We start from the raw sequence: 121,896 nt of genomic DNA, 5'->3' as shown, positions 1-121,896 counted from the left end.
TGGTGGGTCTGTGCTCCCCGGGGGTGTGAAACCAGCGCCTGTCACAGCGCTCACCTTCCTTTCGCAAGGCGTGCGCTGCTTTTAGCTTCAACCCACCGGGCCTGCGGTCTCTTCTTCTCCCTGCTCCGCCGCTCCGAAAGCCGCTTCCTCCTCACACCCGCCCGCCCACCTGCAGCGCTGCTCGCCTCCTCCCGCCGCGCCTTCCGCCCCGCCACCGCGGGGCCTCGGCACCCGCCTCCCCTCCGCAGCGCAGCGGCCACGGGCAGGCTCTGGGCCGGCCCTCGGGGACCGTGGGCGGCGGGGCGCGGCCCTGCCCTGCCCTGCCCTGGCAGCGGGGGGGCAGCAGCACGGCCGGTCCCGCACGGCCGGTCCCGCACGGCCCGCTCCCGCTGCCATGGCAACCCCGCCCGCAGCGCGCCCGGCCACGCCCCTCACCGCGCTGCCCGAGCCCCTGCGCTCCGAAGGGGCTCCCCCCTCCCTCCCTCCCTCCCGTCCCCCCCAGCGCTGCTGCCATTGGCTGGCCCCGCCCAACGGCCGCGTCCCTCCCGCTCTCCGATTGGCTCTCGGCAGCGCCGGCCGCCTCCCTGGCCGTTCCGATTGGCTGGCTGCCGGGAGGGTGGGGGAGGGGGCCAGCCTCGCCCTCTGCCCCGCTCCGATTGGCTCCCCGCCTGCCGCAGGCCGCGCCCTGGCCGCTCTCCGATTGGCCCGCGGCGCCTCCCGCCGCGCCCTGCCGCGCTCCCGTTGGCGGCCGCGGGGAGCCCGGGCCCGCCCGGCCGCGCGAGCGAGCGGGCGGGCGCGCGCCGAGGCGGAGGGAGGCGGGCGCTGAGGCGAGGGGCTCCGGTAGCCCCCCCCCCCCTCACCCCCCCACCCCGCATCGCGAGCGGCGGCAGCGGCGGCGGCAGGATGGCGGCGGCGGCGGCCGGCGCCTTGAGCTCAGGCCCCGCCGCGGGGCCCCCGGCGGTGGCCGGAGGGGCGGCGGCGGCGGCGGCGACGGCGACGGCGGCGATGGCGGTGGCCGGCCCCGCGCCGGTCCCGGTGCCGATGAACCTCTTCGCGACGTGGGAGATCGACCGCTCGGCGCCGAGCTGCGTGCCCAGGTGAGCAGCGCCGCCCGGGGCCTCGTCGGAAGCCGCCCCGCCTTGCTGTGGCGGCCCCGGGGCGCCCGGCGCCGGTCGGAACCGGGGGTGGGTGGCACGGGCGGAGGGGAGGCGGGGTCGGCGGCCCCGGCAGCATCCGTGACCCGTCTGGCCGAGCCGGGGCTGGGGCCGCGCCCCGCTCCGTGGCGACTGGGCCCTGCCCCGAGCCGGGTGCTGGATGCGCGGCGAGCGGCCCCCCCGGCCGCCGTCACCCTGCCGTCCCGGCCGCCGTGCTTCCAGGGGCAGCAGCGGGAGCCGGCGCCGCTCCGCGGGTGCGTTGCCTCCATGTTGCGGCCTCTGGCTGGTGCCTGCTGTGATGGTCGTGAGCGGTCTCGGAGCGGGGCCTGTCACCGCAGCCGTGCTGCTTCTGGAAGCTGCCGCTCCACCTCTCGCTGCCGGTGCCGTGAAGCCAGAGAGTGGCTCCGTGGCATCCTGTGGGGTTACCGGCGTCACCCGTGCTCCAGACCATGGGGAACGTGCGAGAGGATTCCCTGTGCTGCCGGCTGAGCTCACGGCTGCGTTCCCGGCAGAGCTGGAACACACGCTGAGTGGTGTAAATGTCGTTGTTTACTGTATGGCCCAGGCTGGATCTGCTTATGGGAGGAAGGCAAAGACCTGTCTTGGAGCCAGGAGGTGCTGGATGTGTTAATGACATAGGTATCTTTTGACCCACTCATCAGACATTGATCAGGAAGTCTTCTAATGACAATTAAGAGATGGATTTAGGAAGCTGCTCTGGATCCATGTTTTCCCTGGGCTGTGTGTGTCATTTGCAAGCAATCTATTCAAAGATGCACAAAGTGTAAAATTCAGGAGGAGACAAATAATGCTTCCTGTAGGGCAGGAGAACACCAGCCTTTCTGAAAGGGCTTCACGATGTTGATATGTTTGTAGAGAGAAGCTCAGTGATTGAGTGGCCAGATGGGTCAGAGTAGAAATGTTCTGAAATGCTCCGAGCTAGTCGAGAAAGCCTGTGTGATTGCAAGGCCCAAGGAAGTCCTGGGTTGAGCAGGCAGCAAATGGGAAGGAGTTTGCAACTGTCTGTAAAAAGCCAGTGCAACTTCTGATGATGTAGGCTGAGACTTGTGTGGAGCAAGAAGCAGTGATCACTCTATAGCTTTGAAGTGACTTACAGTATTGTTCGTTTGTGGGTTATTCCTAAGCTGGAATTTGGGAAGCAGGACAGAACTGCCAGATTGACTTCCTGCAGAAACAAGGGAAGTTGTAGATACGAAACACAGAACTTAGTCGTGGTGAAGAATGTGTATGTACATGGTCTTCACAAATGGCAATGCTGCAAGATTTGGGCAAATCAAAGACAAAATGACTGAGAATAGTGAGACCCAGTTTAGAAGTCAGTTACATGGGTGGCAGGATGCCAGTGGATGAGCTGAAGTGGTTTGTCAGCAGTCTAAAATTTGTTTGAAGAGCTGTTCTTTGGCCCAATGAATCCTCTGTCTTTTTTACAAGGACAGTTTCTGTTAGCATTGTGTTGGATGCCTGTTGGAATGCATGAGATTCTTTGTGTATTAATAGCCATGGGGGCAGCCATCTGACACACCAGCTTGCAGGAAAATTTTGTAAAATTAATCTCAGTTTTCATCTCTGGAGTGTCTTCAAATGCAACGTCTGTTAGGGTGGGAAGAAGCTGATGGAACCTGATTCTTCCTTCAGAGGCCATGGCTCTAACATGGTGTGTTGCTATGCGTGTAGAGTCAGCAGGTTTCTGGACGAGTCCTGTCAGGTCGCAGTGACTAGTGTGGGGCTGGTGTTCCTGAGTTTGCTGGTCTTCAGCTAGCCCAAGCTTTCTTGAGAGAGTGGGTCACATGTGGGCACCTATGGGGGAGATATCTGTGTTCATTGAAACTGAAGAGATACCAAGCCCCAAGTCTGAGCTGGCTTAACAGTGTATCTGTGCACTGTGCTTATTTACTGCTTGCCCATGTGCTTGCTTGCATAATGTTTTAGTCTTGACATTATGTTCTGCAAGGTAGAAAGGTAGAGCTGTACTGTCTGAGTGCTCAGAACAGGTGGTCTCTGGTCTTACTCTGTTTTGGGGGTGGTAGTAATGGCAAAATAATATCCATTCAAGGGCAGTAATCCTTCTCCCTCAGGCCTCTCTGCCTCTTATGTGTATTTAGCTGTAGTTCTTCCAGCCCTGTGCATACCTAGGGAGAGAAGAACTTGGCACTGCTTTTAGTGCTATAGGAGGTGCTTTGTTTTTTCAGACTCCCTATCGTCAGTCTTTGCTGTCCCTGTGCTCCTTCTTAGGTGTTTCGTTTTCTGAAAATGCGACTCCAGCTGCTGCAGGAGTGGGACTGGGCTAGTGGGGTGTGTCTGTGTATGGCTGTTAATGCAGGACAGTTGAGAGGTTCTGTCCAGGCTTTCAAGATTTCAGAGAGGCAGTCTGGACCAGTAAAATTAGGCACTGTGAAGCATAAGCCCCAGTGTTCAGTATACTGCTGAATAGTTCATCAGTGTAACTGTAAGACTTCTGATGCCTGGTGGGAGGATCTTGGCTTTCTAAAATGAATGGTTGTACATAATGGGAGTCTTCCTGCTGAATTAGGAATGTGCCACTGAACTAAATCCACGTTTAGTTTTGGAAGTTGCTTTGCTCTCAGAATGGATGTATCATCACTCCTGCTGGGGTCTTTTTTTCTTTTCAGGGCCAAGTTGAGAGAGATCTGTGAACTCTTAATCCCTTTCCTATGAACTGATTAACCATAGCCTAGACCGAGCTGCCTTTCACTCAGGTGGCTCCCACGGGAGGCATAGCTGAATTTTCTGGGCTGTCAGCTATTATGCTGAGAGGCAGAAGGAAGTAAACACCTGGAAACCAAGCAAAATGCTCTTTGCATCTTCAGTTAGGCTGCCCACTGGGATGTGCATTGTTTGCTTCCAGTCGTGATGCCTTAAAAGGAAAGCAATCCTAGTTGATTAATGCTGCAAGGGTGTGAAGCATGCTTTTGCTAAAATAGTCAATCAATCAGCCTTAAGTGCCACTTATAGTTAGCTCAGTAAAAGTCTTCATAGCAGTGGTCTGAGGTGGGAGAAAGTGTATTAATTGTGATAGCATGCAAATAAGTACCCCTCTTAAGGTCTGTCACTGTATGGCAACTGCAGGAAATGAACTAGAGCTTTGTCAAGCTAAAATGTCTGTCTGCATCAAAGTAATGTCTTACTGTGTTTTCATTGTTCAGTACGTTTGTAAAAACTACATGAAAGGACTTTGCGCAAACATGCTTAGGGTCTTCTTCCTTACAGGTAGTGGTATTTTTCAACCCGTTTTAATAGGGCTGCTCTTCCTTTTTTTCTCTTTAATATTTGAGAGACCATAAATGCAAGTTCGTAATTGAGAAACAAGATAAGATCGTGTGATTGTGTTCACTCTTACTCTTTTTCCATTACACAGCTGTTGTGCTCAGTGTTGTGTGGAGGCTGTTACAGTGATAAGTCATCGCATTTCTAGTTAGAGGTGTTGTATTTTGGCTAATGTATCAGTATTGTTTTGCTCAGATTGCAAAGGCAGATTCTACTTGTACAAATTATGCTGTGCATGATGCTGCAAGGATTCAAATGCACTGCATGTCATCCAGAGTACCTCATAGCTTGGTGTCATGCATGAGCTCAAAAACATTCCAAGTCTTGCTGCAACCCACACAGAGTGCTTGAACACAGTGTCTCCTGCTTCTGAGAGTTAGAAAAGCACTGACTTAGGGAAATGCATGTGGTTTGGGCTCACTTTGTGAGACTGTGTATGTGCACCTTCAGGACACTATGTTTCAGAAGATGATCTGAGTTCCCTATCATTAAAACTTCCAAATTAGTGTTTGGAAAGTTATAGCCTAATTAATGTCGTCTTGTAAGGAGAGCAGTTGTTGCAAGTACAACTGGAAGTGCCAGCTATTGTGAACTTTCAAAGTGTCATGAGGTAAATGTTCTTGTCTCTGCTGTTGTCCTGTTTGAGCAGATAGTATCTATTACCTGACACCTCATGGAGAATAGGGTGAGACTTCTTGTGCACCTGGTTGCATGCTTACCTTTGCCTGAGGTCTGGAAGGCCTTGCAGTGACCAGTACATGTGTTCTCCTCTGGCACAGCTACATTCAAGTGGGTTGGCAGCATCTCAGAGCCCCTTGAGGTGGGCTGCCCTGTCCCCTGTGGGCTCAGGGGCCTGCTTCCTCTCTGCAAGGAGTATTTCCTGTCACTTCAACAGTTGTAGAAAAGAAATTCTCTTTCTAAAGATGTTTTGGAGATGAAGAGCCTCTGAACTGGGTGTTCCTTTAAGAAACACTCATTCCAGTTGGAGTAAGATGTATTTATCTGCCTGACATGTTCTTGGGCGGCTTCCTGGGTAAATCAGGCATTTTCATGGTGAACTTCCAACCTCAGTAAAATCTGCTCTGCTTGGGTAAGTTACAGAGTTGAACCTCTGAGAAAGTTACGTGTTCGAGATTGTTCCATCAGAAGATACTAAGATGCCATGACCAACAGGAATAGCTCCAGACAAGGAGTGCTTGGGAGAGGCTGCAGTTTCTTGAAAGAAATTCTATCTTTGATGATATTTGCTGTGTTTGAATTACGATATTTTTTTTTAGTCCTATGTAGAAAACAAAATGTTCTAAACCGCCATCAGATTGCTTATTATTCTTAATATCATGGGCTTGGCTACAAGCCTACAGCATAATGTATCTGATGTGTTGTCCACTATCTGTCATGCTCTGGTGGCTTGCCTTATTATTGCAGAGGAGCATGTTTGGGATTTCTCCCTTCTGAGCAGACCATAACTGAGTTGGTATCTGTTATTCCTTCTTTCTGCTCATTAGTGGAACTTGGGAGAAGTGTCTCCCTGCCAGTACAATTGGTGGGAGGATGTGCGTCCTTCAGAATATTAATAGTGACTTTCCTGAAGGCTTAATTTTATTTGAAGTACGTGGCATGCTGCTCTAGACTTGGTCTCCATTCATTAGCTAGGCTGTGTTAGCTCGGTTGTCTGATGGTTTATCAAAAACATTGCATTGTTCTTATTGTGCTAGTGCACTGTGAGTGCTGATACGCTTCCTCTGGTGTATTCAATGACTTGTGATTGATTACTAACAGCCACGTAATCTGTATATAGTGCACCCTCCTCTGGCATACAGAACCCTTACTTTTATCCTGTCAAAAGTATACATTGCTGAATACCAGTGTCTTACGGGTTTCCTGTAGCAGATCCTTTCTTTAATTAATCTGTGCTGCTGCTTTTGTTTAATTGTTTGCAACATGGAATGATTCTAGATTGAACGTGTGTCTCCAGTTAGCTTCAGGAGAAAAAAACAGAGGTGAGAAACACAATGCATTTTATAGCATGACAGATGAACCTCTGGGCAAGGCTGTTTTCCAAACATGTTGTGTTCTTATCTGGTCCAAGCTTTCAGCATCCCAGCTGATGGCTGTGTTGTGCCTCTCTTTTGGTTTGGTTTCAAATTTAGGTTTTTTTGACTACATCAGAGCTGGCAGAAAATGTTTTGGGAAACAAGAAGTGAGAGTGTCTTACTCCTCTGTGTAGGATGTGGCAGCAGGATTCTGTCTCTACCTCCCAGGAAGTAGGCAGTTGTAGTTAGAAATCTCTTAGATAAATGAGGCTTTGTTTGACTGCTTCAATATACTCATTGCAGGGGACTCAAAGGAGAGTGTTTCAGGAACCTGAACATACTGCAACTGTGGTTACAGAGACCACTCCCTGCTCTGCAGTGCAATTCAGCTGCTGTGCACAGAGCCCAAAATTATGCTGACTTTTTCTGCAGGCCTGTTGCAATGCCATCTCCTTTATAATTTACTGCCCATCTCTCCCGTTCTTTCTGTTTCTCCTGTCTCATGTGTTCTAACCCAGTGAGGGATTATGGTTAGTATATAAAACTCCTGTTGCATTTTGGCTGCTGTTCTTGTTTTTCTAGGTTCCTCCTTATTTTCCTACTCATGCTGATTTTTATACTTCCACTGTAAATCCTTTTTACAATGCTCCTTATTCTTCAGTGCAAGCACATCTTAAGTAGCATGATATCTGAAACCAGTGCATGTGGAACCAGCTCCTGGGCAAAAAAAAAAAGTCCAGGTTCCATACACAGCTGTGTATTTTTAGCTGTTTTCTGTGCATATAAGTAAATTTTCATCGGTATAGGAAGCTTGGGATGATGGCAGAACTCATGTCTTTGGTTCCATTCTCCAAAACTGGAAAACACCAACAATAACCTGTTATGCTGTTACAATGGTAGCAGAGTTGGGTTAAGAGTAATTCACTTGTAAAGGGTTCTGCTACTCTTCCTGTTCTTTAATACCTTTTCTCTGCAAGGGAGAGGATTGATCATATTCATCCAAAGCCTCTCATCAATTATTTTGCTAATTTTCTGTAACAGTATCAGTAGTGTCTCTGAATCTGTATTATTTAGATCAGGTTTGTTGGTTTGTTTGTTTGTTTGTTTTAGATTTGCATTACTTACGTATTTTAGAAGAGCTCCATTGTGTTTACGTTCTGCATTTTCCCATGTTCCTTGAGCAATCTTCTAGTAGTCCATTTATTTTCTACCTTATCAATACATCCACTTTCTTCTCATTGCTCCTTTCCCTCAAAAGTCCTACACACATCTGCTGATAATTCTGGCACTGTTCTTACATTTTTTCCTTGCTTCTGGCTTGCCTTGCACACCTGCAATTGAGTAATGTTTAGTTCTGAATCTTTTCTCTTTTCAAAGTAAGTTGTTGTTTTCTCAGGATTTAAAGATTATTCCTTGTGAAGGTGCAATGGAAACATCTTGTACTTTTATGACCATATTTTTCAGCTGGACTATGTTCTTGATGTGCTTGGATTGTTTTTTAATGGCTTTTAGATTTTTTCACTGTTAATGATACTTTTTCATTAGACTTTCTGAGTTTTCTTCAATGTCTGTCCCTGAAATACAGTCTCTTAAGTTGATATTTCTTTTAGTTCTCTCATACATTATGCTTGAGGCTGCTTTCTCCAAGTATTCCTTACCTTCTAGTGTGCTCCTATGTTGGAAGTAGACTCAGGATGTCCATTTGGATTTCACAACATACTCTATATATGGATAATTTACTCATTTTTTCCTTGATGGTTGTTAAGTCCCTTTAGCTTTCAAGCTTTTTATCTGCTTACTATATTCTTTTGTCTCTGGTCAGACGTAAGGACAACTTCCCATTACTCTGCATTTATGCTTTGTTCATCTCGCCTGTGTATTGATGAAATGTCCGTACTTCTTTGGGGATAACTTTATCCATTGCGATGCTGATTTGTGGAAACGTGGACAAGTCACCCTTATTACAGGGATCTGCTCCACCCACAAGGATCTGAGCAGAGAACTGTGTTGTACAGACTCTGGTTAATAACAGCTTGTGTTGCAAGTGGATGAAAAGCCTACGCAAAAATTTACCAGTTTTGTTGAGAATCATTCTTTTTAGTGAAGAATCTTAACTCTGCAACTCTTTAGAAACGAACACTTTTTAAAAATGAAAAACTTTTTCCTAACGCTTAAGAAGCCTCAGAAATGAATGCCCATGCTGGTTTGAGACTGTCTTTTCCCTGGGCCTGTATCACTGCTATTACAGCACCTGAGTTCCTCCCCTGGACTCTCTTCCCAGATGTACCTTACCATAGTATCATGCTCCTGAGTCTGCGGGTAGTCAGATCTAAAGTGCTTGCCAGTTCAACATAACTGACAAGGGAAACAGGTGGGATGGTTGGTGGGTTTGCTACTTCAGAAGTAGCAAGCTGTGAAGCCCTAACTCTGTGTTCATCATTAGTAGGCAAGTTGTTAGGCTGTGCATTACAGAAGCTGCTGTATGGCACGTGTTCCCTTTTTGTCAGCATGCGTGGAGATCTCTACCAGGGCAGCCTGGACAACGGAGCACGCCCTTGTGTTTTAAGTCAGCATAGCAGGGTTTTCCAGACAGGTGTTTATTGGCATTTGAACAAATGCCCGCAGCAGCGGGCTGGAGGAAGTTCAGAGGATCAGTGAACTAACCTTGACCTCATTTAACTACTTTTCCCAGCTTGGCTCCATTAGCATATTTCCAATGGACTTGGAGTTGTACCCCAGCAAGTTCTACCAGGTGATGAGTGTTAGGATGTAGCCTCTCTTGTATCTCCCTTAGTACTTTCAAACTTGTTTGAAAGGTACTTGTTACTGTGTTTCTTAAGCCCTTATTCTGCTCCTCCTCTACTGCAAGTGGTGTTTTTGTAATTGCTCACTGCTTTGTGATGGTTAATTCATTAATGCATTTTATTTTAGCCTGGAGACACAGTGAGTTGTTTAGCAACAGGTATTGCAGCAGACTTCTAGTGCCCTGGCTCCATGGAGGTGTGGTGCTTTTGCACCTTGCCATGCTGCTGACTGCTGCTCTCAGCTAAGCTGGCAGTGCAGCATCTTTTGGATTTGGGGACAGCAGGTGCAGCATTTCTGCTGCATATGTAGACAGAAGAATTAAAAATTTGTTATGTTTCTGAAAAAGTTCTGCAACACTAGCCAGGCTATTACTGATGCCTCATTTTAGCATGGATAAAATGAGAGAGTATCTATATGCTGCTGTAGACTTCCACTTCTTTTCTGTCCGACCTGAAGCTGTTTTTGGACAGATGCCAAGTGGACAGCTGGAAGTCCCAACACATAGATCTTGAAGTGAAGCAATGACCAGTCAAAGATGTGATGTTTCCCAAGTAATGTGCCCTTTCTGTTGCCTATAAAAAATAATTTTTAAAAGTTTGCTGCAGTTTGCAGCCTTACCACTGACCTGTTGATTGTTTGGTAAGCTCTTTCCAATGTTTCTAGGGAGGCTGTTATGCAGCAACACTGAATTTGGTGACATGCTTTTTTTAAACAAGTAACTTGTTTGAAAATAGAGCAGAAAAATGACCTTATGGTTTGGATACTGAAGTAAGGCTTAGATTCAGATCCAGTATCTGAAGTTGCTTGCTCTCCTTCTAGTCCAAATAACCATTTCCCTGCCTGAAGCCATAGCTGTGACTCATGTTCCTGTTCTCTCCGTTTCACTAAGTTCTCAGCTGTTCGTTTCCACACTGCGGTGTTGCTGTTTCCTTGTGTGTGCTAGTGTGACTGTGGACTTGTATTGTAAAGCAGAAGTGATCTTGAAGTGTGGCAGGGTTGCTCCCAAAGCCAATGTCCTGCAACATGGTGCCAGTACCCATAAAGGAAGAAATCTGTCCTTCTTAGGGAAAAATAGATCACTACAAGATGGCACATTCTGGTGCTTCTACTGGGCTGGAGAGACAAAGCTGGAGACAGAGAAAATGGTTGGTGGTTCTTCCCTGGCTTCCACAGACTGGAGAAGCCTGAGGGTGCTCAGAAAGGGGCAACTGGGGAGAAACCAACAGAGAGCCAGATCACCATCAGAGTTTTTCTTACTGTCTGATCTGGATGCTGCTGGCTGGGAATCCCCTGAGCAGGCTCAAGGGAGCATGGGAACCGGTGTAGTCTAGAGGAAGATTTTGGGACCAGTATATGGAAACCGGTTGCGATTCTGTTTGTTTTTTTATTTTATTTTATTTTCTGCTGAGTTTATAAGGTCTCCTGCTGAAGAAAGACATTGCTCCTGGTAGGGGCAATTGATGTCTGCATAACTTGCAGTGGAGCGTGAGAGAGGCTAATGGCTGTGTGACTGACTAGCACCCTGTGCATGCTGGGACAGGCTGTATGGGCAGATCCTAATGCTTCCTCAGGAGATGCTTCTTGACAATGTGCTTATTATCTGGAAATCAGCTTGTGTGACAGGAGGCACCAGGAGGCTGTGGCAGTCTTGTGTCCTGTTATGGTAGGTGCTGTATGATGTGCTATAATGAAATACTGGCTATTCTATGGGGGTTTTATTCCATGCTTTGGATAGATAGGGATGAGGGGAACCAATTTAATCTAAAAATTAAAAAGTGTCAGAGATGGATTAAATCTCCCGTTTGCGTGGAACTAGGTCCTAACTCTGACTCTAATGTCTCTAAATGTCTTCTCTCTAACTCTAAAGACTCTAAATGTCTTCCTTCTGTAAAAGCAGTGAAATCTCACTGTAGAAGAGCCAGGGTGCTGTGGTTATATCACTACATTCTGTGCACATGCTGGGGCAGCAGTTGTTTGGAATGGTTTGTCCTCAATTAATTTTACTTCCCCTCCGCCCCAAATGTTTGAAAATTGTGAATAATACAGCAAATGAGTTGTAGCTTCACGCAGGAAACTATTAAGAAAATGCGCAATGTCTGTCCAGCTCTCTCAACTTCTGATCTATTTGCCCAACTTTGTCCGGGCTTGTCAAAGTCAACGGCCTAAAAGAACCGTGTTTCATAGAAATCAGTGGTTAGAGGGAGGTTGGAGGTCCTATTTAGATTCCCTGTAGTGGAGAACTTGGCTCTCTTCCAGCCCCCTGTTTGCAGGCTGATGTGCCTGGATGCATTGTGGAGGTAAGTCTCAACCATGATCAAAGTTTACTGTCTTTTTCCAGTGGGGTATTGAGAGCCAGGAGGGAGAAAGAAGAGAAGACATCCTTGGAAGAGCCAGTCTAGGTGCCGGAAAAGGGGTGGGAAAGAATGGTGCATTTTCTGGCTAAGTTGTTTCATGAGTAGCTGCAGGAGCAAAATTTGAGAAGTGATAATTGGAGTGGTGCATCTGTGTGGGTATTTGGAGTGAAAGGGTCCAGAGTGGTGGGAAAATGGTTTCAAGGAGTCTGTTTCATTCATTGTTCAGCAAGGTGCATTTGCTCCCTACTACCTACATGGGTAAATGTGCCTTTAAACTAATGAGGTGAGGCATCAGCTGTGAGTAGGAGACAAAATCAACAACCCTAAACACCCTGCTTAAGCAACTGGAGGAGGAAAAGTTTAGCAGCCACCCTTCTATCTTGTAAATTCTGCCTTTTCAGAGCCTAGCCAAGAGGAGAGAAGGGCAATCTCTTAACCTTGTTTTTATTTGTGACTACAATAAACAATCCAGTTACTGCCATCCTTTAATCCTGACATTGACTCCAATTAGAACAGATGTGTCTGGATTTCATACCCTTGCAGGCAGGGATGTGGTGTTTGTGAAAGGAAATCAACCAATGTCTCTGTGCCTTGATCGTTACCTGAAGAAACTGTCATGAAGCCTCACACTGACCATTTGGAGTTTATCCAAGGAGTGTGGGAACAGTTGGCCCCCTAATTTGAGTCCTGTCTATCTGTCCAGGTAGTTGCCTAGTAAGTTGCCTGGCTGCCACTGGGTTCTACAGCCTTTCTTTTTAAGTGACGTGGACATGTCCTTCATAGATCTAAGTGTCTTCATAGATTGAAGTGTCTTTGGTGGGAATTTTGGAGCTTTTAGCAGATCCTGATAGTTTCTTCCTCTTGTGAAGAGGAATCTTGAAAAGCATGTTCCAAAGACCACTTCTACCACTGCAGCCATGGTTATTTCTCCTCCAGGTAGCTAGCAGAGCTGTGAGAGGTGTAAGAAACTGGGCCACAGACTGTGGTAGCTTGTGCCTGTGCCAGGGGAATGTTGTTTTTTTGGGCAAGATGCAGAAAAGCAAAAATGGTAGATGATGGGATAGCAGAAGTGGTCAACATGCCAGCTAAACACTGCTGTGAACGCAAGGCAGAGCAGTTAGTTATTGGCCTCCAGAAGATCTTATATTATCCTCTGAAAAATTACGAGGCAGTTGTGTCCAGTCCTGATTGTAGTCACAAACACTCTTGTTCACATGAATATGAATAGGTTTTGGGTCTCAAGTGACAAAAGATTAATAACTCTACTTAATTTCAAACTAGTTTTTTTTTTTTTCTAATACTTTAAGAGTAAATGACTTTTCAAGGAGAGCTATCTATGAGATGTCTGAGCTCTCATTGGGAAGAAGGCAAAATTAGTAGATCAAGGTTTAAAATCCAGGGTAGCTTTGTGTGAGAGAAGCTCTGTGGTCTCTGCCTTCAGAGTAGATGTGATTTCAAACCAAACAAACTTTCTGTTGAGGTTAGAAGTGTTCAGTGTCAATCTCTTATGGGGTAGTTACAGCCTCAGCTATCCAGATGAGGACAGTTCTAAAGAGCATCTTCCTTGTGATATCCAACAACACAGCACCTTAAAAGAAGTTGTGAAAAGGAAGTGTAGAGTTATGTGTTTTCATGCCAGCACTAGTTATATTTGATGGTATAAATAAAGCTTGTGAGGTTTCAGAATTCAGTTCCTTCTATCCAGCACAAACATTTGCTGCTGACAGCCCTCGGGATCCCTGAGTTGTCAACAATGCAGGTGAATTGATATCTGATATGATTTCTCTGTCTAAGCAGTAGGGCAGAGAGCAGGATGAGGGACTTTCTCAGAAGCAACAGTAGCAAGTAGAATAACAAATGTTAAGAAAAGGAATCTTCTTAAAAAAAAAAAAAAAAAAAAAAAGAAGAAGAAAGAGAGGGAGGAAGGAAGGGAAGGGAAGGAAGACAATGTGAGGATTTCTAGAAGTACCTTATAACAGTCCTGGCTCTTGTTTCTGCTTCTTTCTGGGATTGAGAGAGGCAATTTCAGAGTACCTAAAACTTATTAATAACTTGTTCTTCCCTTATTTTGCAATAGGAAATTCTTTCTTCCCATAAAATATGCAATATATGTTCTGCATAGCATCTCTTGCTCTGGACATGTAACTGAAACAGACAAGTGTGTGCGCGCGCACACACACACACACACACCTTCCCCTACCCACCTGAAAGAAAAAATAGACCACAGTGACAAGTTACCACCCTTTCCAGGACACTTAGGAAATGAATGCACTGCAAAAGATCTTTGAATTTTACATCCCATCAAGCTGTGTGCTTCTTGGTGACTTCAGCTTCTACTTGAAATGAGTGAGATGCTCCTGAAGCATAAGTTTTAGAATCAGATCTGTCTCTATGCTGTGAATTAGTGGGCTACATCCAGTTACAAAACTGGATGTAAAATCCTGCTCCTGACTGCAGGCAGCTCCTGAGGCCACCACTCCACAGTGTAACAAACATATTGAGTGTTAGGTTGTTCATCAGGCACCTGCTTTATTGCAGATCTGTGAGAGCTGAGCTATGAGGTGTGTGGTGGAGTTTTTTTCCCTGTCCATTGGGATGCATTTCAAGCTGTTCCTCAATGGCTGTTGGCAGACTTCCAGTCTTGCTGCCTTGCTACATCACCTGCAGTGTGAGTAGTTTAGTAACCCATGAGAATTACAGCAAGCATAAGGTGTATGACTGCAGTGTGTGAAATACACTGTTGTGCCCTGGGAGTGCCTGCCTGAAAGTAGTGTTTGGAGTGATTATTCATTATGAATTTGAGTGTCAATCCAGCATTAGCTCTCAGCAGCTGACATCCCCAGCAGAGAATAAGCTGGTAGGAGTTGTTTTCTCTCTACTGAGTTAGTTTTTTTCACCAACCCAAGGGAGAATGGAGTAATGTGGCAAGACTGCTGAGAAGCTGCCCCTCCATAGAATCATTGAATCACAGAATGTTTAAGGTTGGAAGAAACTTTAAAAATAATCAGGTTCCAACCTCCCTGCTATGAGCAGGGACACCTCCCACTAGACCAGCCTGCACAAAGCCTCATCCAACCTGGCCTTGAACACCTCCTGGAAGGGGGCATCAGCAACATCCCTAGGCAATTCCTATTCCTATTCCAGCACCTTACTACTCTCATGGTGAAGAATTTCTTTCTGATGTCTAACCTTAATCTCTCCTCTTCCAGTTTTAATCCATTACCCCTTGTGCTCTCACTACAAGTCTTTGTAAAAAGCCCCTCCCCAGCTCTCCTGTAGCCCCTTCAGGTACTGAAAGGCCACTATAAGGTCCCCCCAGAGCCTTCTCTTCTGCAGACTGAACAATGCCAACTCTTTCAGCCTGTCTTCATAGCAGAGGTTTGATCATCTTTGATAATCTTCATGGCCCTTCACTGGACCCTCTCCAGCAGGTCCATCTCTTTCCTGTGATGAGGTCTCCAGAGCTCTATGCAGTATTCCAGGTGTGATGTCACCAGAGCAGAGGGGCAGAATCCCCTCCCTGGCCCTGCTGGCCACACTTCTTCTGATGCAGCCCAGGATGCAGTTGCTCTCTGGGCTCCAGCACACACTGGCAGCTCATGTCGAGCTTCTCATCTACTACCACCCCCAAGACCTTCTCCTCAGGCCTGCTCTCCAGCCATTCTCCCCTCAGCCTGTATTTTTGCGGGGGTTGCACCAACCCAGATGCAGGACCTTGCACTTGGCCTTGTTGAACTTCATGAGGTTGGCACTGGCCCACCTCTCCAGGCTGTCAACTTCCCTCTGGATGGCCTCCCTTCCCTCTAGGGTGTCAACCCCACCACACAGTTTGGTATCATCACCAAACTTACTGAGAATACACTCAATCCCACTGTCCATGTCTCCAACAAAGATGTTGAACAGCACTGGTCCCAATACTGACCCCTGAGGAACACCGCCGGTTACTTGCCTCCACTTGGACACTGAACCATTGACCACAGCTCTCTGGGTGTGGCCATCCAGCCAATTACTGATCCACTGAGTGGTCCATCTGTCAAATCCGTGTCTTGTCTGTTTGGAAACCAGGATGTCGTGTGCAACAGTGTCAAACGCCTTGCAGAAATCCGGGTAGATGATGCCAGCTGCTCTGCCATGATCCACCATCTCTGTAGCCTTGTTGTAGAAGACCAGATTGGTCAGGCATGATTTGCTCTCAGTGAAGCCATGCTGGCCGTCACCAATCACCTCCTTATTTTCCATGTACCTTTGCAGACTTTCCAGGAGGATCTGCTTCATGATCTTGCCAGGCACAAAGGTGAGACTGACCGGCCTGTGGTTCTGCAGGTTTTCCTTTTTCCCCTTTATAAAAATAGGGGCCATGTTCCTTTTTTTCCAATCAGCAGGAACCTCACCAGACTGCCATGACCTCTCAAATATGATGGACAGAGGCTTAGTAACTGCATCTGCCAGCTCCCTGAGGACCCGTAAGTGGATCTCATGAGGTCCCGTACACTTGTACAATTTCAGGTTCTTTAGATGGTCACAAACCTGCTCTTCTTCTGCAGTGGGGGTTGCTTAGTTCTCCCAGTCCCTGCTTTCACCTGCTGTGGCCTTTGTGAGGAGGCTGGAGCACTTGCCAAAGAAGACTGATGCATAGAAAAGCATTGCCTGGTGGGACTCCATAGAGCTAGCAGCTGCTCTGCTGGAAGGCAAATGAGGCCACTCTGAAACATGGCTCCTGGAAGGATACTATGTTTTTGATTTCTTCATGTATGGTTGGTGACTTTTGTCTTCTCTTGTATGGACCTGGGTGGGATTAGTCAGCATGTTTTTGCTATAGAGGAGACAGTCTGCCTGTTTTCAGTCTTTTCTCAGGAGGTTTGCCACTCAGTGGATGAGGGGAGAATTGCTAATTTTCCAGGTAATGTTGCTGCTAGGTATGGACACCTCTTGCATAGGTATGAACAGTCCTCCCTGCTGAGAAACATCCTTTTCCAGTGCACCTGGGACCTTGCCCTCCCTCCCCTTTACCAGAAGAGATGAGAAGGGGCATGCAAGCTATCTGTGAAGTATCTTCTAGAGACATGGATTTCCCATTGATTGTTCTGCTTTTAGACAAAGCAGGGGGCTGGGAAATTACACATTTCTTACAAAAGAAAAAAAATCAAGCTTTTCTTAGCAGAGTTTTACCATTTACTCTCAGCTGCATCTCTCTGGGCATATGAAGAAAAGTTGTTCTTAGCCCAAGTGAAAGTTGGCTGAAAGTTTGGCTGACCATGATGTGAAGCAAATCCTTTATCTGCTCTGATGCTCTCTGTAGCTTCACATGCTTTGGGTGTTAGGAAGTGTATTAAGATAGAGGAGGCATTTGCAGTTCAAAGGTCTTTGGATCTCCCAAGTTGGAAGGGATCTATGAGGATAATGGAATCCATACAGGGCAATCTAAAATCTTGCACTTTAAGTGAAAACAGGTGCTTCCAAACCCTGTAGCAGGTAACATTGGTATTAAGTCTGTGGGTGGGGCCCATGCCAGGGAAGAAAAGGTGGGGAATGGTAAAGCCAGCCAGATGACCAACCAGCTGAGCACTTGGGAATTGGCTGTGGGCAGCTTGTGCAGATGCTTATGTGCAGTTAAGCTCTGCCGTGCTTGAGATGCAGCAGAACAGACAGGTAATGGTATGCTTTACCCTCAGTGCTTGAGGTTGTCCCCTGCTGAGAGGTTGTGATTATGCTAATTGTCTTCATTTCTAAAAAACATCTTGTAGCTCCCTGGCTATGTATCAGAGACTTGCAGGCCAGAAGTATATGGTGGAGAAGGGAAGCTTTATCCTACTAATTTGTGCTTTGCTTTGGGAAAGGAAAGGATTTCTAGGGAACAACTTGAGGACCCATCTCTGAATTGAGGGAGAGCTGTTCGGGATGGGAATTGGAGCTCTTTGCCTCTAAGTGTAAAGATTTTGGTGCTGTTTAATGCAACAATTACTTTGAAGTCGCTGAGTTTCAAATTTGCCAATGTTAATTTCAGCTCCTGTGAATGAATATTGAACAACACTGTTGCTGGAGGAGTTACTCCTGGAATCAGGCTGCTTCTTTGTCTGTTGAAAGGAGTTGCATCCAATATGTGATGGGAGGTGCTTTTTCAACTATGTAACCTTTTATTCTCTTGACATACACTTACAAAACAAGAAATTTCAGAGATGGCTTGACACCAGTCAGAGATATTTTGTTACTGATAAATGATGGACCATTTTTCTGTGGGTTTTTGGTGCGTTGGGATTTTCTGTTTGCCTGAGCAAATACAATGTTTATGTATGCTCTACAGGAGGTCAGGCCAGACAGACATTAAAGATTCATGTCCCTCCTGATCCTAAAAAATACGGAAAAAAACACCAATGGGAAGTCTTACATGCTGAGCTTAGGAGGGGGCGTGTTAGATCCTGACACTGAATGGTTTTCTAGTAAGTACATTCTGAAATATCAGCTTGCCCTCCCTCTTTCCCCCAAGAATGTGTTGGTTGGTATCTTTCATATTCTGCAGTGCAATAGCTGGGTGGTGTGACCCACAGCTGTTGTGTGAGCTCTCATCGCAGCACAGCCAGCATTGTCAAAAGAAAACTGTGAAGCAGATTGCAGGACTCGGCACGGGACAAAATAGGTGACATAAAAGTACTCAGAGCTAACAATACTGTCTTGATGAAGCTGTGTTAGTATTATGGTATGCTGAGGGAGAGAAAGATGAGAGGCACTCCAAAGTGGCTGAAGTCTCACCTTTACTGGAAGCCTTGCTGAGCTGCATGCCTTTCTGCTGGGGTGCTGGGTGATATGTGTAGTTGGCATTAAAAGTGCTTCCTGTGGGTGACTCATGTGTTGGGTTGTTTCAAAAGAAGGTGAGAGAGCTCTATTTCTTTCTCAGGCTGAATTCCTAACCCACTGTACCTATGCTCAGCGGTGACACTTTGAATGGCATGAATTGGCAGTCCTGGTATTGCAGCTTAGGACTGTCACCCCTTCTCTGACACTAGTTCCAGTGCATGCCTGACTATGTGGCAAAACATCTCAGTGCTGGCCTGGAAGGAAACAAGCAATTTGTTCTTTGCTGGATTAGCAGGCTGAGTCAGTTTGTCATGTGCTCAAACACACAGGGGTGATGGGAAATCACAGGGAGTGAACAAGGCAGTGGCTCCTGGTGGTGGGGCTGCTGGCTTGGTTCACCAGCTTCTCTGCTTGTACCCTCTGAAAAGGATGTTTGTGTTCCTGAAGAACTTGGGTGATACTTGATTTCTGTGAACATCTCTTAAAAGGGGCCTGAAAATGACCCTGGAAATGAACTGCCTGGACCTCTGGGATTGTGATAGGGGAAGATGGCTACAAGCAGTAACCTGTTAGCCTACGTTATCTGCTAGATGCCTCCCATTGCATGCTCTCTAATGGGCACAGCCTGCAGCATGGGGTCCACAAAATGAAGCTGTGCTGTCTTGTTTGTAGAGGGGCAGCTGCGTAAGAAAAAAGTCTTTCTGATGTAGCCCTAGTGTAAACAGATCAAACCCTCAATTTTATTTCTTCACAAGTGTATTTTTATTTCTTTGATTAATGAGCATAAATAGTTCTCTTTACCTTTTGGGTTGGGCTGGCTTCAGTTAACAGTGATTTGGAGGATAACTGGGTACGGTAAGGTATTTCTTACTGAGTGCCAGTTCTAATGGGTAATTATCTAGTTTCATGTTTCCTGGCACCTTCCCCAGGTGACTACTTGAAGAAAATTATCTGCAGAGGTGGAGATACGCCTCTAACTGGAAGAAAGGCTCTTCCAAAAGCACCAAAGCATAGCAGAGTTGCACTGAAGCATAGGGATTCCCAAGGAGACTGCATCAGTGTGTGCATGTGTAAGAATTTACCCTTTCCTGGGCACAGAGGTGGTTTAGGCCCAAATTGCTGTACTGTATCCAAGGCTGCAAGCAAACTTCATTCAGCAAGTGAGTGGCAAGCATATTCACAGGGCTTTAAACATTAGGCTGGAGACAGTTCAATCAGGAGAGCAGCTCTCAGTCAGAGATGTGTGATGGACAGATTATCAGTAGCCCTCAGATACCAACTTTGGCAAAAGCAGTGCAAAATCAAGAAAAAAACCTGCCAGAAACAGCTAACAAATAACCCCTACAGTTCTTCATTCTGTGACTGAAGAGTCTTTCCTTTAAGTCTTTCTTTTTCCAGGGGGGAAATCGACCTTGAGTCGGGAATTAATTGCTTTAGTGTGAGCAGCTCTTCCTTGTGCAGGAAGCTCAAGTAAAACGAGCTTGTGGGAGACTGTCTTAGTCATAAGCAGCGTTATAGCTCTGGAGTACTCTGCATACTCTGGAGAGATAGAGTGCTGGTTAATACATGGGCTGTGCACACAAAGCTTGTTCCTGAAGAGCCAGGGAAAAGCACTTTGTGCTTTATGTACCTACTAAACCTGGAAGCAGGTGTGGCTATCACTGATGCAGGGGCTTTTCATAGTTAAGTGCCTGATGTCTGAACTAGAGCTTGGTTGTCACCTGTATCTTCTGGGGTTTTTCTTCATATTTCATAACTGTTCACATTGCTGTGTTAAGTATCTTTTCTTGGAAGAGTTAAGGCATATATCTTGTGTTTTCCTATCAATGAAATGTGTGCACGTCTGGTTATTAAGTACTGCAAGTGTTGAATTGCAGAGTTCTTGCATTTGCAGCATCACTGAGAGTAAGGCTGTAGTTGGTGTCAAATTGGAATATTGCAGAGGGAGGTAAAAGCAGTGCTGACAGAAATGCAAATGGTAGATGAATCTCATGTTTCAGGTTATCTCTAGAATTGCTGGAATAATTTCTACTTTCTACATGGCAGCCACAAGCAGTAACAAAGTCAAAAAAGACAGGTCAGCATGACCTATGGGAAGGGGATGTTTACTGAGCTTATCTTGGTGTGAAGAGGAGTTGAATGGAAGATGCTAACCACTCCTGTCTGTAGCCTTGAGCATTAAGTAAAACAGATAATAGAAAACAATTATTAAATAAACTTACTGTGAACTTACCTCATTAACATGCTAAAATACCCTCCTTTAGGCTGGAAGGACCCCTACTCTGACCATGCGTAGTGAAATGCAGAAGCACAAACACTTTAAGTGAAGGCAAAGAACTGGTTCATGTAGACAAATTATGTTGGTATACTTAGAGATAAGGTAATTTTGCAATTTTTTTTGGGTGTAAAAGAAACCCTGTGTTACAGGGAAGGTGTGCTAGCTTTGCAAACTGTCACCTAGCACCCTTTCTTCACAGAACTGGAATAAAGCAAATATCTCAACTCTGTATGGATTGGATTATTGCACACAGGGTAAACAGACCTTGCTTTGGAACAACAGTAAGAGAAGCTGTCAGGAGCAATTGCATGAAGCAATTGCCTTAACGCTTGCTGATAGAGTGAGCCAGAGAGATTGTAGTGTAACCTGACTGAGGCTTAAGCCAGGTGTTTAATGTCAAGTACTTAAGTTTAAGCTTTGAGAGAATAAGAAGAAAACAAGAAGAAAGGAAAAATGCCCAGTTTTATTTCTGGAAATTTGGAAAACACTGGAAGAGTGCTGTGCACTGAATTATTGTCAGCCCTTTATAAAGTAGTTCTGAGGATTACGCACTCCAGTAGGCCTAGTTCTATGTTTTTGTTACTTTTACTGAAGCAGCTCAGGCTACTTTTTAACAGAGAACAAGCTGTATGTGTTGTACACAACATGCGTGCTGCTCTGAAGCCAAGGTGTGTAGTCTTCAAAGATTTCCTATGTGTTATTCCCTCAGATGGAAAAAACATAGGGAATCAGTCATGGTGGTTCAAGGATCTGCCTTATGGTACCTTCACAGCCTGACTTAGCTGGATGTCAAGCCTGCACCAGATGTCCCAGCTGCTCGGGTGCCCCTTGAAGATCTTCCATTCATAAAATTGAGCTGTGTTGATCTTATTTAGGCTTGCAATCCTGTTGCCAGAAAACAGGATAACTGGCTGTCATCCAAGTTCTAGAAGGGCTTTGCTGTCTGAATTTTCTGAATATGGTGGTCTCCGGTGACACAGATTTGCAGAGTTGCTGTGGCAACCTGCATAGGTTCCCTCCCGCCTCAGCCGGTTCCCGGGTTCCCAATTAGCCACGCTATTCATCCCGCTTGTGAGAGGGGAAGTGAGGGCTGGGCCTGGGGGCAGTTGGCCTAATGGACAGGCAAAGCAGCCTCTGAAGTGGCAGGGACAGAGAGCACAACCTGCCCAGAGAGCATGCAGAGCTGCATCGCTCTGCCTGCCTTCCCTCCCTCCAGCTGAGCAGATTAGTGAGAGCCATTGCCTCTCTGCAACTATCCTGCTGCCTTTGCTCGCTTATTCCTGCCATAGTTGGAGGGTTTTGTTGTTTCCCAAGATTAATGCATTCAGGTCAGAGTGAGCTAAGCCAGAATTAAAATCAAGTTTTTAGGAAGTAATTTGAAAACTTGTGCTGTTTCCATTTTAGCTGAAATGCTCTTCAAACAGTGCTTCACTGGAAGGGGGCTCATTCCTCGGAAGTCTGAATGGAGTGTAGTTCAAACAGGACCTTGAGCTAAGCCCTGGGAGGCAGAATTTGTAAAGCTCCCAAGGTAATTTAGAACCTGATTCTTCCTAGCTGAGGTCCTCCCTGGAATATGCGGCCTGAATGGAACTGCCCCCTTCACTCCTGTGAGTTTGGCTATTGGTTCCACATACTCACAAATTTCTTTCTGAAGCTCCAATGCCTTCTCATGAGGATGCTCACAAGGTTTTGGGTCGATATCCCTTTTCTGTGTGTCAGTGTGATTCACCAGGGAGAAAATGAAACTTACTGTTTTATGTGAATGTTTTCTAACAGATAAGCTAATTAATGAAATGGTAGACAGCTGTAATGTAGGGAAATCGATGATTGAAGAGAGATGAAACTATCTTTTTGCTTCTTTTAAATAAAATTGTAAACATATACCTATTATTGTGCATCTTGGGGTATTGTATTTGAAAATGGGTATGGGATATGATATTTGAAAAGTCATGGCAGTCAGGTGAAGTCCCTAGAGACTGGAAGAAAGGAAACATTACACACATTACAGGGTGTAATGGGAGGACCCTGGGAACTACTGACCTGTCAGCCTCGCCTCTGTGCCTGAGAGGATCATGGAGCAGATCCCCCTAGAAGACATGCTAAGGCACATGAAGAACAGGGAGGTGATTCAGGACAGCCAGCATGGCTTTACTAGGGGCAAATCCTGCCTGACCAACCTACTGCCTTTCTACAATGGAGTGACTGCATCGTTGGACAAGGGAAAACCTATGGATGTCTTGAGGCCACACCTGGAGTATTGCATCCAGTTTTGGGCACCTCAATTCAAGAGAGATATTGAGGTGCTGGAGCGAGTACAGAGGAGGGCAACGAAGCTGGTGAAGGGCCTAGAGAATAGATCTTATGAGGAATGCTTGAAGGAGCTGGGAATATTTAGTTTGAGGAAGAGGAGGCTGAGGGGAGACCTCATCAGTCTCTACAACTACCTGAAAAGTCACTGTAGAGAGGTTGGTGCTGGTCTCTTCTCACAGGTAATTAGTGATAGAACAAGAGGGAATGGCTTCAAGCTGCAACAGGGTAGGTTTAGACTGGACATCAGGAAGAATTTTTCCACAGAAAGAGTGGTTAGACACTGGAATAGGCTGCTCAGGGAGGTCATTGAGTCACCATCCCTGGATGTGTTGAAGGGTTGTTTGGTTGTGGTGTTGGTGGGTATGGTTTATGGGAGAACTTTGTAGAGTAGGGATGACGGTTGGACTCGGTGATCCCAAGGGTCTTTTCCAACCTGAATGGTTCTGTGATTCTATGATCTATGGGGATTTCTACAAGGCCTTTGACACAGTCCCCCACAACATCCTTCTCTCTAAGTTGAAGAGATACGGGTTTGATGGGTGGACTGTTCAGTGGATAAGGAATTGGCTGGATGGTCACATCCGGAGGGTAGTGGTCAATGACTCGATGTCCAGATGGGAAATGGTGACAAGTGGTGTCCTTCTGGTGTCCATACTGGGACCAGTGTTGTTTAATATCTTCATTAATGATACTGACAGAGACACTGAGAGCACCCTCAGAAAGTTTGCTGATGACACCAAGCTGGATGGTGCAGTCGATATGCCAGAGGGACAGGATGCCATCCAGAGGGACCTGGACAAGCTGGAGAAGTGGGCCCAGGTGAACCTCATGAGGTTCAACAGGGCCAAGTGCAGGGTCCTGCACCTGGGCTGGGGCAACCAGAGATACCAGTACAGGCTGGGGGAAGACATGCTGGAGAGCAGCCCTGTGGAAGAAGCCCTGGGGCTACTAGTGGATCAAAAGCTGGACATGAGCCACCAATGTGCAGTTGCAGCCCAGAAGGCCAACTGCATCTTGGGCTGCATCAGGAGAAGTGTGGCCAGAAGATCAAGAGAGGTGATTTTGCCCCTCTACTCTGCCCTGGTGAGACCTCAGCTAGAGTGTTGCATCCAGCTCTGGAGCCCCCAACACAACTCCTGCTGGAGTGTGTCCTGAGGAGGGCCATGAAAATGATCAGAGGGCTGGAGCACCTCTCTTATGAAGACAGTCTGAGGGAGTTGGGGTTGTTCAGCCTGGAGAAAAGAGAAGACTCTGGGAAGACCTTATAGTGGCCTTCCAATACCTGAAAGGGGCCTATAAGAAGGCTGGGAAAGGCCTGTTCACAAGAGCATATAACGATAGGACAAGGAGTCATGGTTTCAAGCTAGGAAAGGGTAGATTTAGCTTGGACATTAGGAAAAAGTTCTTTAGTATTAGGGTGGTGGATCACTAGAACAGGTTGCCTAGAGAGGTGGTGGAGGCCCCATTCCTGCAGACATTGATGGTCAGACTTGATGGGGGTTTGAGCAGTCTGGTCTAGTTAGAGATGTCCCTGAGTATTTAGGGGGGTTGGACTAGATGACCTTTAGAGGTCACTTCCAACCCAAGACATTCTGTGTTTCTGTCAGAGAATATGAAGATCATTGAGTTCTAACCCCCTTCTAGAGCAGGACCAAAAAATTAGGGCAGATCACTCAGAAAAGCATCCAGACAGATCTTGAAAGTCTCCAGAGAAAGAGATTCTTCTGGATGTAATGCCTGCTGGTGTTACTGTTTTATGTTAGCTCCCAAAATGCAGAAAAAGAGAGTGTGTTTAGGAAGGAGACATCCTCATAATACAGGGTTTCTTTATACATAAAAAATGCAAATTCATCTTATCTCCCAAGTACAGTATTATTGTCTACATGCTTGTCTGACAAGTTCCTTTGTGAAAAGGAGTTCCTTCCCTTTTAAATGCTCATTGTTCTCTGCTACCCATGATACCCATCTCCTGTGGCTAAAGACATTCACACCAAGATGAGCTTAGCAAGCACCCCATCCCATTGGTCATGCTGGCCTCTTTCTTTTGACATCACTGGGGTGCACAGAGTTATTTTATAAAATATACCTAGCAGATGGAAGTGATAGAGCCAAATATGGTCACAGACATTGCAAATTCTTCCTGCAGCTTCTGAGAATTCAATAGCTTCAGTGTAATAGTGGCAAATAGATCTTTGTCTAGGAGGAAGGTTGATCTCAGCGTCTCCTATCCTGAACTACCTTATTTATGCCAGATTGCCACAACCTCTTGTTAAACTCATGTTTTAAGTGTGCTGGTAAATGGTGCTTTCTTACCATATTGATATTTTTCTGAGGGTCTAGATTGTTGCCAGATGGACATGTGCATCTGATAATTTTGTGGCACATGGTCATGCAGTAGTTGTTCCTTTTATACCATCCAAGCTGCACAGTTCACTTGGAATAGTTTTTGAGTTAGCTTTTCACAGCCTTGAGCCTAGAGATGTTCTGTGTGTTGTATCTGTGTGATAAAAATAGCAGAGAAGCAAATATGTGATCAGGACTTGAATTCTTGCAGAGCTGTTTCTGAGCTGATCTCAGAAACCAGAGGAGTGTCATATTACTCAATTCCCAGATGGAGATGCCTTGTAATGCCTGTGTAAAATGTTCCAGCATGCTATAAATGTGGAGCCTAGATGCTGCAGAAGCCATACATGGGTAGAGAAATGCTGTTTATTGAATGGTAGCACCAGTTCTGAGCTTCAATTTGGACATGAGACTGTGCATGCTTTTGTCTGTACTGTTAACTTGCTGTTTGAAGAGGGGGTGTTCAAGGGAAGCTCTTGCACATATGAGTTGGGTTTGCAGTCCACCTTGTGTATCCTAGGTATATCACAAACATACCTGAGTATCCATTCCCAAACAGAACTGTGTGCTGTGCCCTTCTGCAACTGGAAGCAAGCCTGTCAGGGACATGTGAATATTGCTTGAAACCTCCTTCCTGGAGCATGGCAGCCTGTGCTGGGGCTGCAGCAGAGTCCACGGGGCACTTAAGCCAAGCCCTCGGGGGCCAGCACTTGTGAGCCTGCCAACTTGATGGCATATCCCAAGTGGGAATGTCAGGGTAGTGTGACTGTTGGGAAGGGGAGGCTGGCTCACAGTGCTGGGAGCAGCTGGTGGCTACTATGAAATGAATTTCTTCCATAGGCATTGGCCTCTCCTGGTATATTTGTCTGTTTGTTAGTTCATTTGTTTACTGTTAGGCTGAGGAGGGACTGGGAGGCAGTAATCGGTGACCTGTCTCTCATTCCTTAGGTGGCTGGCTTTTGGATACTGTTTACGCTGTAGGTATAGTTGTAGATCAGTTTTTGATGCAGTTCTGCTTTGCTTCGAGAGCAGGCTGTTTCTATCCTACCAGATAATCCTGAATCCTAATTTGGAACAGTAAAACTGTATTTCCCCACCCACCTTCGAAACATGTTGCTCCTGGAACTCCTGTGGAGTTGCAGCCTGCTGTGTTTGTGCCTGGTTACTAATGCTTTTTCTGCAGTAACAAACCAGTGCTATTCTCTCTTCTCTGGAAAGCCCCCAGCTCCATGAATTTGTGCTAGTAAGGTGCTTGTCTAGTATCCCTTATGGCTCTGTGCATTAGCTTCCCTCTCTCTGCTTGTTTCCTCTCAAGGAAGGTGACAGGGAGCCACTGTGAGCACAGTCCAAGGATTCCCTGGCAACACAAGCCTGTTCGTCGTGGGCACTCAGTGCAAGCTTAACAGACTTGAATACCTTAAGACAAAATTAGCCACTGTCCCCAGTAAAGCTAAACCTCCTAACAAACCTAGGTCAAGGAACTTTGCAGGACCTTTGCAGGACCTAAGGGTTTCAGCAGTATTTGGAGGAAGGGTGGTAACCTATTAGGCCTCTGTGGAGGCTGTTCTGAAGTGGCAGGGGAAGACGTTTGCAGGGCAGGAAATGGTAATAGCTGTGGAAGGCTGCAGTGCTATGTGCTTGCAAAGATCAGTCTGTACTCCAGTAATTAATTCTTCTGCTTGCAGATAAAAGAGTCTCCTAGTCTTGCTGTGAGTACTTATTATGGAGGAATTGAGTACTCAGTACTGAGGAACTTTGTATACACTCTGCTTCATTTTGAATTTCATTTAAATGTTGAGCTAGATGCTCAAAATCTGTTACTTTTCGTGTTAGAATGCAATTATCAAGCATTGGGGTGTATGCCAGCTTTGCTCCTTATTCCCCTGCCATAGCTCTGTAGTCAGAGACCCATGGCTGAAACTTCCTTCTTTGCTGCAGTGCGAATTTGGGATTGTCTGGCAGTGCACAGAGAAATGCTGGAGAAACTGCCCCTTCAGGAGCAGTGGGCTCTGGCCACTGCATCATGTCCATCCTTTGCTCAGCCACAAAAAAGAGGAATAGTTTGGGCTGCTTTGCTCACATAACAAGAATTAAAAGAGCTTCCATTCCCAGCTGTGGTTAGTCAAATCTGTCTGTAAGAAACTTGCTGATGGTGTCTCAGTTGTCTGTGACCATGTTTGTTTCTTCATCTAGGACAGATGATCTCTGAGGTTGAACACCAGCATTTTGTGTGGCCGTGGCCACCAGAGGTGGTGTCCTATGCTGCTGAGCCTTACTAGTGGCTCTCCTCTTCCCCAGCCATGCAAGGGAGGAAGTGGAGGGTTTGTGCTAATGGATGGGAGCAGTGTTGGCCTCTTGCTTGTGTATAGCAGGGCACAGGAAATCATAGGTCAGAGCCTCTTGCTTGTGTATAGCAGGGCACAGGAAATCATAGGTCAGAAGTGTCAGCAGGACGATAACTCCCAAGCTATTTCTTTACTCATCATGGGGTCCAGTGAGTGGCTGAACCTTACATAAATTATCCATGCAGCCCAAGGAAAAGCTTAATTTACACATCTGAGTCTTAACAATAACTGTTCTGATAGGATCCCTTTGACAAAGAGCTGCAGAGGATACTTTAGCTGTGGATATAGTATTCCAGTTTGAGAAAGTATCCCCGTGTCTAATTTTAAAAGTATTTACTCCTGATTTGGAAAATTTGGGTTATTTTTTAACCTCTGCAGTCTTACCTGCTGTTTTTATTTATTGCTGCTCACCCTTGGGACACAGAGCCTGAGAGTCTTTTACAGGCCCAGGAGCACACTGGTAGTGTTCTTGAGTGGTCCAGGTGGTACCTGGACTTGTAGCTGTTGAATGTTGTGCCAGTCCAGTGACTGTATGCTGTTGACCCACTGTGAAGGCAGTTGATCACCAACAGCAGGGTGCTAGACTGAAAGTGGGTACTGTGGATGCTTTCTGAGGAATGAGTGACTGAAGATCCAGTGATGTTCTCTTCACATGGCCCTGCTTGTGGCTTTCCAGGGAGGACTCTAGAGAGCAGCACTGGGGAGAAATGTTCTGCCACCTGCTACCAAGGAAAGAGTGGCTGAATTTCACAGCTGCTGAAGATTTTTTATTTCAGAGTAAAATATTAATTTCCTGACTGGAGCTGCATCAGGCTTCTTGGGCATGAGCCTGCTGATCTGTTTGTTAGTGCTTGACTTCTTAGTTGAGTTGCAGCTAGGTCTCAGATACTAATTTCCTGACACTTTGGATCTTTGTCCAGCAGCTTTTTAAGTATCTGAGGATGCTGAGATTTCAGACTGGCTGCAGTATTTTGAGCGAGCATTGGAAACAGGTCTTAGAAACTCACCTTTTTCTGCTGAGCTCAGCTGGCTGTCCCTACTCCACTTACCTGCCCTTTTTCCAAGAACCTGTTTATTGGTTGTACTCATTGTGTGTGTACATGGAGATCCACAACAGATTGCTGTGGTGAGGAGTAGCAGCAGTGCTCCATGATCTTAAAAGAAAGATGTCATTGGGCTGTATCTCTCAGTGATACATAATTGTATTGACCACAAATATTGCAGTCATCAGTGTGAGTGGATTCTGTATGCTTTAACTGAGCATGAGAAAGCTGATGATTGTACTGTGATTCAAGAGGTCTGGAGGTAACCCTTCCTAGGGTCTGACTGTCTTTTGTGACATGTACTGGTGAGGGTATGCTTGTGGTTGAGCACTGTGCTACTGACTGGTAGTTATAGGGAAGCCATGGATCCAAGAGCTGAGAAGCCTTTTAGAGCAGATTCTCAGTGTGGCATCTTCTGGTTCTTCTGAGCCATTATCTGATCTGTGAGTCATAGAATCATGGAATTTTTTTGGTTGGAAAAGAACTTTAAGATCATCGAGTCCAACCATTTACCTAGCACTGCCAAGTCCGGGACTAAACCATGTCCTTAAGCACCACATCTACATGTCTTTTAAATACCTCCAGGGATGGTGACTCCACCACTTCCCTGGGCATCCTGTTCTGGTGCCTAACAGCTCTTTTTTCAGTGAAGAAATTTCTCCTAATTTCCAACCTAAACCTTCCTTGGCACAACTTGAGGCCATTTCTCCTTATCCTCTTGCTTGTTACTTGAGAGAAGAGACAAACCCCACCTCGCTACAACCTCCTTTCAGGTAATTGTAGAGAATTATAGTCTCCCCTCATCCTCCTTGTCTCCAAACTGAACTACCCTAGTTGTTGTCCTTCGAAGAGTAGTTCTCTAAACCCTTCATCAGCTTTGCTGCCTTTCCCTGGGCTCACTACAGCACCTTGATGTCTTTCTTGTAGTGAGGGGCCCAAAACTGAGCACGGGATTCAAGATGCAACCTCACCAGTGCAGAGTACAGGGGGACAATCAGTTCCCTACTTCTGCCAGACACTATTCCTGATGCAGGCCAGGAGGCTCTTGGCCTTCTTGGCCACCTGGGCACACTGCTGGCTCATGTTCAGCCAGCTGTCAACCAGCACTCCCAGGTCCTTTACTGCTGGGCAGCTTTCCAGCTGCTCCTCCCCGAGTCTGTCACATTGCATGGGGTTGTTGTGACTCAAATGCAGGACCTAGTTGTTGGCCTTATTGAATCTCACAGAATTGGCCTTGACCTATCAATCCAGCCTGTCTGGATCCCTCTGCACAGCCTTCCTACCCTCAGGCAGATCAACAGTCCTGCCCAACTTGGCATCATCTGCAAACTTATTGAGCACTCAAGCCCCTCATCCAGATCATTGATAAAGATAATAAAGAGAATTGAGCCCTGGGGAACATTACTTGTGACCAGCTGCCAACTGGATTTAGCTCCATTCACCACAACTCTTTGGGCCTGGCCATCCATCCATTTTTTTTACCCAGTGAAGTGTACACCTGTCCAAGCCAAAAGCAGTCAGTTTCTCCAGCAGAATGCTGTGGGAAACTGTCAAAGACTTTACTAAAGTCTAGGTAGACAATATCCACAGCCTTCACTAAGATCACCTCCTAGACAGAATCTGCATGCTCTTCTTACTCATATACCTCTTTAAGGACCTATCTACCAAAGAAAAACATGCCGAGCATTCAAGACTTGGCAGAGTGGCAGTTAAAGTTGTCTGACAAACTAAGTCAAAGTATGATTTTTCAGGAAGAGCTCTGACTCTTGCACTCTGCATGGCTGCAGAAAAGGTGCTCTGTTCCCAGGGTTGTGTGTGATGTGCTTGCTGGGAAAGCAGCTACTAGTACAGACACTGTGGAGTCAGCTGGTGGGTAGAAAGCTGGCAAAAAAAACCTGCTCATTCGGTTGCTAGGGGACCAGTGCTCAAGGGCTGTGCTGTGTCAATCTGTTGCAAGGAACAGCAACCCTGTGATCCCTCCACCTCGTCTCAAACTGCTAGGATTTGAATACAGTGCTTGCAAGTGAAAACAGTGGAGGCCAGCACACCAGGAGTACATGACAGAGGGCACTGAGTGCTGCAGCATTGGCATGATGGCTTTCTCCTGCTATGGCCTTGTGCTCATCCAGCTGTCCCTTTCAGCTGTCTGCAAAGGGTGGTGTGCTGTGGGAGTCTCATAGGCAACTGAATGTGCCTGGATGAACTCTGGAGGCCTTCTTGAAGGAAGGAAGGAGAGGATGTCTGCTGTAGCTGTTTGTGTTCCAGGGAATCTCTGTTGAAGAGTCTCTGTGTTAGTGTTGCTTCCTCCCACATTAGTGGGAGCTGTATAGGTTCACTGGTGTGTCTAACACTTTTCAAAGGCTGCCAAGCTCCGTTTGCTCTTTCTCTCTTTCAGGCTAGAGAGATGGGAGGCTTGAGACAAAGTAACTTCAGTTATTTTAGCATTAATTACTATGTTTCTTTGCTTGTCCTTTCTGATGTAATGGACTAGGTCATAGTTGTATTCAGGGAAAGTTAGGTTTGTCATCCCTTCTCACCCCTCGGCTGCAAGGCATGGTGGTGTTACTATCTTTGTTCTGGTGGACAATGTGGTACTAACTACTCAGCCTCACACATACAATTTTATGATACATACAATCAAAGAGGTGCCAGTTGTTTACTAAGAAACTCTGGTCCAATAATAGAGTATTATTTTAGTTAAACAGTTTTATATTTCTTGACTTAAAAGGTGAAGGTTCTCTTGCAAAAGGGGTTGGAGTGTTTCGATACAAGAAGAATGCACATGCACAACCACCATTAGAGAAGTCTGAAACAAGAACATTGAATAGGATTGAATTAAAGGTATTCATGTAGCCTTGCTGGAATTCTGCTGTTTTCTTAGTCTTGACAGTTTGAATCAATGAACTTTGTTTCAATGCAATTTGAGACTGTATCTCAGTCTTTAACAAGAAGACTGGCTATCTCAGTACAGCTGGGCTCCTGAGACAGGGATGGCGAGCAGAATACGCCTTCTGTAATTCAAGGGGAAGTAGTTAGTCAACTGCTGTGCCACTTAGATCCCAACAAGTCTATGGATTTAGATGGGATTCGTCCTAGGGTGCTGAGGGAGCTGGTGGAAGAACTGGCTAAGCCAGTCTCCATCATTTGTCACCATGCCTGTCAGCCTGACCTCAGTGCCTGGCAAGGTTATGGAGCAGATCATCCTGAGTGCAATCAAGGAGTATATAGAAGACAACCAGGGGATCAGACACAGCCAACATGGGTTTAGGAAAGGAAGATTCTGCCTCACCAGTCTCAACTCCTTCTATGACTGGGTGACACACCTACTGGATGAGGGGAAGGCTGTGGATGTGGGCTTAAGCCTTTAATACAGTCTCCCACACCATCCTTCTTGAAAAGCTGGCAGCCCATGGCTTGGACAGGTGCACCCTTCACTGGGTTAAAAACTGACTGGATGACCAGGCCTAGAGAGTGGTGGTGAATGGTGCTGCATGCAATTAGTGTCTGGTGACCAGTGGTGTCCCCCAGGGATGAGTACTGGGCCCAGTCCTATTCAACATCTTTACTGACAACCTAGATGAAGGGATCGAGTCTACTCTTGCTAAATTCGCGGATGACACCAAGCTGGGGGAAAGTGTCGATCTACTGGAGGGTAGGAAGATGCTGTAGAGGGATCTGAACAGGCTAGGTTGATGGGCCAAGTCCAACAGTAAGAGGTTCAACAAGACCACGTGCCAGGTCTACACTTTGGCCACAATAACTCCAGGCAGCGCTACAGACTGAGGGAAGAGTGGCTAGAGAGCTGCCCAGCAGAGAGAGACCTGGGAGTACTGGTTGACAACTGGTTGAACATGAGCCAGCAGTGGGCCCAGGTGGCCTGGAAGGCCAATGGCATCCTGGCTTGTATTAGGAATAGTGTGGCCAGCAGGAGTAGGGATGTAATTCTCCTTCTGTACTCAGCTCTGGTGAGGCCTCACCTCGAACACTGTGTACAGTTCTGGGCCTCTCACTTCAAGAAGGATATTGAGGTGCTGGAGCTGGTCCAGAGGAGAGCAACAAGGCTGGTGAAGGGACTAGAGGGAAAATCTTATAGGGATAGGCTGAGGGAGCTGGAGTTGTTTAGCCTGGAGAAGAGGAGACTCAGGGGGCACCTTACCACTCTACAACTATCTGAAGGAGGGCTCTTCTCCCAGGCAACTAGTGACAGGACGAGAGGGCATGGCCTGAAGTTGCCCCAGGGGAGGTTTAGGTTGGATATTAGGAAGCATTTCCTCACAGAAAAGGTGATTAGATATTGGAATGGAGTGCCTAGGGAAGTGAGGAGTCACCATTCCTGGAGATGTTTAAGGGAAGACTGGATATGTCATGGTCTAGCTAATGTGGTGGTGCTAGCTTATAGGCTGGACTTGATGATATCAGAGGTCTTTTCCAGCCTCAATAATTTTGTGACATTCTGTAGCAGGTGCATTAGAAAAGCCTTTTGCAGCTTGAAGTGCTGGCAAAAGAACTTATGGAAAAAATGGGGGAAATAAACCTAAACAAGTAGCCCAGGACTAGATTCACAGGAGCAGTCTGGACAGATGTCAGTCTCTAATAGCTGGACTACTGAATGCAATATGTAACCTCTTGCTTCAGACAGTGTCTTTCCCAGAAGACTGGGAGTAGCTGATGGGAAGCTAATTCTCAGGGTTTTAAGGGAGATTTGAGAAGCTGTAGGCTAGTAAGCGTCAAGCACATTATTAGAAGCTACAGAACAGAGGTAGTGGAGCACATGGATAGATAACGATGTTAGTGTATGGGCTCTTTTGTAAAAAGACTTGCTTCTCAGGTGTTTTGGAATGGTTGAAGCACAAGTACTGTGAGATACACTGGATATACTACTTGGATTTCCAAAAGGCCTTCAGCAGAGTTTCTCAGAAGAGCTTCTTAGAAAGCAAGGCTGCTGTGGAACAAAGGGGAAAGTCCTCACACAGATAAATCATTGTTTAAATAAATAGCAGGAATACATAGTCAGTTGTCATGACAAAAGCTCACCAATGGAGATCTGGGGGGATTTGCACTCAGGTACATGCTCAGCATAATCCTAAATAGCAATCTTCTCCAAGGAGTATTTCTATACCACTGGGAGTGTCTGCTGAGGGAACATCTTTCAGACATGCTCACACTTCCTTAGTCTCTGCAGAGCTTTATCTGCAAAATGTTTTAGGGAGGGTTTGTATGTTGGGTCTGTGCGGCAGGGCTTTGGTAGCAGGGTAGGGGCCACAGGGGTGGCTCCTGTGGGAAGCTGCTGGAAGCTCTGCCAGCACCAAAATCTGGACCTGCCTCTGGCCAATGCCGAGCTCGTCAGCAACAGTGTTAACACCTCTGCAAGTAACATTTAAGAAGGGGAAAAGGAAACTGCGAAAAGGTCTGCAGTGGAGGGGAGGGGGGGGTGAGTATAATACCTTAGGAGAGATACCAAGGTTGGTGAGGAAGGAAGGGGAGGAGTGGTGAGATGCAAGCTGTCCTTCTGCAACCAATGGAGGAGCACGGTGGAGCAGATGTGGATTTGCAGCCATGGAGGTGACTGGGACTGAAGCAGGCCATGACTGTGGGTAGCCTGCACTGGAGCAGTCTGTCCCTGAGAGACTGCACCTCGTGGGAGGAGGAGTTTGTGAAGGACTCTCTCCTGCAGGAGAGACCCCACCCTGGAGCAGGGGAATAGTGTGAGGAGTCTTCCCCCTTGAGTAGGAAGTAGCAGCATAAAACAATGTGTGACGAGCTGATGGAAACCCCCATTCCCTATCCCCCTGTGCCACTGTGGGGGAGGAAGTAGAGAAAATGAGAGTAAAGAAATTTGGGCCTGGGAAGAAGGGCAGGGATGGGGTAAGGTATTTATTTTTTAAGATCTGTTTTTGTTTGCTCTTGGTCCTGTTCTGATTTGATTGGTGATAAATTGTTGGCTTTTTTTTCGCCACATGGAGTCTGCTTTGTCTGTGACCATAATTGGTGAGTGAACCCTCAATGTCCTTGCCTCAAGCCATGAGCTTTTTGTTATATTTTCTCCTCCCCATCCTGCAATGGGGAGAGGAGTGAGCAAGAGGACAGGTGGTTCTTTGTTGCTGGCTGTGCCTAAACCACGGCAGTTTGTGATGTTGTGCTGAAGGCTTGGATTTAACTTAGTTTTTCATTTCAGGAGTGCAAGTTGAGCTGTTCAGGCTCAATCTTATTTTGTTCTTTTTGACTTGAGTGTTAAGAATCTGACATGTCTCTTCTTGACAAAATACTTGTTTGGAGTCCTTGAAAGTTTCCAGAGATCAGCACAAGTATTAAAGTAGGCGTATTCCTTCATCCACTTTCTTTTTGTGAAATAACGGATGATATTAGACTTCTTCCCTTTCCTTAGAGAGAGAGAAGTGTCAATGCTGAATCCTGGGGAAATCATTAAGCGTGGTTTAAGGAATACGTTCCAATCAGAAAAGAACAGAAGCCATTGGGTGAGGCATTTTTGGCAGCTGGAGACAAGTGATTAAGCAGTAGAGCAGTAGCAAACATTTTATTACGTACCCTATGCTCATGTCACCAGTGCCTTGGCTGTTCAGGCATATTTATGTATCAGCTCTGTCAGCCAGAGGTTCCACTCTCCCCTCTTAAGAACCTGGCAGTGGTAGTTCATAGTACAGTGGAAAGTGAGGAGGAAATAACTGGAGACAGAAAACACATATTGTTCCAGACATTTGCAAAATGGAGCTCATTTATCAGCACTGTGCACTTCAGCTCTAACCCATGAAATGCACAGTGCCTGCTCAGGCAGCCAGGACTGAGCTGGCACTGTTTGTTGCACAGTAGCTCTGGAGGCATGCAAATCCATGTGCTGAAATGGGTCGCATTTCAGACTGTGCTCTCACAGCTACTTTAGTTGCCAGGGCTGTGTGGTTGACCCTCTTGCACTGCAGATGTTCGTCTCTGCTCTTAGAAATGAGAAATGGTGGAATGGTGAACCCACAGTTTACCTTGGTGATCTCCCCTGCAAAGTGGTTGCTCTTGCCTCTTAGCAGTCCTCTTGCCTGCATTTTGCCTGTTCAAGAATTCAGCCAATTCATACAGAGGCTCTGAGCATTTGGAGGGAGATGACAGTATCCTAACATCTGCTAGAGGACTCATGGAGACTGGCGAGTGAGTGCTGCTGGGTCTCTCCTTCTCCAGCCTCTGTGTATGGAGTTGTGCACAAACAGAATGTATTTGAACTTTCCTTGAGGAAATGTGTACGTATCTGTTCACACAGAGTGTCCACCTTGCATCAAGTGTTGCTATCCCCTGTCTTTGTGCTGCAGTATATATGTATGTTTGAGTGCATTTGCATTGGTGACAGGGCTGGGGGGGACTTCTTCTCTCATGGTGTTGCTGTTCCTCATGGTAAGTGTTGGCTGCTCACTCCCCTCCCTGCTCTTCAGCTGCTTTCTGACATGTGGAAGCTCATTGCAATTCAGGGGAAGTAGCTGAAACTTTTCTTCTGGAAAAGTAGGTCAGGGAAATCTGTCTGTCAGGAATGTCTGGAGGGAGAAAAGGGGATTTGGTGAAGGCGATAAGAGCCCAACAAAATCCACCCCCATCTGTTTTTATTGAAGAGATCTGTGGTATGAATGTAAATCATAAAGGCTTCTATAAAAGTACCAGTTCCTGCTAGAGTGGCATCTGGTGACCTGAGGTACCAGTCCAAAGTGAGACCTTTGGGTCTGACTTCTCTGTGACCTTGGGCATCTGGTTTTCCCTTTTAGTACCCTGCCTTCTCATCCAAAACAAGGAGCAGTGCCCGTGGTTATTGAGGAGGTGTGACTGAATAGCCAACAGCTTTGCTAAGCTGTGCAGTGGGATGGGAGGATGAGGTGAATCGTCCAGGCTCTAGTGATCTGTTATAGTAGCAAAAACGAAGAGATGAGTACAAGCAGGTGCGTTTGCCTGGTTGCTTTTTATCTGGAGAACAGCTGGGAGGGGATGTGTATGTGTGGCAGGCAGTGGAATGGAAATTTGGTCAGCCATTGAAACACTGTGTCCAGTTCAGATGGAGCGTAATGAGAGCTGAGCATTACTGTGTAACTTCTGGCAGCTGCCTGGCTTGAGTAGCTGTTTGCGCTCCTCATCCTTCCAACAGAAGTGTTTTTAGCCTGATGAGTTTCTTTACTTTTACCTGAGAGGTCTTCAAAAATGTGCAATTGCTGCTGCAGGACTCCTGTCAGATGAATGCTCTGCTGGGAGGAACTTTTGCCACTGCACACTGATCTGCCTTCCTTCAGCCACTGCACATCCTAGGCCAGCCAGCAGTGGGAGTGGTTCACAGCAAGTTGGCATTCCTTCCCTTATCCATCTTTTTCATGTCCTTGTGATGTGTGCTGGAGACAGCAGTGCCTGGTACAGGGTCTTTGGACATACATTGCTCACAGCCTGGTAGAGGCAGGCAAAGAGTGGAGCTCAGCCATAGGCACGCTTGTATTTGCAGGCTACCCACAGAGTCAGACCATGACAATGGGCTGTATTTGTGCACTGCTACGCAAAGCAGCAGCTTGCAGGGTGTTGGTGCTTGAGCCTGCCACAGCACAAAGTGACCTGTGGATGTCAACAAGGAAGGACTTGTTCTGCACCACTGGCTGGTGCAGTGACTTCGAGTGTGCAGAAGACATTCAGAAGTGTGGCATGGTATCTCTTGAGTGTCTGAAGCTTTGGTGCCTTGGAGATGGGCTTTTTAACAACCTTCTGGACTTGCAGGGTTGGTGTTGAGTTTTCTGTCTCCCTCAAATGTGAAATAAATTTATTCAATATTGCTTCTTCCAATAGGTGCTGGTCCACTTCCAAAACAGGAAAAGCCAGTTGAGTTTATGTTAGTGAGGCAGGTCAGGTTTTCATTAATACTGATGGCTTTATGCCATTCTCCGTGTATAGAATTGATTTTGGGTGGCCTGAGCAAGAGTTTCTTATGCTGCCAGTTCTTAGCACAGTTAGCAACTCTTTAAATATGGGAGTAATATGTGCCAAGAAGACAACCTCAGTCTCCTGCTCTGCCAGTGCTTTGGGACTCAAGTCCAAATCTAGATCAAAAGCAATAAATAATGCCAGACTCAGCTAGGGGCATACATTTCAAGATGAAAGTGCCTTATCAGTTCTTATCTTAAAGGTATGTCCTATGGAGAGATATTTGCTTCAGGAGGCTCACTAGGCCTTAGGCTAATACAATTGAGCCAACAAAGAGAATCTTGTTTAAGCACAATAAGGTCAAAGCATCTTCATGTTAATTATTTTTGACAATGTGCACTCATCTGTGACTTCTACCAGCACAAATGCAACGGACCTCAAACCTGTTTGAAAGAGTTCAAGATCTATAGGCTGCTACCAGGAGCCCCCAGAGTCTTGGATGTTAGTTGGATCCCCTCTCCCTTTTGGTGGTCAGAATTGAAATATTCAAGGTTGTTAGACAGCAAATAATTCCTTTCTTTAAAATGGATTGGAGTTGGAGTACCACATGCTAATAGTAATACTGCTGCTACTGCTAGCAGACGCCTTTGGGACTCTGTTGCAGCTTTGTTTCGTGTTTCTTACATTCTGGAGCATCTCAGCTACATGAAAAAAGCTTTATGTACCTTCTCACAGAAACAGATTGAAGTCCATAATCCATCTCTGGAAAGTCCTTTACTGCTTACCCATAGCATAGCTGTTGAGAGCAGCATTGGCTCACCAAGGTAAAGTGTACCCATATGTGAACTCCCTATGATCTTTCCTCTAGGGTCTTGTGAAAATTATATTCGTTTCTAGCTTCCTTTTTTGAGAGTGACTCACTTCATGCTTACTTGTTTGAAAAGTCACAAATAATCTGCTTTTGTATGGAAATTATAGTTCAGTTAAAATCTCCAAAGTCAGTCTCTTAAAATTGGCTCACTAAAACTACGTTAGATGTACTGGAATTATAAGAACAGTCATCTAAACATGTTTTATGTAGAAAGCCCAGTAAATTGGATGAAGGATTATTATTCCTGAATAGTCAGAAGCCCATGGATTTTTTTCAGTGCCTTTCAAGTCTGGAGCTAGCAGATCTTATCATATACATGTTCCCATTTTACTTTACAAAGAGGAAAAGCACCTTTGTGCCTTTTCAAGCTTCCAGTTGGGTTTCTCAACTCCACAACTTGCCAATGAAACAAAGTGTTTAATTTCCCTTTGCTCATGGTTTTCTCTCTGTGCACCCAGGGCAGGAAACGGCTGTCAGGGCTGGGCTAGCACTTGGCTAACTCTGGTTCCAGATGTCAGTCTGCTGAGTTGAGTTGCCTGTGCTCAGTTTGAGTTCTTTAAAGCTATGAAGCATTTTTACTGCAAAGACTTTTAGTTCATAGAAGATGGTTATTAGCTGTATAGTAGGATGCTTATTAAAATTTTAATGTACTTTTTAGGTGTGCTTCTCTTTTCTAAAATATTTTAATATCGTATTTCAACTTTTGTGTCTACTCTGAGAAGTGCTGGTTTGACTTTATCTGCTTTGGAGAAAGGCCATTACAGAGAAGATTAAAAAGAGCTTTTTGCAAAGATTCTTACTGCACTGAGGCTCAAGTGTACTGAAATCTGAAGGGAGACCCAGGACTGCTGAAGGATGGGCTTTCTCAGCCCAGATGAGTAGCCACTGCTGTGTGGTCCACAGGAAGCATGCCCGCCTGAAAAGTGCTAGTTGTGCATCCATGACTGACAAATGTGACCTGGGGTCTAGACAGGACTGTGTATTTTATTAGCAAGGTCTATTTGTAAGACTCTGGCCTGCAGGACTGTGCCCTGTGAACTGCAGGTCCTGGAAGGTGATTTTTGGGGCCAGGACTTGCTATCTGACTTTCATTCATTCTTAGTTTCCTCAGAAGTGGCAGTTTTTGCTTACAGTGGTCCTGCTCTTGCAAGATGCTCTTGCTGCTTCTTCTAACATGAACCTTATTCCTTCCTTTGATTGTGCTGTTTGTTTGTTCCCATCCTGTCCTCACTGTTGTCTTTCCTCTAATCATAGATCATGGATGGATGTTGCCTAGAAGCCCCTTTGACATTGAACATGAGTTGGATCAGTTGGGATATCTGGATAGCTATGATTGTTTCAGAAAAAGCTCATTAAAACTCTGTGCTGAACAAGGCCGATTTCTACATGCAGAGTATTCACTTTTGACTAGGGTGTGATCCAATCAGCTTGTGCCTGGTGACAGTTCTGGAGAGTTAGTTCCTTCTATGCAGGTAAATTTTGTCCCTTAGCTAAGACGTGCCTTGGCCCTGTGCTGCATGTGCTTTGGCTGTAGCCATGTGAAGGATGGTAAATACACTTGATGAGGGCAGGAATAACTTCATAGGATCCAATTTTTAACTGACTTGTACATGCTTCTCTGATTATGTGCTGATTTTAAGCAGGGATTATTCCTGTAAAGCTGTGATTAAATTTGGCAGTGCAATTTTAATGCATGTTACAAAAAGCTAAGCTAGTGCAGGCTGGGCATGTACCCTTCATCAGGTAGAAGCCACTCATAGATAGTATGCAATGGGTGCAGCTGAACCTACTGTGATAGTTGGAAATTGCACTGCTTAGCCTCATGTGGGTGTTGACAGAGAAGTTCTGGCAAGCAGTGCAATACTTGGTTGTAGTCCCCAGTAAGTGCCTCTGCTTTTCCACACTTTTCCCCTGCAGTGATTTTCCCTCTGGTTGAGTAGCAATATTCTTGAGCCTTTCTAAAGCAGAAGCCTCCTCCATCAGTGGCTGATGCCTTGAAAGGCAGGCCTCCAGACCTCCTCCTTTCTTTCAGTGTACAAACCTATTTTAATTCTCCCTGTTACTAGTTCAGCTCACGGGCTTTCTTTCTGTCTTGTATAAAGCAGGGCTGGCTGCGCTCCAGGTCTGTAAAGACACACATTGTTCTGTGTGGAATTGATCATCACAACTAGTTATTCCTTTTAAACAACCATCTATAGGTGTATGTGACATCAGAGGGTCTCAGTGGTACTTGGTTCTGTGCACAGAACCACACTGTATTCCTGTCCCCTCAGTGTGTCAGTGTACTCTATGCTGGAGCCAGCCCTAGCGATACTGCAAAATGGTTCTTGTAGACAGCGTTGCCAGGGTTTCAGTGGATGTGAGGCTCACTTAAGATTGGGTATTACTTTCCTGTATTGTGACATGACTCTGCAACATGCTGTGTTGACTATGAGTGCTCCTTGGTGGGGAGCTGATGGGGTCGAGCTTTTTTATCTACTGTAGAACACATTGGGCTGAATACAGGAATCCTGGAGATGCTGGGCTGTTGCTCTAGTGCACGTGTTGGAGGGAAGCATGCTATTTCTGTTGTGACAGTGATGGAACTGCTTCTCTTATGTCAGGTTGGTCTAGAGAGCAGCTCAGCATATCTTCTGCCCAGCAGCAGGTGGGACTGCTGCTGTTGGGCTGGTCATCCCTGGCCCTGCCACTGCTGGAGGTATGGCTTATATTTGTGAGGCTAGCTGCCCTGAGCATGTCAGATAGTCTATGCAGCTTCCAGGATTCTGGATAGTTGCTGGGTCTCCAGGTGTTGTGGACCTGTCTCTCCCCTCACCTCAGCCTCTGTGTCTCCCTCCTCTCCACCACATCTGGGTTGATCCTGCCACCTGCCACTTAGGATAAGGAGCTATGGTGATGCTCTGAGGTAGAATCTCTGATCTTTTATATCTTAAGTAAGGGAAGAGTAGGGCAATTGCAGCCAAGAAATCAAGCTGACAAAAGGCCCTGTGCTTTTGTACTTGGGTAGCTGTGCTTTTCAGCCTCCCTGGGGGATCAGCTTCCTCTGTCTCTTCTCTGTATGTGATTACCCTGAGGAAGGGGTTCACCTCTCCTTTGAATTGGCAGCCTATTTATAGCTGCAAACTTAGCACCAGTGAATATAACACGCTACTAACAAACTGATGAATGCTTCGGGGGCCTTGGCTTCTCTGAGCTTGCATTTTGTCCTTCCTTCTGCATATTGCTGTTCACCCCCTTGATAATTTGACTTGCTTTCATCTTTTAGATGCTTGCTTCTTGGCCTTGGGAACTGAAGGTAGTGTGGTCTAGCCAGGCTGCAATGCTGCCCCTCCCTTCAGGCATTAGGATGGGTTATGTGATGCCTTCACAGCGTTTCTGTTTGGGAACTGCTAGATATTTTTTTAACTAGTTTTTTTGTTTGGGTGGTACCCTGTTGGTATGTCTAGATCCTCTAGTTGGGTTTGCTCCCCTGATGTTGCTGTCTCCTGTCTTTTGTCCTCTCTTAAATATTGTAACTGGCTAGAATTTAAGAGTCACTTGCAGTCTTATTGCCTGCTCTTTAACCACTTCCTCCATGTTAGATAGAGTCAGATTGAGAGGTCCCCTCATGGCTGTTTTCAAAACTTTTCAGTATTATTCTGTGCTGGAAGTAGCTCTTTTTTTATATATGTTTCTTTTACGGTATGATCAGTGAACCAAAAAAGCCACATTTTTGTCACTTCCACTTCAGCTGATTGGTGCAGAGCTGCCTGTGGGCCAGTCCCAGGCTATGTGCACTGGCATATGTTTTTCTAACAGGCTATGTAGAATAGTTGGGGATGAATCATTTCAGAAACGTTTAACAACCTCCTGTATAAAATTCAGAGTATTTTGAAAGAAAATAAGGACACTGCATCTGAACAGAGAAATTTGACTCAGTCAACGTGTGCTCAGATAATGGGCATAAAGGAGCATGTCTGTCATACCAGGTGGTTTTGTGTGCACCTGTCATGCAGGAAATCCTTCACTTCAGCCACGAATTCCCATAGCTTGGTGAGAAGGATTTTATATAAACTACCTGTCCATCTATTTCCCGAGTCCTCCAGTAGGCACTCTGGTGCTCCTGTAAGCACTACAAAAATGTGATATAAAGAGAATTAGTGTTGTTAAGATGTTGAATTTTTCATGTATGTTACAAATTCAAATTGTCTTACTCAGGGCGTCTTTGGATGGTGGCATGTGCCCGTTGTGGCTGTAATACAGGAAGTGGTGAGGAGGCACACCGAGTTATTCACAGACCCTTTTGCTAGACAAAGTTTCTGTCAGGGTAGGTCCTGGCTCTGCTTGCAGCTTGCTGAGATGCTGGATGGGCACAGTGAGCATTGGAAAGAATGTCCTGTTCTACTGAGAGAGTCTGGAAGTGAGCAGCTCCAGGTGCATTGAGTATCATCTGGTTAGTAGGTGTGCTGCTTGCTGGAGCCCCCAGGGCCCTGTCAGCCTTTGAGTAACTGTCTGATGCTGCTGAGCCCAAGCTGCAGCACCTTTGAGAGCAGGGACTGCTCTGTCCGCCTGCTGAGAAATCTTGTGCCAGTGAGCATGAATGACTGCAAGCAGCAGCTGCCTGTGTGCTTTTGCCTGGAGAGGTCCTCAAGGGGAAACTGCCTTTGCTCTGTCCTGCTGGAGCTCAGGCTTCTCCCTGGACACAGCTCCCACACTTTTGCAGGGCAACTGGTCTGTGCTTCTTGATGCCTGCTCCCAAAGAGCCTGATGTTACAGGGCATACACCTGAGCACAAAGCACTGTTCTGTCACTGAGATTTTCTGGTACATACTATGGTAACCCTCAGCTAGGAGTCTAGCATGAGCCATAGCAACATTTACAACCTTCTCACTTCCACTTCAGCTACCATGAGTTGTGTGGCATCTCTGCCTCAGAAAAGCAGACATTGATTGGGTAGAAACAGCCCAGCAGCTGTGAATTTCAGTGGTGTGACAAGATGGATGTCTCTGCCAAAAGGGGCTATTTCTGAAGCTGATTGATAAGGAGAAGAGTGCACCCTAGAGTGTTTACAGGCATCTTTATGCTACAAGGAACACTGCTCTCTAATACCAGGTAAGCTGCAGCTCCTTGTCATGCAGTGTGAGAGACAGCTCTGGCATGTCTGTGACAGTGGCAGATTGGACTATCTGACAGTCTTTCTAGGTAGAGCTCAGGGCTTCTGTTTCTCCCCCTGGTCTTGCTTTTGACACTGAATGCACAGAGTGATTGTTCTGCCATGATTTTAACAACTGTCCTTTCATAGCTCCCCCACTTTTCAGACAAAGGTCCTTGTGTATTCTGTGGTCAGCACAGTGGCTTCATTAGTCTAGATCAGTGGGTTAAAAGACCTGTGTGTCAGTGAGGTTAAAAACCCATTGTGAAACCACGCAGAATACTTAAGCCTGGATCCCTTTTGCTTTTGCCTGGTCCACAGAGACGCAGAGGTCTGAGGTGGTGAGTTAAAAGCATTACTGCACTGCAGTATGAAGGTACAGGTGGGTACCAAATTACAGACTGTTTAAAAGGAAAAGATTCAGTGCAAAACTAGTGGGGAAAAAGCTGGGAACAGAGGCTGAATACATCTGGGAAAACAGCACAGCAACTTTGTTATAATAGCAGTGTTTGAGTCTGTGCAGATCCTGGGAATGACAGTACTAGGCCATGATACTTTGGGAGGGCATTTTTCTGTTGCTCTAGCACAAAGCAGCACGACCAGACTGTAAAAAGTCATGAAATGCCAGGTTTGTATCTGACTTGAATCAGATTCAATACTAGCAGGAAAATAATTTTGTTGGGAGTCATGTAGTTCCCAGGAGTATTTTAGTCTTTCGTCTTAGCTCTTGAACCTGTTGGGCAATTTCATTTAGTATTTGTGGAAGAATAGAAGAGTGAAGTTTAAACATCACATTGCTGGACATAAAGAAGGTGCAAAGGAGCATCATGAGCAGCAAAATGTGCCAGTTCGAATTTTGAAGATCTAGCCACATCACAGGAGAGTATTGGGCATTCCCTCCTTGTCACTGGCACCTGGTTCTTGCGTTTTACCTTAGTGTGGTTATATTGCCTACTTGGGCAGGCTAGAGGCTTGTGCACCAGAGCTGTACTGTGTGAGGGAGGCATTTAGGGCAGCTTTATAGGCAGGCATGAAGCTGTGACAAAACAATAGAAGCCTGGCTGGTAGCTATGCTGGGTCCAGGGCTGTGCCAGTGCCATCAGAGATGGAACAGCTTTTCCCCTGGTGTGGCTTGGCTCAGAAGAAAGTGTTTAATAGCATAGAGGAAATCTGGATGTGCAGAAAGCTATAGAATATCTCAGTAAACAGTGGCACCTGCTTTAGCTCTCCATACTGGTAGATTCAGTCCCTGCATCTCTGCTGGACAGAGCTCTATATTGAATTCTGTCTGGAGAGAGAAGACTTGCTAGGAAGAAGGGGCAGGAAAAGCCTTGCCAATGTTGACAGGCTGTATTGGTCTCATTCCTGTTGCCTGGGTTCTACCCTGGCTGCATATGCAAGCAGTGTTAATCCTGTCTGGGAGCTTGTGGTGCTGGATATGTCTGATGCCACAGCAGCAACTCTTCCTTCCGCAGTAGGACTAGCTGCATTGGCAGGAATGATCCCTGAGATCAAAGGAGGAAGGATGCATGTCTTATGTGTGATTTGTTCTCCAGGCTGGCAAAGCATGTGGGAGCTCTCAGTCCACAGCAGTGATGGGTCAGGACGTGGGATTTCACATGAGGAAGCAGTCCTCAGGTCAAGAATCACAGAATTGCTGGAGATGGAAGGGACCTCTAGAGATCATCTAATCCAACTCCCCTGCTAAAGCACATTCCACAGGACTGCATCCAGATGGGTATTGAATATCTCCAGAGAAGGAGACTCCACAACCTCTCTGGGCAGCCTGTTCCAGCGCTCCGTCACTTCAGTTGTCTCTGTCTGCTGTGTATCCTGGAAATTATCATAGCAGCAAGCACTTATGTCCTAGACACAAGTCCACAACACAAAGCCCAGAGTAGTCCACTTCTTTTCAAGGCTGCCTGTATTGCTGAGTCCAAAACTGTGGAACTGTGCAAAGAACATTTGTGCTTAGAGAAATCTGCCTGGTAACAGAAAGGGAGCATTTCGTCATTTGGGTTTATCTTTGACTTGCCTCCACTATTGATATTTGCATTGGTCTAAGAAAGAAGCATCTGTCTTGTTTAGAAGCACTTTGCATGGAGAGATGCTGGCAAACACTTGCCAATGTGACAGGGCACGTCCAAATCTCAGAGGATAGCTCAGCAGTCTCAAGAAGGAAAGCACATGTGCCCTGGTGCAGTTGGCTGCAGACATGACCAGTGGGAACTCTGAGCAGCTTTGCTGGATCGAAAGTGTCACTACTATCTGTGCTTAGGCAAGATGCTGGAGAAGAGGGGATACCCCCTGATTTGTTGTGTGGCCTTGGCCAAGTTATTTGTCTGAGAGCTGTTTCTCCATTACAGCCAGGTCTGCTCTCTTCTCATTTGGGTGCCATGACCTCTGCCATGGCACTGAAGAAGCTGTTCATCCTCATGCCTCTGGTTCATTGCCCTGCTGCTTGAAACAGCCTCCCCTTCCTCACTATGGCACGGGCAGCAAACAAGCAGAGGGATCTCAGTGTTAGCTCTTGTCCTGAACAGCCATTCTTTCATTAGAACTGAAGTTTTATGAGTAGTTCAGATCTTCCATGTGCCCTGCCTGCATATTAACATATTGGCAGCATAAAAGCAGCTGAAAGCCTGTAGCAGATGTAGCTTTTTCGGAAAAAAAATAAAAATACTATCACCCTGAGCAGGGCACTGCTGCTGAGTTATCTGCCTCTCCTGGTGTGCCTCTCTCTGTTTAGGGCTGCTGCACAGTCAAGAACACGTCTTGGCTGATCTCTTTAACACGGATGTTTCAAAAACAACCTGCTAAAACCCTGTGAAAGAAACATAGTGGCTGGTCCAAGAACAGGTTTGGCTACAGTTTGGCTACAGCTATGAGATACCAGTTTTGAAGCCCCGGGGAAGAGAATTATTTTGCACATCATGTTAGGTATTTGGAAAGATGTTTGTGTTCTTCTAAATAAACCAAACAGATCTCCTCTGTAATGCTGAATGATCCTTATGTCTTCCAGACTAAACCAGTCCATTCATTGCCTGGCTGTGTTTGATCCTTCCTCAGACCTGACTGCTTTCACAGAGGGAGCAAGCAGCTCTGGTAGCTGTTGCTAGTGACCACTAGTAGATACTGCTGCTGACTGAGACATGCACACAGTGTGTCAATGTTCTTGTCCCATCTCTGAGTTTTCTTATCTTGTAGGTGCATTTGACACAGCCTGGTATGTCTGCTATGCTTTGTCCTAACTGTTTTATCTCATTGAGGTGTGACCTGCTGTTTTCCATGCATCTGTTCTCAGTGGCTGTGCAGTCTCAGTGGTATTGCAATACCATGAAATAATTTATGATGTCTGAGCACAGAGGATTACTAAGAGCTTGTGATGGGAGAACAGGCTGTTCCCAGGAGGCCTCTGGGTGGCAGTCAGAGCTCCTGGGCAGACTGCTGCATGGTCCTTGCACTGGGAAAGCTGGTTCTGACTGTGTTTAATAGAGCAGCTGATTGGAGCCAGCTCAAAGGCAAGTTGCTGAGCAAACGAGAGCTTTTCTGAGATAATCTGCCCAGAGATTAAAGAGTTAGGCACCTTTCCAAGGGCTGATCAGGGCAGGTCATGCTTGATAAATGTACACGAGATGGTGATGTTTCATGCAATTAAGAGTGGATTGCCCAGTCAGATGGGATCAGTGGGGGCTGTTGGGAAAGACTTTCTCTCCTGTGAGGATAGAAAAAATGGAAAAATTAGATCCTCCAATTCAATACAGTGCTGCTGAGGTCCCATTCCATGGGCTGCAGTGGCAGGGCCTGCAGTGGCCTCTTTGAAAAGAGGATGCAGTCTGTCTTGAATGGCCATCCCAAGGAGCATGTGGTAGACAGGACACAAGGCTATCAGGAGGACTCTGAGCAGCTATGAGCAGCCAGCCATGAAGACAAGGAAAGGTAGATGTATCTCCTTGGAGGACAGTTTTCTTCCCTCTGCCTACCATTTGTTCTGACTGAGGATGCTGTCTTGCTCTTGGTAATATGCACCCTGCGGACACTGGCATTCTTTGCAGTTCCCAGCATGCTGTTACCCTCTGTTCTCCTTCAGTGTAGTGCAGCCAGCTTGCTGCTGTGGGAAGAAGGAACGCCTTCTCAGCACTGGCTTTATGTTCCTTTGCAGTCATAACCCTTGGAGACAAAAGGAAAAAGAGTGTCAGCTGATACTCCAGAATGTCTGACCTTCAGCCCTGGATCTGGTGTGTCTAGAGGCACTTGGAAGGAGGTTGGATTATGGAGGAGACCAGGAATAGTCACATGGGAAAACAGGCTGGATTTCCTAAGGCAGGCAGAACCGTAAGCTGTGAAATGCTTTACAGGAAATGAAGGGACATAGCAACTTGGGAGGTTTTGTCTTCCTGCCCTTCCTTTGAGAAGATCACTTGTGAATTGACGTGAGTCAAACCTGCTGCAATTTGCAGTAGCAGAAGTCTGTTCTGGATCCAGCAACAGGGCAGACATGTGCTACTGGTAGCAAGCTGCTGTCAGCCAGGATACTGGGGAGCTAAAATGCCTCTCTCATGACAAGGAGAGGATTGCTGGTCAGCACCAGGGCATGTTGTGCTGCACACCATCTTGCTTAGGGCAGCTGGGGGACCTGATACACAACAGGCATTTGATGACCCTGGCCTCTTTCCCTGGGGATCCTGGGAGGGTGCTGTCTTGGCCTTAGGCCTCTACATTCTACTGTTTTACACCACTTCAGTGCGGCTTGCTTTACTTACCCTTCCCAGGCTGCAGCATTTGCAGTTTCTGGAGGGCAGAGAGGCAAAAGTGTGTTAGCAAGCCTTGTGTGCCCTGTCATGCTTTCCCTTGGGGAGGCTCTCAAAACAGGCTGATGTTGGCCTTCATCTCAGTTCATCTTAAAGCATGTAATTGGCCCACCTAGTCATCCTGATGCCTGAGCTGCAGAGCATAATGAAGAACCTGCTGCTGTCCCAGTTCATTGTTCCTCTTTGCTGGCAACAGGGACTTGGTTTCTGAAAGTGGAGTAGGTCTCTCCTCCCCTTTGAGTGCATCAGTGCTGTCTCATGCATACATATCACTTATGGCTCAGGGAGTATCTTGACTTCAGAGAGCTGAGCGCATTCCAGGCAGTCTCACTGCTGGCACCCCCTGGAGTGCTCTTCCTTGGCTTGGCCACTATCGGAGGTGAACTGTAGGGCTCGGCACCTCTCAGGTCAGAGCAGGTAAAGCTGCTTTTACAAACTGCTCTATGAGACTAGCCAGTCTGTAGAGCGACCTGGAGGACATCCTCATTGCCTGGGGTGTCTGGTCCTGGCTGGCTGCCTTCTGCCCTTCAGTGAGAAGCTGTACTGGAAAGAGGTGCTGCATAGCAATTGACCAGGGCTTCAGGAGTGTCCTGTGCCTTGTGAACCCCACTGAACATTTGGCATCTCTCCAGAAGCCCAGTCTCAGAAGTGGACCTTGAAAGTCAAACCTGAGCTATCCAAGTCAGGAAAAATATTGAGGAGCTGCTAAACTGCTGCTATGGAAGGCTTAGACCACGACTGTGCATCTAATACAGTTACTGATGTTGAGAAGGATGTGTGCAGGGCTAGTGCTGGGAAAGGTGGATGTGCTCTAACATTTGTAGGTGGTATGGGAGCTATAGACAAAACCTAGAGAGCCTGGCTGCTGCCACTTGAAGAAATCAGTGCAAACGTTCAGGAATATAATCCTGCCCAGAGAATGAGCTGCCACTAGTCAGTGGTCAGTCAGCCAACACTGAATAGCCCAGGATGCCAGCAGAAAAAAATATACCACGTCTGCTCAAAAGGAATATGAGAGCTGCTATTAAGGTTTTATCTCCTATTAGTGGCCAGATTTACCACTCAAAGAGCCCTTGTTGCTGCCTTGCTTTACACTCTAGCCTTCACCTTCAATACATGATCCCAGTAGAAGTGCTCCTCAGCACCTCTGCCTCCTCAGTGCCTGTGTCCTGTGCAAAAAGCTCTTTTTTACACAGACTGCTTCTGTACTTCAGCACCTTCAGCTGCTTCTCTTCTCAGGCAGTTTGTGGATGTTTTAGATGGTTGTGCAGCTCCAGTTTTGCAGGGTGCTTCTAAAGCTGCTGCTCCTGTGTATGGTGTACCTCCAAATCTTTTTATTGAGGCAGTAGGTAGTTCAAAATTGTTTTCATCTCCTTACTAGTTGCTCTCAGGTTTATAGGCAAAGCAAAGGCTCTAACCTCTTTCTCCTGTACTGTGCACAGATGTATTTTTGTCCCATTTTCCTTCCTTCTCTACCAGCCTTAAGGAACTGTACCTCTGGTTTGTATTCCCTGGGCATCAGGGGCTTTGGAGAAGTGTGGCATTCACTGAAACATTGACCCAGAAATGCAGCTACCGTGTGTATTGTCTATGAGCAGCGGCCACCTGTTGGGAACGAGTATCACAAAATGCATTGCATTACAGGAGCTTTGCTGTTCAAGATGAACTCACAGACCAGATCGGGGACAGTGTTAAAAGTGTTTCATTAGACTTCAGAGCAAAAACTTCAAATTCATCATTTAACTAGAGAGGAAGGAAACAGCTGGGAAGCTGCAACCTGCAGTGGAAAAAGCAAGGAAAAAATGTGCCTAGAATGATGCTTAGGGGTGTTTTCAAAGTATGATTTTAATGTCTGAGAATATACTCTAGAAAATTTCGCCATTGAGGTTTTAATGCTATCAGACAGTTAACTCAGTGAATTCCTGGGTTTGGTCCTTTGGTCACTTCCCCCTCCCATCTTATCTTGATGTAATTGCTTGCAGTTCAGAATCCCAACTTAAAGCCAGTGCTTGCCTAAATAAGGTGAGTGAGATTGTGTCTGTGTGCATGTGTTATTGTACATGCTCCTTAGCTGAGGGTGGTGTTGTTGGGATGCACGTTTGTGTCTATGAGGATGTGCTCCTTATTGTTAACATCATCTTAGCTGAGGGTGGTGGCAGTGATGGGTGTGTGAATGTGTCTATGTGTACATGTACTCATGTTTGTCACCTCCTTGGCCAGCAGCAGTGGTGGAGTGTATGTTCTTGCTCAGTACCAGGTTGAATAAGGAGGTAGAGTGGAGTGACTGAAAAGTAGGGGCTGGTTTATTTTGTTGCATGTTTAAAAAGCCATTATCTGGAAAGAGGATTATTGGCAGACTGACCTTCACAGTTAGTGATGGAAAGAAGGCATTGCTTTTTTAAGATAATGCCAGGAAATGCCAGCACTCCTCCTGTGAAGACAGGCCAAGAGAGTTGGGGTTGTTCAGCCTGGAGAAGAGAAGGCTCTGGGGGGACCACATAGTGGCCTTCCAGTACCTGAAGGGGCTACAGGAAAGCTGGGGGGGGGCTTTTTACAAGGGCTTGTAGTGAGAGGACAGGGTGTAATGACTTTAAACTGGTAGAGGGGAGATTTAGGTTAGACATTAGAAAGAGATTATTCACTGTGAGGATGGTGAGACACTGGTACAGGTTGCCCAGGAAATTTGTGGAAGCCCCATCCCTGGAAGTGTCCAAGGGCAGGTTGGATGGGGTTTTGAGCAACATGATCGAGTGGGAGGTGTCCCTGCCCATGCATTGGGGTTGTATTTAGATGATCTTTAAGGTCCCTTCCAACCCAAACCATTCTGTGACTCTGTGATTCAATAAAAGGTGACTGCCTGTCGCCAGTAAATGACCAGTAGTGGAGTGTAGGAGTACTGGAGTTCCAGGAGCTTGTTAGACTGTCCTGTTTGGGCTCATTTTCCTAGCTGCTCTCATTCACTGTTGCTGTCAGTGTTATGTAGTCATGTTCACCACCACTTGATACAGAGGCAGTCCTTGCAATAGTCCCACATCTCAATAATGCTACATATTCTGTTTAAATTATATGAGCAAATAGATTCAGATTTGTAACTTACCAACCAAAAGTTCAGTGACTTGATGGGATGACACAGTGATCAGTTCTGGGCAAGACCATGGGGTAGTTGCTGTGGGATTTGGCTGAAGTGTTTGGGGAGGCTTACCATCCTGATCACTGTGGATCAACGCTGTCCTATAGAGATCTGCAGGAATTAGTGTGAGACCTACTACTATCCAGTACTGGTGCTGAATACCTGGCAGTGACACAAATCTGGGTGATGCAGGGATTGGTTAAGTAACGGATCAAAAGAGGATCATCAGGGCCAGCCGAGCTGCTAGGATGCACCCTTTAAAAAATTGTCCTCTCTTGTGCTGCAAATATGTTCTTGAGTCTAAATGTACTTGTGCTAATCCCTATGGGAAGGGTATGGTGTTTTAGAAATTACTGTTTTGAGAAGCGTTTGGAGTTGCAGAATACAAAAATATAGATGAGCTATGAGATATTTGAGTGCTGCAGGAGAAGAATAGAGGTGGAAGGGGGTAACTACTTCCCTGTGTGTGGTATGGGAAGGACCAGGGCCAGAGTACAGAGTCTCCCCCTGTGTAAAAGAGAACTTGAAAACTGGAGAGGTAGAAAGAGGATAAAGAAGCTTTTAAGTGCCCTACCAGAGACAAAAAAGCTGCCCAAGTGGGCAGAGCTGGTCAGTATGCATGTACTCTTCCCGTGGGAAAAAATATCAGGTACTGAGTGCCTCAGAGATAATAATGAAAAGCTAATGAGTGGATTAGTTGGATAAAGAGTATGTTTTTATAGTGAGAATAACTGCCAGGTAGAATTATAATGTTTCAGTATGCTCAAATTAAGACTGGATATCGTGATGGAAGTTTTAATCTTTTGGGGGTAACTTTTCTGTGCAGGTAACTGTCACAACTAGATCAGTGCTGTGTGGAAAATTTGAGTAGATGTTCAGTCCATGGCTTACACATTCAAGCCTCATTCCTCTCTGTAACTTGTCTAGGGACTGTCAAAGTTAGCACTGGTTAGTGATGGTGTTAGCTAGCTTAGCTTCTTTGCAAACTTTTCTTGTACCCCATCTTTATGGGTAGCACTCAGTCTTGCCCTAGAGGTTGCCTCTTTGTCTTTGGCCATGCTCCCTGCAACTCACTCCTAGCCTTGCCTTAGTATTTCTGGGGAGCAAGAAGCCTTCCTTAGATGGTAAGATTTCTCCCTTCCTACAAGCAGAGGTTCAGAGGGGAAGAGCGTGCTGAGGTGCATAGGGTATGAGGGCTTGTGGGGTGGTGGCCCTGGTATTTGGCTGAAGGAATCCAGGCCATCTGGCAAAGAGGCGGGCAGAGCTTGCCTGCACTCCCAGCTTCCTGACTTCTGTTCTCCACCATGCCCTGCTATCCAAATATGAAGGACAAAGGAGCAGGGTTGCAGTCTCAGTCCAGCAAATGTCCTGCACAACCAAAATTATGCTAGTAGGGAGGGTAGGGATGTGGTAGAAGGTGAGTGCTTGCTAAGTCCCAAACTTGTCCTGCAGTATGGCTGTTGATCCTTCCACCTCTGAGCTGTTCTCCACTGTTGTGAGCTGTACATTAGCATAGCAAGGTTTTGTTCCTTAAAAAAACCAACCAACCACAACAAAACACAAAAAACAGAGAGGAATAGCTCTGGCCCTCAGAGTGCACAGTGTATCAGACAGAGGTATTTGGTAGCAGTCCATTTGTTCTTCAGGAAGGGTGGCCTAAATGTCAGGTACAGCACACTGGTATCCACAAAAGTCCTGGGTTCCACTGGCTGCAACAGTGCAGACAATGAGTCTGGAGCACAGAGGCTGGCTTGAAAAACATGAGAGTGCCAGTTGCTTGTTGTAAAAATGTGTCTGGCCTGTCCTCTCTGAGTCTTGTTGCAGGCTCCTAGGCAGGAGGTAAGGGTGGCTGTCTGTCTCACAGGCACTGACTAAGCCTTAGAGCAGCAAAAGTGGCTTTTTTCTCTCAGTCTCAGGCTTCTTCATGGGTTTTTCCTAGAAGTACCACTTACCACATGGAATCCCCAGGATCTGAGGTTGTCAGGGTTGCTCTGCTGTTTGAGGCTTTCTGTGGGGCTGCTGCCTCCCAGCTTCCCAAGTCAGCTCCGTGTGGTACTGCACAAGAGAAGAGCTGAGTTGTGATGTCTGCATGGGAACATTTGCCTTAACTAAGTCCAGGATAAGAGTAGATTTAAGTGCTTTGGTTTATAAATAAGCAGCACTGTGGCCAAGGTAGATTTAAGCAGAGCTGGTAACAGCCCTATTTGGGAAGGGATCTCTTTACCACATGGCCTGCTGTTAGACTTCCTGTTGCATGCTAATCCCTTAAGCCTGCTTTAGCTCTGTTAATTTTCCTTCTTTCCTTTTTTCCCCAATGAGCTGTCCTGGTAGCGCATGAATGCCAGTGTTCCTCGGCCAAGCTTGTGCCTGCGGCTGGGCCAAGCATGCAGGCTGCCTTCCGAGCACCGGGTACCATGTGGCAGGGCTCCAGAGATGGTGGTGCCTGAATGTGTCCCATTCTCTCTGTCTTACAGGCTCTGCAGTCTGCGCCTGAAGAAACTCACAGTGCTGAAAGAGCTGGACAAAGAGCTGAGCTCTGTGCTTATTGCTGTGAAGATTCAGGTAGGCTCCTCTCCTTGCTGCTTCCTGATGGTGGCAAGCCCATCCTTGTGCCCTGTGTGAAGTGCTGTTCTGCATGTCCCTTGCCTTGTGCCAATCCCTTGCTTCTGGCTCAGTTAGCACCCTTGGGGAGATTTTGGCTCCCAGGCAGGAGGGACTAGTGCCACAGGGACAGCAGCAAGCTGCCTGGTGCTGGTTTGTATCAGGGATGAATTTTCTTAGGCCTCTGCACTGGGACAGAGTGCAGCTTGCTTCCCTGCCTGCCTCAGCCAAAGCCCTCCTCTCAAGCTGATGTTCAGAGTTTGTCATCCCCTATGCCACCATTTCTGACTCTTTAGACAGACCCTTTAAACCACTGCGTGGTTTCTGGCAGTGCCCTTCATCTAGATTCCCTCCCTGGGGAGTGAAGGGTATAAGGGATCAGTGTCTCTGTGCATGACTTCTGCTGAACCCTGTGTGATCTCACTGCTGCCTCTGCTGTCCCCTCCCTTTCTCTGTTCATCCATGGTAGGCCTGCTGCCTCTACTCTGTACCAGGCAGAGAGAAGGGGAGGGGATCTTTGTCACCAAGGGGAGAGGAAATTTTACCCCATCCTGGTATGTGCAATCCTCCCCACTCCCTTTCTGCAGCTTGTGGTGAAGAGATGGGTCCCTGAGGGTGCAGGCACATCCTTTTCACCTGCCAAAGGACAGCATGGAAGCAAGATGCCTCTTGAGTATGCTGTCCTCACCACAGCTCCCCTAACCTAGCTGGGGTGCTGGTGTCCTTCCTTCGTTCTTGTCAGCTGACAGAAAAGCTGCTGATCCTCTTCAAAGCACCATGGGGTGGGAGCTCAGCAGCTTTGTGTTCCCACAGAGCTCTTTGTACGGCACACATTAGAATCTAAATCCTGGATTAGTGCTGCAAGTTGCAGTATTAGTGTAGTTCTGGGAGCTGGGGTTTGCCTTCATGGCAAATCTGATGCACTTGAATGGAAGGAACTGAAAGTGAAATGTATGAAATCTGGGGTCTGGGGTGAAAACAGCAGGAGCTTACTGTGGTCCACACACTATTGGTCAGTGCTTCACTTTGCTGGCCTTTCCATCGCTGTGTGTATGGTGCCATTCTGGAGAACTGAAAGCACTGGGCTTTCAGCCCCAGGGCCTGTGCCGCTTTGGTGCAGGCTTTAGCAAGGGAACAACCTGGGCAGGAGAGAGCTGCCTGGTCCCTGGAAAGGTTCAGCCACGTGTTCCAGCAGCACAGGACTGAGGAGTTGGGAGCTAGCTGGTGGCTGTGGGTGCCATGTAGCTGTGAGGATTCATCCCTCACTCCTTTTATGTCCTGCACTGTTGGCCCAACCTGTGGGTACTTCGCTGTCCTGGGGAACCTTGGGCTCCTGTGCAGCCCCCTTATGCTGGAGCTGCCATGTGCTGAGCATGTATGTCCTCAGCTGCCCCTTCTCTCATACACTTCAAATGTGAGACTGGGGAAGAGGCTGCATAGAGGGGTTCCAGCTCTTTCAAAGACATCATCCCTGACCCTGCCACAGGCCAACCTTGTACCCTGTTTGCAAAGAAATTTACAGGCTTTAGCAGTGACTGCTTCAGGTCACAAGGGCTCTTCACTGCAGGTCTTCTTTCCCTGCCTGAGAACAGAGGTTGCGTTCAGGGTATTAATCAAGACATGGTCACCTCCTCTCTGTGGCCACATACCTGCAGCTGGGTGCTGTTGTAGGCTCCCTGCAAAGCTAAAGGAGACTGGAGGAGAATGCTTCTGCCCACATTACTCCATGGCTTGACACTCACTGTGGGAGTGGGGTGGACTTGTGTGCCTCTCCAGGCTGCTTCTACCAGCCTGGCCAGCCACCTTGGCAGGGTTGGGGACTGCTCAGTCTTCCTGGGAGGCAGATGGAAGCCGTAGGCAGCTTCAGCACAGCCTGCCTACGGAATGGCCTCAGATGGATCCATCCCTCCTGCTCCTCTCCTAGGTAACAGATGAGTCACACTGGCAAGAAGCTGTTTGAAGGCTGCCCAGCAGGCATTGCCATCTCCATCTTTTGGATGGAAACAGTCGATGCATATAATTTGTGGAGGACCTCCAAGTTCCCTGAGGGGGCAGCTGAGGATGAGTGGAAAAGGGAGCTATATTTTCTCTCATTTCAGTAATAGCTCTGTTGATTGAGGAAGTTGCCTGCCAGGAAGCTGCTGCTCTGAAAGGCAGATTGCATGGAAACAAAGCTCTGACCCTGCCCAAGTGGAGCTGGCACCAAGACAGCAGCCCCAGCACAGGAGACAGTTTGCTCAATGAATGTTCATGTCCCAAAGGATGGTGGAAGCCTGTTTAGAGTATGGGATCTCCTTCTCACAGTGATCATGCCCTTCTGGTCATAAAAGACAACTTCCCAAGTGTGGCATGTGCTCTTATTTGATCCTTCATCTGAGAAGATCTCTGTTATAGGACTAAGGGAGCTTTCTATGTCTACAGAACATACCCATTTCCTAGAGATTATTTGAATATTTAATGTTCAGTGGCTTCCAGTGAGAAGTCTGAACTACTGTGAAAAAGGAGGCTTACTCTCATCTCACTTGAGTTGTTTTTAAACCTTTATCCCTTGTTATTTAACAGACTGGAGATGTCACAGAGCATTTCTTTCTGTGTATTGTTCAGCATGCCATCAAGAGATTCAGATGTGCATGGTGTAGCTCCTTAAAGGTGCCAATATCAGATTATGGTGTGAAGGGAAACATGGTGCTCCCTCACAGCAGAGAGACTTACTGTAATTTGGAAGCACCCAGTCTCAAGCTATGAATAGAGGAAAGAAGCAAAGAAAGAAGAAAACAAGTGCCAGCACTCCCAGAATTTGCAGCTCCTGTGACTTGTGCTGTGGGAGGGCTGCAGCTTCTCCTGCAGCTGCTTGCAGGATGTGGCTGATGACTCAGGTGCAACCCTTGGTGCTGCTGTGGAGAGATGGTGCTGGCAGCACCTACATAGTGGACAAGAATGTGTGCTACAAAATAGGCCAGGTTGAGAAGCTCGTTTGCCTCTGACAGGCCAGCTGCTGCCTCAGCCCTGCTGGAACTTGGATTTTTTTGCTCCTCCTTGCTATGCATGGAAGGTACACACAGAGGTTTAAATCTACACCTCAGTCATGAGTTGTTTCTATTATTTTTACAGCCACTTGTAGGATTTTCCACTCCTGCTTGAGCAATCCCAACTAGACGCTAAGTAATTAAGTTTGCTGATGATATTTAATGGGCTCTTCTCTCCCAAAATGCACCTTTAGTTTGAATTCTGGGTAGTTCTTTGCTGTCTGCCTTGGCCTGATCTCCCACACTGTTAGTTCTCTCTCCTTTCCCAGGTTTGATATGCACTTCTCACCTCAACACTATGTTTTAAACAAGATCCATCAGGACAGATTTATACCTGAAACTGGGGATTGTACCTTGCAAACCAAATTTGGGCATCTTATGGCTGTTTATAGGTATGAAAGCTCCTGTATGCTTTCAGTGTATTATGCAGTAAAGACCTGTGACCACAGCCCCCTCTGTATTGCTTATCGCTTTCTTGTCAGTCTTTGTGTTCTTCACTGTAACAGTCTGATATTAAATTTTCTTGTAGTACTGGTGGTGATATCAACCATTCCACTGAAAAATTGATCTTGCCTGACATTACTCAAATTTTAGAACAGCAGAGCTACATTGGGTGCTCAAGGCCATGTCCAGTTGAGGTTTGAATTTCTCAAGAGGTGGAGAAGACTCAGGTTCCCTGTGTCCTGTCCCAGGGTTTGACTGCACAAATAGAGAAAAAAGAAATCCCAAAATCTAATGGTAATTTCCCATGTTGCATCTTATCTCATTTTGTCCCTGCACATATGAGAGGAGTTCAGTTGTCTTCTATGTACTCTCCTGTTAAGAGCCTGTAGGCAACATTAAAGTATCCCTTCACCCTCCCTTTTTTTAGCTGAACAAACCCAGCTCAGTTAACTTCTCCCTGTATGTCCTGTGCTCCAGCCCCTGACCATCCTGATGTCTTCTGCTGGACTTGCCCCAGTTTCCAGAGTCTGATGTGTACTTGGGGGCTCAGAGTCGCTCTGGAATCCAGTTTTGGTGTCACCAGTGCTGAATAGAGGGGAGGAATCCCTTTTCTTGCCTGCAGATCTGCTGAAGCTGAGATTGATGTCACTGCTGCAACAGGGCATGCTGCCAATGTGGGAATTCCTTGTTGTCCCCTAGGATTCCCCCTCTCCCTTTCTACAGTCTGTCCTGCTGCCTGAGTGGGGTTCTTGCCAGCAAAGTCATGGGATGTCCTAGGGAAGGACTTCGCTTTTGTTTTTATAGAACCTTGTGAGGTTTGTGTAAACCTTACTAGAAATACGAAATTGTTCTTAACTCCCTGTTGCTGATAAGCAAGTAGTTGCCCCAAGGTGCTAATTTCTATTCTGTTTAATTGGAGCAGTGCTCGTTTCTGCTGGGTTGTGGTTTGCTTCTGAAGGTGATCAGTTTTTTCTACTGAATATGTGAGTGCCATCCATTTAATGAAACCTAGTGTACCTTGCAGCCTGAACTTTAGATAGTGTCTTTATCTTGCTGAGAAGACTGTACCTCATGAATTTGCAGTACAATGTCTAGCCCTTTTTCTAAGTCCCAAGCTCCATGGTGCTCTGAGAGCTGGTCCTCTGGCTTAGCTTAGACTTTATGATCTCTGTCCCTTCATGTGACCCCTCAAGCCAGGTATCTCCTAGGGTTTGAGCTCAGCCAGGGTGCAGCCTGCCAGGTCATTGCACCTATAAAGAACTGGCCTGAACATAAGTATTGTTGCTGTTTAGGGGTCCCTGAGTTCTGCTGCTGCTCCCTTCTGCTTGCATTGTGATAACAAATCAGCCTTTGTCCTGGTCCTTGCAAAGCTACATGGGTGTGCACCAGTGTTTCACTGACATCCAGAACCTAGGGCTGGAGCTGGATGTGTAAGGCCATAGCTGTAAATGGCACCTGGAGCCAGACTCAGCAATGCAGGCTTTGGAAGAACAGGTGCTCCCTGGCAGGCAGGCAAGGAGAAGGGGGCTTTGGCAGCTCAGGAGAAACTGCAGGCTTTTGTGAAGCCTTGATTGGTGTGTGTAATGTGGCTCTGTGAGGTGGAAGAGAACAGGGGCAAGGCACTGGGTCTTGCCTTGTGAACTGTGAACACCGTTAACTTGTGTGTGTGGTGCAGTGGAGTCTGGGGCCAAGATGCTCCAACTGAGCTGTGTGCCTCTACCAATTTTGTAGGGTTCAAAACGAGTCCTGAGATCAAATGAATACGTCCTCCCGCCTGGCGGCCTGATGGAGACTGAGCTGGAGCTGACCTTCTCACTGCAGGTACCTTGTGTTGCCTGGTCCTCTGGGGTCTCTGGTGCTCCCCTCACCTGACATTTCTTGGCAAGCTAGGCTTTGGGGGCTCAGTGTGAAGGGGGCAGCCTCTGAGGAGAGGCGTCCTGTGGTTGCCCATGCCCAGATCGTAACAGCACAGGCTCCTGCTGCTGGCCAGCTGCTCCATTGCTCCAAGGATTATTTTGCTGGGCATTGTGGATTTGGAGGATGATGCAGAGTGCAGGTGGCCTTTGAGGGGCACCTCAAAGTTCAGCAGGTCAGATCCTGCTGTCTGTGAGCCTGAGGAAGAGTTTTGTACCTGTGTCATGCTATACCCTGCCCTCATGCTGCCATATTCCCTGTGCTTCCCTTCCCCAGTACCCACACTTCCTTAAGAGAGATGGCAACAAACTGCAGATCATGCTGCAGCGAAGGAAGAGATACAAGAACCGCACGATCCTGGGCTACAAGACCCTTGCAGTGGGCATCATTAACATGGCCGAGGTACAGGGTGCTGGAAGCAGGGTGGAGCTTTGCATGGCCTCCCTGTGCCAGTGCTGGGAAGGAAGCTGGGCTGGCTGGCAGGTGCTCGGTGCTGTGAACGGTCTGGCTTGTTGGCTAGCTGTAAGAGAGGGGGGGTGGGCTGCCAGCTGCCATTGTGTCACCCTGGCAACGGGCTTGTCTATCTGCCTAGGTGATGCAGCACCCAACAGACGGCGGACAGCTTCTGGGCCTCCACAGCAACATGAAGGATGTGAACATCCGAGTGGCTGAAATCAGCATCTACTCTCTGTCCAGTCAGCCCATTGACCATGAGGATGGGAGCATCCCCTCAGGTCCTAAAATCAAAGCTTCAGGTGTGTTAGCACTCATCACAGACCTGTAGGCAAGCATGTGGGACAGGATATGGGTAACAGAGTATGTCCCTAAGTGCCTGCCAGCAATACCAGTCATTTCACTGGACTCATAACAGGTGTCATACTTAGCTCTGCTATCTGCACTGTCTGCTTTCAGATCGCTCCCCAGACATTGATAACTACTCTGAAGAAGAGGATGACAGCTTCTCCTCAGAGCAGGAAGCCAGCGATGATGCTGTGCAGGGTCAGGTAAGGCCCCAACTCTCTCAGCCTGTCTCCATAGCAGAGGTGCTCCAGCCCTTTGATGATCTTTGTGTCCCTTCTCTGGTCCCTCTCCAGCAGGTCTATATCTTTCTTGTGCTGAGAGCACCAGAGCTGTACACAGTACTCCAGGTGGGGTCTCACCAGAGCAGAGTAGAGGGGCAGAATCACCTCCCTGGCTCTGCTGGCCACACTTCTTCTGATGCAGCCCAGGACACAATTGGCTCTCTGGATTCCAGCACACACTGATGGCTCATGTCGAGCTTCTCATCAACTACCACCCCCAAGTCCTTCTTTCTCTTCAGGCCTGCTCTCCAGCCATTCTCCCCTCAGCCTGTATTTTTGCGGGGGTTGTACCAACCCAGATGCAGGACCTTGCACTTGGCCTTGTTGAACTTCATGAGGTTGGTACTGGCCCACCTCTCCAGCCTGTCAGGGTCCCTGTGGATGGCCTCCCTTCCCTCTAGGGTGTCAACCACACCACACAGCTTGGTATCATCACCAAACTTGCTGAGAATACACTCAATCCCACTGTCCATGTCTCCAACAAAGATGTTGAACAGCACTGGTCCCAATACTGACCCCTGAGGAACACCACTCGTCACCTGCCTCCACTTGGACACTGAATCATTGACTACAACTCTCTGGGTGTGGCCATCCAGCTAATCACTGATCCACCAAGTAGTCCATCTGTCAAATCCATGTCTTGTCAGTTTGGAAACCAGGATGCCATGTGGGACAGTGTCAAACGCCTTGCAGAAATCCAAGTAGATGATGCCAGCTGCTCTGCCATGATCCACCATCTCTGTAGCCTTGTCATAGAAGGTGACCCCATTGGTCAGGCATAATTTGCTCTCAGTGAAGCCATGCTGGCTGTCACCAATCACCTGCTTACTTTCCATGTGCCTTAGCAGACTTTCCAGGAGGATCTTCTCCATGACCTTGCCAGGCACAGAGGTGAGACTGACCAGCCTGTAGTTCTGCAGGTTTTCCTTTTTCCCCTTTATAAAAATAGGGGCCATGTTCCCTTTTTTCCAATCAGCAGGAACCTCACCAGACTGCCATGACTTCTCAAATGTGATGGACACAGGCTTAGCAATTGCATCTACCAGCTCCCTCAGGACCTGTGGATGGACCCCATCAGGTCCCATAGACTTGTGCACTTTCAGGTTCTTTAGATGGTCACGAACCTGCTCTGCTCCTACAGTGGGGGTTGCTTTGTTCTCCCAGTCCCTGCTTTCACCTGCTGTGGCCTTTGTGAGGAGGCTGGAGCACTTGGCAGAGAAGAGTGAAGCAAAGAAGTCATTGAGAACCTCAGCCTTCTCAGTATTCTGTGTAGCTAGGTCTCCTGTTTCCTTCAGAAGGGGGCCTACATTTTCCTTGGTTGTCCTTTTTTCCCCAACATACCTACAGAAGCTTTTCTCAGTCTTCTTTGCATCCCTGGCAAGATTTAATTCCTTCTGGGATTTGGCTCTCCTAACCTGATCCCTAGTTGCTGGGACACCCTCTCTGTAATCCCCCCAGGGTACCTGTCTTTGCTTCCACGCCCTGTGTCCTTCCTTCTTAAGTCTGAGCTTTTCTAGGAGCTGCTTGCTCATCCACACTGGAGTTTCTACCTGACTTTCTCTTAGTTGGGATGCATTGCTCTTAGGCCTGGAGAAGGTGATCCTTAAATACCAGCCAGCTTTCCTGGGCCCCTCTATCCTCCAGGATATTATTCCATGACACTCTCTCAAGCAGATCCCTGCAGAGGCTGAAATCTGCCCTCCTGCAGTCAAGGGTAGTAAGCCTGCTGTGAGCCCTCCTTGCTGCCCTAAGGGTCTTGAACTCCACCATTTCATGGTCACTACAACCAAGGCTGCCCTTGAGCTCAGCATCCCTCCCTTGTAAACATTTGTCATAGTTGCAAAGGGCAGAGAGCCACAATATCTGACAGCCAGAAGAACTGTAGGCTGCTTTCAAGTCCATGGTGGGGCAAAGGACTTTGGGAGAGCCATAGGTCTCACCCATGTGTCTTTGAAGCTGTCTGCTCTGCAGCATATAACCCCTGCTGAGCCCCCTCCACTTTGCACCATGATTCTCTCCTATCTCCCTGTAGTAACAGGCCAGAGGCTGCCCTGTCTCAGCAAAAGAACAGAGCTTTTAGGAAGAAGTACAGTCTGGGACTGAAGATGGTCAGAGGTGGCAGACCCATCCCAGCCCTGTGATAAGCTGCACCACTGCTGTTTGCAGTCCTCTTGTTTTGGTGCCTACACTCGAGGCAAAAACCTTATGATAGTGTGTTGATCAAGCACAGATACCAACCTCTGTTCAGGGTCCTCCACATTACTTGTCTCATTGTGCTGGGTTAACACATCAGGGCCCTATATCCCTGCCAGCTGTGTGCATTGTTGAGGCTGATTGCTGGAAGGTGTTGTGGCCTCTGAGCTAACTCCAGTAAGTGAAGAGCAGGAGAACAGTGTTTGGGTCATGGGGAGGCTGGTGAGTGCAGAGAGAAGAGTTTTAGGTTGTAACAAGGACTATTGCTGAAAGTCCAGTCTTCAAAAAGGGCAAGAAGGAAGATCCAGGAAATTACAAACCAGTCAGCCTCACCTCAATTCCTGGAAAAATGATGGAGTGGCTCATTTTGGAGGTCATCTCTAAGCACATGGAAGAAAAGAAGGTTGTCAGGAGTAGTCAGCATGGATTTACCAAGGAGAATCATGTTTGACTAATCTGGTATCCTTCTATGATGTTGTGACTGAATGGATAGATGCAGAAAGACCAGTGGATGTATCTACCTTGACCTTAGCAAGGCTTTTGACACAGTCTCCCATAACATCCTTATGAGCAAGCTCAGAATATGTGGGATAGAATAATGGACAGTGAGATGCATTAAGAACTGCCTACAGAATAGAGCCCAAAGGGTGGTGGTCAATGGTGCAGAGTCCAGCTGGAGACCTGTAATTAGAGGAGTCCCTTAGGGGTCAGTGCTGGTTCCAGTCCTGTTCAACATCTTTATCAGTGACCTTGATGACAGGACACTGTCTTCTCAGCAAGTTTGCTGATGACACAAATCTGGGAGGACTGACTGATTCACCTGAAGGCTGTGCAGCCATTCAGCAAGATTTGGACAGGCTGGAGAGCTGGGCAAGGCTGGAGAGCTGGGCAAAGAGGAACCTAATGAGATTAAACAAGAGCAAGTGCAGAATCTGTGCCTGGGAAGGAACAACAAAATGCAGCAGTACAGGCTAGGAGGTGATCTGCTAGAGGGCAGCTCTGTGGAGAAGGACCTTGGAGTCCTGGTAGACAACAAGTCATCCATGGAACAACAATGTGCCCTTGTGGCCAAGAAGGCCAATGGTATCTTGGGGTGCACTAAGAGGAGTGTCTCCAGCAGATTGAGGGAGGTTCTGCTTCCCCTCTACTTGGCCCTGGTGAGACCTCACTTGGAGTATTGTGTCCAGTTCTGGGCTCCCCAGGTCAGGAGGGACAGGGATCTACTTGATAGTGTCAAATAGAGGGCTACAAGGATGAATAAGGGACAGGAACAGCTGCCTTATGAGGAGACGCTGAGAGACCTAGGGCTGTTCAGTCTAGAGAGGAGAACGGGTGTGGGGGTGGTGGTCTAATTAATGTCTATAAATACATGAGGACTTAGCAGCAAGAAGGCAGGGACAACCTCTTTTCATTTGTGCCCTGTGATAGGATGAGGGACAATGGATTCAAATTCAAGCACAGAAAGTTCCACCCCAACATGAGGAAGAACTTCTTTACTGTGAGGGTTACAGAGCACTGGAACAGGCTGCCCAGAGACGTTGTGGAGTCTCCTTCTCTGGAGACTTTCAAGACCTGTCTGGATGCCTTTCTGAGTGATCTGCCCTAGTTGTTTGGGGTGTTTTTTGGTCCTGCTCTGGCAGGGGGGTTGGACTTGATGATCTTCGGATGTCCCTTCCAACCCCTAATATTCTGTGATTCTGTGAAAGCTGCTGTCTCTCAGTCTTGCTGGTATATGTGCCCCTGGAGGGGCCTGGGGGCAAAGGCTCTGGGAAAGAAGGTCTTTCAGGGGACGGTACTAGGATAGAGAAGGAGCATCATGGAGAGAGATGGGAGAAGTGAAAAGCAAGATTCTGGGAGCAGAGTGGACCAAAGCTTCTCAAAGTGGGGGGCAAGCATGGGGCAGGGGAATTTCTAGCAGATGCTGCACCCTGCACTCTGAGTTGCTCTGACGTGCTGTGACCTTTTGCCTGCAGGATCTGTTTGATGAAGAGGATGACTTGAGGAAAACCAAGAAGGCTAGAAGGAAAATGATCCGAACCACATCAATGGCCAGAGTAACATCAGCATTTGCAACATGATCAAAGGGATGAAAGGGATTAACTTCCTGCAGGGAGTGAGGGGACACTGGGTGGGGTGCTGGCAGTGGTGCAGAGCAGGGGAAAGAGTCCTTGGCTCTGAGAAGAAGGAGCAAATGTCTTGCCATTAATGAGTTAGCTTGCTGCTCAGAGCTGTACCCCAGCTCATGGTCTGCACTGCATTTAGCCTGGCTTCATGTCAATGATCTGTGTGCAACACAGTTTTGACCTGCTGCTGTGACATGGTCTCTTTCCCTCCCTCAGGAACAGAAGGTTGGTGCAGGGAAGGGTAAACCATTAGCAAGCTCCTTTCCTTGTCAGGAGAAGGGAGGAGCTGGCCTGCCAGCCCTGTGCTCTCCAAGCATCCCCTCGTCCCTATCTGATTCAGCCCCACAGGTCCCTGGGCACACTCTTCCTGAGCTTGTTCCCCATCTTATCTTGCTTGAAGGCAGCATTCTTCAATCAGGTGGTCTGGAGGGGAAAGGGTTTTAAAATGGAGAGAAAGTGCTATTCCAGCCTGTAGCAGGGAGAATCTGAGTCTTTGCACCCTCTCTCATGCCCAGACACAGTGGCTTCTTGAGGAGTCCAATTTTCATCCAAATTCTACAGCAAATTTAAGGAGCCAGAGCAATCATAGCTGACCCTGGGCCTGTGGATCCAGAAAGGAGCTGATGGCATGTTTAAGAGGGCAACCATGGCCTATCCTTTAGTCATCTTGGAACGTGGTTTGATGGTTTTGCTGATCGTTTTTCTTCCCTTGTTTTGTTTTAGCAACCAAACTTCAAGCAGAAATTTGTGGCTTTGCTGAAGAGGTTTAAAGTGACAGAGGAGGTAAGAAGAAGTAAGACTGTCCACCTGGCAATGTCTCCTGCAGATGTGTAGGTGTCCAGAGTGCTGGTTCCCACTCACTGGAAGCACAAGACATGAGCTGCAGGTGCTCAAGAATAGTACCAAGGGTAGTGTGAGACATGGCATAGACTGAGACTTGGCTTTTCCAAAACCTTCTGCTTCAAGAAGGCAGCTTGAAGCCTCATGCTCAAATCCAAAACCACCTTCCTGTTGGGGAAAGAGGCTTGGGGAAGAAGGGTGCTGCCATACGCTGGCTCTGCCCCAGAAACTGGCGTTGCAGGGGCAATCCTCTTCATGACTGAGAGCAGGCTTAGCATCAGCCTGGGAGGTAGCTGGCCTTGGCTGAGGGCCTGCACTGAGTGTGCAGTGCAGCCAGTGGAGGTCCTCCCAGGTGTCTTTAACTCTCAGTAAGTATGATGACTGTCTGAGACTCCTTTAGATGTCATGGCACCCTCCTTTGGCCAAATGGTAGTGTCACTTCCTTCTTCCACAGTCTGGGTTTGGCTCCCTGGGGTGGGAACAGTGCTATAGGTGCCTTGTGGCTGAGAGCGAGCTTGTATGTGCCTGGCCTGGCATGCAGGTGACTCCCTATCTCTTCATTGCCCTCTGGGCTTGGTCCCACAGGTCCTGGACTCTGACCCTGTAGACCAGACCCAGGAGGTAGAGGAAGACCTAGGCTTGCTCTATGACAGCCTGGAAGAGTGCAACAACAGTGACAGCGGCCCAGAGATTGAGGACAACGAGAGTGTGCACAGCACACCCAAACCCACTCTGAGGTAAGGGTTGCAAGGAGTCACAGGCTGACAGCACAGTCTGTGGGACCTGGAGAAATGTCCTCTGACATTTCTCTGTTGCTTGGGCTAATGCAGGCATTGTCTTACCTCCACTGCCATTGCCATCTTCTGCTGGTGTCACTGAACTCCTCACTTGCATATCCTGTTTAATAAACCTGCCCATTAAAACTTGATTTCTTTCCATTTAGTCTCATTTAATTTCATGCCAGTCCAGCATCTGACACTTACTCATCTGCTGGAAGAGCATCTACTTGATTGAAGCCCCCTGTTGCCAGCTCTCATGTCTTTCTGCAGACAGTCCTGGCCTTTTCAGGGCTCTCCACACTGAAGCTTGTCTGTCTTTTGAGCATTTTGTGACTGCTTGGGCCAGTCCCTGTGAGGTCTGCATGCTGCATTCCCATTCTTTGTGGATACATGTGACTAGCAACCATCAACCATGTTCCTCACCCCATTCCCCAAGCACCCAGTGGCTTGACTTGCTCTGCCAAGCGCTGCTGACTTGGCACGGAGGTCTCTAGTGGACCATGCAGTGAAACCAGGCTTTTCTTCCATGTGATCTCTATTCACCTGGCCTCTCTGCTTATGGCTGTTCTGTTTACATACTGTCCCTTTGTGAGAAGGTTGCCTTTTATTGTCTGTCTACTTGGCTGCCTCACAGTGTACTGGGTCTCTTCGAGCCAAGCCAAGCTTCCTTGTCCTTTTTGTTTCTGTAGTTCAGTATTTAATTATCATTTGGATCAGTTGAAATCCCTACTGAAGGTACTTAGCAGGGGTAGCAGTCTGCCAGATTCAGGAACCCATGGGGCACTGGGGAACAAACAGGAACATGGTAGAAGTGGTGTTTCCCACAAACCCACAAGTCACTGTGAAGGAGACAGCAGGTGTGTGGGCAAGGGCGAGCTGCTTCGGTGGTCTGCTTGGATTCCAAAAGGAGTTTCACATAGTCTGTGATCAAAGGATCTAAAGAAACAAAGGTGCTGTGGGAGAAAAAGGAAGGTCTTTTTGTGATCAGACCAAGGTTTATGTATGCAAACTATGTAAAATTACATAAATGGTAAGAAAAGTCTATTGAGAGAATTTAAGTGTAAAACCCCATCCTCATTCTGCAAGTACCTACTTGCAAACATCTGGTCACTGGGAGAGCATCCTAGAGTTAGTGCTGGTTTGTACTTGTACATGCCTTTACAGTCTTCCTTGTGTGTTTGCTGCTGTCTCTGGTAGGACAGCCTGTTGGGCCCTGGGCTGTTTTTCAGCCTGTTCACAAAGTGACCCTAGGTTGATTTGCTCTCGGGTGGCTCAGTTTCTGGCAGTGCTGCCTGTGTGTCCCCTTAAATTCACATGACTGGGTCTGTGCTTTTTCTAAGGAGATGTGAGAGCTGAGGTCTCCCACAGTTGCTGAGGTCTTTAGTGTAGACTGTACTGCCAAGGCCCTGCTTTCGTCTGATGATAACCTTTCAGCCCAGCCTGTAAATTCAAGATGTGATCTTCACACTGGATTTATATATTGTCATAGACAGCCTTGCTAGACACTGTGAAGGCTTCTGTGGCATTAAGGTAGTCCCTAAGGGTGAGCAGATAACCATCCTTTTGGTCAGCCAGAAAGGCCATGCAGCTGTAAACTGCTCCTGCACTGGAGCTAGAACTGAGGCTGTAGGTAAGACCTCAACAGTCAGAGCCTTTGGTTGAAGATCACAGGTGAAGGAGCAGATGTCTCTATCGATCACTGGAAAAGTGGGTGGGGAAGAGGAGACTAATTCCTTGAAAACAGAAGGAGGCTGTGCAGAAGGAATTTACCTAAATTTCAGCCTTCTGAGACTCAGACTCAATCATGCCTATAGGAGAGACTTCAAACTGAGGAACAGAGAAAGCTGAGAATTGCAGAAGAGTTCTGTGTGACACATCCTCTAGGGATGAAAGCTTCTGAATTGCAAGTGAGGGAGGGCGGAAATCGACACAACTTCCATGGAGAAGGGGGAGACAGCCCCATTTAAATGGAGTGTTGAAAGCCTAAATGGAGTGTTGAAAGCCAGACCAAGTGTATCCAATCTGAACATACCCGATGTCTAAGAAAAATGAGGGAATGAAGATAGGTTTTTGGAGGTGCTGGTGGCACCAGGGGTATGTCACATTCTAGTGGGATTTCAGGGGCTGTGCAAAGGAGTGTGGAAGAGATGTTGATTTGGGGGTGAATTATTAGAAAACTTATGTTGACATAGTCTGGGTGGATGGATTGAAATTTCTGGCTGAGAAAAGGCAAATGTAAAGTAATGACTGTACACGGTGGTGACAATGAATGTCTGAGATCCTGTAGCAGAGATTGGAGGGGTGGAGAGAGCAGAAATCTGTTAGCAACAGGAGACATAACTTAGCCCTGTGTAACCTGGCAAAAATGTCCCACCTGTAGCTTTGTCATGAAGCAGCTGGTCACAGCCAGTGAGAAGAAAATTGAGCCTTGACTTTTTCACACTGCTGCTGAAGAGCTGCCTGGTGGTGGGGACAATCACTTACTGAGATTAAATGTCCTTGTAGGAGCAGTTATAGCAAATAACCTGACAAACACTATGCCTGGCAGCACAGCATGCTGTATACAAATGAGGAAACATGTTAAAAGGAAAATAAAAGAAACAGCCAGGATGTTCAGAGGTTTGGCAGTATCCTGCAGAAAGCTGCAGATATATCCAGAGGAGGACAATAGAAAACAATGGAAACCCTGGCAGCATCCTAACAGAAGAACTACTCTATATCCTGCACCTCCGTGGGCATCCCTGGAAACCTGCAACCTGGTATCCCCACCTGCACACCAGGCTAATCAGGAGAAACTTTTCCAGGAGCTAGTGAGCAAGTGCATAGATACAGTGTAGATGGAAGCTGACTTCTATTTCCTGGGTCTAGGGAAAGCTGGTAGTGAGATCTAGTGATACAGCCTGCTTGTTTCCTAAAGGCTGGACTTGGAGCAGCCCACAGGATGTGGAGGGGGTCCTTGGCAAATAAATAATGGATGGAAAAGGGGGAAACAAAGGTGGAAGCTCACACTGCAGTGGCAGACTGTCCTGCTGCCCCAAGGGAGTTCTGTGTTGACTGTTGTGTCTCGGGAACAGGACCTTGGAGTTGCACTGTAAAGCTCAACTGAGACATCAGCTCAGAGACGTAAAAAAGGGCAAATGTGAGTGCTAGGGCACAAAACAGGACATTGCTGTGCTGCTGTCCTAGCTGTGATATTGTTCTGCATACCATACTGGTCTTCAGAGCCTCTAGAAAGGGAGAAGCAGAAAGTGAAGCTGGAAGCTGCAGCTGAAAGTGTGCAGCAGCAGTCAGAGGCAAGAAGTGCCCTCCCTGAAACAGGGGGATTTAAAAGGGAATCTGTAGAAGCTGTGGCAGGGCAGAGGCTTATTGGGGTTGTGATGCTGACAGAGACCGTATACCAGTGAGATGGGGCAAGGTGGTGGTTCCTCGTCCTGCACTGCAGCAGTAGAGGATGACCTGAGAGGGAAATTGCTGCTGGCTTTGAGACAGGGACCCTGGCCTCCAACTTGCCAGGGTCACAGGTTTAGCCTCGGTCTGTGGTGGCCCTGTCCTATCCCTTCACCCAGCATTGTTTCAGCAGACCATGGTGTCTGGGGCTAGAGGTCTACTGGCAGGTCTGCTCCTACGCTGTGAGTCACCCAGACACTTGGGATTCTGGCTGTGTGTCCCACTAGTGGTCGACCCCTCCAGAGAACTCTGTGCTTGAGACAGGCTGGCGGGGGTGTGCTGGAATCATGGTGACGTTGTTCCTCTCTTATTCCTGCCTTTTTCTCTCCCATCTGTCTGTCTGTCCGTCCGTTCGTCTGTCTGTTTCTCTGCAGGCGTTTCTTTGAGGGAGTCTCTCATTCTGGTTCCCAGACTGAGATCGGCAGTCTGCACAGCCAGAAAGGGCAGGATCAAGAGTCGGGCAGCCCTGTGAGTTACACCACCACCACCACCTCTTGCCCCCTTCCCTCCCCAGCAAGCCCAGCATCCCCACAGTGCCTGCAGTTCCCTCTGAGACCACAGCTCCTGGCAGCACCTGCCTGGGGTCTGCTCCTTCCCTTCTTTCCTCTTCTTTTTCCCAGCACAGGCAGACAAATAGTGATGGTGGGCATCCTCTGGGGCTGGTCCCAGGAGGACACGGGGCTCCCCTGGGGGAGTGTGTGTTCTGTGAGGCCAGGCATAGGTCACTGGCAGCCACCCTGCTTAGGATGCTCCGTGCTGCTCTGACCTCTCTCCCTGTCCCCCAGGGCAAGGCAGAAAAGCGGAAGCCAGGAGCGTTGCAACCACAGGAAGAGCCAGGAGCGGAGGTCCCTGCAGTGGTGAGTCCAGGCTATGGGATGTGGAGTGGGCCTGGAGCTTCCTTTGCCCTCAAGTTGTTTTCTGGGGTACCAGGGGTGCTCACCAGCCTGGGAGCAGGGCTGGGGGACAAGTAGGTTGAGCTGGAGAGTGGTAAGAGTGAAAGGAGGGTTAGGGTCTGCCGAAGATGCAGCCCAGCCTCCTTGAGGCCCTGCAGCCTTGGCTCTCCAGCAGGGCCATGAAAGCTATCCTGGATGGGGGCACCCATGGGTGCAGGAAGCAGGGCAGGGAGAGTGGTGTGTGCAAAGTGACTGTGTGTGCCCCTCAGGAGCTGGCTACGGAGGAGCCGTGTTCACGGCTGGCCCCTGCAGATGCTGCTACAAGGGAGGGCAGTGTGGACAGGCTGGCCCAGCTGGGCCCCACGACCAAAGCTGAGCTCCCCAGTGCTGTGTCCCCAAGGTAAGGCAGCTCCGTGCCCCATACCAGGGCTCAGAGGGCTTATGTTGGCTCCCTAGAGAGAGTGGGAGTTGGTGGAGATGGGATTTGCTCAACAGTGTTGCCTCTCCTGCTTCTGACTCACAGCAAGGCAGAGAGCAAGCAGATGTGGCGTCCCCGCAGCACCTCTGTGAAGGACCGGCAGAGCTCAAAGGGACAGGGGGGCCGTGCCAGCAGCCTGGACAGCGAGAGCTCTCCAGACTCATGGCACAACACTCAGGTGAGGCCTTGGAAGCCACCTCACCTGGAGTCTTCTCACTCTGCCAGACCTTCAGCCATGGGCAGAGTGGCCAAGGCAGCCAGCTGGGGTTAACTTTTGTGGTGATGCTGCCATAGGTGCCCCGGAAGTCTATGTACGATCAGCTGAACCAGATCCTGATCTCAGATGAGCAGCTCCCTGAGAGCATTGTGCTGGTGAACGTCGCTGAGTGGCAGGGGCAGGTGAGTAGGTGTGATGGGAGCTGGATACATTGAGAGGGTGGGAAGCAGCATCCCAGGGGATTCTCCCAACCATGGCAAGGGTGTCCTAGGGAAACTGGCACCAGCTATGCCCGTCTGTTCTCCAGTGTGGCCCTTCCTTTGGGGAGACAGTGCGTTTGCACAGGGCTGAGCTACATGCACAAGAGTCCAGTGTGTCTCCTTTGTCACGTGCCACACACCAGCGTTTCTGAATCCTCAAAGCGTGCTGCCCTGAGCAGTCCCAGAAAGGCTCATTAACAGACTGTGCCTTGTACCCTCCCTGCTTGGTCCTGCCTCCCAGTGACTGGATTGGTCAGAACTTTATTGGATGCCCTGGCAGAGCTGCCAGACTTTGTTTGCTGGCACCAGGCCCAGGAGAGCAGCAGAGGCCCCAGCTCTTCCCTGGGGCGCACAGAGGCCTGGGTAGATGTGGGCAGGTGCTGGCCAGCACAGCCACAGCCCCCTAGGGTGACTTAACCTGAGCTCTCTGCATTGGCAGTACGTGAGTGAGCAGCTCCAGGCGCACAAGCAGTTGGTCGTATCCACCTGCTCCGTGGCGGACATCCAGGCAGCCTTCAACACCACTGTCTCTCGCATCCAGCGATAGTGAGTACAGCTTGGGTTCAGCCAGGCGGCTCCCTGTGACTGCAGAGAGGGCTGAGAAGGGCTCGTTAGGACCCTTTGGGACTGTGGATACAACTGTAGGAGCAGGTGTAGGCTCTGGGGAAAGCAGGGGATCCCAGTGCTGGTTGTACCCACAGCAGCACTCAGCACGCTGGCAGTTGTCAGCCATGGGTATCTGATGCTGGGTTGGCTGGCCTGGCAGGGCCTATCCCCTGCTGCCTGACCCACCTCCTGAGCCATGTGTCCCTCACGGTCTCCTTTTTTCTCCCTTTGGCAGCTGTAACTGTAACTCCCACATGCCTCCCCCAGTGAAGGTAGTGGTGGCAGGGGACCAGAGCTACTTGAGTGTTGTCCTCCGTTTCTTTGTGGAGCAGCTGGCCAGCAAGACACCTGACTGGCTCAACTACCTGCGTTTCCTTCTTGTGCCACTGGGTGAGAACCACCATGAGTTCAGCCCCAGGGTTGTCCTATCCCACTGCCCTGGGCTCCCCTGCCTGGCTGGAGTCAATGTCGCCCTTCTCACCCACAGGCTCTCACCCTCTTGCCAAGTACCTGGCCTCAGTGGATAACAAATACAGCACTCTCTTCCTGGACACAGCATGGAGAGAGCTGTTCAGCAGGGCTGAACCACCCATGGCAGGTGAGGAGCAGGGCAGGCCAAGGCCAGCAGTGTCCTGAGGCCCAGCTCCTCCAAGGCCCTCACTGCTCTTTGCACCTGCAGACACTGTGGACATAGCAGGCCGTGTCACCCAGTTCATTGCTGGAGCCAGCCTCTCTCACCAGCTCCCCATCTCTGAAGCCATGCTGACGTACAAGCAGAAGAGGTGAGCAAGGCCCCAGGGTGGCTGTCCTGCCTCGTGCTGCTGTGACTGGGACAAGGCTGTGGGAGATGGGGGACTAGTGAGTCAGGCCCTAGGCTCTACTTCGTCAGTGATTGCACAGTGCTGAGTGGAGCTGTGGTTCCGCTTTGAGAAGCCCACAGTGCCATCCCCTGCCACCCCCTGGTGTGCCCAGCCCCTCCAGCAGCTGTGGGCTGTGATGGCCCCACTGGTGGACTGGTGGCCAGGGTTGAGTTGGGCTGGGCGGGGGCCACGAGCTGGCACTGTGCTGCCTGGGGGTTGATGCTCGTGTTCCAGCTGCACTCTCACCTCTCCCTTCTCTTGGTTTCTGGCACCCAAGGAAGAGAAGTCTCTATTTTGATTTTTATATCAGGTATTGGCTTGTGCTTGCTGTGCCGCTGCCTGGCCCCTCCCTTCCCCCCATGTGCGTCCATCCCTCTTGCCGTGCAGAGGAGCCATGACCCCGAAGTGGGGCAGAGCTGCCCTCCCGCATGCAAGCCCTCTCCCAGCACTGGAGGGCCCAGCTCCTTGCCTCCTTGTGTAGTGTGCCCCGTGCTGCCATGTTGGGGACAGGGGGTCCCACGGGAGGGAGGGCAGAGAAGATAGTCCCAGTGGCCATGAGGCAGGATTGGCCCCTGCCAGCGTGTGGGTCCCTTGGGCCACAAGGCTAGCCACATGGCACTTGGTGCTCAGCACACCCAGATCCTGACCAGCTTCTCTCCCTTGCGCAGCCCTGATGAGGACTCCTGCCAGAAGTTTGTACCCTTTGTGGGGGTGAGTGTGTTGAGGGGCCAGTGTTGGGGCGGGTGCGGGGGGAGAGGGGCAGTGCATAGCCCTTCCCATGATGGTGATCATCTAACTAACCCGTCCTTGCAGGTGGTGAAGGTGGGCATAGTGGAGCAGTCCTTCAGCGCCTCCGGTGAGTCCCTGGGAGTCCACACTCCCTGGCTCCCTTGGCTCCCTTCTCCATTTTGGGGAGGCCCTTGTTGGTGCCTCCCTGCATCCCCCAACTCACACTCTTGCTCTGCAGTTGATTCTGATGATGCTACAGTCTGCACTCCCTCCCTGCTGAGCTCAGCACCAGCTGCCAGTGGAACAGCCCCCTATGGCAAGGAGACTGTGAGCACCCCACCACCCTCCCCATCTGTCAGCAGTGGCCTCTCGGGTGCTGGGTAAGGAAGTCCCACTCAGTCTGAGGCAGTGGGTCCTGGGGTGGGAGGGTTTGAGGTGCTCACTGGCCAAGCTCCCACATCCTGGGGTTATTGGGCCAGTGAGATCCCAGGGCAGGCTGTGGCTGGGCAGAGGGAGAGAAGCAAGAACAGCACCTGTGTGCTGCATGGTGCTGCTCATCTTGCCCAGGTCCCTGAGCCCTGGTGTGGAGGTGATGGGCCTGCAGGTGGACTACTGGACAACACAAGGGCTGGACAGAAAGAAGGAGGGTGAGAAGCGAGAGATGGGTATCAAGAACACACTCAAGAGCAACTTCCGCTCACTCCAGGTCAGCCGCATCCCCAGCACAGGGGAGCTGGTGCCCCCTAGCACCATGGCCATGACCGTGGTCACAAAGGAGAAAAACAAGAAAGGTAACCAAGCCCACCTGGGGAGCTTGCTGGCTGTGAGTCCACAGTCCATGGCAAAAAGGGCAGGGGTGGGAGCCCTCAGGAGGGCAGGGCTGAGACCCGGCCCAGCAGTGGCCAGTCAGTGCAGCCAGCCCTTGGGAGGGGGCTTCCACCCAGGGCCAGGTGGGGACTTCCTAATGTTGGTCCTGTCTGTCCTCGGCCCCCAGTGATGTTCCTGAGCAAGAAACCAAAAGAGAAGGACCTGGAGCCCAAAAGCCAAGTCATCGAAGGGATCACACGCCTCATCTGCACAGCCAAGCACCAGAACACCATGCTGCGAGGTGAGGGGAGAGCACAAGCCCCAGCGGGGCTGTCGGTGTCAGACTGAGCAGCACAGGCTGCCTGGGACAGTGCTCCACCTCACTGCACCCTCTCCTCTCAGTCTCCATAGATGGGGTGGAGTGGAACGATGTGAAGTTTTTCCAGCTGGCAGCACAGTGGCCAACGCACGTCAAATACCTCCCTGTGGGCATCTTCGGCTACTCAAAGAGCGTGTGAGATGCGGGGGCAACCCTGGGATGGAGCTGCGGAGGGTCACAGGAAGAGACAGGGAGACAAGAGATGGACATGCTCTGGTCCCCTCTCTTCTGCAGCCCAGTCCCTGCCTGCTCTGCAGAGGGAGATGCCACACCCACACTGCTCCCTGTGGGCCAAGACCCATGAAGGTGAGGCCAGTGAGACCGGGTCCATGCACCCTCAAACACCAGCCAAGGCACCATGCCATCTGCCTCCTATGACCCCCAACAGCAGCCTGGGACAAGGGTTGGCACCAGCCAGCAGGAACCCAGAAATGTCTTTGGCCTCCCACCCCTGTCCCTGGACACAGCTGCCAATCCCTTTCCCCAGCCAGCTGGGGCCCCAGCTGGGCTGGGCCCAGGCAGGTTCCCCAGCACTGGAACCAAAAGAATTGCTCATGGTTGGGGCAGGTGCTGAGCAGGGGCCACCAACTCTATACCATCCCTCACCAGCCCTGCTGCCAGCCTCGTGCTGCTGTGCCTGGCCCTGCCCAGTGGAACTGAGCCCCAGCAGCTTTCCTGGCCTGCTACAGCCCTGCTGTTGAGGCTGGCAGTCTCCAGGCTGCTGGGGGTCACCCTCATCTCCCCATCCCTTCCCAACCAGCCCTGCCCCATGGTGCTGCCAGCTGGAGGTGTGGCATGGGGGCACCTGGTTTGTTTTGTTTTTTTTTTTACAAGATTCTATTTTTTTTAAATTTATTGTACGGTTACTTTTCAGGATTAATTTTAATAAATTAATGCTGGTACCATTATGGCAGGGAGGTGTAAGCATGTCCTTCCATGCCTGAGGGCAGGGGCCAGCAAAGCTGGGAGAGAACAAATGGTGGCAAGGTTGGACCTACCACCACCACTCAAAACAAGCACAGCTGCTTGGGCACAGCAACCAGTGGTATGACGGGAACACACTCCCAGCCCTGTGCCAGCTGAGCTCTCCAACAGAACACAACTTGAGACTCATTTATTTAAAAAAAACCCAAACCTACAGGTACTCAGGAAAGACAGACTGGACCCAGCCTGTGTTCTCCCAGCCCAGATAGGTCCTTATCTACCTGAAAGTGGAAAAAGTCTGTCTTCTTTCAGCAGAGGCTGAGCTTGCTGCTGTCTTGATCTCTACAGTGTGGAAGGCAACCTGGGCCTGGACCTGGGAGGTAGAGGGTTCTGTGGGTTCAGCAGAGATGTATTCCAAGACATGGGGCCTCTCCTCCTGGCGCCGGAGATAGCCCTGCTTCAGCAGGTGCAGGACACAGGACAGCACATCCACACTGTGGCAGCAGAAGCTCAGAAACTGCAGCCCTGGCCCCGACTCACCCTTCTGACAGGCATCAATCACCTACAGCAGCAAAGGAGCCCCACGTTGCAGTGTGCTGCAGCACTCAGGCAGCCCCCCCTCAGCCCTTCAAACCCTCCATACCCTAAACACCAGGTTGTCAATGTGGAGCTGCTTCTCCACCTTGAGGATGCGGGTGATGAGGCAGTAAAGGATGTTCCTCTTCCTTTCCAGGGCACTGACCTCAGCCTTCTCTGCCTGCAGGTACCTCTGCTGGGGCAGCAGCCTCAGGTGGCCAGAGGCACAGGCCAGGGCAGCCTGGTTCAGCCGTAGCACACCTGGAGCTAGTACCCAGCCCAGGGTCAGCCAAGCCCTGAGCTGGGCCTGGAGGAACCCCAGAACACATGTGCCTGTTGGACCCAACCCTGGGCCTCCCATTGCTCTCTTCATAGGTCCATCCCTATCCCCAACACGTGGCTCTGAGCAACAGCCACACACACAACCCCTGGCCTCAGTCCCCAACCCCACCCCCAGACCTGAGACCCAAACACTCCATACACCTCCCCAGGTGCCAGCCCCACACACCACCCTCAGTCCTACACACAGCCTCAGGTCCCAACTTGAACACACTGACCTGCACCCCAAGCACCAACAACCTCTCTCACTCGTCGCTTCCCCTACAAGCTCAGGCACCTCTGCCCTAGCACCCACCTGGGGCTCGGACCAGCACCTCCCCAGGCAAGCCCCAGCCCCACACTCACCTCCCAGCACGCAGCTCTGCACCAGGACACCCTCACCCTGGGTCAGTGGTGTCAGTGCATGGTGCACCAGGTCAGCAGGGAGCCCCGTAGCCTGCAGCAAGGTCTCCACAGCCACCTCCTGCAAGAGGCCATGGGAAGGGAACAGCCAGCCAAGACCCACCAGCCACAGGCCCGGCCAAACAAGGCGGGTCCTGTGCCACAGCCACCGCTAGAGTCCCCACCAGAAGGGAGGACACGGCCCTGCTACGTTCCAGCACGGAACGCTGCCTCCCTCACCCCACCACAGCCCTGGCGCCTACCTCGGCGCTGTTGAAGCACAGCAGGATGTACATCTGCAGCGTGGACACGTGGAGGACGCAGTCTCCAAACTGCAGCTCAGCACGGCCCAGCCACGTCCACTGCAGCCGTGGGGGCTTCCTGCATGCCCAGCCCAGCTGGCTCTGGCCTGCAGAGACAGCATCAGTGCCGGGGCCAGGGCCAGCCCTGCTGGGCACTGCCAGCACACCCGGCACACCCCTCTGCTGAGCTGCTGCTGCAGAGCCTGGCCCCGGCCAGACCCCACACACGCACCCGCTGCAGCCACACTCACTCTGCCTGCAGAAGGTGGCAAATTCGTCCAGGGGGGAGCTCAGGGCCGCTGAGAAAAACCTGCCAGGTTCATCCATGTAGCAGAACGGGGAGATGGGCCAGCAGCGCGGGGACAGGGCCAGCACCTTCACCTCCGGCACATGCGCTGCCGGGGCCGGCCCCGGTGCCTGGACGCGTGGACACAAGGGCACCTCAGGATAGGCCCCAGGATCCCTGTGAGGAATGACGGCCCCAGACCCCCCACCCCAGCAACACACTCACCTCATCCAGGCCCGTGTCCAGCTCGAGCAGCCGCTTGTCCTGCTCCTGCAGCTGGAAGAGGTAAAACTGCTGCTGGAGCTCCTCTGACTCAGCCAAGTTGCTCAGCATCTCCTGGGGGAAGCGGCTGGGGAAGCACAGCCCGATCTGCTCCACGATGGCTCCTTCCAGCCAAGACGGCCCTTGTGCCAGGAGCCGGTCCCCCAGGTAGTGCCTGCCACAGCCACCAGCATCAGGTCAGGGACCGTCCCGAGCCCCTGCCAGGAGACAGAGAGGGCCCCGGCCCTGGCCTCACCCCAAGGCACAAGGGCCTGGCAGCACCTGCCTCCCTCCCCTCCCTGTCGCCAGCAGGGAACGTGCCTCCGCAGACCCGCAGCACCCACGGGCCCTCACAGCCTTTCCCTCCACGTGCAAGAGCCAGGAAAAGCAAGGCAGGAGCACCAGTGCCACACCAGGCCGGGCTCAGACACGGCCTCAGTACCACCTGCATCTCCCCACCACGCCGCACCAGGCCCTCTGGTCCCGTGGAGACACGACACCCCTCACCGGTAGAAGTGCTCGAAGCTGTGGGCGAGCTCCAGGCCACTGAAGATGACGAAGGGCTCCAGGATCTGCTGCAGCTGCCGGGGCAGCTCCGCACTGCCCGCAGCCCCGTGGAGCTCCTGGATCTGCCTGTCAAGGTAGCGGGCAAACTGCTCACTCACCTGCAGAGGGACAGGGCTGGCTTTGGAGGGTGCTCGCCAGGTGCCTGCAGGGCAGACGTTCCTGGGGGGAGCAGCTGGGAAACCCTGGGGCTCTCGGGCAGCGGCCGAGGCTCCGGGGGCCGAGACAGAAGCGCACCCGGGCTGGGGCTGCGCCCTGAGAAGCACCGAGCACCCGCAGCTGGGCACCACCCAGGGCCGCCCCAGGGCAGGGTTCCATGGCTCGGCGGGGGCCAGGACACCACCCACACAGAGCTCACTGGAAGCTCTGGGCCAGGACAACCTCCTGGGCCATTGGGGCCCCACCACTGATGGTCCCACGCTCCCCTGACTCACGTGCAGGCTGGTAAGGAAGGAGAGCTGCAGCAAAGCCCCCGCGAAGCCCTGGCCCAGGGCCAGCAGGAAGGCAGCCTGCTGCCCAAAGAGCTGCTCTGTGGCGCTGCGCAGGCGCTGGTACAGCACGCAGTATCGCTCCACAAGGTCCGGCGCCTGCCCGGCCGTTTCCAGGAACCGCTGCACCTGCAGGACCCAGAACCAGAGGGGTGAGCCCCACACTGGGATGTGCCGGCAGCTCGTGGGAACATCCACAGCTCCAGTCTCGCTCTGCCGAGACCAACTGCCCAGGCCCCAGCCAGGGGCCACCTGGAGGCCCTGGTGCTGCCGCAGGCTCCCAGCAGCTCGCGGCGAGGTGGCAGCGCAGCCTCGAGGGCTGGGCAGGGGCTGCACGGGCAGGACAGAAGCACAGCAGCGGGAAAGGAGCCTGATGCTCTACCTGCTTCCCAGCCTGCAGCACCAGCCTGGCTGCAGGGCCAGGCCCACATCTGAGCCCTGCCAAGGGGGCAAGCATGGCAGGACTGTCCACACATCCCTCCGGGCCTCACAGAGACCAGGTACAACCCCGCACCCTTCCCGTGCTCCCAGGACACTGCCAGGCACCGCCCGCTGGGAGTGGGGTCCAACCACCCTCTCTGGCCCCATGGCCGGCCTTCCAAGCTCTACCTGCTGCTGCACCACACCACGCCAGCACTGCGAGATGCTCCACAGGCTGCTCGACTTCTCCACCACCGCCTTCGCAGCCCTGGCTGGCATCTCCTTGTTCTTCCCCTCCTTCTGGCCTGCCAAGGGACAAGCCCAGGCTCAGTGTGGCTCTACAGGCAGGCCCTGCACACTGACCCCCAGCAGCCTCCCCCTCTCTCTGGGGGCCACTGGGAGAGCACGGCCACCAGCCTTCCCCAGCTCACGAGCCTCCTGTGACACCGTGCCCTCTCCAGAGCTCCCCACGGCCACAGCCTGGCACTCTGGACCACCGCCCTCGCAGCCCCACAGGAGGGCAGCCCCTCGCTCACCAGCTACTCTTGCCTCCTCTGGCTCTGGGCCACCGGGGTCCACGTGCACCAGGAGCTGGGTCAGGCGCCGCACACGGGAACCAAAGGCAGCGCTGTGGCTCGCGGCACGGCAGGGGGGCTCTACGTGCTCCAGATACTCGCTCAGCAGCCAGGCCAGGGGGCTGATGCCACAGGGGTCTGCGAGGCCAAACAGGCTCAGAGTGGGATGCCTCCGTCTGGGGCGCAGCCTGGTTGGGCCTCAGAGGACGAAGGGTACCTGGGCTGGTGATACTCTGCACCAAGGGGTTCACCAGGGCCTCCCAGCAGGTCCTGCCCAATGCCTGGGCCACCTCGGCGTCAGGAAGGAAGCGATCGGCAAAGTCCTGCTCGTGCCGCAGTGCCCGGTTCAGCCTGCATCAGCAACCAGGGAGCACACGGTGCTGCTGGGCACCTGCTGGTGGTGGGGAGGACTCCCCCAGGGGAGCAGAGCGTGGCAGTTGCTCCCGGCCCCTCACCAGGCACAACAGCCCAGGCGGGACACCCAGCTGCTCCTCTCCTGGCCCTTGCAGGCTGCCAGCACCATCCTCCCAGGCCCTGGGACACCAGGGACACAATGCTGCAGCCAGGGAACAACTCACCTGCCAAAGAGCTGCAGCAGTTGGCCATGGTCCTGGCAGATCTCCTGGCACCAGGCATGAGCCCGGGCAGTGCAGGACAGGTACGTCCGCCAGCACAGCTGCTCCTTGAAGATGGGCCAGAAAGTGGGCTTGGGACCCAGCACCTCGATGCCACGCACACGTGTGTCAATGCCTCCCTGTGGGACAGCGTGACCCTCAGCTCCTCAGGCATGGCCCTGACACCCCACACTGCCAGCTCCCTGGCCTGGCCCCCTGCTCCCCTACCTGCTGGCACCGCTTCACCTGGATCTGGATGACAGGCCAGGAGCGGGTCATGTTCTCCAGCAGGATCACTTTGCTGTCAGAGGGCAGGACGGTCACCTACAGGCAGACAGTGAGTCCTCAGCACACCAAGCAGCAAGCTCCAGCCACCCTCCATGCTCTGCTGGCCACCCCCCACTAGTGCTATGGCCTCTGTCCCTCCCAGCAGCTCCTATGCAGCCACAAGGCACCTCCCACCAGGACCCCACATCTGGCTCACAACCCCAGTGCACCAGCCAGCTGCAGACTGGGCTGCAGGGCTGCCCATGCCCAAGCCTCCCCTACAGCCAGGAGGAGGCTCCTGCAGCATGGCTCCTGACATCCCCACCTCCCTGTGGGGCACCTCCCAGGGCACCAGGGTGAGACCTTCTCAGGGCACAGCAAGCACCAGCCCACCACTCCCGTGGGGCCTGTGCAGCCCATGTGAGCCTCACCGTGTTGAGCTCAGTCCTGATGGCGGCAGGGCTGTCTCCCCCCAGCACCACAACACGGGCTGGCATGTAGCTGGAGTCCTCGCTGGCCACCAGCATGCTCATCTCCCTGCAGCACAACAGACACGGTGCTGCCCAGCAGTCCCCACCTCCCTGCCCTGGCCCCTGCCAGCCCCACGCACGGCTGCCCACATCCAACAACCTCCAGGATGAGGACCAGTGGGGCAGGGCTCGTGCAGATTCCCAAAGTCCTCTGCTCCCTGCGCGGCCACCGGCCCTCCTGGCCCCAAGGCCCCCCTGGGCTCCCAGCCCAGCCCCACCTGACCACCACACCATGCTGCATGTGGACAGTGATGAAATGGGAGCCAGTGCTGCCATTTGATTCCCAGTACGTCTTGGGGTTCCTATCTGTGAGCCTGCTGGCCCGGTGGGGGTTGGAGGAGACCTGCACCTTCTCCCAACACTTGTTCTCCTTCACCTCCACGCTGGAGCCTGTGGGGAGAGCACGTGGCTTCCAGCCACCTGGCCAGCACGTGCCAGGCACGGGGCTCCAGCTCCCGCTTCCCTGCACCCACCTTGGCAAAGGTTGCGCAGAAAGACACCAAAGAAGGGGATGCTGATGGGCTGCTGGCTCCGGCGGTGCTCCTCAATCTGCCCCAGGACCAGCTACGGGATGGGCCACGCTCTTACCAGGGGCCCTGGGGCCTCCTCCCCTCGCCCACCACAGGGCTGCGGCAGGCAGGGAGCAGAAGGCTGCTCCTTGGGTGCCAGGGACAGCTGGACGGCCCCAGGACCCAGAGCCCCAGTGCAGCCAGGTCTGCCCAGGCCCACCTACCTGGATGCAGCCAGCCAAGACGCTGGTCATCAGCTTCTTGCAGAGGCTGACATACTTCTCGCAGTCAACCACCAGGTCAAGCAGGGCCGGTGCCAGCAGCGGGGCCGTGCTGTGCTTGTCTAGAGCTTTGGACAGAGCCTCGCGGGTGCCCGCATGGCACATCACCACCGCACAGTCCTTGCTGGCGGTGGCCAGGCGGTGGAGGAAGCCAACGACCTCTTGCACCACCTGCAGAGCAGGCAGCCATGAGCGGCCAGGCCCCAGCAGCCGGGTGCTGCAGTGCTCCAGCCCCTCCACCCCAACACTGCAGCAGGGCCCCAGAGCCTGGCCAGGTGCTGGGCACGCCAGGCCACCACAGGGCCAGGCTGCTGCAGGTGGGGCCCTCGCTTCACCAACGCCAGGCTTGGCTGATGCACAGCACAGCCTGCAGAGCTGCCCCTGCCTGCCAGGAGTCCCGGGGCCTCCTCACCTCCAGGTCGCTGCTGTGGGCAGTCAGAGAGGACAAACAGGGCTCCACAGACTCGTTCCAAGGTAGCACATCCTCCTGGTAACCGTCCAGGAACTTGTTCAGGATCCTGAGTGACACAGGGGGCCCGCTTAGGCTGGGATGCATGGACTGCAGTGCCAGAGGCAGCCCGGTGCTTCCCTGCCTCACCCGGAAGGCCAGCATCCCACAGGGACTGGGAGCCAAGGCTTCCCAGGCACCCTGGACACCCCACCAGCACCCAGGCACGTGCTGCTCTGTCCCCACATGGCCACTTGTCCCCACAGGACACCCCAGTCGGCACCCACGCGTGCGCAGGGGTGCACCTGCCACTGGTGAAGAGGAACAGCCCCACCAGGTCTCACAAACATGCCCCCCCAGCATCACCACCAGCATTCACACAGGTGCTGCAGAGGCCCCAGACCTCCTCCAAACCCCCCCTGGCCCACCTGAGGATGCTGAGGCTCACGGCCTTCTCCGCCCCCAGCAGCTCCAAGCTCTGCAGCAACAGCCTGAAGCACCTCTGGTCCTGCAGCAGCTGGGCCGCCTTGGCAGAGGGGACCCCGGGGCCCTGGCTGCAGAGCTGCCGCTCCAGGGCCACCACCACGTCCTTGGACAAGACGCCGTCCTCCAGGCTGCCCAGAAGCACCCGCACGTCCCTCAGGTCCAGCGGGGCCTCGCTGCCTGCCACGACAAGAACACATGGGCCCTGCCCAGGCACTTGCTTGAGCTGTGCCCGCACAGGGAGCTCTGCCCCGGCTGGCCAGACAGCCCTGCCCGCCGCCCCCGCGGGGCCACGGCAGGGCAGGGGCTGCGGGCGGCGCTACCTGCCGTCTCGGGGCCCAGGGGCAGCCGGTGCTCTGCCAGCCGGTTGGTCACGCCGAGGGCCAGCACGGCCTGAGGGCAGCCCGGGCTCTGCCCGTCCCCCCAGCAGCTCCGCAGCGCGGCGCACAGACCGCAGCTCACCAGCTGCTCTGCCAGGCCGCGGTGGCCGTCGATCAGCACGCTCACCACCAGCAAGCCGTTCCGCACGCCCGAGCCGCCCCTGCAGGGACACAGCCGTGCGGGCGCCTTCCTCCCCAGGCACAAACCTCCCTGCACCACAGCCCGGACGGCCCTCCCCACGCGGAGGGTCCGTCCCGGCCCCGCCGCTGCCCTCGCTCTGCCCCTACCCTGGCACCCTCTGCATGCTGCTAATGGCAGCAGGGATGGCACTCAGCAGGCTGGCCGAGCTCTTGCTGGAGGCAGAGCCGATGCTGGCAAAGATCTCCCGCATCATCTGCGCGTCGACGCGGCTCAGGAGCGGGGGCTTCCCACCGGCACCCCCTGGCTTGCCGGCCACGGCTCCCAACAGCACCTTCAGGGCCTGCAACAGCAGGAGCAGCCGGGAGGGCAGCGCCCATCCCTGCCTCGCCTGGGCCGGCCGGCACCCCGGCCCACCCCCTGCAGCCTCCCCCTGCCCCACTCACCACCAGGCCAGCCTGCTGCACCAGGGCGGAGGAGCCGTGCTGCCGCATGCCGGCCAGCACAGCCCGCACGCCGCCCTCCGTGGCAAACAGCACGCGCCAGTCGTACTTGGCCATGAGCAGGGCCAGCAGCCGCAGCACCAGCACCACCAGGGCCTTCTCTGCCACCTCAGTGCTCAGCAGCTCCACTGTCACCTTCACCAGCTTCTCCCTGCGTGGGAAACACCTCAGGAGGAGCCTCCTGGCGCTGCTGCTGCCACGCCAGCACCCCAGGCCTTGCCAGGCCCTGTCTCCCTGCCCACACGGCTCTACCCCGCCTGGGTCAGCCCCAGGAACGAGACTGCCCGGGACAAGGGGACACAACATCCACCCTCTTCTTGACAAGCACGCAAGGACGTACACACTTCACACTTCCACTGCCGCCTCCTGCACTCCCACCCCCGGTACTGTCCCCCGCCCTGCCCACATGGCCCTCCCCAGGCAGCAGGGGAGGTGCACGCCGTCCCAGGCTCACCTGGCACTCCAGGAACCCAGCCTGCCCTGGGCTTTGTTGACTTGCTGCTCGAGCTCAGGCTCCTCCTCCAGGATCCTCACGATCTGCCTGAGCCCAGCTAACTGCAGCCCCACCTCTGAGGTGCTGCTCTGGATCGTGTCCGCTATGGCTGCGATCCTGGCCAGCGAGCCCCTCTCTCTCACCCCCTCGGAGCTGCCCAACACTGGTGGGAGGGAGGCAGGGGCACAGGCGTCAAAGGCAGCAGCAACACCCACAGCAGCTCCCAGGGAGCCACACACCCCCAGACCCAGCACCCACAGCCCTCCCGATGCCTCCCATGCCCTGCCCACGGCCTCCCTCAGTCGAGGCAGCGGCCCCGTGTTTCCCAGCACGTAGCAGGCACCTACCCTTGATCTGCTCCTCCGTCACCTCTGGGAACAACAGCCCTTCCCTCTCAAGGAGCTCACTGAACAGCTGGGAATCTGACTTGGCTGCCCCACTGGGGGCTCCGGGTGGCACTGTGCTTGCCGAGAGCTCTTCCTTGGCTGACTTGGCTGCTGTGGCTGCAGGGCCAGTGCTCCTGCAGCTGGCACCCTCCGAGGGCACCGCAGCGCTCCCCCCGCCATCCCGCGCCGCCCCCCTCCCGAGGAGGTATTTGGTGTAGATCTGGGAGCCACGCAGGTCACGCTGAGCGCTGCCCTGACACCGCCTCTCCAACACCTGCAGCACTTTCTGGGCCCGCTCCACGGGCACTGACAGCTGGATCAGGGCTTCTTCATCCACCTCCGACGGCTGCACAGATGGGGTCAAGCCAAGCCTCACCGACTCGCCACGGCCCTCACGCCCCTTGTGGCAGCCAGTGACAGCAAGGGCGGAAAGGCTGCCCCGCCAGAGGCCCCCAGGGCCACCCCCCAGTGCCACCCTCCTCCGCCTGTCCCCAGCCCAACTACCCCCAGCCCAGGCTTTCCACCTGCCCTCACCACACAGCCACAACTGGCAGAACCGCCCCACGGACCTGCCTCGCCGACCCAACCCGCGCTGGACACAGCCTCTCTTCCAGGGCCACGGGGTCTGTGCTTCCCCTCCTTTCTCCTCACCTCCTTGCTGGGCCCAGCTCCCCACGCTTCCAACATCCCCCCACGCTCCCGTCTCAGACCCATTTCTGCACCGTTCAGGCTGTCCCTGCACAGTTCACACTCGCCATCTTCTCCTCGCCCGAGGCCCTCCCCTAACTTCTCCCTCGCTCCCTCCCTCCCGTTTCGCCGCTGCAGGCTCTGGCCCGTACCTGCTCTCCCTGGTCCTGTTGGATGAGACAGGTGATCTCTTTCTGCTCCCGCGCTTCCAGCTTCTGCACAAAGAAGAGCAGCTCCCACCACTCGGCACGACTCAGGGCCTCTGCAGCCTCGGGGGGCTGCTCCCCCAGGTAAGGCAGGGAGTACAGCCCGCCAAAGGGCTTGCGGAAAAGCGGCTGAGCAACTGTAGGACAGCAGAGCAAGGGAAGTCACTGTCGGCTCTGCCAGTTCCCCCGTCCTCTGCTCTACAGCCCACACTCCCCAGGGAAAGAGCTCGCGCGCGCTGCCTGGGCAGGGAAGATCCCCACTCTCCCACAGGCTGCTGTGGAAAAGGGAGATGACAGGAGGGCAGTGAGAGAGGGGGAACACGCTGGCAGGAGACCCCACAAGCTGTAGAGATGGGATTACCACCTTCACTTGCACCTCTGGGCGGTAGAACAGAGAAAGCACACACTCAGAACGGGCACCTCTTGCTCACTGCTCCCCCAGCCCGTTCCCACAGTGTCTGGACCGGCCAGGGAACGCACTGGGACACCCAGCAGCACCAGCAGCAGAATCCACAGCGCCAGCGTGCAGCTGCACGAGGGGAAACAGCGGGGGCCCAAGACGCTACGGGGAGGAGTCAAGGGATAGGAAGCTACCAGGAGCTTCTCCCTTTTCCAAACGCCTCCTGCTGGCTAGCAGGACAGACACTCGCGGGCAAAAGTAAAACCAGACTCCAGAGTCCTCACGCTCCTTTTAGCTGATGCATCCAAAAGGGAGGGAGATAAAATCCATTATGTAGGTTAGATATTCCCTACCTAATCTAGAAGGAAGAGCTGGATCAACGCTTGCTGATATCTGCTAAGCAACAACTGGCAGCACTCTCTGCAAATGCACCCTGGGAGACCAGTCACCACCTCAAGACTTCCCAGAAAAGGGCCAAAATCACCCCGAGGGGCCCAAGCGCGCTACCAGCAACTCCACACACGGTGAATGCCAACAGCCAGTCACCAGGAGCTGACTGCTCCAACTGGCAAGATCCAAAGCAAAAAGCATCTACCTTTTTCATTCAGCTCCTATGTGGGATATGACGGCTGGAAAGAGTTTTACGCTGCAGTGAAACAGAGCCCACACTTCCACCAAAATGAGAGAGACAGAGAAACAAGGCAAAGTCCAACCACGTGTGTTTTCACTCAGCCACTTCAACCCGACACGCAGTTAAGTCTTTAGCTACAAGAGGCAGAAGCCATTAAAGAAGCCACCTTTTCAACCGCCCAGAAAGCTGTTTTTGAAGTGGAGAATTAGCTGCTGATCTGATGTACATTCTGTGTCTTGCAGCAGTTACATCCTCATCACTCTACCCAAAAGATGTCCTGCGAGATCATGGGTGTGGTAAGAGTTAATCTAGCAGGTCTCCCTGGCCAGAGGCATGTCAGACACCAAACAAGAAAGGGATTTCTGTCTGGATTTCCCCTTCTACCTTCTCCCAGTATGAGGGCAATGCTGAAGGACTCCAGGAGATTCTGCAGATGTCCTCTGAAAAGAGTGCATTTCATGCTCACCTTGCCCCAAACTGAGCAGTATGAAATGACACAAATTGTTGGCATGTTGTTTGTTCCTTATCTTGTCTAAGGGGATTGGAGGATGCCTCAATCAGCTTCATCTCAGAGAGATTCTGTGTTCTTATTTTGGCAGTTTGGTCAGTTGATTCAAACACACATTTTTCACAGCCACAGTTTAAGTCAAACGTTATGCTTTTTATATTATGACTTTCACTGTAACATGACAGAAGTCTAGGATTCAAAAATACTCCATACAACCAAAAGCCAAGTAAGTACTTAACCCGTTCTACATGGCCATACATGCAGCACATAATCTCACCTGTGTCTACATTAAGGCTCTTTATCAGACTATACTCTTTTTTCTGAGCAGCAGGATCTTCCCCCTGGTCTCCAAAGCCAATAATCTCCAACATGTGCCAACGTATCCAGTCGGTCCGACCTGCTGACTGCCATAAAACCTGTGGGTGAAACAGATCGAGAGGATCAGATTTGCTCATTCACTCAGTCCTCACACTGCATTAGTCCTCCCACTTCCCAAGTGCACGGAGACAGCAAGCACTCTTCAAGCAGGAGACCACCTAATTCATATTTCAATATGAAAGATTTCAATACACACTCTGCCTAATTTTGAAGTCTACCAGCTTTAGTCACTTGCTCCCCTGGTCAATTGCAAACTTCAGTAGAGCACAGGGCATCCAATGGTAAATTATCAAACCAGAGAAGAACGTGATTAAGTAGAAGAACTGTGGGCAAGAAATCTGCTCAACAGAACCCAAGAACTTATGAGTAGGAAGGGGAAAGAATGAAACCAGAAGAAAGTGCAAATAAGGTGGGCAAGCCAGATTTGCCCAGCACATGCAGGTTAATGCCCACCACCAAACAAGCAGAGAAGGCTGGAAGCATTGTCTTGCACGTGCCCACTTCAGAGCACTTTAAGCTGCTGGTTTAAGTTACATCTGCAAGTGCTCCAGAACCAGAAGGCAGTTAAGGAGTCAGGACCAGAGCAAAGTGAAGTCAGTCCCCAGTGACTGGAAAAAGGGACACACTGCACCCATCTTAAAAGGGGCAGAAAGGAGGGCCCTGGGAACTACCACCCTGTCAGTCTCTCTGCGCCTGGAAAGAGTCCTCCCCCTCCTCAAATGCTGAGGCCTTTTCCTTCATCTTGAGCACAAACTTAGCAACTCAGCTGCAAATGCGCAGCTCTAACTGCCCTCTTGAACACAAACTCTCTTTTAAGGTCTGCTCACCCAAAGGGCACCTTTAAAGGGAAACAGATCCCAGCACACACTCTCAGATCAAAAGAGACAGCCACGTAGGCTGTGTCCAACGCAGTGCCAACAACAGGATGCCACAAGTTGTCCCTCACAGACCAAGGCTTCAAACACCTTTTGCTGTGCTTGTCGTTTGTGCCATCCAGCCTGTTCCCAAGGCCAAACCAGAGCTTGGGACTGTTCCTGGGAAGCAGGATATAGCCTCCTGGACTAGAGGCTAAGCAAGCCTAGCAGGACAGCCCCTACTAAACCAGACTGGCTTTCCTTAGGACCCACACTTCCAGCTCTGAAAGGTGACTTCTTTGCTAGGACAGACGCAGACAGTGTCCTGACTATGAAAAGCCTATTGTCCAACTTCCTGCGCACAAAGACATGGTCAGGAAACCACCAGTCACCCCTGTCCCTCCCTTCTGCCCTCCCAGCCACTGGTGACCTACCTGCACTGTGTACCTGCTACCAGTGCTCTGCAGAACCTCGCCTTCCTCCCCAGCTCTAACATCACCATAGTCCTCCAGCAAGCACACCCTCATGCCGCACACCAGGGTCGCCTGCAGGTACTCCACGTAGCCACTGCAGTCGGCGAAGTCTGAGCGGGTCAGGAAGGCACGACCCTGCTTTTTGGGAGGACCACGACTGGAAGGGAGCGCAGGCACCGCGGCAGCAGGGAAGGGCGGGGGCTTGGGCTGGAAGATGGAGCGGCTGGGGCGAGGCTGCAGCTCCTGCTGGGGCAGCAGCTCTGGCTTCTGGCTGTGGTCCCAGCCCATCACATGCACCAGCTCCAAGATGAGGTTTGCCAGAGCCATGCTGAACTCAAACTCCTGCTTCACACAGCTCCTCTCCCCAGCGCCGAGGCTCGGCACAGCGCGGTCCTGCTGCTCCCCTCCCTGCTCCGCGCCACTGCCGAGCTTCTCCAGGAGGGAAGTGACGCACAGGTAGTGCTTCACCAGGACAAACAGCAGCTTCCCGGGGACCTGCAACAAGCACGGCTGTCAGGCTCTAGCCTGCAGAGCACCTCCAGCCCCCACCTCTCTCCAAGCCACCAGTTCATCTGCAGGCAGGCTCCCGTGGTAGCTCCGGACCAGCAGGCAGTAGCAGAGACCTCTCAGCCCACCCTTGTCTCCCTGCTCACAGACAAGGCTCTCCACACGCCTCTCCACCTCCCCAGCCTCCAGCCAGGCCCAGATCCTGTGCCAACTCTCCCGATTCCCAGTCCCGCTCAGCTGCCCGCTGCCAATTACCCTCCTGCGCCCATCAAGGACACCATCTCTGGCCCCCCACTCTCACCCCTCCTGACCCCTAAAGCCCAGGCAGGGCCTGTTGCTACCTGGGGAAGGTGAATCCCCTCAAAGGACATGCAGTGCTCTTCAGAGGACATGGTCTCAGCAAAAAGCTCCAGCAAGGTGTAGCGACTCTCAAAGTCCATGTGCTCCTCAATGCCATCCTGCTGGCTCAGGGACAGCAGGACATAGGCTCTGCTCCCTGCAACAACAGAAACCTCATCAAGATAATCCTCACCCCCACACCCACCTTCCCTCCCTGGCAAGGAACAGCTTTGCTGCTCTGTGTCACCCAGGACCACAGTCTGTCCTTCAATCTGTATTGGCAACGTTTTGCTCCAACTGCATTTTTCCACCCCTAAAGCTGAAAGTTTCCCCCAAAGCAGCAACTCCAACAACTGAACAGGATTCCAGGGAAGAAAAAAACTAAGTTTTAACCTGAATCAGCGCCCCCCTCCACCCCACTGGACAGCCATTTGAAATCTGGGACAGGGAACGCCAGATCTCCTGTGGGACACAGCACCACTAGCAACCTTCCAAGTGCTCCTAAGCCTCATCAGACACTTCTGAGCCCTGGCAGCTCCCGTCAAATGAGAGGACTGGGTGAGGACCAGGCCTCTACACTCCAGGGCCTGAGGAAAGGCTCCTTGCCAAGAACAGCCCAGAGCCTTTCCATCTGACAGCATCCAGAAACACCTCAACACTCTTGCCACGTCTCTTGGCACAAGTCCTCCAAACAGTTTATCAGATCCCAGCTCAGGAACCTGTCAGGGGACAGACCTCCCAAGTCACCCAGACAACTACGACCAAGGAGCCACCTGGCAGCTCAAGCCTGACTCTTCTTCCCCTTTTGCCAGCAAGCCCTGACACGCACGGCTCCCCAGGCACCCCACAGGACCGCCAGGCCTCAGCGGCACCTCCTCAGGGGCACCAGCAGCAGCAGCACCCACCTGCGTCGTGCGAAGCCAAGGCCCTCAGCATCTTGCCAGCGCTGTGGTGGATTTGCTTCTCCCGGTGGCACAGCATCTTCATCAGCAGCAGGAGGGCCCCCGTCTCCCGGAAGGCACCCGCCAGCGCGCCGATGCCGGCATAGGCGCTCAGCACGTGGATGGTGCTGAGGACGGAGGAGTCGGGGGCCCCGCGCTCAGCCAGCTGCCGGCCGGCCCGCTGCACCAGGCTCCTGACATCAGCCTTCAGCTCCAGCAGCGAGGCTGCATCCAGCGGGACCTCTGCAGCACACGGGCCGCCTGCCTGCTGCTCTGCCTCCCGCTGCCCTGCCAGCTTCCTCCTGCCCAGCAGCGCCGGGCAGCTGGCACAGACCTCTTCTGCAGACATCCACATCAAGACGCTCTCCGGCCTCGCCGTGGCAGAGCGGGCGCTGCTGCCTCCCGCGGCTCGCTCCTCCAGGCTGACCACACGCCACCGGACCAGGTACTCGGGCTGCCCGCCACGGCCTGGCCGCTGCCGGAGCAGCTCCTCCGGGCAGGCCTGCAGCTTGGGTCCCAGGGGCACCAGCAGGCTGCCATCATGCCCCTCCTTCACCATGACAGGAAACGTGCCTGCAGAGGAAATTTTTTATTTCTGAGCTGCATGCCAGGGAAAGCGTGAGCAAGCACTTGAGTTGCTTTACAGTAGATGTGGCTGAAGCACTTGATCCCAAGATCCTGCATTCAGGCTAAAGCTCTGAAGAAAACCCCATTTTCAGAAGCTCACAACCTCCCTCCAAGAAAATGAGGCAGTGTTTCCTATACAAACCCTGGTCCCAGTATTCCTGACATACACAGAAAGAGCTTCTCCTGAAAATACCCAAGGACAAAGGGGCCCTTTCAGATCCTCTCATAAGACAGCAAATGACCACAGAAGACCTGGGTCCTGTTCTCATCTCTGCCGCTACTAACATAACCCTGTGCAAATTTCTGGTTTTGCATTTCTGTCTTCCCTCTTGTTATTTAGCATTTATTTCTGTTTAGATTGCAAGTTTCCTAGAGCTCAAGACTTCAGGCAGACACTCTCTCTCACTGTGGAGCTGGACCAAACTTGAGTCAACTGGCCCTGAAGAAAATAACCTGCAATTTCTCAGATCAAGTTAATATGTATCTGTGCCAGTTTTGGCTGGGATGGAGTTAGGTCTCTTCATAGTAGCTGGCATGGGGCTGTGTTTTGGATTTGTCCTGAAAACTGTGTTGATTATACAAGGATGTTTTCATTATTGCTGAGCAGTGCTTACACAGAGTCAAGGCCTTTTCTACTTCTGACACCATCCCACCAGTAAGCAGGTCTGGGCACACAAGAAGTTGGGCAGGGACAGAGCTGGGACAGTTGACCACGACTGACCAAAGGGATATGCCACACCATCTGATGTCATGCTTAGCATATAAAGCTGGGGGAAGAAGAAGGATGTTTGGAGTGATGGTCTTCATCCTCCCAAGTAAACATAACGGGTTATGGTACCCTGTTCTCATGGAGGTGGCTGAACATCTGCCTGCTGATGGGAAGTTGTGAATGTATTCCTTTTGCTTTGCTTGCATCCACAGCTTTTGCTTTACCTGTTACACCACCTTTATCTCAACCCATGAGTTTTCTCCCTTTTACCCTTCTGGTTCCCTCCCCCTTTCCACCAGAGTGTGAGCAAGCAACTGTCTGGTGCTTTGGCTTCCAGCTGGGGTTAAACCATGACAACATCAAACCTGGTCACTATCTAAAAGCCGCTCAGCATTTCCTCCTTGGCCTCTTCTCAAATATTCTTTGACTTTAAAATGTTCAGTCATTAGGTAAACAACACAACTGAAAGATTGCTACTATCCACTGCCTGATTGTTCTGCATATCTTAGGACTACAAAGAAGCCATGAACACTTCTCTGTTTACATCTGTGTAAAATGGAGCATGAAATAAGTTGCTGTCTAAGACTGAGGGCCACCAACCAGCTGGCCAACTGTAAACAATACCACACACAATGGACTGACTTCTAAAATGCACTACTACAAAGGATGCCAGATCAGAGTCTGATAAGAAGGACTCTGAGGAGCTCAGGCAGGTGGTAGTGGAAACACACAACCAAGCCCTCTTATTGTTACTTACACATAGTTGCAAGTGCAGCACTGAAGCAACTTGCTGTTCAACTTATGGTAACACCAGTCATTCTTTAAAAAAAGGAGTTAATATACATAGGAAATAATCAACCCATGTAGAAACAAAGAAGATACTGACCGTGAAAGTTGATGACAGGCACATTAAAGATGGTTCCCAGGTGCAGAGAGAAGCCTGAACTCCCAAGGAACTCAAGCCTACCGTCCTCTGTGCCTTCCTTGGAGTTTGCAACAACGCAGCTGGGAATCTTCTTGCAATCTCTCTGTAATAAAAGGACCAAGTTATTCTGCTGTGCTTTGAAAGGGTGTTTAGATGCTGCACCATAATTTCTTTCCCTAACTGTGCTTGTACAGTGCACAAAAAACCCCTAACCCCAAGAAGTTCACACAAAATTAAAATAACAAAAAACCCACAAGTATCTGTGAAACACTATTTCGTTTTATAACTTCACCTCGTCCTCACAGCATGGCATTTAGCAGGCAAAAACTCTTCAGAGCAGAGGCAGAAGGGATCCAAAAGGATTTGTGGCTAGGCAGGGGGAAGAGTTTGGAGGAAGCAGCTGCAACACGTATGAATGAGGCACGCGGGAGCCTGTGACAACCCGCGGGGAAACCGTCTGTGAAACGCATACACTGCAGTGAGCTTCAGCGCTGTGCCAAACGAATATGCCAGCCAGGATGCCAAGCACCCGACTCAAGAGGGGCAGCCCGGCCCGGCCCGGCCCAGCCCGCGCACCGGCAGCACCGCACCCACCACAGCGCGGGAGTGCGAGGGCCCTGCCTGCACTTGAAGAGCCCCAGAACCACCTGCCTCCGCAATGGCCGCTGCGGCTCCGACGGGCTGTCTTCCGGGCCGCTCCCGACACCCCGGCAAGCTCCGCTCCGCCTCCCGGTCCCTTCACCCCCCGCCTCTCCCCGTTCGCCGCGGCCGAGCCCCGCGGTGGCAGCGCCGCGCAGGCAGCTCATCCCCCCAGGCTCTGCCCCGCACACCGGGCCGCGACCGCAGCCCCTCGGCAGCCCCCGGCCCCGCCAGGCGCCGCCTCCCTTCCCCTCCCGCACCGCTAACAGCGCACACCAGCCCTGGCGGCCCCGGCCCCGCCTCCCCGGCCCCGCTGCGGGCACCGGCACCCGCACCGCACCCGCACCGCTCCCGCACCCACCGGCACCGCCGCACGGCCGGGCCTGCAGACCACGCCCACTACGGGGCGCGGCGAGGGCCATGAGAGGGCGGGCGAAGCCGTCGCGGAGTCCCGCCCGCGCCCAGCGGAGCGCGGGAGCGTTGCGTGGCGCTGCGGGCTCCTCGCTCGCTCGCTCGGCCTCCGCGGGCTCCGCCTTTGGAGGGACACGGGCCCCAGGGCTGCGCGGGGAGGCACGGCTGCCGCCGCGTGTCACCGGGTGCTGTGCCTCCCTGCTGGCTGGGAGTGCAGGGTGGAAACGTGTGAACTAAACGTCTCCTGGTTCTCCTGGGTAATACCAGAAACGAGAAAAAAAAAAAAAAAGGCTCAGGTTGGGAGATCAACTGCACCTGCTAGAGCTGAAGGTGCTTGCGTTAACGCTGTGCGAGGTGTGTGGTTCCTGCACTGCACGAAGGGAGGCTGCAGGGCACGGGGAGGGACGGCTAAAGGCCTGTCGTGTCAGCACTAACGTTATTGCAGCCTCGGTGTTGCCCAGAAATGATAGAATCGTAGAATCATGAAGGTCGGAAGGGACCTTAAAGATCACCAAGTTCCAACCCCCCTGCCATGAGCAGGAAACCCTACCACTAGATCAGGTAGCACAAAACCTTGTCCAACCTGGCCTTAAAAACCTCCAGGGATGAGGCATCAACAACCTCCCTGGGAAACCCATTCCAGTTCCTCACCACCCTTATAGCGAAGAATTTCTTCCTAATATCTAACCTAAATCTCCCCTCTCTCAGTTTAAAATCATTATCCCTTGTCCTATCACTATCTTCTCTGATTAAAAGCCCCTCCCCAGCTTCCTGTAAGCCCCTTTCAAGTACTGGAAGGTCGCTGTAAGGTCTCCCCAGAGCCTTCTCTTCTCCAGGCTGAACAGCCCCAATTTGCAGCCTGTCTCCATAGCGGAGGTGCTCCAGCCCTTTGATCATCTTGGTGGCCCTCTCTGGACCCTCTCCAACAGCTCCGTGTCTTTCTTGTGCTGAGGGCCCCAGAGCTGTACACAGCACTCCAGGTGGGGTCTCGCCAGAGCAGAGTAGAGGGGCAGAATCCCCTCCCTGGCCCTGTTGGCCACACTTCTTTTGATGCAGCCCAGGATTCAGTTGCTCTCTGGGCTCCAGCACACACTGGCAGCTCATGTCCAGCTTCTCATCAACTACCACCTCCAAGACCTTCTCCTCAGGGCTGCTCTCCAGCCAATCTCTCCCCAGCCTGTATTTGTGCCTGGGGTTGTGCAGACCAAGGTGCAGGACCCTGCACTTGGCCTTGTTGAACTTCATGAGGTTGGCACTGGCCCACCTCTCCAGCCTGTCAGGGTCCCTCTGGATGGCTTCCCTTCCCTCTAGGGTGTCAACCACACCACACAGCTTGGTATCATCACCAAACTTACTGAGAATACACTCAGTCCCAATGTCCATGTCTCCAATAAAGATATTGAACAGCACTGGTCCCAATACTGACCCCTGAGGGACACCACTTGTCACTGATCTCCACTTGGACACTGAATCATTGACTACAACTCTCTGGGTGTGGCCATCCAGCTAATCACTGATCCACCAAGTGGTCCATCTGTCAAATCCATGTCCTGTTAGTTTGGAAACCAGGATGCCATGTGGGACAGTGTCAAACGCCTTGCAGAAATCCAAGTAGATGATGCCAGCTGCTCTGCCATGATCCACCATCTCTGTAGCCTTGTCATAGAAGGTGACCCCATTGGTCAGGCATAATTTGCTCTCAGTGAAGCCATGCTGGCTGTCACCAATCACCTGCTTACTTTCCATGTGCCTTAGCAGACTTTCTAGGAGGATCTGCTCCATGACCTTGCCAGGCACAGAGGTGAGACTGACCAGCTGGTAGTTCTGCAGGTTTTCCTTTTTCCCCTTTATAAAAATAGGGGCCATGTTCCCTTTTTTCCAATCAGCAGGAACCTCACCAGACTGCCATGACTCTCAAATCTGATGGACACAGGCTTAGCAACTGCATCTGCCAGCTCCCTCAGGACCTGTGGGTGGACCCCATCAGGTCCCATAGACTTGTACACCTTCAGGTTCTTTAGATGGTCACCAACCTGCTCTTCTCCTACAGTGGGGGTTGCTTTGTTCTCCCAGTCCCTGCTTTCACCTGCTGTGGCCTTTGTGAGGAGGCTGGAGCACTTGGCAGAGAAGAGTGAAGCAAAGAAGACATTGAGAACCTCAGCCTTCCCAGTATCCTGTATAGCTAGGTCTCCTGTTTCCTTCAGAAGGGGGCCTACATTTTCCTTGGTTGTCCTTTTTTCCCCAACATACCTACAGAAGCTTTTCTTAGTCTTCTTTGCATCCCTGGCAAGATTTAATTCCATCTGGGATTTGGCTCTCCTAACCTGATCCCTAGTTGCTGGGACACCCTCTCTGTAATCCCTCCAGGGTACCTGTCTTTGCTTCCACGCCCTGTGTCCTTCCTTCTTAAGTCTGAGCTTTTCTAGGAGCTGCTTGCTCATCCACACTGGAGTTTCTACCTGACTTTCTCTTAGTTGGGATGCATTGCTCTTGGGCCTGGAGAAGGTGATCCTTAAATATCAGCCAGCTTTCCTGGGCCCCTCTTCCCTCCAGGATGTTATCCCATGACACTCTCTCAAGTGTCTTGGAAGTCCTGAGTGCCAACTGCAGTGTGGCAACTTCGTTAGGCCTAGGGTAGTTTCATCCCTGCACCCAACCCTCCCTCCACCTTCTCTGGCTTACTGCAGGGAGAACTGCACTCCCTCCCCACAGGTTTTATGTTGCAGGACTACCCCACTCCCAGTGTTTCTAGAGAGGCAACTAAAGCCAGTTGCGCACAAGTTTGGCCTGTTTCCAGTTCCTTTCCTGCGTTGATGTTATACTGATCTGTAACATGCATGCCATAAAATCAAAACTTTTATCCTTTTCCCGTATTTCCCTTCCTTGATGGGCCTCCCAGCAGTTAGCTACCACCCCGTAGGTATAGATTTCTATTGTTCTGTTAATATTTGTTTTAAATTATTCAATAAATAAATACATCCACATTAAAACATGTGATCCTGAAGCAACTTGATGTGCCTACCTCAATTCTACCCTCGGTACTAATGCAACTAATTAGACAATTTCCATGTTTTACAACAGCTGGCAGCAATTAATACAAACGAAATAACTGTAATTAACCACAGGCTAGATCAGTCAGTGCTGTGATGGATAAACCAGTGCAGTGCTGCATCAGTCTGCGGGGACCACCCTCTAAAGCTGTGGAACCAACAGCGGACTAAATCTGTTTTCCAAGTCAGCCTCTTGATTTCTCCATTAGTCCATGGAGCCTCTGTTGTTGCTATTGATGCTCTCCTTCCAGGATTTCACAGATGCTCTTGAAGTCTCTGTGTTTTCCATTAACATGCCATTTTCCTTCCCCACAAATTCCCAATGCATTGTTAAAATTCACAGTATTAAACAGGTGTTTAGTTATATTATGCTTTGCCTGAACAAGTCCCTTCAACTTCTGGAGTGATAAATGAAATTTATTTGCACTAATGAAGGGGAAGATAACTTCCTAAATGCCACACAACTACATAAAAGTTGACACCACACTCACAGGCATTGCTGTTTGCCTCTGTTCTTGGCAGCTATTATTTCGTGCATGTACTGCACCTGCAACAATGTCACAAACACAAGGTGGTGATAGTGCTCTGCAGTGGGAAATGCAGCTGGACTGGTAACACCATCTGGCAACATCCCATAGCCAGAACTGTCACCGACAATAACTGGCAGTGGCTGGATAGGACACAGGCATCTTGTTTCTGATGTTGAAAGCTTTTCCGTGGTGTTCATATGCCCTGTTAATGTCTTGGCTCTGATGGTCTTGATGCCATGCTTAGCCAGTCATTTATCCTAAAAATAATTATTATGTCTGTGGTATCTTGCTCCATGTTAGGAGTTTTATTTGTCATACGCAGAACCTTGTGCACAAGTAACATGGGGTCATTTGTGCTGATATGGGCTTCGTGGTGCTGAGCCACAAGACATATTTTTGGAGGCATGGTGAACATTGGGCTGGCTGTAGTGTAGTCCAGAAGTATGAAGCACCTTCTCTCATGATGGCAAAAGAGCCACTTCACCTTCATTTTGCTCCTATGCACTTTCTGTATGATCTTCTCTCCTATTACACTATGATACGTGTTCTCCAGATTGGACTATGAGGGCTAGTGCAGTCCCACCGCTGCACAGACTTTAATCAGTCTAAGCTTTCCTTACATTATACTGGTATCTACTCCAGGTTAGTATTTGTATTTTTAGCAGGCATACTGTTGACCAAGCAGTGCTGATGACTGTGACAAGCCCTTCTCCATTTGGTTTCTTTCCCACCTCCAGGCATTTTACTGAGCTACCACGTGCCCTTCCTTGACCTGGCCTCTAGGGACCTACAGGCATCCACTTTTGACTTGACTAAGTAATGCCTCTCCAGTTTGGACTTTGAATATTGCTGTATCTTCTTCATCGCAGTTTTCTGCAGGGAAGTTAACAGTCTTGGAGATGGGCCTCATAGAGACAACAGTTAAGGTCCTTCCTCTAAGACATTAGGTGTCCAAAAGTAATGGACTCGGAAGAGGGGAGGGGAAACAACCTCATTTTCATTTGAGACCAGGATCAGATGCCTGTCAATGTCAGAGAAAGCTGTTCTGCCTGCAGCCTCTAAATTGGTTTATTTCAAAGACCAGTTTCTTCTTCTTCCTGTCCAAGCCTGGAGATTGTACTGCACGCCCCAACCACCATGTCTGGATGCTCTGACATGCCAGCTGCAAGACATCTCCCATGATGACAGGACCTTGGCTAGCATCACTCATCTGTTAAGTGCTGCATCAGGTAAACACTACCTTAAGAACAGCATCTTTATACAAAACTTTGATCTATTCTGGAAATACCTCTATCACTACTAAAAACCGTATCTGCCCTCCTTTGATTTGTGATAGTTTTTCAAGATACAAACACAAAATCCACCTGGGGCCAGGCCTAGGGATCATATTTTCTTTGATGTTACAATGGCAAAAAATTCCTCTTCCTAGGCCTTAGTTACTGCCTAACTACTCCATAAGCAACACGGGCTGTTTGTCCTCCCTGTTTTAACTGTTGTTTGAGCTCCTCCTGCTCCTCACTGTAAAGACCCATGTCTTTGAACAATTATTTTTCTAAAGTCTCCATTTCTCCTCATTTTTGCTTCATATTTCTCTTGATTTAACACCATGCCCTGCTCACTAGCACCATTCCTGAACTTTGAAGGCCAACCCTCACAGCCCTGTTTCCACCACAGGCCTCCTCTAGGCACCCACTGGCTCTGGGACTCCCAAAGTAGAAGTCCAGCTGGTCACGTCTCACCTGTGCAGGAGGTAGTGGGGATGGAGACTTTTGCAGAGACTCTCTTTGCCACATCATACCAAGACAACCCCTTACCCTCTGCAGAATACAAACAGGTGCAGGAATCTGTCTCTGATGCCCATTCATTGGTGTGTGTCACCCCCTCCTACAAAGCATGGCCAAGATCCCAAATCTGTGCACAAAATGATAACATTTATTGAAAGAGTAATTTTTTTTTTTTTTTAATACAAAAGAAAGCTCTGTACATAGTACTGTGATTACTTCCATATCCTTCCAGAAACACAACCCTGGAAACTGAAGGGGGAGGGGGAAATCCCACACACACTTATGCGTACACACGAGCACACGCACACACACACACAACCCTCAAACCAGTAAAATGAACTAAAAATGTCACCACACTATAAATGCCATTTCATCCCTGATACACAAGTGTTCTTACAATTCTGCACTTAAATAAAATACACCATTAGCGTTTAACCAGCAGTTGCCTTTTGGGGAGCCAGGGAGGGGATGCAGCCAGACATCCTGTAGCAGCAGGGGCACTCCTGCCACCCTGGCCCAACAGCTCTGCTCCGCCGTGCTAGCGCAAAGCAAAGCAGAGCAAAGCCAGGCCACAGTGATGTGCTGGGGGGCAGAGGACAACGCAAACCCCAACCCCTCGTTTTTTTTTCCTGGATGAACTCCTAGGTACCCAGCCTTGTTTTGGGAGCATCACCGAGGAGCTTTCATTACACCTAGCTAGGGGAAATTGTCCTTGGTTTAATCGCTGATCCAGAGTCAAACCAAGACAGCACAGCACTCCCACACGCTCTGAGCTGCAGGTACACATCTCTCTTAGAGCAAGGATGCTAAGGAGAGGCAGCATGCAATGTCACTTTTGCCAAATAGGCCACCCCAACTCCCCACAAGCCCTTCCCAGGCTGCATAACAGACTGAGGGCTCAAAGTCCGTTCAGGGAGCATTTTGCACAGGGGGCTTGAAGGGAACCTGTTCACATCTGTGCACTAAGAAATGGCTGTAGAGGGGGAAACTACAGCCCAGATCAACAGCTAGGAGTTCAGGAGATGCTACCTGCACAGAGAGCAAGGATCAGCCACTGCTGGCCACTTGCCACCCAGGGAGGAGTGGGGATGCCCATAGCCCTTAGGTAGTCACAGGTAGCACTGCTCCGCACCAAGAGCAGTGACAGAACAGCCGCGGGTCCCAAGACGAGAGGTGAACATGGGCAGCCATCAGAAAACCCAGCCCATCTCTGGCTCCCAGGCACACTGCAAGCCTCTTGATCCTGAGGGATGGGTTTCCCACTTCTAGAGAACAGCCACTGCTCCACTTGTCTTCTGCCCATTAAGCCCCAAATGATGGGTATGGAGTCCTCAGTACAGGTAAGTGGGAAACAACCATCCCACTCACTTCAGCTTGATCCCTGGTACACGCTGGTAGGTGGAGAGCGCAGCTTAAACGCTAATGCTGAGGGAACATGTCCAAGGTTACAATACAAACTCAAATGCAAGGCCCCTTTCCTGCCTCCATGCCCACCCACCCCTCTCCCATCCCCCTGGTACAAACCCCATGAAAACTGTACAGGAGCCAAACTTTTATTCCTTAAAGAATTACATAAATACTGAGTTTAACACTTAGAAAAATAAAGTCATTTTCTTTTTTTTTTTCTTTTTTTTTCTTTTTTTTTTTTTTCTCCAAGGCTTCTTTTGTCTTTAACTTAGAAAAAAAAAAGTTACAGTAGCTGCATCTTCCACTAAGGATTCAGCAGCTTCTCTCACTTGCTCACTCTCCCTCCAGGGACAGGGCTAGGCAGCAGAGCCATTCACAGCAATTCCCATGCAGGACCAAGCATGCCCCAGCCCTTCTCTCATGGCCTTGCTGAGCCTGCACAGGCATCACAGCTGGTCCTTCACAGCCCAGGATAGCCTGCAGCTCACCCTGGAGCTTAGAGGAAGGAAGAGCCTGCCACTTGCCCAGCAGCTTAGTGCCCCATGGGCTCTTCCCTTTGACTCTTTTTTCTCCAAATTCCATCAGACACAGAAATTTAGAAAGCACTGGCTGGAGCTGCAGGGAAATGTGGGATAAACCCAGTCACATAGCCCTGGGGGTACAGAGTCTGCAAGCAGTGTGAGGACTGAGAAAAGAGTGTGGGGCTGAGCTGGCCACAGAGTCCCCCCAGGAGCTCTCTGGGGCACTGTTGTGCTCCTGGGCATCCACAGACCACCTCTGCTGTGAGAGGGCAACCGCTGGGGCAGAAACAGGCAGGCTGCAAATCTGCCAGGCAGCCCAGTGAGGAGGCACTGAGGGCAGAGGGTTCACTGTAGTGCATACTAGGAGGATGGGGCCATGTACCACAGGCTGTGCCCTGCCCTCCAGAGGGCAGGCATGCAGGTCTAACCAGAGATGCACGTGCAAGCTGGCCACTCTTCCCTCTCCAGAGCCCAGGGTGAGCTGCTATGGCCAGGACCTGTCACCCCCACAAAGGCACATTGCTGAGACCAGCAGCACAGCTCTGCTAGGAGCTGTGCCTGCAGAACAGCTCTGGGTCTGAGCTGAGCCCCACACAGAGAAAAACACTCATGGGCAAGGTGACTCACAGAGGGCCCAGAAGGAGCCAAAGCCTCCAGCTGGGAATGGCCCACAGTATTTATTTTCAGCGCAGGGCAGTCCTCCCCTCAAGAGACAAGTTTCTTTGGCTGGCGTGAGACAAGCACAGCTATCGCAGCATCTAGAACGCCCCCAAGCCCTGCATGGCCCCAGCACAGCTCCACCCCAGGTGGGTCCTGCAGCCCCACGCGCATGCCTGTGTGTATGTGTGTGTGGGTGAGTGCGTGTTTGTGTGTGTGTGCATGTGTGGATGAAGGAAACGTGAAAAGGCAACAATAAATAACTGGTGCAGTCTGTACGAGAAAGAATTGCCACCAGCCCCGGCACTGGCATGACAAGCCAGGGACAGCACAAGGCTGGCAGCAGAGGCCTCTCAGTCACTCTTGGTGCTGTGTGAGGTGTCCAAGTTGACCACTTGCAGCTCCGTCAGGCTGCTGCCACTGCTGCTCTGCTGCCCGATGACAGCCATCTAGAGAGAAAAGGGAGGAGGAAGCACTGAGGGACAGCATGCTTGAGACCATGGGTGCCAGCAGCCAGGGTGGCACAGTCCTTCTGGGCACCTGTCCAAGGAGGGCAAGACTTCCTCACCCAAAGGTGGGTGGCACTGACAGCTTTCCCAGACCTGAGGACTGGCCCTACGCAAGTGCCCAGATCTGCCCACACCCACAAAGGATGTGCAGGCAGAGGCAAATCAAGGACACCCCCTGAACACCTGTGAGTACCACTCTGCACCTACCTGGTGAAGCTGGACAGCTGAGACTGGGATCTGAACGGTGCCTGATGGGGCTGTCAGGAACACTTGGGGGACGCCACCTGCCACAGAGAGATAGTACAAATGACGTTGTCCCTTAAACAGTGCTCCCCCATGGGTCCTTTCCCTGAGCTCCATGAAGCTTCACAAGGATGAAGGTGCCTGTTTGCATGTATGGAGGCATCCCAGGAGAAAGCCACATGCGCTAGTTTTCCAAAAGCTGTGAGAAACAGGCACGAGCCCTCAATCCAAGTCTTGCCTGAAGGGCTTCATGCTGCTTTGCCACCTCATGCAACAACAGGTCCTATCCGGAGTCTCCTAGCTCCCTCCACTGCCTGCCCCATACACCACCTGTCCCAGCAACCCTTACCCTTTTTCCCCAGCAAACAGCTCAAGCAATTCTTTGTATAGGAGAACGGTGGGATCTAAAAGCACGCATCAAGCATCACCCTTGCCAGGCCTGTGAACAGCCTCCAGGACTGCTTCGAAGAAAACTCTTTGAAATTAAGACACAGCATAAACACATGCGAGATGAGAAAAAAATCCGTATCAGAGCACTTAAGGGAGCACTGACCCAGACAGCTGTCTTACCCTGATCCTGGACCTGGCTGTGGGACACCTGCATCGCTGAGGGCGCCTGTGAGAAAGCGTTGAGGACTGCAAGTCCACCGTCCGCAAGGCCAGGTGTGGGCGCGTACATCACCGCGTGTGGGCTGGGGTACATCATGTGGCCACCCACAGTGGTTGGCACAGACGATGTCATGATGGTCGCTGGGAGGGTCACTGGCACCAGGACAAGACTACACGTGAGCCACACAAAAGGAGTCTGCTACACTTACGCACCTGCTCAGCACTCCTCCCTCAGCCACCTCAGCAACCTGTTCCTGAAGCGCCAGGTGCTCGGAGCTACCCATCTGGTTCTCCCAAGCTCTTGGGGAAAAGCCCCTAGGAATCACAGAATCTCAGGGGTTGGAAGGGACCTCGAAAGATCATCTAGTCCAACCCCCAGAGGGTTGGTTGAAAAAGGCAGGAGAGCTCAAACCTCTCCTTTCATGAGTGAGTATGAGAGGGCAGAAAAGCATGGTAGCCAAATATTCCAGAACTGAATTCAACTTAAGATACAAGTTTCCTGACAAAGCTTTAATAAGCTTCCTTGAACTGGACTCAGCCCGCATGCAGGCACCACAACTCAGATTTTGCTAACAGAGGTGTCCTCTGCATATACAGTAAAAATCTCAAGTAGATGTGAGCCAATGCCTTGTGCTAGGGGCAATGCTGGCTCGCTAAGAAACTATCTGAGAACTGGGCAACCTGTTCAAAGCTCCATGCTGCAAGTAAGAGCCGATGTTGTATCTGGAGAAGCTCTGAAATTTCTCGTAAGGTGCCCTATGCACAGCGACCTCTACAGCACAGCTGCTATACAGCATAGCACAGGGGCTGCCAACAGGGATAAATACACCTTGGGAAACTATCAGAAAGGCTGGGACAGAGTTGGTCTGAAGAAGGGTCCTGGACAGGGAGCAGGCATGAGATCTACTGGTTGTGGGGTGTTATCAGTAGTGGATAGGAAGGAAGACAGAACATAGTTACCGTAATGTCCCAATTACCTGTTCCACTGGAAGAGGTCTGGGTAAGGTCAGTGCTGCTGTCACTAGAGGGAGACGTTTGCTGCGGTGCCTGGTGCACCTGAATCGCCTGGACTGGGACCTGCTGGGCCATGGTACCACCTGGGGAGAGAGAAGAGGCCATAAGCCTGTAGCTCAGTATGAATACAGGCACTCTGGGCCATGTGAAAGCCCCCTAGTCCTTCCCTGGCCACACACAGCTCCAAAGCGTGGCTCTGCACTGCACCAAGAAAGGCTAGCCAAAAGCAGCATGTGGCAGAAACCAGGCCCTGGCCCAAAGAGCAGGTCAACCTCCTCTTTTCCTGGCACACCAGGGCCAAGGAGGGCTTAGCTGGCCTACAGGGCTCCAGAGAGAAAAAGAAAGGCCACAGCACCTTTTGTCCAGCTCCCAGGCATGGTTCAGAAATGTCTGGAGCCCTCCTCACTACTCCTGGCTCTACCAATACACAGTGCAGAAGATGTTGGGAGGAGAGAGCCCAGCACGTGCCCACAGCACAGCCCATGCTCAGCCAGCTCTGCAAGAATCATTTAACTGCACTGAGCCAAACTACAAGAGCCCAGATGTCCAGGCCAGCTGGGTCCTGCTGCCTTCACACTTGGGAGTCTAGCTCCATCGTCCACAGGGCACTGAGGGAAAAAATATCTCACCCAGCTTGTGATCCCAAGGGCATCACAGTGCCCTACAAAGGGACTAGAGACCACTGGGCCACAGAAGTGTGCATTCCAGAGCTTCAGGGACACGGCCACACAGCCTCCAGCCCAGCCCACTTACTGCAAAGCTCTTCAGCTCCAGAGACAAAGATTGGCACAGAAAGCTCCCCTCAGGCCCAGATCTTGTCACCAGAGGGAAAAGCAAGGGATGCCAGAGAGCAGGAATCACCAGACACCTCACCCAGACTGGGCATCTCCCTACACGCCACACCACAGAGAGACACATCCATTATTCTCTGAGCTTCTCCAGATCACAAAGGAAATCAAATCCCCTTGCATGGGATCACGCTGTCTGCCAGGGCCCCTGAGAGTCATAAGGGGTCCAAGAAAGCATGCAGACTATCAGACTTGTTGACTTGGGCACAAACAGGCAAGACACAAGAAACTGTCTCACCCTCAGTGCTGGTCCTCAGATGATGGCTGCCCCCATAAAGGAGAGCCTGGTCCTGCTCTGAAACTCCAGTCAGGAGCATGTCCAGCCCCAGTACAACACCTGGAGAGCCTTGAGTTGGTGTAACAAGAAATTCCTTCAAAGGACAATGCACACAAGGCAGCACAGCAGCACCACTCCTTCCTTGGCTCTGGGTCTCTCCCTAATCTCTTCTCTGCATTGTGGTTCAGCGACTGATCCAATAGACTGACACCCAAATACAAAAACAAGGGCAGCTGCTCAGATCCAAACACCAGAACTCAAAAACCATTCATCAGGCATCTGAGTCCTTGTGGTCTCCTTCCATCAGCCCTCCTAGCAGCACAGTTTACCCTCAGCACAGCTGCACCAGGGACCTGTCTCCTCTGTGTTCACTAGCTACAGGGCAAACCGTGGGGCAGCAGACTGACAACCCATGCTTCCCTTGGTCTCTAATACCCAGGGATGCTGCTCCTGCCTATGCCAAACATTCCCTGCCCTGTCTTCCCATCTCTTGCTGGCAGCACTGCCAGGTTGCCCTGTGCTCTGGCTCCTCTGTGCTCCCACCTCAGCTGGGTCTCAGCTCTCTCTAGCCAGGATCCCCAGAGATGCCTCCATCCCCCCGTCTCAAGCAAGTGGAGAAGCAAGTGCTGACCTGTCAGCGACACAATCTGCCCTCCAGCTCTGGCAGGGAAGCGGAAGACTGTCTGTTGTGCCTGCTGCAGCTGTCCAGCCGTACCCATGACCACCTGGCCCTGCTGGCTAGAAAGAGCCAGGGAGTGTGGCTGTAACTGAGTGAAAGGAATGGGAGGGGTCCCCAGAGAAAGGGAAGCACCTGCCAAAAGGAGGGAGAAAGAAAGGCTTTGTCACCATCAGCTCTTTCCACTCCCTCCAGGCTTCTCGGTGCTGCCCTGGGACCCCAACTCAGCTCCCTGCCACCACGCCCTTCCCAGCAGCAGGGCCAACTAGCAGCACTTTTAGGAAACAGTCACTACATTACCCTTATCCAGCCACTGGCCTGGCTGGGCTCAAGTAAGGAATCTCAGCCAGGTTCACCCTACAGCAACAACCACTCTGCTTCCTCCTGCCACTGGGTCTACTCTCCTCTGGAGAGAGCAGCAACACACTCCAGGTGCAGAGATGGATAGATGCAGTCCTCAGCCCCTAAAGGCACTGACCTGGCATGAGGGTGAAGCCGGTGGGTATTGGCATGAGGCCCCCAGATGTCACTGCACTGGCTCCAGTAGTCTTCAGCACTGTCCCGTTGGCACTGGTGACGGCATTGGGGCTGATGCTGGCAGACACTGGCGCCAGGTAATTAGTGATGGGGAATGACGGGCCACTGCTGACCTGCATGGAGGTCGAGGTGGTGGAGGCTGTCTGGATGGTGGACGTTGTCCCCGGCAGGTTGGTGACAGTGAACGCTGGTTTCAGTGTGTCCTGGGGAAGGAGAGATTATGAGAACTCAGACCAGCCCTTGGATCTGGTCAACATCTGCCCATGAGACCAAACCAGGCTCTGTAGGTTGCATCCCAGTGCTAAACCATATCTCCATAGCCTGCTGCCAGCACATACAGCAAAGCCAGGGCAGCAGAGAGGAGCTGCTTGTACAAACATGAAGAGACTGTGCCCAATAATGCAGCATGAGGACAGCTCAAGAGAGCTCAGTGTAAACCCTGGATATAAGCCCAGGGCCACACAGGTCTGATGAGAGATGTCTCTGCAAGATGCCGGTGGGACAAAAGAACCCCTCCCAAGGAGCCCCCATAGTCTCTAAGAAGAGAACAGCCTCTTTTTGGCATACTACAGGCAAAAGCAGTCCTTGCAGAGACAGACAAAACAGCAAACAGTCTCCTGTCAGGAACACATACCACTTCCCTTATGGCAGGAAACACATGGGCAAGAACAAGCTGAAAACTGGCTCTAAAAGGCAGCTGTACGCTGAAAGCAGCAAGGGACAGCTGAGTAAGGCCAAACCCAGACACCAAAAAGGGCCAGTTCTGACAGCTGCTTTGGCAGGCTCTGGGGAATGCCTCCTGGACCTAAGGAGAGAACCCGGCCAGGTGAAGCACCCATTTGCCAGTCCACTACTAGGAGATGGGCACAAGGCAAATGCTTCCAAAGGACTTCACGTGTTAGCTACAGCCAGCACACACCATGGTTCTGCAAGGACTATCTGAGCTCTACGCCTGCCTGAGAACACCATCATCAGGGAAACTGAGCACCAGGAGGAAAAAGGGCTCTGTGCTAGGCCAATCCTAGCATGATAGACTGGCCTCCTGGGTCTGGCAAGAAAGGGAAGAACATGTATGCCAGCCTGTGTAACACCCCAGTTTCCACAGCCACAAAGCATGTGGCTAGACGTGGCTTGGATCTGCAGGAAGCAAGCAAGCCAAGCATGATCCCTGCTCACCCTGGCAGTCACACTTCATGCCTCCTTCCCCCAAGTCCCCTTCTGGATACCCAGGGTCTCCATGGTCCCTCTCCTGCCCTGCTCAGCTAGCTAAGAGCAGACTGCAAATACACTGTTCCACAGAAGAACCATGCCATAGGCCACAAGGGATCTGCTTTCCCTGTGCCCTGCCACAGCTGCCAGCATGCCTGGGAAGAGTTAAGGCTGCCACACTCCCACCCCTCCCGCTGCAGGATGGTGGGCCCAGCTCTCCCACGTGCTAAGCCTTGTTCCCAGCTTGTCAAGCTGCCAGGATCTAGGAATTCACAGCTCAACAAACAGCTAAAAAAGGGAAGGCAGCCCATTTTGGACAGGGGGAGCAAATCCCAGGCACTCAGCTGTGCCCCAGGGCCTGGGGAGGGAGGAGAGCAACACCCCTCTGCCTTGGCACCACAGTCCCTGAAGTCCAAATTAGAAGAGGCACGTGATAACAGAGCAGAGCCCAGCAGAGGCACTTTCCATTAGCTCAACTACAAACTCCTGCCATCCCACATGGGACACAGATGTTGTGGGCACCCTCTCTACGTGGGTGACGGGCCAAAGCTCTCCCCAGTCAACTAGGCTATGGCAGCCACAGCAGATCAGAGCAGGTCCTGTTCCCAGCTGGAAAAGCCAGGCTCCCCCATTCCCAGGCATAGCTCTACACTCCCAAGATATAGTCCCCAAGCAAGCAGGGCACTTAGCATCCCCTCACACTCTGTACTCACAAGGGTGGATAAGGTATCCCAAAACATACACAGCACCCTACTCATAGGAATTCTCTGGACTCCCTAGAAGCATGAGGGCAAATCTCAGCATGATCAAGCAGCAAAGGTGTTTGGGAGGGGTGCTATGTCAGCAGACTTGAATCGTGCCCTGCCCTACCCTACCACAGGTGAGACTCAGATTCCTCCTATCTTTGTTGTGTTTCTCTTGGGCTGCAGCAATAGTTCTCAGTACAGAAAGAGAGCTGGGAGAGACCTTGAGATTGGACACCCTTTTTCTTCCCATGCCTGCCTGGGATGCCTCAGGGCTCTTAGCCACCTTGGCTCCACCAAGCACCTTGCAAAGCCTACATGTATGAGGCCAGCCTTCAATAGGAGCCAAGTCCTAAATCTAGCTGGTGGCTGCTCACTGCTGGTGTTCCTCAGGGCTCAGTGTTGGGACCATTTCTGTTTAACATTTTTATGAATGACCTTGATGAGGAAATAGCCTCAGTAAGCTTGCAGATGATAACAAGTTGGGTGGGACTGTCAATCTGCTTGAGGGTAGGAAGGCTCTGCAGAGGGACTTAGACTGGATCAATTGTATGAGCTTTAACAAGGCCAAGTACCAGGTCCTGCACTTGGGTCACAACAACCCCATGCAAAGCTACAGGCCTGGGGGAGAGTGGCTGGAATGCTGTCCAGAGGAAAGGGACCTGGGGGTGCTGATTGACAAGCAGCTGAATATGAGCCAGCAGTGTGCCCGGGTGGCCAAGAAAGCCAACGGCATCCTGGCTTGTATCAGAAATAGTGTGTTCAGCAGGACTAGGGAAGTGATTGTTCCCCTGCGCTTGGCATTGTTGAAGCTGCACCTTGAGTGCTGTGTTCAGTTCTGGGTCCCTCAACACAAGAAAGACACTGAGGTGCTGGAGCAGGTGCAAAGAGCAACTAGGCTGGTGAAAGGCCTAGAGAACAAGTTTTAGGAAGAGCTGCTGAGGGAACTGGGGCTATTTAGTCTAAAGAAAAGGAGGCTGAGGGGAGACCTCACTGCTCTCTACAACTAGCTGAAAGGACATTGTATAGAGGTATGTGCTGGTCTCTTCTCACAAGTAAAGAGTGATAGGACAAGAGGGAACGACCTAAAGCTATACCAGGGGAGGTTTAGGCTGGACATCAGGAAATTTTTTTTCTCTGAAAGGGTTGTCAGGCATTGGAACAGGCTGCCCAGAGAGGTGGTTGACTCACCATGCCTGGATGTGTTAAAAACTCATATAGATGTGGTGCTTGGGGATATGGTTTAGGGTGAACATGGTAGAGTAGGGTTAAAGGTCGGGCTTGATAATCCTAAAGGCCTTTTCCAACCTACATGATTCTAAGTCATGATGGGTCACCTTCAGCAGAGGTTACCCACAGGGCCACAGACAAGCCTTGAGCAGTCCTGAAGGCCCTTCCTTCCCTGATCCAGCTGCACATCCCTTCCCCATTACAGCTCAGTACCTGGAGAATCAAAACATAGCAGAGAGGTGGAGCATAGCAGCAGGAGACATCTTCACAGCATCATATGTGTGTGCTTGATAAAAGCTATACAGCATGAGTGGACCACAAGGCATGGCCCAGACCATCTGATGCCCATGCTGGACCATAGTCTGTTTTGGGGACAGAAATGATCCTACTCTGCAGCATCTGGGGGGTCCCTGGGACAATGCTCTTCAGCACAGCCCAGGGCTTCCCAGCCAGCATTATTACATAGACGGAGCAGGACAACTGGCCTTGGAGGTACATGGGAAATCCCAATCTGGTTTCCAACACCTGGTCTGCATTCCAGATGGGGAAGAAAGTCCCACCTTTCCCCCACCACAAAAAGACAATACCAGATCATGCGACTACTCCTATGGTCGCATCCCAATCTAGAGAACCTGAACTACCTCCAGAATCCCCTCTACCACATAACCATACCCAGGAGATTACTTGAGAGCAGTGTTCATTTGGCCCCTGTGCACAGACAGGCAGTGCACAATAGTACCATCCTAGAAAAAGTTAAGCCTTCATATAAGAACAAGAAAGAATCCAAAGCTAGGAGTAGCTCCAAAGGAGGAGAGTATGAAGATGGCTACTATGCAGATTTGCTGTAAATGAAACTTTACAACACAAAGTAAGTACTTCATGGTCTGAGGCCTAGAAAATGTTTGTAGTCTTCTAGCTACTTGGTTTTATTCTCCCTTTTTGCTACAGCTTGTTTAGATGTAGTCCACTGATTGTATGTGCAAGTATGTTGAACGTCTCTTTAACATGGAACCATCCCATGTTCATTATTGGACTGAGAGTTGTTTTGTCATTTTACTTACTGTTGCAAGAGACAGTAGCAGTACTATTCTATATTTTTGTTGCTTTCTTCTAGAAATGTTGCTAATACTCCCAGATTCAAGACAGTTGACAATTTGGGAAAAAAATTAAAATAACCTGTAAAGGAACTGTATGGAGCTTCTTAAAGTCTATATGCTGTATATATTTCTTTCCCTTTTAAAAATAGTGAGATAATAACACTTAATCTTTTATAGGATTATTTATTTGAGATGTTCTTTGGCTAGTGTATTCCATATCTATTCATCAGAAAATCCATAGTGTTTGGCTTCAGACTCAGATGAAAGTACTGTATTTCCAGCAGGACACAATGGTCTGCTGTGGGACTTCCTGAGAAGTCTGTCATCTCCCCATTGCTGAGAAACTGGCATGATCCAAGTACCTTAGGATTACTGAGGAACGGTAATTCAGTGCTGATGATGTGGAAAGCTGGAGCACCTTTCCTACAAGAACAGGCTGAGAGAGTTGGCACTGTTTAATCTGGAGAAGAGAAGGCTCTGGAGGGACCTCATATCAGCCTTCCAGTACCTGAAGGGGCTACAGGAAAGCTGGGGAGGGGCTTTTTATAAGGGCTGTAGCAACAGGACAAGGGCATAATGGATCAAAACTGGAGGAGAGGAGATTTAGGTTAGGCATTAGGAGGAAATTCTTTATAGTGTGAGGGTGGTGAGACACTGGCACAGGTTGCCCAGGGAAGCTGTGGAAGCCCCACCCCTGGAAGTGTTCAAGGCCAAGCTGGATGTGGCTCTGAGCAACCTGGTCTAGTGGGAGGTGTCCCTGCCCATGTGGGGGGTTTGGATCTAGATGATCTTTAAGGTCCCTTACAACTCAAACCATTCCATGAGTCTACGATCATTATGATAGTTTCTATCTTGAAAGTACAGCGTGCCCCAGTCCCACCTGCAATCTGAGCTCAGCTACATGACAGGGAGTTTGTGTTTGGCACAGCAGAAGGATCTCATAGTTGCTGCTGGCTGTATCAGAAAAGAATTCCAGCAGGCTTCTGACTGCAGGTAACAGCCTAGCTGCATTGCTGCCCCCTCTGCTGCAGCAGCTGAACACAAGCAGGTTTTGTCCATACAGAGGTCCAGGAAGCAGAGTTTACAGGAAGGCCAGGGAGTAGCTGCTCTCAGAGCATCCTATATTGCTGGACTTGACAGCCCAGACACTCAGTTTCCTGCCACCTCCTCCAATGAGGCAACCCAGCCCTGTGTACCACCCACCTCTCAGCAAGGATGCCAGCCACGTAGCACAGCCCACCCATGAGCCCCCTTCATCCTCAGAGGTCCTCTTGATCTATTGGAATTGGATTGATCACTGCCAGAGCACCAAGCCAGGCTTCTAGCTCTGCAGAAAGTACAGCAGGACTGAGGAGGATCAAGGTGGGACTGTTCCCAGTCCCAGGGCTTGTCATGACAAGAACCCTCAGCTGGCTGGGTTTAGACAGAATGTCAAGCAGGAGACACAGCCATAGGGCTCCTCCGGCCCCATACCAAATGCTGGCTGTGGCCTCAGGGCACCCCACATTAACCACTTCCACTCATGAGTACTGGTATGGAGCTTGCAGGGCACTAAATGGCAGCTGAGTCAGAAAGCAGGCAGAAACAAACTAAGACGACATCCTCTGCAAACTCATTTCATCCCAAGAGCACACTTCCTTTGGGGTCACCTAGCAGTGCTTTCAGGGAAACACTTAAAGGACATGAGGTGGTCAGGGCCCATACCAGGGACAGGTCAGCTGCCATGCACAGTGCTTCCTGCACCTCCAAATTACTCCAGGCACATGTAATTTGTCTCCTTACAAAATATCCACAAGACTTGTCTTTACACTCAAGGCAAGCCAACAAGAGACAAACACAGACTGCACAACGCAGAAACTGCTGCTGACAATGAGCTCCTTTGACTACTAGAAAGGGCTGGTAGAGCCCACAGTAGGAACTGGAGGCACCCAGGGGAGTCATAGCAGACTAGGACAGCCAGGACTAGTTGTTGGGCTTCCATCAGCAAGAAGCCTTCTCAGGGACTACTCTTAGCTCCAGCACAGAGCTCTCCAGGCAGCAACACCATCACCCACTACAGCTTCTCTGCCTGCAGGAATCTCTGGGACTGCTGGTATTTCTCAGGGTTCAGCAGCAATAAGCTTTTGCTTGGTGCAGCACTACACACACATGGGTACAGAAACAGGGCATGGAGGAATTGTGGCTGCCAGGTAACCAACAGCACAATGACCAGAGCTGTTGGCCTGCCACAGGATACAAACTTGTAGCTGAACACCCCTGTAGCATGAGACAACACGCTGCGCACAGGATTTGAACACAAACCCTTCTCCAGGTTCTACCTGCTTCATGTTTAGTGGCTACCATATAGCTAGGGTGCTGCTGTGACTATTGGCTGGAGCAAGGCCACAGGACATCTGGAAGGATGCTTTTGCAGCAAGCCCAGTATCCATGCCATGAGCACAGGTACAACAGAGCTGCAGCAACTCACAGCACCCAGTAGGACTCCACACAGACCCAGCAAGCTGTGGCACAACCCCCACTTCAGCATGTTGTCCCAGCCTTGCAACACAAACTCCTCCACCTCTCATCTCCAAGCGCCTGTGGTCCTGAGCACCAGCCTGCAAAGGAAGTAGCAGGGATACAGGAACCAGCTTTCTTGCAAAGGCTCCAAAGAATAGCACCAGGGGATGCAGGGACAAGATGGGGTCCTTCCTGCAGAAAAGGGCCATTGCCTGATTCTGCACCCCCAGGCAGGCCCTCTGCAGCACCTTTGGCCAAAGGCCACAAGTAACACAGGCAGGCAAGGGCCAGTGCTTGCAGGGACACTAGGCAGGGAGCAGAAATGGTCCGTCCAGCCAAATGTTTCCATTCCCCACGTCCTCCCTGCCCCCTCCCAAAACAGCACCAAAGCAAGAGACAGCTGCAGCTTATATGGAATGTGAGGGGCCCTGCCAGAGACTCTGGCAAGGGAAACCAGGCCTTATAAGGCCATGGAGGCAGAATCAAATTTTTATCAATGAGCGCAAGAGCATGGAGACGCCCGGGGAGAGATAACAGCGCCGAGAGTTGGCCAGGGAGGGTGGGCTGGGCCGGTGGGGAGCTCTGCTGCAAAGGCCAGGGCCAGGACACCTGCCACCCACTTCCCTCCTCTCCAAATCACCACTACCACCAGTCAAATGAAGGAGCCAGCCCTGACAGGCCACAGCAGAAGCTTGCCGAAGTTGCAGCAAAAGAGGCTCTGTCTTTCAGCTTCCCAAGCTGTTTTCCAAGGAGGGCTAGGGATGATCAGGGCTCCCAGAACAGCCCCACTGGCACAGTTTATGAGCCCCCCCCCCTTGCCCTCCTCTCCCCAGGGCTCCCAAGCGTGCAGCTGAGCACAGGAACATTACCTTGGTTTCCCCACTGCTGTCCGATTCCGACACCTGGTAGGTGAGGTCCGTCTCCTCAAAGCCCGTGGCGCTCATGCGCTGGTCAGTGGTTGGGTCTGAGCGCGGGGGCGAGTCTGGGGAGTTGAGGCATGTTTGGATCAATGCCTTCCCTGTCTCGCTGGTGATCATGGGCTGCAGCTTCCGTGTGGCAAATGTGTACACATGGCCTGTCTCACTGGCCACCAGCAGCAGGACTTGAGTACCGGTCAGCGTGGAAAGCTCGTAAGCCTGCCAGCAGCACAAGGGAAGAACAGGGAGTCACACACAGCAGGGACACATACAGTGCAGGACAAGAATCCCTGGCACGTCCCTGTGCTCCCAGCATGGCCCTCCTTTTGCTCACACCACCTCCAGCTGCCTGTCACCCCAGAGGATCTGTGGTCACTAAAACCAACTCAAGGTTGGCTCTGTGCAGTGCACTATGCTGTGTTCCCACCTCCTTCAGCATGCCCTTAGGGGATGCACGTGCCAAGAGGCCACAACAAGAGCGGTCCTCTCGGGAGAGCAGCCTGAGGACATGGGGACACAGAGCTGCCACCATGCTGGAAATCTCACCTACATTTCCAGACACATCTGGATGCCTTTCACCCTCACCTCTACTGAGCCATGTGAGAGGATGCTACTCAGGCCACATGTCTCTGCTACTCTTTCCCATTGCCCATCCCATCCAGGCTGAGACCCAGATTCCCCTCTGTCTTCACAGCCCTGAGCATGGCAGCACTCAAACACCCCTGCAGCGAGGCTGCGATCCCCCAGGCCTGACCTGACCTGTGGGTTAAGAAGAACAGTGTCTTCATATGCCACCACAGCACACTCTGTGGTCTTGTACAAGCTGCCACAGACAGGATGGCCGCATTCTGCATCCCACACAGCCAGCATGTGCCCGGCAGTGCCCCAAAGCCATTCCCACCTTCCCAGGGTGCACGAAGCTCAGCTCAGCTGGGATGCAGCCCTCCCCAGTAGTTCCGAGGACGCTACGAGCATCAACGGGGATGCAGATGAGCCAGCAGCATCCAACCACACACAAAACCCCTCAAGTTTCTAACGCCTTTGCACAGCGACTCCAGCTACCAGGAACCGCAGAGAACACTCTGCGCGTACCAAGGCACCACGCTAGCCCCTTCCGCAGCTGAAGCGGCCAGCCCCGCCAGGCCCTCGGCGAGGCAGGGCAGCCCAGCTGTGCCACAGGACGAATGCGGAGAGGGGGCCCGAGGGCTCCGGGGCACCGGCCAGCTCGGCCCGAGGGCTGGAGGCTGCGCCGGGACGGGCCTCCCCGGGCGCGACAGCCGGGGCGGACCGCCGGGCACACCCCGCATCTTCCGACCTCGGGCTGCGTGACCGGGAGCGTTCTCCCCGCTCCCAGCCGGCCAAATCCCTGCCCGGAGCGGAACCGGCCACCAGCGACAAGCGGCCCCGCCGCCCAAGGCTCCCGTCCGGCCCCCCGGAAGGAGAGAGTGGCGGGCCGCCCCCGAGCGCCGGGGACGGGGAAGCCGCCGCCGTTTCCGGGCACGGCCCCACCGGCCGGCTCCCTGCTCGGCCCGGCGGCCACGGCTGAGGGGCCAGGGGCAGGCGGGCGCCCGCCCGCGGCCCCCGCCGCCTCCCCCGCCCCGCGGCCCCTCGCCCGCCGCGCCGCCCGCAGCCCCCCGGGGCCGCACCTTCTTCATGATGCCGGTCTTCCTCTTGCTGAAGGTGGTGTAGCGCCGCAGCTTGTTGTCGATGAACTCCATCTTGATCTTCACCCGGCCCCGCGTCTTCTTCCCGGGCTTGGCGCCGCTGACGGAGCCGGCCCCGCCGCTCCCGCTGTAGGCGGCCGCCGCCGCTCCCGCCGCGGGCCCCGCCGCCGCCACCGCCGCCGCCGCCGCCTCGGCCAGGCCACGCTTCACGCCGCGCCGCTCGCCTCCCAGCTCCTCCTCCTCGGCTGACTCCGAGTCGCCCTCGCTGCCGCTGTACAGCGCCTCCCGCTCCAGACGGGCCCCGGGCGGCCCCGCCGCCGCTCCGCCGCCGTTCGCCCCACGCGGCACCGGCGACCGGCCCAGCCCCGAGCCGCGGGCTAAGGCGGCGGCAGCGGCGGCGGCGCCGTTCCCGGCCCCGGCTTGGCTCGGCAACATCGCGGCGGCCAGAGCGGGTCGCGTCGGGTCAGGCCGGCCCCGCCATGGCCCCGCAGCCGCCGGGCGCTCAGGGCCCCGCTCCGCCACCGCCCCCGCCGCGCCGCGCCGCCCCCATATAAAGCGATACAATGTTGCCTTTTATGGCTAGGGCGCTCCTTATATGGGGCGAGCCGGCGCCCCGCCGGGAGGCGCCCCGCCATTGGCTGGCGCCCGCCGAGCGCCCGCGCCCATTGGCCGGCGGCCGGCGTTTGATTTGCATACGTTCCGGCGGCGCTCGCGTCACCCCCGGGTTGAAACACGCAAGGAGGCTCTTAAAGGGGCAGCGCGCCCGGCGGCGGGGAGCGGTGCGGGGGGCGGGGGGGGCGGTGCGGGGGGCAGCGGCGGCGTTAGGGCACTGCGGACCGCCTGGCCCTGCCGTCTTGCACCAGTGGAGAGGAGGCAGGGCGGAGCCTCCCAGCCCCCCGCTTCTTCCAGGCGTTGCTTCCCCCCGTTCCTGCTGCAGGCTCTCGTGTCCTCGTAGGGGACACAGCACGTGGCTGGGACTCCCTGCCTCGCGCGCTGCCCCTCGCTCGCCATCACCGGGATACAGGCGGGAGGAGCTTCGTGTGTGTGTGTGTGTGTGTGTGTGTGTCCCGTGCCTAGGGGGTCTGGGAGCCGCACGGGTGCTGAAGGGTTAGCAGGGCACAGGACGGGGCTGATACAAGCAAACCCCGCCTTGCCCAGGAGCCCGAAGTCAAACGGTGACCCGATGGGTGGGAGCTGCCTGCGGGGGGTCCTGCATCACAGCCGCCGCGGGGAGGCCGGACTGCTTGTACGCCTCTCCCTGGGAGGCTGGGGTGGCCCCAGCACAGAGAGGGGCACATGCCCACCCCCAGCCTGCAGCTCAGAATGTTCCCCGTGGGTGGCACAGGCCATGCCCGCTGCTCAGGTGAGACCCAGAAGCTCCACAGAAGAGAGACAGCCTATGTAGGCAGGACAAGGAGGTACGAGGCAGGCTGCATGTGGGTCAGCAAGGGCGCAGGAGGGAGCACACAGCCCTGGAGCCTGAAGCTGTGAGGACGGACTGAGCCACATCCTTGGCTAAGAAAGGGCTCTTCCACACCCTGTCCTGCAAACTGGAGCTGCAGCCCAGGGCAAGACCTCACTGCTGTCAGCACCAGCCCTGCCACAGACCCATTTTGCCTCCTGGACACCCCAGGGAGGGTTCTGTGACTTGCCCATGCTCTTTCTATATCTGCCTCACCGCTCAGAGGACGCGCACGCTTGCCACCAGCCTTCACAGCTGTCTCCCACTCTCTAGGGCCAACCTCCTACAGATCAAGGGAGTAACTGCAAAACAAAACACCCCCCCTCACTGCCACCACCGCCCCCTCTCCCCCTCCAGCCATGCTCCTCCAGTGAGCACACATGCCATTTATAGATCCCAGCAGGGCTGCTGGGACTCACATGCCTCCCATCACATGCCCCAGCCACCCTCCCTTTGAGCTGAGCACAAACTACACCTGGCACAGGTGAGACAGAGGCCTCACCATTTCAACCTCAGGCTGAGGAGGGGTCAGCAAGACCCTCTCAGTTAGGCTGACAGCAACTGGCATCTGGATCTGACAGCCACAGCCTTGCCAGGCTGCCTGCTCGGCAGAAATGTGCAGCCACTCCATGTGTCAGAGATGGGGTTTCTTTTGCCTGTGGGGTTGCTAACGTGCTCCCTCCTCCCCCTGAGCCTTTTGATTGCAGGGCCATGTGGTGGAGAGTCTGCACAGGCAAGAGGCGAAAGCTGGCTCATTTTGGGCTGGCTCATGCCCTCTTCTGCCATGCTCTCCCTACCCAGCCTCATCTTGGAGGTGCTTTCCAAGATGCCCGTCCCACTGTGGTCTGAAGGGGACCAGAGTATCAACCTGCCTCTGAGCTTCCAGGGATGCTAATCTTTTACTTAGGCAGACACATACCACAGAGCCAAGCCCTGTCCCCAGACACCACAGTTTCCAGCAATACTAGACCTCCCTAACCAAACCAGCACCCAGGGGCAGTTGAAAGCAGTTTAAACCAGGTTTTTCGCTACTTAACAGTCCCAATTCATCCTTAGGGCTGCTCCCATTTACGACCCCCAGTCATTTCTAACCCTTTTCCTACACAGCTGTGGGCACAACATTTGGCACTATGCCATAAAATCCACTTATGTGATTATCCCCCAGGAGCCCTGCAGACAAGCTGCTGCCTGTGCCAGCTCCACCGTAGCATGGGCTCTGCTGCCAGCTGCCCCCACAGCATCACCTGAGCCCTCCATGTCCCCTTTCCATCCCTCCCCATGGTCATTGCAACAAGCCCTTTCTTATCCTTTTCCAGCCCTTAATCCATATTTCAACTGGGGAACTTGAACACTCTCTGCACTCAGTGCTGGGGTTGTGATGGTTTCCATCCTCTTACAGATCTTACCGTTCGTACACCAGCTGGTTGTGGGTTTTTTTTGACTGCTACTATTTTATTTTCTTTTTTAATAGCCAGATCTCTTCTATGAGCAGTAACTAACTAGACTGGAGGTTCCACCACTTACGTGAGATGATGTTAGGGCCTTTCTTAATGTGCTGGTTTTGGTCAGCAGAGGGGTGCTTCTGCCTTTCATACACCATATCAGGGAACAGCCTACGTGGGGCTGCTCCATGAGGGGTGACTAACCAGGATCCAAGGGTTACCCTATGCCCTCACTAACAGTTACAGTCCCACAGTGCCTGAGGAGAGCAGAGACAGGGTCAATCCACAGAGCAAGTGATGAACTAAAGCCCAGTATCCACCTGGTCAGGAAGCAGGGACAGTCAGGACTGGAACATAAGACTGTAGTATATACATGGAGGACAGGGCTAGAGTCAAGGCCAAAACAGGAACACCTACAAGATCATGCAAAACAAAACTGAAGGCTCAGGCTTGAGCTTAAATGCAGCTCGCAGGAGTGGGAGGTCCCAGTTGAGGCTGCTTAGGACGATTAAGACCCACTGGTTCCCCCACAGGTGCCTGACACAGCTGCATAAGAGCCACGGGGCAGCAGATGAAATCAAACCAAAAGCACTTAAAGCTGCATAGCAGCCTTGGACAGTCATTGCCCCGGGGTGATCAAAGCATGTAAAGGGAACTTGGGTAACCTTCCGGCAAGGAAAAACATCCAAGGTCTCTTGGGAAAGCCTTTTTTTGAGGTCCTTATGCTGCAGGTAGTCGTCAGCTGGGACAGTGCATAGCAATACCTGCTTGGTATGCTCTCACCCTTCAGGAGAAGCTCTATTTTGGCCACAGCTAGTAGCCCACTAGGTGGAGCTTTGCTCTGATGAAGGCGTCTTTTTCTTTCCCAAGCGTTTAACATGTTCTTTCAGTTTGGGCTGAGGCAACTGAATTCCATCTCTGTCAGCTTCTCAGGTCCTCTCCTTCTCCCGCAGGGGCTCCATTTCCAGCTCTCCTCCACATTTAGCTGGGACTGTACTTGCTCAGCTCACTGTTTTCAATTAGTTTAGCCAACATCTGTCTTGTCCCCAAGGATACAGAACTTTTTCATGACATCACTCTCAAAAATACGCAATCCAAACCCCTGTCTTTCTGCACCCTCTGGGTCTGGAGTTTGTCTTAGCTTTGGTGCCTTGCCATTTGGGTGCTCCTCTGTAATCACCAGATCTTGAGTACGTGGTAAACAAGCACTCAAGCCCCCAGGATGTGTTGGGATAAAGCTGAGCAACCCATCCTCATACTGCTCACAGAACCAGCCCTCTGCAGCCATGTTGTTCCCTTCTAGTACAAGATACCTGCTTGCATGAAGCTGGCAGAGCAAGGACGTCACTTCAGAATTTGTTGGCATCTCTGTTCTCTAGAGGTGGTATCACAGAGATGCTGCTTGGCTAGGCCACCAGAAGTGATGGTGTTCAGCTCCACCTCCGGCCCACCTTTACCTGTCATGTCCAACATGGGGCAGCAAGGTGGGAGGACAAGGGATCACTCACTGTGTCCAGTATGTAGATGGACTTTACAGTTGCAGAACCAGCTGAGAGTATTTCTGGGGCAAGAATACCACAGGGACGCACAGGCAAGACAAGACACGCTGATGAGTGACCTGGCTGCAGAAATCAGCCCACAGTATTCCTCCATGCTGCCTGAGACATAGGGCAACAGGCAGTAAAGTCCATAGGCATGGGACGGATGGAACAAAAAGACATCAAACAGCAGCAAACACAGGAGAGAGGTCATTTGTAAGTTGGAGAGCAGCAGTGCTACGTACTTGACCACTTCAAAAGGATTGTGTACACGCTGCAAAGGACTGGGAGGCCTGACAAGAGGGACATAGAGCTGCCAAAGAGGAAAGAAAGCACCTCCTGAGACCTCTGCCTGTTACAGCTCTTCCCAGTGTGCACAATACCACCAGCCCCCATGCTGTGGCCAGGCCATCTGGAGAAAGGTCATGGAGGCAGCAAGGGTTCAGAGTGGCAACAAGCTGCTGCCAATCCCACTGTGCTAAGGAGCACCAGGTCTAGGGAGGAGAGAGGGACCCAACAGCCAGCCATGGCCAAATCTTAGCTTGCCAAGAGGCCTTGGCTTGGGGATACTCTGCAGCTCCCAGCTGCAAGACACATCGCAAGTGTCAGGAAGGGGAAAAACACTTTTGATAACTCTAATAACACTTTTGGTAGCCAGCAAACTTGCCTGTACCCATAAAAGCCCAGCTGATCCCATTCCCAAGCTCTGGACCAAACTGGAGCTCAGAGCCAGCTAACATATTAAAAAACAAAACAAAACAAACCCAGACCTTCTTCAC

General features: G+C 51.2%; 3 protein-coding genes across 17 annotated transcripts; 1 reads left to right on the top strand and 2 right to left on the bottom strand.

Annotated features, from left to right (window-relative positions):
- Positions 1-898: 898 nt before the first annotated feature.
- LOC127382262 (phosphofurin acidic cluster sorting protein 2-like) lies at positions 899-76,178 on the top strand. Of its 4 annotated transcripts, none has more exons than XM_051613633.1 (24): positions 899-1,097; positions 54,067-54,154; positions 59,395-59,484; positions 59,854-59,979; positions 60,170-60,332; positions 60,490-60,581; positions 64,826-64,906; positions 65,699-65,758; positions 66,401-66,552; positions 70,416-70,509; positions 70,827-70,898; positions 71,204-71,334; positions 71,458-71,590; positions 71,707-71,811; positions 72,329-72,435; positions 72,731-72,885; positions 72,983-73,093; positions 73,175-73,277; positions 74,024-74,066; positions 74,169-74,211; positions 74,323-74,464; positions 74,652-74,875; positions 75,079-75,192; positions 75,294-76,178. In XM_051613633.1, exons 1-24 carry the CDS (start codon positions 904-906, stop codon positions 75,407-75,409), a joined length of 2,739 nt encoding a protein of 912 aa, XP_051469593.1. In that variant the 5' UTR covers positions 899-903; the 3' UTR covers positions 75,410-76,178. The 4 variants fall into 4 exon arrangements, with proteins under 4 accessions (XP_051469593.1, XP_051469594.1, XP_051469596.1 ...); XM_051613637.1 differs by lacking the exon at positions 899-1,097 and adding an exon at positions 39,975-39,992; XM_051613634.1 differs by lacking the exon at positions 59,395-59,484 and having other exon boundaries at positions 991-1,097.
- Positions 76,179-76,369: 191 nt separating this feature from the next.
- On the bottom strand, positions 76,370-94,637 carry LOC127382260 (cullin-9-like). Of its 9 annotated transcripts, XM_051613624.1 has the most exons (33): positions 94,605-94,629; positions 93,897-94,061; positions 93,566-93,707; positions 92,585-92,737; positions 91,308-91,916; positions 90,405-90,559; positions 89,518-90,051; positions 88,129-88,267; positions 86,259-86,449; positions 85,381-85,765; positions 84,995-85,196; positions 84,484-84,691; positions 84,187-84,380; positions 83,842-84,059; positions 83,464-83,698; positions 83,000-83,105; positions 82,531-82,758; positions 82,271-82,361; positions 82,016-82,187; positions 81,699-81,804; positions 81,229-81,324; positions 80,965-81,140; positions 80,604-80,737; positions 80,348-80,524; positions 80,001-80,116; positions 79,338-79,520; positions 78,847-79,004; positions 78,304-78,514; positions 78,044-78,209; positions 77,754-77,899; positions 77,455-77,572; positions 76,838-77,037; positions 76,370-76,756 (listed from the first exon to the last, which is right to left on the bottom strand). In XM_051613624.1, the coding sequence occupies exons 2-33, from the start codon at positions 93,915-93,917 to the stop codon at positions 76,472-76,474; spliced, it is 6,255 nt and encodes a 2,084-aa protein (XP_051469584.1). In that variant the 5' UTR covers positions 93,918-94,061; positions 94,605-94,629; the 3' UTR covers positions 76,370-76,471. The 9 variants fall into 9 exon arrangements, with proteins under 9 accessions (XP_051469584.1, XP_051469589.1, XP_051469586.1 ...); XM_051613629.1 differs by lacking the exon at positions 93,897-94,061 and having other exon boundaries at positions 94,605-94,637; XM_051613626.1 differs by lacking the exon at positions 92,585-92,737.
- Positions 94,638-100,146: 5,509 nt separating this feature from the next.
- On the bottom strand, positions 100,147-117,189 carry SRF (serum response factor). 4 transcript variants are annotated; one of them, XM_051614743.1, is made up of 8 exons: positions 116,658-117,189; positions 114,964-115,230; positions 107,258-107,519; positions 106,735-106,914; positions 104,942-105,061; positions 103,926-104,117; positions 103,320-103,396; positions 100,147-103,052 (listed from the first exon to the last, which is right to left on the bottom strand). In XM_051614743.1, the coding sequence occupies exons 1-8, from the start codon at positions 117,108-117,110 to the stop codon at positions 102,957-102,959; spliced, it is 1,647 nt and encodes a 548-aa protein (XP_051470703.1). In that variant the 5' UTR covers positions 117,111-117,189; the 3' UTR covers positions 100,147-102,956. The 4 variants fall into 4 exon arrangements, with proteins under 4 accessions (XP_051470703.1, XP_051470704.1, XP_051470706.1 ...); XM_051614744.1 differs by having other exon boundaries at positions 100,147-101,443; XM_051614746.1 differs by lacking the exon at positions 103,926-104,117.
- Positions 117,190-121,896: the final 4,707 nt, after the last annotated feature.

Source organism: Apus apus, chromosome 3, assembly GCF_020740795.1.
Source record: "Apus apus isolate bApuApu2 chromosome 3, bApuApu2.pri.cur, whole genome shotgun sequence".
NCBI lineage: Eukaryota > Metazoa > Chordata > Aves > Apodiformes > Apodidae > Apus > Apus apus.
The sequence above is the reverse complement of the archived record's forward strand: the minus strand, read 5'-3'. Positions and strand labels throughout refer to the sequence as shown.

Bases quoted from the DNA above. Each gene is read 5' to 3' on its own strand.
- LOC127382262 (XM_051613633.1), top strand. From the start codon at position 904: ATGGCGGCGGCGGCGGCCGGCGCCTTGAGCTCAGGCCCCGCCGCGGGG. The intron at 71,335-71,457 runs GTAAGGCAGCTC...TCTGACTCACAG, and splicing joins CCCAGTGCTGTGTCCCCAAG to CAAGGCAGAGAGCAAGCAGA. The intron at 74,212-74,322 runs GTGAGTCCCTGG...CTTGCTCTGCAG, and splicing joins GCAGTCCTTCAGCGCCTCCG to TTGATTCTGATGATGCTACA.
- LOC127382260 (XM_051613624.1), bottom strand. From the start codon at position 93,917: ATGCCATGCTGTGAGGACGAG. The intron at 81,141-81,228 runs GTAGGGGAGCAG...GCTGTCCCACAG, and splicing joins AGGTGAAGCGGTGCCAGCAG to GGAGGCATTGACACACGTGT. The intron at 79,005-79,337 runs GTGAGTCAGGGG...GTCCCTCTGCAG, and splicing joins CCTTCCTTACCAGCCTGCAC to GTGAGTGAGCAGTTTGCCCG.
- SRF (XM_051614743.1), bottom strand. From the start codon at position 117,110: ATGTTGCCGAGCCAAGCCGGGGCCGGGAACGGCGCCGCCGCCGCTGCC. The intron at 104,118-104,941 runs GTAATTGGGACA...TCCTGGTGCCAG, and splicing joins GACCTCTTCCAGTGGAACAG to TGACCCTCCCAGCGACCATC. The intron at 103,397-103,925 runs GTAAGACAGCTG...TCTCTGTGGCAG, and splicing joins CAGCCAGGTCCAGGATCAGG to GTGGCGTCCCCCAAGTGTTC.